At 32.3% G+C, this 144179-nt stretch overlaps 3 protein-coding genes across 8 annotated transcripts in view; 1 reads left to right on the top strand and 2 right to left on the bottom strand.

Moving 5' to 3' along the window:
• Positions 1–57771, bottom strand: part of LOC132760280 (uncharacterized) — a 72491-nt gene extending 14720 nt beyond the window's left edge. Inside the window, exons 1-40 of the mRNA XM_060752238.1 lie at positions 57446–57771; positions 53659–53749; positions 52631–52724; positions 50564–50690; positions 46642–46781; positions 44763–44893; positions 42967–43179; positions 30537–30798; positions 29985–30111; positions 28907–29040; positions 28347–28480; positions 27598–27777; positions 27134–27378; positions 24809–24942; positions 24173–24270; positions 23383–23577; positions 22727–22938; positions 21994–22276; positions 20959–21150; positions 20200–20420; positions 19549–19706; positions 18363–18484; positions 17182–17379; positions 16408–16640; positions 15662–15789; positions 15102–15229; positions 14383–14577; positions 13289–13488; positions 12642–12775; positions 12122–12240; positions 11321–11521; positions 10634–10893; positions 9723–9841; positions 9064–9194; positions 8658–8849; positions 7990–8186; positions 7333–7439; positions 6669–6790; positions 702–917; positions 1–28 (exon numbers count right to left, since the gene is read on the bottom strand). The exon at positions 1–28 is cut by the window's left edge and continues 133 nt beyond it. Coding sequence (XP_060608221.1) covers positions 1–28; positions 702–917; positions 6669–6790; positions 7333–7439; positions 7990–8186; positions 8658–8849; positions 9064–9194; positions 9723–9841; positions 10634–10893; positions 11321–11521; positions 12122–12240; positions 12642–12775; positions 13289–13488; positions 14383–14577; positions 15102–15229; positions 15662–15789; positions 16408–16640; positions 17182–17379; positions 18363–18484; positions 19549–19706; positions 20200–20420; positions 20959–21150; positions 21994–22276; positions 22727–22938; positions 23383–23577; positions 24173–24270; positions 24809–24942; positions 27134–27378; positions 27598–27777; positions 28347–28480; positions 28907–29040; positions 29985–30111; positions 30537–30798; positions 42967–43179; positions 44763–44893; positions 46642–46781; positions 50564–50690; positions 52631–52724; positions 53659–53724 — 6376 coding nt within the window. The 5' untranslated portion in view covers positions 53725–53749; positions 57446–57771. The remainder of the gene's footprint in view (positions 29–701; positions 918–6668; positions 6791–7332; positions 7440–7989; positions 8187–8657; positions 8850–9063; positions 9195–9722; positions 9842–10633; positions 10894–11320; positions 11522–12121; positions 12241–12641; positions 12776–13288; positions 13489–14382; positions 14578–15101; positions 15230–15661; positions 15790–16407; positions 16641–17181; positions 17380–18362; positions 18485–19548; positions 19707–20199; positions 20421–20958; positions 21151–21993; positions 22277–22726; positions 22939–23382; positions 23578–24172; positions 24271–24808; positions 24943–27133; positions 27379–27597; positions 27778–28346; positions 28481–28906; positions 29041–29984; positions 30112–30536; positions 30799–42966; positions 43180–44762; positions 44894–46641; positions 46782–50563; positions 50691–52630; positions 52725–53658; positions 53750–57445) is intronic.
• Positions 57772–75458: 17687 nt separating this feature from the next.
• On the bottom strand, positions 75459–129304 carry LOC132760278 (rab11 family-interacting protein 4-like). Of its 6 annotated transcripts, XM_060752232.1 has the most exons (18): positions 128991–129301; positions 122641–122740; positions 121786–121874; positions 117463–117626; positions 113367–113441; positions 109640–109693; positions 101608–101643; positions 98928–99015; positions 98409–98512; positions 96162–96173; positions 93382–93472; positions 92803–92931; positions 92157–92273; positions 91127–91141; positions 85507–85653; positions 82623–82655; positions 76568–76702; positions 75459–75804 (listed from the first exon to the last, which is right to left on the bottom strand). In XM_060752232.1, the coding sequence occupies exons 1-18, from the start codon at positions 129117–129119 to the stop codon at positions 75688–75690; spliced, it is 1635 nt and encodes a 544-aa protein (XP_060608215.1). In that variant the 5' UTR covers positions 129120–129301; the 3' UTR covers positions 75459–75687. The 6 variants fall into 6 exon arrangements, with proteins under 6 accessions (XP_060608215.1, XP_060608219.1, XP_060608216.1 ...); XM_060752236.1 differs by lacking the exon at positions 109640–109693 and having other exon boundaries at positions 128991–129304; XM_060752233.1 differs by lacking the exon at positions 96162–96173 and having other exon boundaries at positions 128991–129300.
• A 1719-nt stretch (positions 129305–131023) lies between these two features.
• On the top strand, positions 131024–133932 carry LOC132760277 (uncharacterized). Its single transcript, XM_060752231.1, has 2 exons — positions 131024–131259; positions 131379–133932. The coding sequence occupies exon 2, from the start codon at positions 131385–131387 to the stop codon at positions 133269–133271; it is 1887 nt and encodes a 628-aa protein (XP_060608214.1). The 5' UTR covers positions 131024–131259; positions 131379–131384; the 3' UTR covers positions 133272–133932.
• Positions 133933–144179: the final 10247 nt, after the last annotated feature.

Below are 144179 nucleotides of genomic sequence, written 5' to 3'. Positions count from 1 at the left end.
CCATTTTATCTTCTACGGCCTGGTTAAACTGAAACAGAAGATGATCAATTAGTATCTAGATAAACCTTACTCTGCTACATTTTTGTAATGGACTTGCCTTGCTTTGAATTTGGAACAGTCCATTTTTACTGTGAGGGATTTTAGTTTCAAAGTGTTTAAAAGTTATGCAGCAGACGTAATGCGGCACTGAATTACAGAATCCTGAATTACATGGTAGTTCATCTCTATACTGTATAGTTAATTCATATTTACAGCAAACATTCAAATTGGTATGGTAACATAATTGTCTTAAAATAAGTGTACTTAGACAAAACAATTCCATGATTTTATAAGCTGTCTGAGTAGCTCAATAGGTAGAGTGCTGGACTGTGAATAGGATGACCTGGGTTTGATTAGGAGAGTAAATTACCACCACTGCCACCATATAAAATATGTCAGAAGTTTAGCAAATTTTAATAAAAAATAATCTGAACTTTTATTTTTACAATCTTATCATTAAAAAATCTAGTCTTCAAAATCTGTTACCATAATAGATGTACATAACAAAAACATAATTGATGAAGTTTTGCCCTGACAAAACATAAGAACTCTTTTATTTTTAACTTCTGTCATTTTCAACAAGTGTGAGCCATGTTTTCCACTCCTTCATGTCATAGTATTTGATTAATTAATAATGTTTGAAATAACAAAAGCATGTTTACCATCATTTGAACTTGATAGAGGTCCCATTCAGTATAAGAATTACTGTTCAATGTATTGTTCCATTCTGCCATATCCACGTTACATAACATCCAGATATATGCTGGATCACCAGTTATCATCCCATATAAATATCTCTCCATATATTCATGTACCTTTTCATTCTCCCCACATACCAGTGATTTTAAAATACTTTTTCTTGTGGGTGCATCCTCGTCCTAATACAAACAGCACAAAAAGGTTATTGAACAGAACAAAACAAAATTTAATATAAATTATTTATATGAAAATAATTTCCTTTATTTAGCTTGAGAAATAAATTGTTTCCTTCCGTTACATTGTAACGTTTCGCTTATTTTATAAGTCAGGTTCCCGTTATAGTTAGCGCATAGAATAGGTATAATTTCATTAGATGGGTTTACGCGTTGCACGAAAATCCCGTGCAACATTCCCAGTACAACATTCTCAGTTAGCTAGCTATAGTCGACACGACAACAACGTTGAGAGATTTAATATTGACAGCTAAAATAGATTTAAAATATCAGCAATGCCACGAGGTAGAGGCGTAAGGAGAGCTATGGGTCGTAGAGGAGCGGCGAGTAAGGGCAGAGTTGTGAATCAGGAGCGGCCTACAAATGATAGACCTGTTACAAGGGGGCGCAAACGAAATGCAGATGAAGCGAATGGCGCAGAAGCGGAACACGTGGAAGCACGTGGCTTGAGCAGACCAGAGTCGGAAGACGTCGGAATGGACAGCAGATTCTTGCAAGATAATGCTGGTGGGTCCAATTTTATTGATTTTGAAACAATTATTCAAGACTCGGGTATCATTGCTACTGATAAGAGAAATAAAACTATTTTAAATAGAAATATGCAATCGGGGTGTGGCAGCACTTTAGGTCAAAATTCATCTTTTCGAAATCCGGAATCGAACCAAACACTCCTGAATTCACTGCCCTCAAACTCGCCCGCTCCTAATTTATCTAATCTAGTTCGCCTGGCAAGCGACGATTTAGCTGCCCATGTACCGTCTTCACTTAAGCAGCAAATTTGCAAGGGCGAGTACGTAAATCTCTCTTTGTTGTTAAAAGGCACCGTAGAATTATCACAGTTTTGTAGCGGAGGTATTTTCAAAATAAATGCTGATGGTCAAATTGAAACTGTTCAAAGAGAATGTAAAGAGAAAATAATGTCTATAGAGAAATGGACAAATGCATTCATCATTTACACATCTATATATCTTCTTAACCATCCAGATAAAGTACATGAAATGTTACATTACATGTTTAATATCCGGGAATGTGCTCTACAGCAGGGTGGAATAGCATGGCGAACTTATGACGAACAATTTCGTCTCCGCCAGGCATTATCGCCACAAAGCTGGTCACAAATTAACAATGATCTTTGGTGGCGATGCATGCAAGTAAAAGATACATCTCAAACATATTCCCTATCAACTCCTCGTAGATACACGTGCAATGACTACAACAAAGGGTCTTGCACGTGGCAGAATTGCAAATTCTCCCATAACTGTTCTAAATGTAATGGGGTACACCCAGAGATTCATTGCAATAACATCTCGCATGTTGCAAATCCGCCCTCATCAAAGGCTCAGAATATTTTTCGAGCCAAACCAGCTGGAAAATTTTTCAGGGGCGGCGCAAGAGGTCAACACACAAAATAGCCCGCCCACGCCTATAACTGAAACTGTTTGTCATAATGATATTTTCAATATAGCAAAATCGCCTGTCAATGTAATTAGTCTGAAATACTATTGTTCAAAATATGATAGAAAAGAGGCGCATTTTTTAATTAACGGTTTTGTAAATGGGTTTCCTGTTCAGTATTCTGGGCCAAGAGTTTTACGTGATTCTGAAAATTTACGTTCAACAGCATTAAATCCTGATATTATACAGTCTCAAATAAATAAAGAAGTTCAAGCGGGCAGAATAGCTGGCCCATTTAATGAGCGTCCACTGCCAAACTTAATTGTCTCCCCTGTAGGTCTTGTCCCCAAAAAGACGCCCGGCGAATTTCGAATGATACATCATTTATCTTACCCCTCTGGGGAATCAATCAATGATTATATTGACCAAGCTGTCTGTACTGTTCAATATACCAGTTTTGACGAAGCAGTCAATTTAGTACAAGAATTGGGGCGTAACTGTAAACTTTTTAAATCGGACATTAAAAGCGCTTATAGGATAATACCTATACAACCTTCTGATTTTGAATTACTAGGTTTTCGTTTCAATGATAAATATTATTTTGATAAGGCCCTCCCCTTCGGAGCATCAATAAGTTGTATAACATTTGAAAGATTTGCAAGGTTTTTAGAATTTAGCGTGAAATTAAAAATGAAGTCTGGCAAATTGATTCACTATTTAGACGATTTTTTAGGTGGCAATAAGACAACAGATCTGTGCATTCGAGATCTGAACCATTTTAAAGATGTTTTTGCAGAATTAGGTGTTCCCATAGCCCATGAAAAAACCGAAGGCCCGACAGAAGTTTTAATATTTCTCGGACTTGAACTCAATACCGATCAAATGACTGTCAGAATCCCAATTTCTAAAATTAACGAAGTTGTCCTGAAAATTAAGGAAATTCTCATTAATAAGAAAACAACTTTATGCAAAATGCAGTCTCTTATAGGATCACTGAATTTCTGCTGTAGGGCTATAATAATTGGTAGGCCATTTATCCGCCGTTTAATAAATTCAATTTGCGGACTTACAAAAAAATATCATCGTATAAGGATAAATAAGGCAATTCGCCTTGATTTAGAGATGTGGTTGTTTTTTCTGAATAATTTTAACGGAATATCTGTTTTTCATGACAGATTCTGGGTAACTAATGAAGATGTTAATTTATACTCTGACAGTGCTGGAGGTCAAGATCGGGGCTTTGGGTTATATTTCAAGGGACATTGGTGCCATGCTCAATGGCCTCAAGTATGGCACAAACGCGGAATTACATCTGATATAACAGCGTTAGAGTTATTTCCCATTTTGGTTGCGTTATATATTTGGGGCTCGGATTTAGTTAACAAAAAAATTAGATTTAATTGTGATAATATGGCCGTTGTTCAAATAATAAACAAGTTTACTTCAAAATCGGAACAAGTTATGTGTCTTGTAAGGTGCCTGGCTTTAAATTGTCTTCATCTTAACATCATCATCAAAGCTAATCATGTACCTGGCATTTGTAAAAAAAATGCGATGCTCTCTCTCGCTTTCAGTTACTCAAGTTCGTGAATTTGGCGCCAGAAGCAGACTTAGACCCGTGCCCGGTACTGTCTTTTATTTGGAATATCTTCGATCAAGAGCGGGGCAACTTCTTTCAAATGAAATCGCAACTAATACCTCTTTAACTTATCAAACTGTCGTTCGAAAAGTTTAGACACCTGTACAATTTAACGGTCAAATGGCCAATCCCAAATCAGCACGTAATATTATATACGACTTATTGCTTTGAAAAAGGAATTTCGACCAAAACAATCACGACTTATATAGCCGACTTGAATTATTTTCATAAACTAAGGGGCTATCATGACATCTCAAATTAATTTATTATCAGTAAACTTTTAGAGGGTTGCCATAGGAATCGCGTTTCATTTGATTGCAGGGCTCCACTTACACTGCCTAACTTGGCTGTTGTTTGCAAGAGTCTTCAACAAGTTTGTTTTAATAGATATGAAACTTACTTGTTTACTTCTTTGTTTACATTAGCATATTTCGGCTTATTTAGGGTAAGCGAGCTAGTCACTTCATATAAAGGTCAAGAAACTGGCCCACTCAGAAATTCGGACGTATCATTCATCAATTCATATGTTATCATCTCTCTTAGAAACTTTAAAACAAATCAAAGAGGAAAATTGATTACGTTAAAAATACTAAAGGAAACTGATGCGATTTGCCCAGTGCGTGCATTATTGGACTATGTATTACATAAGCCTCAAAATCAGAAGTTTTTCTTTTGCCACCAGGACGGTGTGTCAGTAACAAAAACACAATTTTGCGCTGTTTTAAAACATGTGTTCAGGGGTTCCAACTATCGAACAATTTCAAATCACATAGCTTTAGGATTGGTAGAGCCTCCGACTTAGCAGCTCAAGGCTGTTCGGCAGAAGTGATAATGAAACTTGGTAGATGGGCCTCTTCTTGTTATAAATTGTATATCCGGTCATATTTACGGTCTACAAGTCAGAGTCTTACTTTTATTGATGTATAGTACATACCTTGTTCCATATATCATTAATTAAAATATTTGTAGACATCTGGGTGGTCGGTGACTCAATACCTTATTGGGCAGAAGTACGAGCAGTGACAACAGCAAAACCTAACCTTGGAATACAGGGCAAGACTATAGCATGGTGGGTGTAAGAGGTCTAAAATGGGCAGATTTTAGACATTCAATACAAACACAAGTCCTACTTTCTCATCACCTTCGATCATCATCATACATTTAGGTGGTAATGGTTTAACATCTATTTCTCTTATTAAACTAAAAAAAAATGATTGAATCAGACGTAACTTACCTCCGTGAGACTTTCACGTAGACGACACTTATATGGGTTGGCATATTGCCAAGGAGGGTCTGGAGAGGGGCTCTTACTTTGAAGCCAATCGAATAAAAAAAGGGTAAATCGTCAGGGCAGACAAATTGTTCAACTGTGTGGGAAAAGTGATACTATTTCCCCTGACATTGACACTGAAACAAATTTTTTCCGTGATGACGGGGTACATTTAAATGCCGTTGGCTTGGAGTTTTACCTTTTCCATTTAAAGGAATCAATTATTAAAAACATGTAATACTCGCTATAATTTGGGGGATAAATTAAAATTTATTGTGGCGTAAAATTATATCGATTGAGGGATGATCAGGCGTACAGTTCTTTAAATAGCAGTTGTTGAGGTTATTTTGGCACAGTAATTAGTACCTCTTTCGCACATTCACAAGTCTAACTGCGTGTTCATAGTTTTTCTTCTCTTCACGTTGGTAGTGGTTTCCATTACGTTACCGTGGGGAGCTGAGATCTATGATCATGTAGTTGGATAGACTCTAGAGGTAATGCGTTGGTGTGTAGCTATTTGCTGGCTTGAGTTGCTCAAAGCCATTGCGTTGCATTAGTTTTATTTAGCTTGGGTTTGCTTCAAATCTTTGCATTGCATTTTTGTGTTTATAAAGTTTTGGTATTGCAACTTGCTGATAACGCCTGATCACCTTCGATTGATATAACTTCTTGTGGTAGGAGCATCTAAGCCTTAACCTACCATAAGTGAGCGGCCAATACACGCCAACCTTATATAAATACTTAATGATCAATTATTTGATATATCATGTCATGTGAATTTTATATAAGCAGATGCGTCGTAAAATAAAAACTGAGAATGTTGTATGTTCTTTATTATTCTATTTTGAATAGTCTTAAATAATGTCAATCATCTATGTGGAGATATTTTAATGTTAATCAACTATGGATATACTTTAGTGTCAATCATCTATGGAGATACTTTAATGTCAATCATCTATGGAGATAATTTAATGTCAATCATCTATGGAGATACTTAAATGTCAATCATCTATGAAGAGAATATAATGTCAATTAACTATGGAGATAATTGAATGACAGTCATGTAAAGTGATAACCTTATGTTAACCGAGTAGAGAGGTCATTACTAATGTCAAACATACAAGTGAAAATAGAAATAATTTAAGATTTCACAAAGGAAAAAACCTTTAAACATTGAGAGATTGATGTCACTGAATGCCTTTTGTCTTTATAGGCATGTTAATACCGCTGCTAACATTCAAAATGGTCAATCATAGATGAAAATAATCTCAAACTCCTTTGTTAATTTTGTTTTTTTCCGTTATTCATTATTTGATACTTTCAAAAATGATTTAATTGATAAGCACTCAGGTGCTTTAAAACAAGACTACCATTACAATGACTGTATACTTACTGGTGAATAGTAGGCATTGAAGAATTCAGAGAGTACTTTCAACCAGTCTTCAACAGAAAGGATTGACTCAATCAATGATCCAAGTTTCTCTGGATTACTATACAGTTCCTCAATATCATTGCCTGATTCAGATAAAAGACTTGTGTTATATACATGTAGCAATGGATAATATGTACCAAAGGAAGAATTCCTCTAAACAATTTAAAATATATCAGTACACAAGTTCATGGTTCATGAAAAAGCTTTGTTTGGAAAATATTATAGGTAAATTTGAATTCAGAATCCAATCTGAGAACCATAGAAACAATTGGCTAATTTTGAAATTAACCAATGACATTTTTTAACAATACATTCGAAATTAACCAGTTACTGGGAAGATGACACATTTGTATGAATAAGAATTTCAGTATTCAATTTAACAACAAGTTAACAAATTTGAGGCAAAAACCAAAACAATATAGAGTGATATCATCTTTAAACTCTCGATCAAATATTTAAATGGTCATTATCTTTTCAAGGAATATGTTTCCTTTAAAATAAGATTAAAACTGTTAAAGACAAATTGACAACATGTTTAATTTTCAACACATGTGGTCTTGTCCAGACTGTCAGATGGAAAAGTCCATTTAAGATATTTAGGGGGGGGGGGGTAAGGGTAACTTACTTGTCAGTTGTTTTAAAAATGGCATAAGAAGTCTGTTGAATGCGTTGGTCAAGTTGTTCATTTCACTTCCAAACAGAGGATTTATATTGCTTAGTATGTTACTTCCACTACACAAGATAAAGATAAAAAAACATAATTGTGTTATTGATAAATATTTACAATATCACAACAAAATTACCGAACATGTAGATAAAAGTTAAATATTTCAACAAAGATGGATGTACCATTCAATTACATAAGCCTTCCCAATCCAAGGAGTGTCATCAACTTGATTGATATAAAGGTAGCAAAATGTAAACAAAGTAGTATTTTGACTTGAATACAAAATGCTAAATCAGGATAACTAAACTTTTTGCCAAAAAGCAAAAGACACAAAATATAGCTAAGTTTTATGACCTATGTATAACTTTTAACAAACTTAACAGTGCATCAAACAATAAAAAGCCTTTGAAAAATAAAAAATGATAGCTTTTTTAGGCATAATAGTCCTTTAAAATACCTATTAATTTCAAATCAAAACTAAAGAAAAGGAATTAAATCCAAGAAATGTAAGAAATCCAAGAAATCTTTACTTGGCATAAATATTTGTTTATTTGAAACATGTATGTTTATCAAAGCAGAAATTTTACAATCTAAAAATAGAATAAGCTGACATACACACTAGGATCCTTGTAAAGAGAGTCAAAGAATGAGAGAATTCCCTCCCAGTTTGTCCATTGGCTGAGGGGACTGCTTTCTGCAGGTGGTCTTTCCATCCAGTCAGATAACATGCTGACAAACTTCTCCACATTGCTGGCAAGAGACGTCCAGTTCAAATGAGCATTGGTGTTTGTAGCATTCCATATTTCTGCAAGCTGTAATCAGTTCATATAGGTTGATTATGATATGGACTCGTTTACTTTTTCATATAATACCCTTTTCTTATTTCTTCACTGCGATGAAGTGCCGATTGCCAATCATAAGAATTTATATAATTATATTAATGAGCAAAAAGGTAGATTTACATTATTACAAATAATGCCGATTATATAAAAACATTTATTGTCACTACAAAGAGATTATCAGATCCTTGCAAAAGTGAAGGAAACTAGTACTGGTAAACTGCTTGATAGCCTACCCACAAACAATGCCCTGGCTGAACTGTGCTCTGGTAAATTCAATGTGGCTTACTGCCATGATCCAGGCATTAAACTACCACCACCACCAATAGTTAATATTAATATTTTGATCTTGATATGCCTGTAACGAACAAAGAACTGACCCAGTTCAAAGCACGGTTACTCTATTACACAAAATCAGTCGAGTAAAGGTTAAAACATACATACCTTTTCTTCAAACATTTCTAGATTAACTTGATCTTGTAGGATTTCTGACCATGTCTCTGTATCTATACATATAACTTCTTCGAGGGCTATAGATGCTTTACTAGCTGTACCATTAGCAGATATATATGCTGCAACATTGTCCTTCTCACACATGTCCATTAACATATCAGGGTCCAGAAGTAGATTGTACAGCTGAAAGTGGAATCAAAAATCATAACTGATTAAACTGATTGCAATAATTTTAGTCTAGAAGATTGAATACTGTTAAAGCTGGGGCAATGGCACATGAGACATGTTTGCTTTTTTTCATTATCTCTCATGAATAGACTACACATGAAATTTGTTTACAAAAGTTAAAAAAATATTATGCTTATTTGTAAAAGAACAACTTAAAACCTATGCATACCTTTTCCTGGTTAACAGTTTTATTCAAGGCTTCATAATCTTTATTGGAGATATCTCTTAGGTTAGCCAAGGCTTCCATAAAGCGAACAATTTCACTAGAGTTCTTCGACAAACTGCCAACAGTAAAATTATCTGAAAAAAAAACAAAAAAAAACTTTGTTTATCATGACTACTACCAAATTTGAATAATTTACCCTATTTTATTACTTAGTATGGTATATGTTTTCATTTTTTACACTTTGACTTATAAATGGACAACAAAAAGAATATTTTAAGTGTTCAATATAGGCCCCTTACATATACATGATCTGTCTAATGGATGAGTTAATATGGTACCCACCACAGCTTAGTACAATTTATGCCAACATCGCCACTTTCTGTTTTGAAATGTTAATCTAACATGAAGTTCGTTTGCTATACAATTTTTTTTTAATTTTGAACAGTCTGTATCATCTCTTGAATTAGAATGATCCCATAGACCTGCATTGAATTATGGAACAATCCATTGATAGTTCAAGGGGTTTCAGTAACACAATGATAAAACTGAGCAGCCAATGGTATAGAATAGTATGTATAGGCTGGCCTTTCTCTATACTGGTCATACACTATCACATCAGTGTTCAAAGAGTTATACACAATGTACATGTATAAAGAAAATACCTGATACATCCATCAACCTGTCAACCATATAATCTAAGAAAAGATCAATTGTAGCAAATGTTCTTTTGGCATCAGAATCCAGCTCGATCATCTGCATTATCTGAATAGCCAATGGGGAACTGAAAGATAAATACACATGGCGCTTTAATGTCCAAAAAAAATAGGAACAATGGACACACACAATCACCTACATTCAAACCTTCAATAAGGCTTCTGCTAAATAATAGTTTGTAACTCATGTCTGCCATAAAAATGGAGACTCTCAATATGCAATGGTGGCATTATACAAAAACAAATTGGTTTATAATCTCACAATCTTCACCTTTCTGACATTCTGAGACCCAAACAAATTCAGCACCTTCTGTGCTTTGATTTCTTCAGTCCCTAAATCATTTCATAATTATGTTAGTTTGTACCAAGTTATTTTAGTTTGATTGTGTTGGAAGCTATAAGTTTTTTCAAACACTCCCAATCTGTTCCTAGAACCAACCAGTACTAAGAAATGAGTGTAAACTTTCTTGCTCATGGATACAATGGCTTGTGCCAGACAGGGTTTGAACCCAGGTTGCCAGCAATCCTTAGGTTACTAGTCTGATGTATTAACCACTTAGTCTCGCCGCCATAATTATGTTAGCTACATATTCAACTATAAAACAATAAAATCTATTCTGGCAGTATTTGTGTGTGAAAAAAATTGTTTGTTTATACATTTAGAAGAATTTACAGGTATATTCCTGACATGATGTATAGATTGTAAGAGCTTCTGTTCAGCCATATGGTAATTAATTGTACCAGTGGCCTGGGTAAATATACCAAATACAAATGTATACCAAGTTACATTAAAAGAGCAATAAATGAGACACATAACTTTGTATACATCTATTGTAACACATAATTATCATATTTCTTACATTGATTTAACAATATCGGTATATTGACTTCCGAGGAAGTTCTCCATTCCCTTTAGCAATGTTTCCAGTGTCGGATCACTCGTCTCAACGGCCTGCTCTCCATTTAGAAGGTCAAGAAGTTGGAACCAGTACGTAGAATTTTCCCATCGTGTAGGCACATCAAGATTTGGCGGACTTTCCAACCATTTACCAAGTTTCTCAGTCAGCTGACTGTTACGTTCTGTGATCAATCTCCAGTTGAGTGTAGTATTTGTTTCCATCTAAAAGTGGTTATATATATACAACAGTAAAATATAAGTTGATGAAGTGGTCATACTATGATGGTAGTCAAAATTGTTTTACATTTTTGAATAGGGGGGAAGAAAAATACATGTGGGAGAGGTAGGATATTGATTTTCTAATAAAAACTACACTGTTACAATAACACATTTTGATTTAAATCTTAATTAATAATTGTGCATATCCTTTTTTACAAGATGTGATACCAATTCTTGTGACGTGCAAATTGTGCATTATTTTTAATACATGCTTTATAATTGTGGATCATGCTGGACACACATTCTTTTCTTTGCTTTTTTGATGAGTTACACTATAAAATACATCAGTAAGATATAAATCATATCACACGGTTTTAGACTGACAGCAAAATATTTTTTTTATATTTAAAAAATCCAGCTTTAATCTTACCATGTCAATTATATCTTGAATAAAGAAAGCATCTACAAATTCTGTCATCAGAATTTCAAAGTCAGTGTCGCAGAATCTGTCTTTGACATCATTCATGTTGGCAGTTACACTTGGGGGAATTGTCATATATTTTGTGATATCTGAATCACAGATATCTATAAGAACAGTTGTAGCATTTGTGCTCTCCAACAGCGCAGTAAACTGGAAATATATAAAAGAAATTTGCTACCAATTTTATTCATTTGTTCATGCAATATTCAATTCAAGTTTATTCTCATTAAGGCCTTTGGTTCATAATTATACAACATTTTTACAATTTCATACAGACAACACATAACCAGATGGAACCACCAGTAATAAGCCTTTGCCACCAAATGGTAGCTAAATTTTTAGGTTTTGATATTGAAATCCAAGTAAACTTTGAATTGACTGTTCCAAATACAAAGCAGGGGCAAATCTATGATAGTTTGCTATATTTTACACACATTTTATAATAATTATATTTCAAAAGTTCACAGAGCAGTTATTTATATTTAATGCCATGCAAGTGTTATAGCATCAGCAATTTCTGAAGATGCTACCTTTAGAAGTAATAGAGCTCAACACACAAATTTTCTCTCACAAATACAAGTATAATCATTTATAGTCCAATTCTTCAACATCATAAACATGTGATTCACAATTCACTTGAACTGGCTGATTTCATAAATAACACCATAAATTTGTGTGTTACTAAAACAACTAGTACATGTACCAGTATGAGACACATGTCGTAAAATAAATGAAAATGTTTCCTTATACTTTTGGAGTGTTGATAGATGCCATCAAGGTTTCCATGACACCAGGCTCCTGTAGCATCATCACTAGGCGTTGTATCTGACCAAAACCATGGAAAAAATCCTCCAGTTTGTAGGAATCCCCTGAAACCAAATAAAACACTTTTACAGCCATAAAAATCCTCTTAAATAAATATAAAAATTCTACCAATAAATTTTATATAACATTTATGCACAAACAGTGAGTAGGGTTATTTAAGTTACTCTATTACTATAAAGGTCATAATGGCAACATTTTGATTTTACTGATAAATGACGACCCAAGGTGCCATAATGTGCATTATTTCATTTACCTGTCAATGCAGGTACCTGCTTAAACATTTAAACTTTATGTGAAGAACTAAACAGTTATGACATCTACATGTAAATACACTTTATACAGCATGCATTATTAATCATTCATTCTGAAAAAAATCATAATTTACATATAAATTTCTCTTAACATAAATGTAGCAGAAAATTGAATAACTCAAAATTTTACTAACCTGTCATGTTTTCTAAATGATCCAGCATTTTCCCCATGACATAATTTGTGATCTCCATAGATTTAAGTTGGTTTTGGAATTCTGGTGACATAGATACTAAAGCTTCCAGTAAACCATCCATATTCTGACTTGCCCTGTATTTTAATGAAATAGATGAATTTTACTTATTTACTATACAGAATTCAATGGGTCACATTCAAAGAAATGACATTTGCATTTCAATGACTGCTTGTTTGTTTATTTTGTTTTTTTATGCTGATTTTACCACATTTTTCTTCATATCTTGGTGGTCAGTTCACCTAACCAGCTGTTCTGGATTGAGTGTGTACATAAGGGATAATGAAATAATGCAACATCCCTCACACCCCCTAGCACTGGTTTGATCGGTACTCAATTTTCAACACTTTAAAGTGCTGGCATAAATGATCCTGAAGGACCAGAAAAATATAACTACACTGAAGTGAAGTACAGGGCAATTTTTTACAGCCAGGCATGTTACACTTGCTTTTGTGAAGTATAAAATTCTCAAAATACAATGTTGATATAAAAATTAATCATATCAACTGACCATTTTAAATTTACAGTGACAGATGTCAATTACATACATTTACCACCAGAGTAACATTAAATTCTATAGAATAACTTACATAGTCAAAGTATCCAAGCTATTGGTTGTATTTTCAAGGAAGTCATAGATTTTCTCCCACACTGTCATATTGTCAAAGCCAGGTATATTAAATTCACCGGTCTTGTTAATGAATTGTTCGACTTGTTTCATGAAGCGGTCATACTCTGCCAACCATCCATCTATATCAACCTTTTCTGATACACTAGATATGTTGCCATACTGTAAACAGAGACAAGAAAATAACATTACACAATTTTCATTGATTTAAACATATTTATTTAAGCTTGATTAAAAATACAAGTTCTTGTTACTTATATTATCACTTTCGAGTCTGCTTCCTGAAACCAACTAGTACTGGTGTCATATGAAGAAGAGCCCGATTAGGGCTCAAACCCATGATCCATGGGTTGAGAGGCAGGCACCTTAACCACTAGGCCACTGCTCCACTTAAAAAAAATATATAATTGATCTCAGTATCCAGATATATAATAATTTTATACTTATTTTAATTTTGGTAAATTAAATACACATCTGACAAGAATGAGAAAGTTTTTTTGTTCTCAAATATAGTCATCACTCTCAGTTCAATTCAATGTCATTTATATAATACCTCTATGCTATGAGAGAATAGCTTAACATAGATCAACCTCAAATTAAAAGGTTGGGCAAGGAAGCTGTTTTTATTTTCTGTGACAAACTGGTTGATGCCTATATCCACTGTCAAATTGTCATCCATTATGTTTTTGTTTCAAATGATATAAAAGGAAGTGAAGTAGTTGTTAAGTACTTATTCAGAATCCCAGTAACCCTCTATAGTTAAATGACTTTGCAGATTTAACAGATTGCAAATGTTACCATATTTGCATATAATCAGGTGTTACTATTACTAAAATTTCAAAAAAATTTACAAAAATTCTGAAATCACAACCCCCTCCCCCTTTTAAATTTTCAGTGACACAAAAATTGGTTTCTCAGAGTTACAACATAAGACCTTACTTTCATTGTAGTAAATGAGTTTTTAAATTTTAGAGTTTGGTCCCAGTTGAAAAGAGCACATTAACAATCAGGCCTATACAAACAGTAACATTTGCCTTACACTAAATTTGTACTTACTGCTTCAGATATTTCTTTTGCTTGTATAAAATCGCTTGCCTCGTGCTCAAGAAGTGTAAAGTTTACGGAGCAAAACAGATTAAAGAAATCTTCAAATTTTATATTGAGTATCGGAGGATTTGTCATCAGGTCGTAAGGGTCGGCCTCACATATTGTATCTATGCCCATTATAGCAGCTTCTGTGAATGTAGTTATCTGAAAATATAACAAAACTTGCAATCAGAATTAAATTTATACCTGAACAAGTTAAATATCTTACAGGCACATTATATCCTAAGAAACAAATAATTTTTTCCTTCTAGAATTGGCAAAGATTCATTTTATAGCCGTTAAATAATGATTTTAGAGTAAGTTGCATGCTTATCCCCTGAGGAAAGTAGCGCTAAATGTGAAACAAATTTTATTACCTTGATTTATAATGAAAGTTTGAAGCTTATTGGAAACAATCTTAAGTCTATTTCCTGGAACTAGAAACCAGTACTGGTGTTATATGAAATAACACTGTTGTGGCAAGAGAAGGGCTCAAACTCTTGATCCCTGACATGAGAGGTAGACACTTGAACAATAGGCCATCCTTCCTCCTTATAACTATATAGTTACTACACATTTTAGTGCACTTACGTACTAGAGAAAAAAAGTTATTTGTTCAAATATTGACTAAAAAAGGACAATGGCTAAAAAAAATTATACTAAAGCAACAAAAGTGTTATGGTTTATACCTTAGAATTATCTACAAGTGAAGTGTAGGTAAAAGTAACATAAAGCTGTGGTAACCATTCAAGCATCTGCCACATTTTATACATCTCTGGGTAACCCTGGAATCCTGTGGCTGGATCTAAATTCATCCCTGTGAAAGGAATATGATAAAATCAATAACATGTACATAAAAAGAAATTATTTTTATAATTTGATGTAAGTAAAATGGTTTAAGCCAAATAATATCAAGATTTAAGCCAAACAACATCATGCCAAATAATAACAAAAATAATTTAAACCATATATATATATATTCAAATTAGCCTCTGTCATCAGAACAGAAAAAAGTCAGCCTACCTGCACATCTGTGCAATCTTTCCAGGGGCTATACTGATGTAAGCTCAATTTTGGTACATTGATATTAAAATCCTTTAAAATTTGCATTTACCATTCCATCGTAGATTCTAAACTGGGCAGATCTAGCATACAAATTTAGCCAGTTTTATGTCCATCATGAAGATTTTTTATGAAAAAAGTATACTACATTACATAAGTCTAGAGAAGCTGTCTAGATTTAACAAACCTTCTGTCTTCATCAGCACAGCTGTCAGCACTCTCATGTATGTTTCTGATATTCTCATAATATCCCTAACTTCTGGTATATCTTGTAGCTGCATTAAACCTTGCAACATTTGCTCATCTTGTAATGTTCTGCAAAGACAATTACATTGTTATGGAACCAAAATAGATCAACTTTTGCCACCAGTATAGATCCAGGGCAGCCTGAATATCCCTGCAGTCTGAGCAGGCTCTACACTGTTGACAGTCAAACTTGAAATTTTCAATTTGATTTACATGTACAGTAAATTGATAATGGACAATCCAAGAAATGATAAAAAACATTAAAGAAATTCAGCAGGCTGAAGGTTACTGAATTCTCCATGCTTGAAAGGAAACAAAGAAATAATCAATAACACTTCAAATGTGGTATAATATCCATTTTTGTGTATTTTCAGTTACCTGGCTGTCGTGATCTTGATTTAGAATTTTCAGGTAGAAAAAAAGTCAGAAGAATGTCTTACCTGATTTTAGAATAAGAATTTATCAAATAAAGATTATGAAAACATACATTTTGATTACAGTGGAAAACTTGTCAAAATACCAACAGGGTCACAATAAGCATTGTCATTTGCATATAATGAATTTAACACTTGAATGAAGCAACTAACAGTATAGAGCCTGGTATGACAGCGCAAAAATGCAGACTGCCCTTGCTCTATATTGGTGTTACTGACATCTAAATACACACATTTAAACAATTAAACTTACTTTAAAGGATCAGCTGTGTCATAAATATCAGCAAGTTGTGTTGGTATGTCCATAAATTGTTCCAACAGTCTCGTAATTTCACCATCCATGATAAAAGGTAACCCTTTAACTTGGACATCTGCTGTGCTTAAAGAAACCAACAATTCTGAATATCGTTCAACTACCACCGCTATTTTGCTGTAATCAACTAGAAGTTCGGAGGCCGTCATATTCATGGATATTATATTGTCCATCTGCAAAAATATAAGTAAGGAACTTCATTTAACGTTGTTTGTTTAATTGGATTTAGGGCAAATGTTTTCAAAGTGCTTCTTTTATATATTAGTAGACAGTTGATTTACAAGTGTTCATAAATTTTGTACTAAAACTGTTTCTTCTGCAAGTAACTGGCATTTTTCCTATAAATAATAATTTGATATATCTTATTTGGTAAGTTATTTTTAAATCAACAATACAATCAAAACATATAACGAAAACAATATAATGTTATTCCAAAAATGCCTTTGTGTTTACTTAAAAAGGTATTGGTAACTTTGTATCATCATGCAGATGTTGCTAGGCAACATGCTTTATTTCTTTAGTTTTTTTTTTTCTGAGCTTTATAGAAAAAATAAATAAACTGTTTGTAACTACATAATCCCTTTGTTTAATCATAACTTTCAATAGCATTAAAAGAAGCATCACTTCCTCTTACTCCTTAGTAATTTCTAAACATTATACAGGGCAATTTTATATATCCAAATGTAATTGATATATCACACAAATATTTCTTACCGCATTAATGAGGTCATCTAACCCCTCCATGCCTGCTCTTACTTCATCTATAATTTCTTCTCCAAAAGCAGCACAGATAGCATCTACAATCTCAGTTTTTGTAATGTTGCTGTTCTCTGGCATTTGTATGGCATCTTCTAGTTGCGAGGTATTCGTGCATAAAGTGTCAAAATTCAATGTCAGCCATTTTTCAACACCCTGAAATATTTCAATATCAGAAAATTTAAACAACAAGTAAACACACTGTATCAACAATCAAAAATATTGAAACCACCTGTAAGGAAGAGAAAAACAACCAGTTAAAAAGAGAAAAAAACATGTAAAAGGAGTACATTATTAAGTGAAATTAAAGAGAAACAAGTAAAACTAGTAATACAATAAACTAAAATGTGAAGCAACTCAATAAAAGATCAAACCAAACTGTAGTAAAACTGAAACAACAAGTAAAAATAGTGTAACAACATGTAAAAGAGTGAATCAACATGTTAAAAGAGCAAGTATGAAACAGTAAGCATTAAAATTTTGTTATGATTTGTTTGTTTGTTTGTTTGTTTGTTTCATTTTACGCCTTTTTCCAACAGTATTTCAGTCATATAGGCGGGTAGTTTCCTAACCATCGTTCCTGGAGAGTTACACCAGTACTAGACTACCTTCCTCCGCGCTAAACTACCAAAGCATCTCCCGGGGATCGAACCCACGCCATAGTGTAACAACATGTAAAAGAGTGAATCAACATGTTAAAAGAGCAAGTATGAAACAGTAAGCATTAAAATTTTGTTATGATTTGAATTACCCTCATGGTTTAAAATGCTCTCTTTATTTTATACTGTTTTCATTTTTTGCTTTGATGAAACTTTGAATTTTTCAGATATACACCAATTCAAACACATTATTCTACAAATCATTTTCTGGTGGAGGAAGACGTCAGGTGCTCCTCAGTGTACAATTTCAAGCTTTCAAGAGCAGGCACCTGAGTAGAATGACCGACCTTCCATAAGCTACATGTAGCTAAATACCTTTCTCACATGAAATATTCCAAAGTCCCTAACGGGAACTGAAACAACAGCTGTGACAAGCAAGTGATTTGAAGGTCGCCAACTTAATAACTTGACCCTAAAGGCTCAAATCCTCAATGGCTTGTTGCTAAAGGTTCATGCAGTTTAAACATGAATTATACTTACACCAGCAGTTTGGAAGTTGTGTAGAATGACTGCATTTAATTCAGGTGAATCTACCATTACTTGAAACAGCTTATCAGCTCGAGGGGAATTTAAATGTGCACGAAGGTCAAACACCTTTGTCCCTAAAATAGCAAAAAATAGCAAAAAATAAAAAACTTGCAATATATGTTGGATAAGAAATAAATGGCTATTATCTTGGTAATTCAGTTTTCGTTTTCTATGTCAAAGGATAGCACTTATTACGGTAAGGGGTAAATCCACAACATGCCTTTGATTACATAAGATATGTGAAATGGTATAGAACTAATAGGCCAATTGTGCCCAACAAATGCTGTATTCTTTATTTCTCAAAAGCTTGTCAATTTAGTTTTCCAAAATGGTTAATTATTTGCTATTTTCATGAACAATCTTGCTTTTGCAACATTTTAGCAATAAGTACATGTGTACAATAAACTGTTTCAGTAATTTAGTATTCTATTTTAAAATCAAAATACTACTTTGTTTACATTTTGCTACTTTTATAACAAATAATTTCACATTCAGCACTACTTTTTCAGGTGATAAGCATTTAACATGCTCTAAAAACATAATTAAAATGCTATATTAAAAAGTCAAGTTACCCTTTCTAAAAATGAAAATTTTTATTAGTTTCTGAGGCATATTGTGTCTTTTAGCATAATATTTTGAACATGAGTGGAAAAAGGACACAAATTGAAACAATAAATGCTCACTCAGTCATGCAAATATTTTAAGCTGTCCGGTTAGCTCAATAGGTAGAGCGTTGGACTGTGAATCGAGTGACCTAGGTTCGATTCCCGGAAGGTGCAGCTAACTTTCGTTGTGATTGATCATGAAATCTTTTTTACGGTCATTCGCACTGTACCTCCCCTCTGGCATGTACAGAAGTTACAGTTCCTTGCGAAAGTGAAGGCAACTAGTACTGGTAAACTGCTAGACTGAGCCTGCCTAAGAACAATGCGGCGGTTGAACTGTGCTCTGGTAAATTTAATGTGGCTTAAAAATATGATTCGGAGTGAAACTACCAACACTACCAAATATTTTTTCCGAAATGATGTAGTCCAGAAACCACAATTTAATGAAGAAAACGAACACATGTTATATAGCTAAAGCGGAGAGACATACTTTTTTATATTTCTGACATTACAAAAGAATACTCTTGACTTACTGTTGATGATGTCCAGATGTATATTGACAAATTTAAAGAGATGATAGTTGATATAGGACTGTATGGCAACATTGTACTGCCACATCTCTATGAATGTGTCATTCTGTGCCGACATGTCAAACAACAACTTCCAAATCTGATCTACAGATTTTCCGATCCTGAAACAACAACGTTCAATAATTATATAGACAAAGAGTCAAAGACAAGATGACAAAGTTTGCTTTTTTAAACTACACCCACTTTAAGAGAATAGAGAATCAGTTTCCAAAATATCTGTATATATTTTATACATATTCTGTTAACTAGAATAAACTTACCGATAGTATTATCTATAAAGATTTGTGACAGGTTATATGGCCCTATATAAATGTGCTGCTAGGAAAAGGTTATATTGCAAGCAATCATTTACATATGGTCATATTACCTGTTGAAAATCTTTTTTATCAAATTTCAAATACAAAACTTCCTTTATTTGAGCAGGGTCTTTTAAACTGAATTTCTATTTTAAAGACCCTGATTTGAGAAAAAATGAAATTAATTCATAAATTCATAGTGTCAGTGTATATAAGTTATACAGTCACCATGATTATCCAATGTAAAGTGACTTTACAAACATGGAGTATAATAAAATATGTTATAATAGGTACTTACGCATCTGCATCATAATCCCAGGTGTTTTGAAGAGCTGATGTTAGATTAGATATAGAAGAATTAGTTCCAGTCAAACCAGCATTTGATAAGTCTGGCACAAAGTTATTAAACATTCCTTTGTTGATATAGTCCAGGAATTTCCGAGTAGTTGATATCACATCCGTCCAGTTCAATGATATTGGAGGAAGTGACTCTGTGTCATAGGTTGATATCATTTCCCACTATAACAATAATAAACATGACTTTAGGTATCATTTCCCTTTTCAAAAATCTTAGATATCATTTCCCTTTTTAACAAAAACAAGCATGAATAAAGATAACATTTCCATTTTTTTTTTTACAAAAATAAGCATGAATAAAGATAACATTTCCATTTTTTTTTTTACAAAACAAGCATGACTTTAGATAACAAAAAAGATGAAAAAAAAAGCTAAAAAAAAGTAGGAACCTGAGAACTTTCATGATGTAATCAAGGTACATCCCTTCGTCATACATACAAATAAGGTTTAGACTAATTGTTAACATCATTATAATAATAGTAATATCATAGGTGCATGTTAAAAATATCAGAAAATCTGAAAACCCTGAATCTAATATTATTTCAGTTGGTTTAATAAAGAAAAAGAGAGTTCAAAAGTAGAAAAAAACACCTGAACTTCTTTCAAAGCTTGTGCTCATGCAATTTCCCATCTTTCTCATCTGTCAGTTATTTTGCTTACCAAGCAAGTGTATAATAAAACAATTAGACCAATATGTTACCTGGGATGCAAAATCACTCCATGGAGTAGCTGAAGTTGTCAACTCATCCATTATCTGGGTCCAATTTAACTCACATAATCCATTCTGGAACTTTGTAAATGACGGGGTACTCTTGACGCCCAGCAAGGAGCTTAGACTTTCAGGGTCCTCACAAAATCCCATATAATCTATGTTCATAACACGTTCTATCATCTGATCATGAAAAACACACAAATTCAGAATTAAAAAAGATAAATAAAAAACATTTTTATTCAATAAAAATCACCTTTCTAATTATAATAATTACTACAATGTACATTAATAAGATGTAGAATATGTATTTCTGTATTAAATAATTAAATAAAGAAGTAACAATGATATTTCATAAAATGCATTTCTGCTGACTATCCTGACAAATTCCTATAAAATACTGATATGTAATATTACATGTACTTTCATTCATGAAAAAAAGGCTATATCTTGTTCAAGACTTTCATTGATATTGTTAGTGTTTAGCCTGCTGTCATGGACTGAATCTTCCCTTGCAACCAGTGCAGACTAAGATCAGCTGGCACATCCAAACTATCTGATCATGGTCTACAGACAGAACATATTTTGAAAATTTTCTCTATAAAGATGATGAATGGTTTGAAAGAAAGACAAGTCCATTTAGAATATATATTTGGTTTATACAGAATTAATTTTTAGTTTGATTGTGTTAAATAAAAGTTTAAAGCTGATAGACACACTCTTGAATCCATTCCTGGAATCAACCAGTACCCAGCAATGAGTGTAAAATTTCTTGCTCAAGGAAACAACGGCTTGCCCCCTGATGGGGTTTAAAACCCATGCAGAAAGTGATCTTTAGATTTCTAATCTGGCACCATTCAGCCATGCTGCAATTTTGGAAATTTAGCATGGGAAGGGTTAATTTATGAACTTTTGATACAAATATGCTGATATTTGCAGCATTGGTAAGCAATTATCACAACTACAATTGTACAGATTAAACTAAACTGACAATTCTATTTAGATTCTACATGACCATCTATTTACCTGTTGTGGTTTATAAGCAGCTTTCTGTAACGCATCAATGACCTCTGGCATACTGTCCGTAGAATTCTGGAGGTATTTACCAAGTGTTGGTGAAACCGTAGTAACATATTCAGTTATATCCCAGTTTGGATCTTGCGTAAGTTCTGCATAATGATTGAGTACTTTAGCCAGTAGGTTCCATGTCCTAATATAATGTTTTACACGTTTCCATAAGTCCCAAGTGGCAAGGGCTTCATCCAGGCTCTTTAAACTGGTTTCTAATTCAGAAACATTCTCCATGTCACTAAAATCAAAGACAACAAATTCTTAATGAACAGCATTAAATAATAGCAATTCAAACTAAAAGTATAGATGGAATTGCCTGTATCATATACAACATATCAATGGTACCGATGGCCATGAATCGTTACCCTAAGCATTTTCACATACACTATATTATATTTGCAAATGATCCAAGTTTTCTATGTTGAACAAATTTGGCAGAAACATTAAATTTACTTTGATTTCTAAAAACATCCAACTGTTTTCTTTCTTAATGAACATTTGTTGAGATTTTGTGACATACACAGTAAAAGTAATGACTTTAGGACAGGAACAAATCTAGGGCACCTGGCAATATGTAATTACATGTAAAGTGACACTTATTGATGGATGATAAACTTAATCAAAGAAAATTTACCTCAGTGGATCTCCTTTAAACTTTACACACATTTAAACAGTATATACAACATACCTTGTTACTGAATCCATTGTCATATTAGTTAGTAACTCCATCCCAACTGTATAGTAATTATATATCATAGAGAGATCCGATGTGAACACAGTATACAGAAGATCCTGGACGCTGTTCTTTCCATTTAGTGTCTGATATAAATACTGAACATCTTCCACCATTCTTGGCCAGTTTATTCCATTCTCTAAATTGTGCTCCACTTCCAGTTCAACCTAACAGAATGAGATAAACATAAATAATTATAGAAAAGAATTATTTTTCAACAAGAACAATGTGACATCATGATTTGATGATGTCCTTAATGAGAGCGCATGTCATTATGAGTCAAAAATCAGTAAAAAATACTTAAAACCAATTAAAAAGCTTGAAATAAATAGCAAATTTGTTTGTTTTGATTGTAAGATCAAATTATATTTCAATCATGAACACCAGCACTTACATTTTCACTCTTGGCTATGCTGCTATTGAAAATATTACATCAAGTGTTCACTTTGTGAAATATATTTCGATCATATAATTATGCAAAACAAACAAATATCCTCTGTTTATGCTAAAATAGAAAAATACATTATAATACAAAAAGTAAGATTCAGTGCTTCATGTTTTACAGATATTTAAGCAAACAATTATTGATTCTAAATTCTAAATTTACTAACATCTGATAGGAACGACAGGGGATCAGCAATGTTCCAAACATCTTCAACAAATTTTGTGATATTTGTTTGACAAACAAACATTTTCATATCATTTATAGAGATATCATCAGCCACATTGAGGCTGTTCCAATCAGTCTTCTCACATAACATTTTGGTAAGCTCAGTTGTGTCCGTGGAAGTTAACATTCTAGCTAGCTGTAAATATAAATTATATCAAAATTAAGTCATTTTTCTATTTCAAATGTGAAATCATTAGAAGCAATTGAAATACTGTACTGTAAACTCAAACTTGGAACCCTCAAAATACCGTTCCGTGGCTTTTCAGACTGAGCTATCCTGCCGCTTACACATCTTGTCCCCTAAATAGTGAACAGTTTTGAACCTTGACATTTCCCTGTTCTAAAAATGTATATCTCTGTAAAAAGTTAATCACTGAAAAAAGACAAATAGCTTTTGGCTTTTCTTGTATGGTCAAAATCAAGCACTTATTGTGTTTGGCTTTGAATGCATAAGACAGAAGTCAATAAGCCAATGCATTGAATCCTGACCTGCATTATTCTTATGATACATCACAACATGTTTGTTTTCAAAAGAGCACATGTCAATGTTTGTTGTTAAATCATTGTTATTCAAACAAAAAGTTAGAGTAGGAATCTATCAATTACAATAAATATTGAGCTGAATAAATGGATTTAACCAATTTAAAAAACATGCTACATATTATAAAGTTCCTACACAAATATGATATTCAGTGACATTCAAATTTTAAGATAAGAATGATGAGTCATACCTCAGATAGGTTTGTACCAGCAGCAGATTGCACAATGTTAGGATAGTATGGTAGGTATTTAACCACCTTTGTTATTACTTTGTCTTTTTTATTCATTTCTGAAAAACAAAAATACCCTTTGCATACAAGTGCACTGACAACACAGTTAATTATAATACTTTCAGCAAATTTATATTCTTAAAACATCATGACTTAGTAGTTTAACAATTTTCAGTCATTATTGTTTATTGTTTTTATTATTTTTATTTATTTATTCAATTTTTTTTTAATGGGGGGGGGGGGGCTTGGGGGGTTGGGAGGCATAATTTAGTTAGTTCCTACCACAATGTTGGCAATATTATTTTTCAATGCAACATTTTATATAGAATCATAATCCCAACTCCCCCTCCCAAAAGATGTGTACTGTATTTGTTCATTTGTTCCTGTAATATGTTTTTCATAACATTTTTAGAAGAGGTATTTACCTTTTAATTTATAGGACTTGTTTTTTTTAGTTGGATCATAGAAGTCAACTGAAAATTATATGATAACAAAATACTGCTTTTTTTTGGAAAATTCAGGTATGTCTTATTAAAAAGCTTGTTTGCAGATACATTATATATATATCAAATATTTGCTAAGTGTACAAATGTTTACCTTCAAACAAATGTACTCTGTTCAGTGCTGTATGAAGCATGGCATCTAACATTTCAAACCAAGGTTTGAATGTTGATTCCCACATAGGACCATTTTCTGCTGACTTTGCAACTATCACCACTGGTAGCATTGTCCTGAAAAAAAGAAAATGCTTCATATATTGTTATTAACAATGAAAGTTTGACAAAAACAAGAGGGCCATGATGGCCCTGAGGTCGCTCACCTGTATATAGCCTCCCCCCCCCCCCCCGGGTCAATTTTTACCCAAGGGCTTTTATTTGAACAGACTTGGTAGACACCCATAAGAAGATGTTTCATGCTAAACATCTAAGTTCTAGCTCATTGGGTTTTTTAAAAGAAGATTTTTAAGTTTTTACTATACACATATAGTTAAAAACAATGACACCCCTGGGGCAGGGCCAGTTTTGACCCCCGGGCTTTTATTTGAACAAACTTTGTAGATATTTACTTAAAGATGTTTCATGTATAATATCTAAACTCAAGCTATTTGGGTTTTTTTCAAAGAAGATTTTTAAGTTTTTGCTATACACATATAAGGAAAATCAATGACCCCCGGGGCAGGGCCAGTTTTGACCCCAGGGCTTTTATTTTAACATACTTGGTAGACACCCATTAGAACATGTTTCGTGCTAAATATCTTAGCTCTAGCTCTTTGAGTTCTTTAAAAGAAGATTTTTTAAGTTTTTACTATATGCATATAGGGAAAATCAATGACCCCCTGGGGCGGGACCAATTTTGACCCCAGGGCTTTTATTTGAACAAACTTGGTAGACACTCATTAGAAGATATTTCATGTCAAATATCTTAGCTCTAGCTCTTTGGGTTCTTTAAAAGAAGATTTTTTAAGTTTTTACTATATGCATATAGGGAAAATCTATGACCCCCTGGGGCAGGGCCAATTTTGACCTCAGGGCTTTTATTTGAACAAACTTGGTAGACACTCATTAGAACATGTTTCATGCTAAATATCTTAGCTCTAGCTCTTTGAGTTCTTTAAAAGAAGATTTTTTAAGTTTTTACTATATGCATATAGGGAAAATCAATGACCCCCTGGGGCGGGGCCAATTTTGACCCCAGGGCTTTTATTTGAACAAACTTGGTAGACATTCACTAGAAGATGTTTCATGCCAAATATCTAAGCTCTAGCTTTTACAGTTCTTTAAAAGAAGATTTTTTAAGTTTTTACTATATGCATATAGGGAAAATCAATGACCCCCCGGGCCGGGGCCAATTTTGACCCCAGGGCTTTTATTTGAACAAACTTGGTAGACACTCACTAGAAGATGTTTCATGCCAAATATCTTAGCTCTAGCTCTTTGGGTTCTTTAAAAGAGGATTTTTAAGTTTTTACTATATGCATATAGGGAAAATCAATGACCCCCTGGGGCGGGGCCAATTTTGACCCTAGGGCTTTTATTTGAACAAACTTGGTAGACACTCATTAGAAAATGTTTCATGCCAAATATCTAAGCTCTAGCTCTTACGGTTCTTTAAAAGAAGATATTTAAAGATTTTTCTTTCGGTTGCCATGGCAACCAGAGTTCTGCATGAAATGGAAATCTTTGAACAATCTTGATAGAGCTTTATACAAAGAGTATTCCTGCCAAGTTTCATTAACATTGGCCTTGCGGTATCATAGAAGATGTCCTTAGAATATTTAAAATGTGGATGGACGACAGACGACGGACGCCATTTGGTTGGCCATACTAAAAGCTCACCTGCACTTTGTGCAAGGTGAGCTAAAACAACACTATATTCTTTAACATGTATAGTTGTTTTCTTTTTGTTTTCTTCTTGCAATTTCAGATTGCTTGTACACATGTATACATGTACATTGCATTTTTTTAAGCTTTACCGGCTAATTTTTATAGTAATGCATTCACATATATTAAATAAAGAAAACACATTATGCCATGGGGGTATATTTACATATAAAATGGGTTGTATAATGTTTTATTGCAGACAAACCATATTTACAAGGAGCCTCTGTGGTTGAGTTGTTAAGGTCATTGACTTTAACCCCACTTCAGACTTTAACCTCACTTCAAACCTCTTGCCTCTCACCACTGTGGGTTCAAACCCCCGACAGGGACTTTGGCTTCTTTCATGTAAAGAAGATATCCAGCTAGCTTATGGAGCGTAGTAGTTCTACTCAAGTGCCTGTATGTGCCTGAAATAAATGCACGTTAGTGCACCTAAGGTCTTACTTCACAAGAAAAGCAGGAATATCACCATATGCTCTATACTGTGTCGGTGTGAGATAAAAAATACAAAAAAAACAAATCAAACTTATTTACAACTTACTTTGTTTGTACTCTATACTGAGAACCAATCATGCCAAATACCCAGTTATAACTGCCCATATAGTCTATATTTGTGTTAGCTAATACAAGATTCCACTCATCATCATCTTCATCATTCACTATACCCATCAGTTCTTGTATCATATCAGACATTTCATAATACATATCTTTCATATTTCCTATCTCCTGGTCTGCTGGTATTGTCCCCTTCATCATTGAGTCCATATCCTCCATCTCCTTCTCAAGCTGGAAGCCAAATATACATTAGGTTAGATTTAAGAAAATACCCTTAAATTTTCATTCTAATACACTTCACACTAATCCGCTATCAAACAGATTGGCTGGTCAAGTGCATTATTACATTATATATGCACGACATAAAAAAAGAATGCTTTAATGTCATATGATATAAGACATGAAATTGTTTGTTTTTATCAAACATGTAGTAAAACATATATATCTTACCTGGACAGTCAATGATGACATGCTATTGTCAGCAAAGACTTGGTCAATAGCTGCTGTGGCCCCCTCTGAACATATTGTCTGTACAACAACATCTGTATCGTATCCTGGTATACCGTCATATGTTACACTTACTGCATCTTTACATATGTCAGCTGAGGTAGACTCTCCTGACATCAACAACTGAAAATAAGTAAAAATTTATTTAAATGAGGCTGATGCATGAGAGAATTTAAATTTAAATAAAGTGTGAATTTTACTCACATGATTTTAAAGAATAACATATATTCAGGTTCATTTGACAGGGTGAGAACAAAAACAATTGTTTTAAATTTCCTTTGCTAAGCAAACTTAACCAATATACCCACCTTCTCCTCCCCAGGTAGTAGTTGGGACATGGATTTTTAGTTTTTAAAAACCTTGAAAAAGAGCCTACCAATGGAGAAGGCAATCTCTTAGCTACACGCCTCAGGACTGAAGCAGTCTGGAAATATCCCCAATCATTGATGGCGGCAAAACAAAACAATGACATTGACCTAGCAATGCTAAGACAGAAAAAAAAGTTGAAAACCTGGCTCATTTCACCGCTATCACCTGCCCTTCTCCTGCCTGCTGTGAGATCTGCAGTTACAACTGACTGGGAAGAGACAGCATGAAGGGATTCCCTATATAACCAATTAGGCCATTATTTACATAATTAAAGATATTATATGTATAAAAGTATTAAAAGTATTGATATTAGACAAACATACATAGATATTTTCCATTGTAACCATCTCTGCCATGAATATATAGGTCATTTCAGGTCCTGCTGCCTCTAGCTCATTGAGAGAAACTGTCACAGCCTCGGTGTTTTGAATGGTATATTTTAGATCCTTCTCCATTTCTACAAAAAATTTGATTTTTTAAAAAAAAAAATGTAAAATCAGTTATCATATGATATCCCACAAATCATATTATGTCATATCACATCAAATTATATAATAATGGCATATGTCATACTTTAAGATCATATCACAAGCCATTATATCATAATGACATATATCATACCATAATATCATAAAGCATCATATCACATAATTTCATAATGGCATATATCATCCATAATATCATATCACATTATATCATAAAGACATATATCAGCCATATCATATCACATAATTTCATAATGGCATATATCATCTATAATATCGTATCACATTATATCATAAAGACATATATCATACCATAATAGTATATGATATCGTATAGCATATAGCATATTTGCTTAATAAAATTTATGGACAAACAATGATATTAATATGAACTTTACTTTTGGTATGTACTCTAACTTCGTCCATCATTTCCATCATGTTGGTTGCCATGGCCATTACCATATTTGCTGTCTTGTTACCAAACATTTCTGGCATCATGTTTTCTATGTACTGTAAAGTGTCATTCATAGACCTGCAAGTATAAATAAAACATGTTTATGTTCCAGGATTAAGATCACAGTTGGAACCATCTAGTTAGTTCAATAGGTAGCGTGTTAAGATTTGGTAATCAGGCAATCTAAGTCCTTCATGTTAACTCAATAGGTAGAGAGTTGGACTATGAATCAGGTGGCATGTGTTCAATTCCCAGATGGTGCAGGTCACTCATTGTAATTGATCGCAAAAGCCTTTCTATCGTAGTGTACCTCTGCTCTGGCATGTACAGAAGTAATCATTTTCTTGCAAAAAGTGAAAGCAACAAGTGCTGTCTGGAAAACTGCTTCACAGCCAGTCAAGGAACCATGAGGTGGCTGAACTGTGCTCTGGCAAATTCAAAGTAGCTATGCCGTGTACAAGAGGATAAAATACCACCATAACTACCACCAGATCACTGAGGCCATGAAGATTGGGGGTAAGAATTGATATTGTTTTTGTTGTTGCTGCTATTGCTGAAGGTGATGATGAAAATGATAATCAAAGTACTTACAATAATGATATGATTATAATTATGATGATAAAGGTACCAGTGACAGCTACAAGATAAGTGTCTTTCAATTTTAAAGACCCTGATGACAGTAATGGTAACAATTTTGTTTTTAATAAAGTGATGCTTGTTAAAGTGAAGATAATGATAATCATCATGATGATGAAAACATTATTATTGATGATGATGATGATGATGATGATGATGATGATGATGTGAGTGTTGATGTTAGTGATGCTGGTTGTGGTGATGGTAATGATGATAATGATGTCGAAGACGGTGCTATTGATGACAACGACAATTATGACAAAGATGATTACAAAATAACAAAGATGGTAACTAACTAAATATGAAGAGAAATGGAATAGTTTTAATTATTGTAATCAATAAATTATATATAAATTTGTCTACAATATTAGATATTTATAACTTACATGTCTTCCCAGCTTGCACCATTTACAAACATGTTGAGTATGTCGCTTGCCTCCTTTAATGGAACATCAGACATAGTTTGCGGTAAACCCAGTCCAAAACTGTTTAGAAGCCCTAAATCTAATTCACCTGAAATAATCAAAGAGACAAAACAAAGTTGAAAATAAAGAGCAATTTTCAACACAAAAATCTATTACAAAGTGGTGACATTAACTTTTTAAAGAAGTATCTCAATACATTCTGTGATAAAGTTGCGTTAGCAAACTGACATTGAAGCGGACGCCCAAGTGATGATGTTTGTTCGTTTTGTTTGTTTTGGGTTTTACGTCACATCGACACAGTATAGGTCATATCGCGACGTTCCAGCTTTACTGGTGGAGGAAGACCTCAGGTGCCCTTCCGTGCATTATTTCAGGCACGAACGGGCACCTGAGTAGAACCACCGACGTTCCGTAAGCTAGCTGGAAAGTGATGATGTAATTAGTATAGTTAGCTAAAATGATATTAATACATCATGTTCAATAATTGTAAGGCTAAAATGATAATCTAAATACCATCCAAATCTGCAAGCCCCTTTGACGCACTTCTTACAGCAGCTTCTATAGACTCTAACCAACCCATATCAGCCAGATCATTTAGCATAGGTACGAGTTTTCCAAGCTGAGTTAACGCGCCCGATATTACACTAAGATCCGGCATGTTTTCCATCATCGATAACAAACTAGACTTGTCTATAAACATGTCCACGAGATCTGCCATATCTTCCATAAGTACAGCAAGGTCAAATGACCCTGTGACGTTTGACAAATCTTGGATCTGAAAGAATCAGTACGAAAAATATGGGTTTATGCCCCAGTACAAACTGTACATACATTCAAACACATTTTTTGCGACACCATATATTTGTATTAATTTGCTGACAAGATTTAAAATCGAAAATTGAACAAAAAACAAAACACTTGTGAAATATGGAATTGTATGATTAATGGGGTACTGCAGGCCAGGGAAAGACCGTGTACAGACACTATATAAACTTCAGAAAGTTTTGTTACCTCTGTATTAGACTAAATATGATTAATATCTTAATCAAGATTTGGAAAAATATCAATACCTAATCAGAAATTCCATGAACATTGTACATGTATAAAAATAAGAAGAAACTGACCATATCTAGGAAGTTATTCTGTAAAACGGAGAGCTAATTTTTTACTAAACATGTCAGTCTAAAAACCACGCAAATTTAAATGTACATTGATCTATTTTCTATTCTTTTTTTCATAATTTGTTTTATTATGGTGTAGATCTAGATCTAAATGTTGTTAATAAAATAATTTTCAAAGTAGTAAAGGGTGCAGATCTGGCGAAAGGGGGTTAAAGTTTTTTTGTGTGTTTTTGTTTTTGTTTTTTGTTTTTGCTTTTTTTTTAAATTCATATTTCTAGCGATTTGAACATTGACTGGACTGACTGAAGAATTTCTATTGGCGGATGAAATGCATTTATTTATGTTTCACATTTCTTATCATTTATAGTACATCATACCTTTATGATTAAAACTTTGCGAACATTATATAAATTATATTCGACATTAAAAGCATATATAAAATAATAACGTAACAAAATAATGAATTAAAAAATGCTTCTGTAATTAAGCCATAAAAAATTTTCTTCGATATTTTTTTTCTTTAATATCAGATTTAAGTTAAAATAACGATACTATTTCAAATGTTTTAAAGTTCATTGTTAGCGAGTACAGTCTAAGCACTTAGTTTAAAATATAGCACATAATGTTTTAAATACATAAAAGTAATAATACCAATAAAAGCGGATCAAATTTACACAAAGGCATAGCTCTCTTATATAAGTTGGTACTATATAAGTTACGAAGCCATTCAGTTCAAATATTTGAGAATGTACTAAATTATTTAAACCTTTCCCGCCTTTAAAAGATATTTCTCACATAGTTTTCAATTTTGTTCGTTAATTTTTAATTAATTTTTATTTTCAGTTTCCATCTTACAATGGACAACCAGTACTATAATTATAAGGAATTTATTATGATTTTAGAAAACATATTTGAGCTGCGTCATGACAAAACCAACATAGTGCGTTTGCGACCAGCATGGATCCAGACCAGCCTGCGCATCCGCGCAGTCTGATCAGGATCCATGATGTTCGCTATCAGTTTCTGTACTTGTAATAGGGTTGGTAAGCGAACAGCATGGATCCTGATCAGACTGCGCGGATGCGCAGGCTGGTCTGGATCCATGCTGGTCGCAAACGCACTATGTTGCCAGTTGTTTTTGTCGTGACGCGGCTCATTTCATAATTTAGTGATGTTTGACCTCTCAATAGCCTGAAGCTATCCAGTAATGTAATTCTTCACATGAAGAAATTACATACTTAATTTTTGATTTGTATAATTGCTGTTTTTTTGTTGGTTTTTGTTGTTGTTGTTTTCTGCCGAAAACTGTTGTTGAACTAGTTTAAATACATACATTAATTCGCTTTTATGTAAGGGGAATATTTTATATTGAAGTCAGACTGTCCCATATTCAACAGTATTGAACTTTTTTTGTCGGGTTTTAAGGTGAGACTCCGGTCATTTTACATGGTTCGAAAGTTGTGATCAAGAAGTAATCTATACACCCTTATAGTACAATACTTCCAATGATTTTAAATGTCCTTCCTTATGTTGAATTAGTGAAGGTTTTTGTGTAAGCACAGCCAAAAGGATTCCCAGCATATTCACAGTTTTCTCGGGTTAAGGGCAAGTTTAACAATATTCCGCACATGGCAATGGTTTTCTATTACTATACAGTACTACAGTAATGTAACAAGAAAAGCATTGATGCAAAGCATCAAAGGGCGACGCCAAAAGAATTTGATCCAGGTTTGCACCTAATTACTAGGGGTGTAACAATACAGCAAAAACCGTATTGCAATATATTGCCATTTTGCTGAAGCGTATTGCAATATATTGCAATACGTATTGTCGTGTATATGTTTTGATGTAAAGATGGAGTAACATTTATATATTATTATTATATGTATATATTTTTAGTAGAAACTTAACAAAAATGTAAGGAATAAATAGAAAGTAGTGTCACACAATTTGATAAACAAAACTAGTCGTGTGTGACCTTTCACATATGGGCCGCTATCTATCTATCTCTGGATACTGCCAACCCCTCTTACGAGTGTTACAGGCAGGTATACATTGTATACATTTAAGAAACAGCTTTAAGATACAAGGGAATCCGGGAACCAGTCCCTAGCTCTTATTGAATAGACCCCTTGGTTCTTTTACATGCCCAGTGTATAGCACTGATACATGCGAGGATTACCTGGATTTCTTACCAGTACACCTCTATGTAGGTGGGAAACACTGAAAATGTAAATTATGCGGCCGCTTATTGACTTTTAAGTGTACTAGTTGTCGGATACTTTTATCTTACGTTGGCGCCAACAAAATTTGCCAATTAAAGATTTTATGTGAAATTTGTACAAAATTAGAAGGCAATTAATTGAAAATGATGATTTTTATAAAATACCGGTTTTCCAAAAATTGTACCGCGGTTCGAAATTTATTTTTTCATATTGCAATATATCGGTATACCGGTAAACCGTTACACCCTTACTAAATACTTAACAAAAGATGTGTACTTTATAGCAGTACCATTTCATGTGACCTGGAGGCTTGGCCCAGTTAAGTTGAAACTTAATTAAACCAAAAAGAATAGACTCTGTCTTGCCAAGATGCAAAGACAATTTATAGTCAATAAACCAATCTTAAGATTTACTTTACCAGATACAAGGATACCTGAGTCATCATCATATAATGACAGGCACAAGTATCACACCTGGGAAGAAAAAATATGACCAGATTAATAAAAAATCTGTGTTCATCTTAAAAGTGTCAAAAACCAAAAAAAAAAATGTAAATAATGACCCCCTTTAAAAATATACTATTAACTTAAAGTATATTTTTAAAGGGGGTCATCATTTACATTTTTTTTTGGTTTGTGACACTTTTAAGATGAACACAGTTTTTTTTATCAATCTGGTAATATTTTTTCTTCCCAGGTCTGATACTTGTGCCTGTGCATATAATAAAAGCTTATTGCTTAGGGTTGCAGACATGTCATACATAAAAGAGGACCTAAAATGAACATCAGGGGGGCACCATAGGTATTCAGAGAGAAGGAGTACCAGCCACATTCACCAGCTGCTATCATAGATAAGACTTGAACCATGCAAGAATGTCATTACAATGGCAGATGCTTGAAGAGATGAAGAAGAAGAAAAAAGAACTTCTTCATGTGCAGTTTAGTGTGATCAACTGTACCAAATGCTTTTTGTAGATTTAAAAGTATCAAGCAAAACTGCCTTTGTCCATTTCAAATTAAATGCAATCTATTAAATGAATCAAACATGTGTCAGTTGAAAAACCACTTCTAAACCCTGACTGAAACTGCCTGATCATGACTCGAACCCATGACTTTCAGAAGACCAACTGAGCTATCCGGCCGGCTACACATTTTCTCTGTAATAATGAAACAGTTCTAAACCTAAACCTTTTTCCCCACTATATTGATTCATGTACTTGAATTTCTGATGTTTACAGAGCATAGTGAATTAAACTCATGGTTATTTGCAGTAACAGGATGAGAAAAACTTTCAGCTTGACCAGAACTCAAACCTGTGACCCACAGAATAATGTACCGCGGCTGTAGCGATTGAGCTATCTGGCCGCTTACACATTTTCTCCCCTAAATAGTGAACAGTTCTAAACCGTGACAGATATTTAGATTTTTGAATTAACAGATAATTAATTCTTAATTAATAAATAAGAAAAAAAAACCTTACATACTCATAGTCTTAATTAAAATAACACTTTATATAATTATTATTGTATAATTGTTTTTACTAAAAAGGGCTAAGACAGTTATTGGTTGTGCCATTATTTATAACAGGTCAATTTGAAAGAGAATATAACTGTGCTAATACATGTACAATATCTATGATAAGAAATTTTATGAAGGCTGATTTGTATTTTACATCAAGGGCACCGGGCGAAAACATGAAAATGCAACAAACGAACCACTTTGTGGTAGATTGTATTTTCATGTTTTCATCTGGCGCCCGGTTACTTTTTGTACTTTGTTGGTTTTCATGTGGCACAAATCAGGCGCAGTCTAAAACGCGGACGCCTTAAGCGGACAATATAAACATATAGGGAAAACGCTGACAATATAGACAAAGAGGAAAAAAGCGGACGATATAGATATATAGTGTAAAATGTCTGAGCATAGTTAAATGCTAATAATTGGCTTTTATAAAGTAATATCTGAAAGATGTATTAATTATAATAATTAAAAAAGACTTTAGTTTATTTATTTGTTCAAATTCTTAAATTTAGAGCATAGTTAAATTCATATTAAAGGCTAATAATTGGCTTTTATAAAGTAATATCAAACAAAACAAACACTTAATAACTTTTAATTAAACAGTACAAAACATGCAACAGTCACGTGCGGAAAACTGAATAAGGGCACAAGAATTAGTTTGAATATATTTGAACAGTTTGCATACGCAATTCGCGGACATGATAAACATATAGGGAAAACGCTGACAATATAGACATAGAGGAAAAAAGCGGACGATATAGATATATAGTGTAGATTGACATTCTTTTCAAAATATACAATTTACTATGATTTGTAATTTACTTTTGTTTCTATATTGCACATTAATTGACATATTAGCCGAATCTTCTTTTGTGTACATATATAATTATGAAATAGTGGGCGAATGAGTAATTTTTTTGATAATTATCGTTTACCGGTGAAAATACACGTGTTGCAAATTAACTTAAAGCATTACAATTAAGTGTGAATGACTTTGTCACATTATTAAAATTGTCGGCTCTTTAGATATTGAGCAATTAAGACATAAATTTCAAAGAACAATATAGAAAAAAACAACATTGGGACCAATCATGAAATTAATTTCAGTCGTTATGTTTTTGATCTTTTGTATTTTTTTTTCACAACTTTGTAATTGCAACTTATTTAATGGTAAAACTGTTAATGGTAAGGTATATATACAGTCAATTTTTGTGCACATCCCTCATTTCCAAAAAAAAAAGTTACATGCTTTGAATTCATTCCATTGCTTACAAAGTGTTAATTTGAATTGGATTATTAAATTATTGTGTTCTTTAACTTTTAAAGTGTAATTGTGTAAAATATTGTATAAAGTGTTTTCACTAAGGCATTGTTAAAATGGCATTCGTTGTAGGACACAGTCAAGTAAAATATATGAGTGATTATTTGTGTCAACATTCGTACAGTGTGTTTTCCTATCCTGGATATAAAACACGCAAGTTTTGTTTCGAAGAGGACATTTTTGAAGTTGCTCCATATTTTTCGGTAAGTTCATATCAAAGATATTCCCCTTTGTAATCTTTATCAACCTGAATGATATATGAACAATCATGTTATGTTCTACCAGACAATAAAACAGTAAGAAATGTATAAATTATATATTTATGTATATACTGATTCCATTTCTTTTATTTAAATAAAGTGTCCACGTGTCACTTGTATAATCATGCACGTGTTTAATTTAATCATACACATGATACTTTATACCATATTTCATCAAGTCGAAATAGAAAACGCGGACAATATAGACATATAGTGAAAAAGCGGACGATATAGATATAGAGGGAAAACGCTGACGAAATAAATGTATAGAACGGGAGAATAGAAAACTGTTATGAATAAAAAAATATCTGGCTTCTACAATGTATATAATTAATTTATATCAATTAACTTTCTTTAATTCATAATATTTTTATGTTTTATTTATATTTTATCCATTAAGTTAATAAAAGAAACTTTCTGATATAAATACCAATCAACTAATTAAAGTATCCACGTGTCACCTGTGTATTTGACTTAATCACGCACCGACACTTGTATATTTCAATTAATCATACATCTCACCCTTGTACAATTAATAAAGTGGCTACAGAAAATGCGGACAATATAGACATATAGTGAAAAAGCGGACGATATAGATATAGAAGGAAAACGCTGACGAAATAGATGTATAGAACGGGAGAATAGAAAACTGTTATGAATAAAAAAATATCTGGCTTCTACAATGTATATAATTAATTTATATCAATTAACTTTCTTTAATTCATAATATTTTTATGTTTTATTTATATTTTATCCATTAAGTTAATAAAAGAAACTTTCTGATATAAATACCAATCAACTAATTAAAGTATCCACGTGTCACCTGTGTATTTGACTTAATCACGCACCGACACTTGTATATTTCAATTAATCATACATCTCACCCTTGTACAATTAATAAAGTGGCTACAGAAAATGCGGACAATATAGACATATAGTGAAAAAAGCGGACGATATAGATATAGAAGGAAAACGCTGACGGAATAAATGTATAGAACGGGAGAATAGAAAACTGTTATGAATAAAAAAATATCTGACTTCTACAATGTATATAATTAATTTATATCAATTAACTTTCTTTAATTCATAATATTTTTATGTTTTATTTATATTTTATCCATTAAGTTAATTAAAGAAACTTTCTGATATAAATACCAATCAACTAATTAAAGTATCCACGTGTCACCTGTGTATTTGACTTAATCACGCACCGACACTTGTATATTTCAATTAATCATACATCTCACCCTTGTACAATTAATAAAGTGGCTACAGAAAATGCGGACAATATAGACATATAGTGAAAAAGCGGACGATATAGATATAGAAGGAAAACGCTGACGGAATAAATGTATAGAACGGGAGAATAGAAAACTGTTATGAATAAAAAAAATATCTGACTTCTACAATGTATATAATTAATTTATATCAATTAACTTTCTTTAATTCATAATATTTTTATGTTTTTATTTATATTTTATCCATTAAGTTAATTAAAGAAACTTTCTGATATAAATACCAATCAACTAATTAAAGTATCCACGTGTCACCTGTGTATTTGACTTAATCACGCACCGACACTTGTATATTTCAAGTAATCATACATCTCACCCTTGTACAATTAATGAAGTGGCTACAGAAAATGCGGACAATATAGACATATAGTGAAAAAGCGGACGATATAGATATAGAAGGAAAACGCTGACGGAATAAATGTATAGAACGGGAGAATAGAAAACTGTTATGAATAAAAAAACATCTGGCTTCTACAATGTATATAATTAATTTATATCAATTAACTTTCTTTAATTCATAATATTTTTATGTTTTATTTATATTTTATCCATTAAGTTAATAAAAGAAACTTTCTGATATAAATACCAATCAACTAATTAAAGTATCCACGTGTCACCTGTGTATTTGACTTAATCACGCACCGACACTTGTATATTTCAATTAATCATACATCTCACCCTTGTACAATTAATAAAGTGGCTACAGAAAATGCGGACAATATAGACATATAGTGAAAAAGTGGACGATATAGATATAGAAGGAAAACGCTGACGGAATAAATGTATAGAACGGGAGAATAGGAAAATTGTATATAACAATAGTTGTATGTAAGAAAGGTAGAAGATTAAAACTCAAAGAAAGAAACTTGAATTCTTTATTTCCGTCTAGTGGTAATTATAAACCAAGTACTGCTTCTGTTATTGTCTGTAAATATAATTTAATATCAGCAAATGGCGAGAAGAATTGAAAATTAAGTCATTAATCGCACATTACCTGTAAATAATGAAAAGACTTTTTAATCTTTTTTCACAAGTCTTTATAATCACTTATATCTTTATAACTTACCCAGTTTGAATTTTCTAAACTAATAATTTGTAATAAAGTTTGTAATTCTTTATGAATTCAGTGCTACTTTTTACAGACACTTTTTCCTAAGGAGTCGTGTTCATGTCCAGCAACTTCAAGATGTTATCATATTCTTGCTGCAATGATAGCAATCGGAATGCCTATTCCGGACGATAAAAAAGTGTTTAACTTAACACAATTACGCAAAAACTGTAGACCAAAACATTCCAAAAAGTGTGGTACAAAAAAAGGAAGATTTGGAGACAATGATGCCGACATTGAAATTAATCCCGCGCCAGACTCTGTTCTAAAAAACACTTGTGAAAAAGTAAATGCGACTCCAAAAAGCAAAATTATGACACCCAAAAACAGTGCAATACGAAAAAACTTAAAATTTGATATTTCAACTCCAAAATTAGACAACACACCAACAGGCAAAAAATTAAATAAACGTAAAATAGAGTGTACCGATGAACTGAGCTATAAATTACCAAAGTTGGAAAACGATTTATCTGTAATCAAAGAAGAAAGTGAAATTAACAATTATGAAATAAGAGACAATAGCACCGAATCAATAGAACAGCATATTGAATACTGGGACAGAGATTTGGGCCTCACGGAAAATGACATAATTGACTTAAAAAATAATAAGAAACTTAATTCAAACCATATGGAGGCTGTAAATATAATGTTGCGACAACAAACTATGGGCGAAAATAGGTGGGTTGCAGCTAACCGAGAAAGTGCCCGCTTTTAATGAACTAGAAAAAAAGATGGTGTTGTAAATTTCCACTCGAACCTGCACAGTCACCGGCCTGCCAAATACACCACAATCACCATGACCACTGGGTAGCATCGTTTAATATAGATAATCAAATTCATTTAATGGACAGTTTAGGCAATGATAGACCAAATGACAGAATAATACCAAACGGCTTGAAAATTCAATTATCCCAGCTTTATGGATCAAATAAATCATCAATAGCAGTTAATGTACCAAATGTTATCAAACAAAATAATAGTGTAGATTGTGGCCTATTATATGCAATTGCTTTTATTACTTCTTTTTGTTTACGTAAACGTCTTTGTACAGATCTTATATACGATTCCAATAAAATCCGTGAACATTTGTTAAATTGTTTTGAACGAAAAGAAATGACGGAATTTCCATTAACTAAGAAAACTTTAAGTAAAAGGAAACACTATAGTGATACAATTATTAATATTTATAATTATTGTCTATGTAATTTACCTGAATGCCTTGATGATATGGTTTTATGTGATAAATGTAATAAATGGTTCCATAAAAATTGTATTAATGCCCCCATTGATGTGTCGTCCATTGATAATGACTTTGATTGTGGTTTATGTTCTTAAAGGAAAAACGAACTGTTTTATACATGTAATATACTTTACATTTAATAAAATTCACTTTAAGATCAATGTTATTTGCAGTCTGAAAACATACAATTTTTGATTATATAATTTTTAATTAAAAAAATTATTAATTTAATTAAAGTTATAATTTTAAAACAATACTTATTATAAATTAAATGTAATATATTTTTGGACAGCATTTTTTCCGCTTTGTATATATTGCCATCGTTTTTCCTATAAACGTTTAATACATTGTCTATTTAATATTGTTGTCTTAAGTAAGGGATTTTGTTAAAATATGTGATTGTTATATTCTTTATAGCTATATACATATATTGAGTTGTTACATTGATATCATTATTTGTATGTGTAAAATAAATTCATGTACCGAATGTGTTATATTGCTTAAATAAAATTGCAATGATGTTCATTCTTTATCTTCGTTTTTATTACTTCACAATATTACTATACATTATCATTATCTATTTTATTATAACTTTATCTCACACATCATTCTACACTCTATCTATAGCGCCCGCTTTTTTCCTCTATATCTATATCGTCCGCTTTTTTCCTCTATATCTATATCGTCAGCGTTTTCCCTATATATCTATATTGTCCGCAAAATGCGTATCATGTTATCTCTAGCTAAGTGCCGACACGATTAATCAGTAGCGTGTTGTTCACACTTATATAATTACCGTTAATTTGCAGCACGCTTCTGCTCATATTGTATCAATAAAAAACAACAGCCCGTCATTACTTATTTATATCAATAATTTATGATTAAAAATTACTCTTACAAACTTTTGATTTTGAAAAATCAAGGCTTTTTTTATTTTGCGAACAAAAATTTTGTCCGCCTACTGCACATAAAGGCATACAAAAAATGCCAAAATGAAATACATATCCTTAATTACATATCAGCTGTTGCCAATTTAGTACCTTCATTGTAATTCTAAGGACATTCATTTGATCCATTTGTTTCATATATTAGTTTTCAATATTAAGAAATTCCGAAAATGTGTCATATAAATATAAAATAAAATTCATTGACATTCAATCATAAATTACTTTAATATTTCTCCCAATTTGCTAATTTATTATATTTTTTTATATATTAAAGTATAAATCCAATAACACGTCATTTTTATAAACTTCATCAATGCCCAAAATCATCACAAATTAGTCTACACTATATATCTATATCGTCCGCTTTTTTCCTCTTTTGTCTATATTGTCAGCGTTTTCCCTATATGTTTATATTGTCCGCTTAAGGCGTCCGCGCTTTAGACAGGCCCCACAAATCACCCACTATAAAAAGTGTACAAATTTATTCAAGGACAAGTATCAATCTACTCTATGAAAAGTCTGTTGTCGGGTTGACTCAGGAGACCTGGAGATTGAGACCGGTATCCCTCCATTACAAATAGATAAGGCAGAAGCTGTCCTTTTCAAACTATGCACATGTTAGAAAAAAATTAGAATAACTTTTCAGAACATGATTTTTTGAGGCTTTATCAATTATATTGCTTGATCCAAGTTTCAGGACATTTTCAATCAATACATGTATTATCATTTATAACTTTAAATGAAAGTCTCATCACTTTAATAATAATGACATAACTGCAACTCTTTAAATTCAGAAATATTATAAGTCTCATCATACCAATATACTAAGATATAAATGTATGCACATAACATTAATAATTCCAAGTTTGTATTAAATAAATATGAAATATTGGGTATATAAAGCCAGTAAAAGTATATATATATATCAATATTCACTCATCAGGGCCTCTATGCTTTTGATGACCTTACAACTGGTAAATTTCATAAAACAAAAAATGTAAGTAATACCTAAGATAGACAGAAAAGAACAAATAATTTAGTAAACATGAGTTACTTCCCCTTGAAATAAAGAAAACATGAAACCCAAAAGAACACCCTAAACATCAAAATAAATAAATGTTGCAGGCTCATTTTAATTATGCCATGCAAATTAATGGTAAAGTATTCATAAAAAAGTAGATGGCCATGTGACAGCAGTAATTGCAGAAAATCGGATAGCTGTCAACATCCGGATACTGGTACACTTTGTAAAAACAACCATTCTGTTCAACAGATAAACGTAATATGGATAAAATCAATAGGATAATCGTTTACAACAGTCCATTACCTATCCTAATACTCATTTGCAGGTGAACTTTCTTCTTGTAGGAAAGTTTTGAAAATATATAAATGAATGAGCATCAATGTAGACCACAACGATATTCGAAATCCGGGTTTTAGTATTGTCAATAAAACAAAGGGACAAGCTGTTAATCTGAGCCTGCAATTTCGTGAAAATAATATCACAATGCACATGCTTTTTATATAAAGTTATTAAATACAAATATAACAACATATTTGTTTACTTGATTTTTACGAATCAAAATAAATATAATTAACACAACATGAAATTAACTGCTAATAATAACAGCTCCTTCCATAGGCCAAAACAACGGCGTCGCCAATAATTCATGTCATATATACGGAGTAATAATTCATACCTTAAAATACTTTCGTCTTAACGGTAACTTTTCATTTTGCACTTTTATTATTTATGGCATATCAAATATATTCAGGTAATGAGAAAAAAGAATAAAAGATATTTAAAGTGAAAACTTCACTTTTTAGAATGAAAATAAAAACATGTACAATGTATGAAATAATAAAAATTAAGTTAGTTTCTTTAGATTAGATAAGATTGCTTTACCAGCCGAATGATGTTAGCGACGTCAAGTTGACGTATCAGGTCGTTCGTGATATCCGATATTTTATCCTCCTCTATACGACACAGGCTGTTAGATACGGAATATTTGTTGACAACGTATCTGTTACTTTTATCTGACAATATTATATACTTCTCCAATTCGTCCGGGTCGCAGACGATACCTTTAAAATCTACAGATCCTATTGAACTGACCAACTGAAAATAAAGACAAATGAAATAAAAAAAATTATTAAGGTCACTAAGAACAAACATAATTTATATTCTGTTATTAATTTTAATGCTACTTACAGACTAACTATTTCCAGCAATGGATACATAGAGGAAAGCAAGGGAGGGGACTATTAGGGACACTTAAACATTGCCCACATGTAACAATCGCGATCGCAATTTCTCGGTACTATACAAAATACGATTGTGGGCAATAGGCAAAGTGTGCGGAAACATAGCAAACAAACATGTATAAAGACGGCCATATGTTGACTAAGCTTGGTACCTGGCGCATATGGTCATAGATTTATCATATTCTGCTTTGTATAACGACAATGCAGCGTCTTGTTGAAAATAATTGTACATGTATGACTCTAAATCTATATTTTACATTCATTTTCTGTAAAATGGAATTGTCTTTCTATATATATTCATTCATTTATACCTTTTCACTCTGAAATAGCTTTAATTTCCTGGATAAAAGCCGTTCGTTCACTGTAGCAATACTTCCTTGTACGTTAATTCTCATATCTACTGTTTTTCAGGTGTTGTGATTCTAATTAGTTGATGACAAAATCAATAATACCTTGATCAGAGTGTACGGCAAACGACTTATAACGTAATTCAATGTCGTTATTAAATGTGTTCATTTGTTGCTATAAACCTCGTAAGAATCTATGATTTGATTAATTCTGACGCAGCTTTTCTATAATATTTTAGTCATTTTCAGACGGGAAAGAGGATGTCATGGGTGCAATTATTCTGGAAACTGTTTTCATTACGAATAATATGCAACTTTTCGGCCTTTTCCGACACCAAATGCATACAAATCCGGAGGCTTCAGATCGCATCCATGCTCATTTCAAGACAAGAAATTATTAAGGTAGAGCCATTACGTATTTAGTCGGACAGATTAAATATTGTAGTCATGTATTAAGGATTTCAAACCAACGACCCAAAAAGTCAACAGGCTAACCCTCTGTGTATGACGATTTTTTCTATCAATTACATGTAAAAGGCTATTTGTATATCATTCATTTAGTGATGTTTTATTTTCTATCTTTCTTCTTAATATTTTCATACCAACATAACTGAGAACATCTAACAATAAGAAATACACAATGTAATATGTAATTATGTTGAAATTAAGTTTCTTAATACGATATCAAATTTTAAAACTTGAGACTGTAAATACGAAATTATAATACGAAATTATTTTAAGGTATCATTATTGCAAAATAAGTGTGTAACTTATTCGTGCTTAGTTGAGATTTTGTTCAACATATGCAGGAATACACATGTACTCCTATATATGTAGATCTACAAATAAAAGCAATGTTTTTGTATTATTTCTAAACAACATGTTTTTGTTAATTTTTTAACCATAGATGAAATAGGAGGATTTCTTTCTTAATTTCTTTCGTTTTCTTTCTCTTTCTTTTTTTCCCCCTTTTTTTAAAGATTTTTTTTTTACTAAAATGTTTGAATATGTCATTTTACTAGCAGTATCATTTTTATTTTTTCTAATATCTGAGTTACTCAGCTAATTATTATGCAGGATTCGAACTCACCGCCAATGGGTTTATTGAAGCATCAAGTAAAGATTCCGCTACCCGCCTTTCCAGTATGTTATATTTATCTGACAGGATATCGACCACAGCAGCCGGGTCTCTCACCATGTTCCTGAGAACAAGTTTATTGTCTGTAAGTAAAATAACAAAACGTTAGCTTTACATATACAAACAAATATGCAAAATGTTTAGTTATCTCTACGAACAAAATAACACAAAAAGTAAATTTATTATGCTGCGAACAAATAACTAAAACATTATTTTTTATTTAATGAACTAAAAGTAAATTCGTATTCGAGCAAAATAACCGATATTAAATTTATTTTTTTTAACTAGAAACTATGTGACAAAAAAAATGTTTCCAATTTGTCGATTTTACAGAACCGAACAAACTTTTATTTTTTCCAATTGAAACAAAATGCATTGTCTTGTACTTGTTTGACAAATATTATAAAATTTAACTAATTATATCTAAAATAATCACAAAATGTGTACAGTGAGTGATAAATGTAAAACAAATGTTACAACTTTTAAAACATTAAAATCAACATTTCGAAAATAATAATTAATGTACAAAATTTTTATGAGAATTAAAATATACTTATTGACTAACACAACTTTTTATTATTGAAACATTTAACAATGTATATCTTTTCTTTTTAGTATACAAAGCAGAGAGTTAATTGTCTGATACTGAAACAGATCTATTTCGAAACCGCAAAGAAAGATATAGTATGAAGAAAAAATAATAAAGCAAGTTTAATACATTGTATACTTGCAAGCAAAGAGGGAACATCATCATTTTGTACAAAATTCGAAATATTTTGTTTTGAAAATAAAAGATGTACTTTTGACAAACAGACAAAATTAAAAACAGGTCAGATATAAATAGCATCAAGGCCAAGTCTTTTGTGTCCATTTCACGTAATTTAAGATATAGAATTACCAGAGCATTGCAGAGGTTTGAGGCGATAACCTATTGCTTTATTTGAATGTAACTGATTATTTCGCAATCAAAAAATGATTTTTAAAATAATGTTTTTAACTATCAGCGCAAATAATACTTTCCTCAGTAAATTATTGTAGGAATTATACAGTACATTACTTCAATACATGTACATGCGTGTATATTCTTGTTATCTCAAACTGCGGAGCCTTTTTCGATCTAGCAAAATCTTTAATTTTTTAATACTCTTAACAGCCTATCAATGATTATTAAATTTTTGCAAAGTTTTAATTTAAAACTATATCTTAAAGACCTATTCATGGGAAAATATTTACAAGAAAAAATGGAACAAGATCGGAAAAACGTGCCTCAACATGAGGCATCTACCCCGTGCAAATGTGATTTAACCCATGTTTGCAAAAGGGATATGATATTAAGTTGCTTTAAAAATGGCCAAAATTTATGAAACAAGGAATAAAAGTAAACATTATTCAACACGAAAAGCAAACAAACCGAAGAGTAAACTCAACACTTCACAGGAATGGCTGTGGTTTTCATATAACACTTTAAATAACGGAATTTATCAAAAACATATACAGTATAGATAAAAGTTCCATACAAGTTATGCCTTCATTAAATTTTTAATTGAAGTTTTCGCAAATTTATGTTAAAGTTTTGACAATTTGGTAGGTCCAAATCCTCGGACATTTTGGGAAAATTTGCCGCCAATAGACAGTCAAACCAAGTTGTGTTTTCCTTCATTTCTCTTTTTGAAATACATGAACCTAACATTGATATAGACAGCAAAAATAAAACTGAAGCTGAATAAGTCATTTTAGAAATTCAGCATGTTGACACTGCAAATAAAGTAAATTCGACGAAACCCATTTACAAAATATAGCAGGATGAGGTCGTGCTTGTGAAAGGTCTTACCCATTTCTTCAACGGTTGTTCCGTCGGCAACGTCTTTGACGGCATTAAGCACAACATTGACCGTCGGCAGTGCTTTAAACGCTTGTATCGTGGATTCTTTGGTAAGAAGCGGGTCTATATCCCGTATCATAGTCTGAAACCTGTAAATGAGTGGTAATCTTTCTTCATGATTTGACAAATAAAGTATATAAGATGTGAATCTATTAAAGGCATATTATGCCTCTGACACGAATTAATCATTTCTTTTGTATAAAGGGAAAACATGAGCTTAAGGTAGTACACCCCTAATGCACTGTCTCCACTCTGAAGAGTATTCAAATAGGCTAAAATCACTGTAAAGTGTATTGTAACTGAGGGGGCGTGGGTTCAAACCCCAGAAGAGGCATTTTTTTTCTTTCTTTTTTTTCTTTTTAACATTTTTTATCAATCTCTCAGACCCCCTATGGAAGAAAAAAGTGTTTTATTTTAATTATATAATTATTGTAGGTATTTATTTACTAAATAATGCCAAATTTAATAGCAAATATGATACCAGATATTTTCAAAGTTTAATAAAATAAAAACTAAACGGTAAAAGTAATTTATATTTTGCAAGACCAACCAATATACATTAAAGAAAATTTAGGCAAACTTTGAAAATAGCCCCTCATTTTGGAAAATTTTAGGGATATTTTAAATAAGGCTTTTTATATAGGGAAATGGTCAAATTAGTGTTAAAAGTGGGTGGGGTAGGGTTACATTTTTATACATATTAAAAACATTTCGTTTAAAAACAATAATTTTGCTTGTTTAATTTGTTACCTAAATGTCAATATTTATTTCTTAACAATGAGCAAAAGGATTACATTTTTCATAATGATGATATTATAGATTATTTAGAGTTTCCTCATGTCTGAAAAAATCCCTTCTAATGGCAAAGTTTTAGTTCATAAAAATGTCCGTAACTCATTAACCACACGGTAAATTTTGTTTAAATTTTGCATACAGGTGACATTTAAGGCATATAACTGTCCTATGTTGTCAAATTTACAATTCCTTATAGTGCCCATTAGGGGTGTACTACCTTAATAACATTGAAATAACTGTATAAGAGCATGCTAAACGATTAAATAACGCTGAATGTGAAAATATTATTTGTCTCAAAAGTAGCAAAATGTAAGCAAAAAAGTATTTTGATTTCCATACAAAATACTAAATCACTTTAAGTGTACTAATTACAAAAAGGCAACAGAAGCAAAAGATGATTCCGGTAAATGGCCAATGTAACTTTTTGGAAACAGGACATCAACAAATAAAAAATAAAATTTTCGAGAAATATTTTAAATAATAAACGCGTTTCTGTGGCGAAATGGGCCTTTAATTATACTGGGTATTTAATGAAGAAAAAGTGGTAAACTATCAAATACTGGATAAATAATGAAGAAAAAGTGGTGAACTATCAAAAATTGATCAGGCGTAACTTATTGCTTGATCTCCTTTTAAAGAAAGACATAGTATATTCAAAGAAAATACTGTTGACCAGCTAAAATTGATAATATTTTCCGAAAGTTTTCTTTTACGAACGACAGGTCAAAATAAAGTACATAACAAAATTAAACTTTCTTTTTTTCTAAAGAGTTTAACCATGCGTTAAAAATAACGTTACTTTTTACGAAGACTGACACCTACGCATTTTATAAAAATACTCTTTGATTAAATCAAAATGTGGAATGTATTTAAGCGGATAAATCGAATTAAAATGCTGCCGACTTTTACCTTTTGTTAAATATTTGATCAATAAAGATCGTGTGAAAAAAATACTAATTTCAATATTTCATAATGTAAAGAATGTTATTTCAAATGGACCTTTTAATCATCATCATCACCATCATCATCATCACCCCTACAAAAAATAAAGTCGCTTCAAATGTATAATACGCAAGAATGACTTTGAATTGAATAACTTCTCTTAACTTATTAATGTGCAGTTAGATACCTTGAGCTTGTTTTTTTCACTGGAGATATATATATTTTTTTTAAATTTGAATTAACCCCTGGCGTATTTTTCCGTTGGGAAAACATTGAAATTGCGACGACATTTTTCTCTTGTATTTTTTTTATCAAAATAATGGATTTTTATATTGAAATTGATAAAATTTTGTTATCTTACAACTATATTTGTTTTATCAATGCTTATACATTATACTAAGTTATCGACAACACAGTAATATTATACACATATATAGTGTCAAAATAATAATATCAGCAGCAATAACGTACGCCATAAAGATTTTGTAGTCGTTACCCCACCCTCTCATTTTTTGGACATGTGCAGACATAGATCGTGGATATATCAATGCAGAAAAATAAGGTACAAATGTATTAAAACATTTTCCTCTTGTATAACCATCAAATATATGTTGAGAGGTAATAAAAGGTACACTAGGGGTAGTAAGCGGTACATATGGGATAATAAGAGGTACAGGAGATGTGATAAGAGGTACACACGGGGTAGTAAGTAGTGCATTTGGGAAAATAAGCGGTACATGAGAGGTAATGAGAGGTACACTAGGGGTAATAAGTGGTATATTTGGGATAATAAGAGGCACACAAGAAGTAATAAGAGGTACACGAGGGGTAGTAAGTGCTACATATGGAATATAAGAGGCAATTACAGGTAGATGAGGTGTAGAAAGTGATACACGGAACAATAAGGGATACATGAGAGGTAACGAGAGGTAATGAAGAGGTACATGAGAGGTAATTAAGAGGTACATGAGAGGTAATAAGTGGTAAATGAGAGGTAATAAGAGATGCAAGAGAGGTAATAAGAGGTACATTAGAGAGAATAAGATGCAGTCGAGAGGTGATAAATGCATAAAAGAGGTATTAAGAGGTACAATACGGATAATAAGAGAAACAATGCGTCCCATAATAACTGCGGACAACTATAAATGCTTTGTCAATAATTGCCCACAGAAAAAATATACTTCCTAAAATGTGTTGAATTTTAGTTAATAAAGTGTTAGTATTTCTCATATTGAATAAAGTAAATCCTATCATTAACAGCTATATAAGTGATCTTTTCAATGGATCAAAACCAGTACATTCTTGTTTTTATATATTTTAAACATTACTAGTTTAACGCGGCTATATTCATATGTTGTTCTAGTATAGGGACGGCTTTTTATCATATTAAAATTATTGTTTAACATATTTCGTAACTTTAAGCTTTAAGTGCGATTCACCAATGGTAATTTTTCCACACGGGTTCATGGAATAGAAGGTTTATCACCAATTCCACAATATGACGTCGCGAATATTTCAATTAATTAAAATTAAATTACTGAAATAATTTTGTTTCAATTTAGCGACAACTGATTCTGCCCATTCGACCAGTGCTAACAATGATGTAAATAGATTGACAGTATTTTCTTACATAAACGGCGAATTGGTAATACGACCGCCGACGAATGACCCAGGAAAAGAAAATCACCTTTATGGTATATATTTTGATATTGTTTGGATAGTGTTATATTCGACCACCTTTTATAAGTATTTGTATTACTGTTTATTGAGAGAACAAATAAAGGAGAATGGAAGTTTTTGTGTAAGTCTGTGTGTTTTGGAAGTTTTATAATCATACATCTACAATATTTGTTTTAATTCAATACGGGTGAAGACCTCATTTTTTAAAGTTAACAATCCTGAAATACATGTATATGTACCGTAACGACTGAAATAGCATGTGTACATTTCTGATTGCCAAACATATTAAAAACCAGCCAATCAGAATGAAGCATAATATGATTTAAAATCTCAACTCAATTTAATTTTTCTATTCGTATAATAAAGGATATTGAATACACTGATTAAACTAGAAATGTTTAGATGTTCTTTATTTCTTAAGTTTCATTTGGGTTGGCAACCATCAAACTCATACCTTTGCTGAGCCTCGGCTCTCTGTTGGTTCCAGGCTCGTGTAGAACAGTTATTATTTAACGTACATATGGAAGACTGTAAAAAAGGTACCAGCCCTGCACTTGGAACAGCTCGCTCCTGATATTCACCTGTAATACAAAGATAAACAAATAAGAGAAAATAAGTTTTTTTTAAATAAAGATCATTTCTTTTATCGACTGCATGCACGGACAAATACATTTCTTTCATCAGTTAATTTATCATACGAATATTTCAATTCAAAATTGTTAAAGGTTACTAATACCCCGAAGTTCAGTTTTAGACCATCAAATCTCGTTTTTTTATTGTCGAACATTTTCACAGTTTAATAGTACTAGTGAATTACTATTTTGCGCTATCTAAAACATGCTTTATAAGAAGGGGAAAATGGCTGTATTGTGCAACAGTATCGTCTAAATGAGCTAACACTGTCGACTATATGGGCTAACAGTGTCGACTATATGGGCTAACAGTGTCGACTATATGGGCTAACATTGTCGACTATATGGGCTAACATTGTCGACTATATCAGCTAACAGTGTCAACTATATGGGCTATCATTGTCGACTATTTGGGGTAAAAGTATGTTTCGGCTAACATTGCTGGTTATATGGACTATAATTGTCAGTCATATGTGGTTACTGTGCCGGTTATATGCATGGGTTATGTCACAGTTATATGGGTCAAGAGAGTCATCTATATAAGCTAACAATGTCGGCTATCATGAGGTAACTGTGTCTGCTATATGGCTATGTTCAGCATACAAAACATCTTTTAAATGACTGTAATGCACTTTGCGAATGGTTTTATTGGAGTTCGTTTTATCCAGAATTAATAAAGTTATTGACAGTATGTCACAAAACATGCTATACTTGATATCTATACCAAGTGTTGATTTGTTTAATTAAAAAACAAGGAAATACATAAAGTGTCATTTATAGAATGACAATATTTCTCATAACAGCTCACGTGAGACTTTGGAAAAGCTGGCAACATAAGCGAAAATTGCAGGTTCAGTTGATTACAGTGTCCCAGTGACACATCCTGCTGTAGGGAGCACACCAGAACTTAATATAGGAATTGGAAATGCGGAAAATGGCTTATAATGCCAAGAACTATCAGTCGAATTATTTGATGAGTAAGCCTATGCTTTGCCAAACAAACCAACAGTTCAATATTTCTTTTCTGTTCTTATTTAAAAAAAAAATATCTGTATAATTATATGGTGAGCTCATGCTACTATGGTAGAACTAAGCTAAAATATATGAGCCGCGTCATGAGAAAACCAACATAATGGGTTTGCGACCAGCATGGATCCAGACCAGCCTGCGCATCCGCGCAGTCTGATCAGGATTCATGCTGTTCTCTATCAGTTTCTCTTCTTGTTATAGAGTTTGTAAGCGAACAGCATGGATCCTGATCAGACTGCGCGGATGCTCAGGTTGGTCTGGATCTATGCTGGTCGCAAACGCACTATGTTAGTTTTGTCGTGACGCGGCTCATATGCCTAACGTGCAGTGTTTGGCTTCGGGAAAGGAAATAACAAACTACTTTTAGTATGTACAATCCTTATTAAAGTTATTTAAAGAATTTAGGCCTACAACTAACCAATCTGACAAAAGTTTAGATCTACTTTATTTCTTGCAATGCGTAGAACCAATCTGATTTAAGTTCAGATTTACTTTAATTATTCCTTGCAATGCGTAACGTTAATTTGGATGTGATTTAAATCGATTGACAACACACATGACTAAGATATCAAAACTTTTCAAGGACATACAAACACGTCCCATCTTATAATCATCTGGTTTCTATTGAACGATTTTATATAGCAACAACAAGCAAATCAATATACACTTCAAAATGGGTAAATAACTATGTAAAACAATACCCTGTTGCTAAAGTAGTGAGTGACCCACCAAAGTATCTTTTATAATAAACACTTCGATCTTGAGGGTAATCTATTTACTATGGTTTTTGTTGTCTTTTTTTTTTGTACGATAAACGGCGAAAATACTTTTTTCAAATCGCAAAAGCTATTGATACTTACATGTTTCTCGGTGATCAGGCGGGAACCCCAGACGCATTAATGCCAGAGCAACAAAGAGCACCACAGGCCATAAAACTTCTAACACCAGAAATGTCTGAAATAAGTACTCTGTTGTATAATAGCGCTTGGATATGTCAAGTTAAAAACAATTCAAAGGATAATTCTCCATTTTTCATGAAAGTCAAAATGTACGCGTTCGTAATTTGTAATTTGGGGTTTAATGATAAATAGGTAACTCGTACTTATAACGCAAAAGATTTTTTTGAAAACAGGGAAAATTATGATTGCTAGGAAACAGTTTTTTGTCTTTAATTCTTCTTTCTTTCTTTTCTTTTTTGTATTAAATTATAAATAATTTTAATCAGCAATACGGCATCATTTTTTTCTTTTAAAGACGGTAGCATTGAATTCTTTGTTTTAAGACAAGATACATTTAACTACTGTATTGATCTTTATGTTTTATATACGGGGAGGTCACATATTTTAAAATCAATATTGTTCAGTGGAGGTCAAGATGCTCGCCTTTATTAATTATTTACACCAAACGTCTACGGAAAAACCGAGATATTACGACTTGAATTGAATTGAATACGACTGTTCTTCTTAAGAGGTGAATGACCTTAAACGAATTTTTTACACAGGACATGGTACGAGTTGACACAGCTGCCTAACCGTGACTAGATTCTTTACAATATTTCTATTGGGGAAAACTATAGTTTAATATGTCCATATTTGGAACGATTGTATTTATCTACAAAATCTATATCTTTTTACAGTATAGTTGATGTGTAAAAAACAACAAACTATTCCGCTTATAGCACGTCCACGAGTCAACATAATTTAATGTTAAAGAAAACAGGTTTTATTTTTCGGAGAAGCAATATTTAAATACATGTAGTTACTAACCGAAGGTGCATTTAACAGTAAGGGATTTTTTTGAAAGGCACATATTTCCATGTACAGAAACAGACTTTTTGCTTGGTAGATCTCTTTTTAAATATCACATAATATAATGAAATAAAACTCACCGGGTGGCGTTTTCTAATGAGGAAATTCTTCCAGAAGAGGGCGCCAAGTTGCCTTAAGGCCCCCATCTTCACAGTAATTGTATGTTCAATTCTGAAATAAAAGAAAATATCGGTTAAATGTGTTATTACGTGTTTTTTAATTCTTTAACAAAATGGAACGCATCGCATATACGGGCTTGAAATAAAAGTAGCACGTGGTACATGGGAATGTATATTTACGGGTTTTCTGAAAATATGATATTCATATAAAACAAATTGCACCTGTAAATGTAATTAATGTATACATCAAAAACATAATATGGAAAAAATGTATATAATATATATACAATATTATAAACATCGCATATTTGCGACGTATAAATTCTCAATCAATATTTGTACAGGAATATATGTATATTTGTATATTGTTATGACAATAAACCAGAAGTGCTTACAACTCTTTGTCCAGTCTAATAAAACGCCATTAATAAATTGCATTTGCCATTATACAGTAAGTATAGAATCACCTCATGAAAAGCGTTATTTTATTAAATAAAATAATAATTTTAGCTGTAGCAATCAAAGGGCATACTCTATGGGTAATTGTTGTCATTTCTGTCCGTTTAAAATCGACATATTGACATTCTTCTTGTTCTAGTATTCTTGAAAATCATGGCATTAACTAATGGTCACAGAAAAAAAAATAGAAAACACTGAACATTTTAAATTGATTATTTCACAACAATTCATAATCATCTTACAATAACTATACAGAGAAGACCATTTTAAAAATATTGATACCGTCATTTCAAACAAAGGTTATGTGGACAACTTGTCTTTCAAGTACTTCTGGATCACTCAAAAGTTCAAACATATAGTTCCTTACACGCAAGTACTCAACTTTTAAAACTTCTTCAGTCCCTGGAAGCATTAGGAATGTGTCATTTTTGTTTTTATTGTGAAATAACAGAAAAATGATTTAATTCCGATTCCCATATATTGGGATTGCCTCAATTTGGGGGTGGGGGCTTTTGTATAAAAATAAGAGCCACATGTAGCGACAAATTCAGATAAAATTGACTTCTGTATCGAGAAATTATCAATTCCATACATAAACACTGTGTACGTGTGTATAAATTATGATATACTGGTTATAAATTATGTTATAGTTTAAATAAAATGAAAATCCTTAAGTTCTAAAATTCTGAGCCGTGCAAAAAGAAGAAAAAAATGTCTGATATATCACCATGTCTTGTGTCACTTTTTTCTGCCCGAAAATACTCAGTCATATTTTTGACACCAAAATGTCGAGAGCTTTAAAGTTTTGATTTTTATTCAGGGCCACATCAAACAATTCCAAAAAAGAAAAAAATACGTATTTTCAGACAATGCCAGTTTGTATAATTTACATAATTTATTCGAATATATTCAAATTCGATATATTCAAAGTTTATCGATTTTCATTTTACTATGCCAAATAATATTTATATTCAATATTAAGCAATGTATGTTAAAAACTGGGACAGCATTAAGTCCTTCAAAAGTTCGCTGTAAAAGGTGAATACATATCATTAAAAATGTGAGATATTTTCTGATTGATTATTTTTGTTTCTTTATTCAGCTTTACATATACCATGTTTCTTTCTGAACAAGGATGATATGTCGAAATTTGCATCATCATGATTCATCATCGTTATCATCATCGTCTTTATCGTCATTTCTAATATCATCGTCAGCGTCATCTTTAACATCATCATCATCATCATCATCATCATCATCATCATCACCAACACCACCACTATTATATTATATCATTATTATCTAAAGCAGAAATTGAGACTCCAACAGACAAATCCACGCCCAAAGTCACACGACCACTAATTCATGCCTAGTTTTTAGCATTTTGTAAAAAGGAACGAGCTGCGTCACGACAAAACCATCATAGTGGGTTTGCGACCAGCATGTATCCAGACCAGCCTGCGCATTCGCGCAGTCTGATCAGGATCCATGCTGTTTGCTATCAGTTTCTCTACTTGTTATATGATTTGTAAGCGAACAGCATGGATCCTGATCAGACTGCGCGGATGCGCAGCCTGGTCTGGATCCATTCTGGTCGCTAACCCAACATCATCATCATCTTCTTCCTCTTCTTCTTCTTCTTCTTCTCTCATAATTATTCTTAATATAATATTTAACTTTCATATATGTAAGAATCCCGAATTATTCACAGGTACTTTGTATTAAGTTCATTTGTCAATAGGTGTTGTTTATAAAGTTGAAATACTGTCTAGATTTTTATCAAGTGATGACCATCTGCAAGAAATCACCCCTGGATATATATTGACCGTCTGAAGGAATAAACCCCAGTGTATACATATTTGGTTATTATTTGATAAAAATCGACAAGAAAGTTAGCTTTACATATAACGCTGTTTTAATAGTACATGTCGACCTCTGTAATTATATAATGTGTAATTACATTATACATTTACATATATGAATAAATAAAGTTGAAACTGAATCTGTTTCAAATTGAATTACCCGCTTTTCAGACATAATTCTCGTCAATAATAGAACATACTATTTATCAGATGGTTACTCTGTGATAAATGTTGTCAAAGTTTTAATAGTTCTTTATTTAAAATAGCAAAATGTAACTTTTAAGATCTGGTAATTTAACTTCAAATTGAAACGTAATTTGCAAAAAATTTATTAGTTTCTGTTGAGTAATTTTGTAAGTCGAAATTGTTGGTGTGTAGAGAAACAATGTGTTGATCTATATTTACATGAATGTCTGTTGCTCTGGTAGGTTCTGACATATTCTTTCTTTTTATAAAAAGATCAGAGATTAAATAGATCAGCTAGAGAGTATATTTGTGTGATGCCAGAAGATAACAACCGTCTCGAAGCATACGATAAATTTCGACTAAACAACATAACGCTTATAAATTCAAAATATAACTAAAATGATCAGTAATGCGTGTTGAAAAAAATAAATATTAAACAAAATTGTGAGTTTGTGCACCATGTGCATTACATATTACCTAGGTAACTGATAGGCATTTCTACTGATAACCTTGACCAGCATGAATCCCGGTCAATAATAATGATAATCATAAAATCTGATACAAGCAAATTATTTCCAGGAACGATTTGACCTTGGTGTAATTGAACAAGATTGCGGGTAGCATATACAGGCCAATAGTTAATAACTTGGTAATAGCCAAGAAAGGATGTTCCCTAAGGAAAAGAACGCTGGCTTTCAATATCTCGTACATACTTGCTAAATCACCATGGAAATTTCAGTTTCTTTTGCTGTTTTATTGCATACTATTTGAAACATTTCTATTGAATATTTACTTAGGACATCGTTTGTTACATTTGAAGAATTGAGATTTGCAGTTTTGCAAAATGCACATTTTGTGTGTGTTGTTTCATCGACGACCATTAAAATTTTATTATGTTTTACCGCATTATAAAAGTGAAATATTAAAATCCACCAAACGTTATCAATAGATACTATCTTACAATGAGAGAAAAAAATGTCATTATCTTGTCGATATCAAATCAAATTGTAACATCTGGACATATCAATGTTTCTTGCATTATAATATAATATTAAGAGATATATAAAAATATCTGTTAAATAGAAAGTCAGGACACATATCAATATAAATTCTATGTCTTGAGCTAGATTTTAACACATTTCGTAAGAGCAAGTTAGCGAAGCGTATATAGTTTGTTTATTTCTAACGTATACATTGTATACTGTTGCCTCTTCTAAAATTGTTAACCCATATGTACTTACTCTTATATGAAGTTTGTAGAGGATTTTATATATCCGATCACAAGAAAATAGTAAAATATATATAATAATCCTAATATATTTTGCACAACACTTTTAATAACACTTAAAATTCACTCACGCACGAAATGTTTATACTTTATTTGCGATCTAACTTAATCCAGCATTCGTTGATGAATGGTAAAATTTCAAAATATGTAGTTGAATATTTAACGGGCTAGGTTTTATATCCGTTAAACGTCATTTTCGCGAAAAAAGTATTTTTAACACGTTAACGTGTATATACTGTATGATGAACCGAGTGTCTATCAATGCTCCAAGGTATTCTGAATGAATGGGGTATATATTGGATTTCTGTACTCTTCGTGATCATTGGAGTAGAACCAAGGTCAATGTTGGCAAATTATTTAAATAGTGATTTCGAAAGACGCTTTCTGAAATAATTGTCATATGACATATAGGGCGTTGTGGCCGGACCGGTTTAAGTATTGGTCTGTGGCTGAAATATTTTTTTAAAATAAAACCATCCTTGATTTGAATAGGATTTTAAGTTAATGAACGTTTTTTAGTTGCAATTTGTACTTGGAACATAATATTTTTTGCCTGTTTGCAACCAAATGTCGTTACTGCATATATGTGCATGACATGAATAAAATAAATGCTGATATTGTTGTTGTTGTTGCTTTTGGTGATGATTATGATGATGATGATGTAATGATGATGATGATGATGATTTCATTTCAAGGAAGAAACTGCAACATGCATGTTACTTTGAGATACAATCAATACATTTATTAAACTATAATATCATGTTAACAAGAAAATACAGAAATGTTTTTTTCGCACCGTAATTCTTATATAATATATAACTATCACCGACGAAAAAGCCCGAGAAGTTGCTGTCGCCCTTTCACAAAATCTGATTTCATTCCATAAGGGCGTCGCGCCTCGGCACGGACGCCAATAAAGCATGCAATCCAATCTGAGTTATACTTTTTCAATCACATAAAAATTATCCAAATTACGATCTCAAATTCAAAAGGTTTCACGAAGTAAAAGAAGTTAGGTCAAAGATGTTAACACTTAATATATCGGATTTAAAGATCAGCGCAAAAATTAACATGGTTCTTGTTGTTTTGACCACAGCTGCCAATACATGTACTATAAATGTAATCTAGCGTAATCTTGCGTGATTGATAAAAGCAGTTACCCCCCTTTGATACTGCCGATAGTACATCGCCATTTGCAATAGCGTCATTTGCATTCCCTGTCAAAAATAATGCTTTCGCTGGATATATATATTTTTAGTCCGTCTGTTATCAGTTTGACTTCCTGTAAAATAAACAGGGAATGACTGAATATAAAAAAGGATTTTCATCGGTCATTTTTAAATTAGAAACAGAAATCGGTGAAGTCTTAAATAAAATCATACCCTGTCAAAAATAATGCTTTCGCTGGCATTCGGAACTGCCTCGGCTATTATCTATGATATTAAGTCTGACGGAAAGGGCCGAGTTGTTGCGATTGTTTCGCTGGATATATATTTTTTCAGTCCGTCTGTTATCAGTTTGACTTCCTGTAAAATAAACAGGGAATGACTGAATATAAAAAACGATTTTCATCGGTCATTTTAAAATTACAAACAGAAATCGGTGAAGTCTTAAATAAAATGAAAAGCATTCTAAAATGAAATTTTAAGGATAGCTCTATGATAAAATGTAAGGGATAGGTTTACCACTATAAAATAAAATGTAGATGATAGTTCCAAAATAAATTGTACAGGAATAAGGAAAGTTTTCTTTTTTCATTTTTAGTTTATTTGTAAATGATCACAAAATTTATAAAGTCAAACGTTAAACAAGTAAATGGGACACCTTAAATAGAAGTTGTTTTTCTTTGAAAAAAAAAATCATCATTATAGACAGTAGACATTTTATTTTATTCCAATAGGCTTTAAAGCTCATGCGGGCTTAAATCATGCACAAAACGAACTGTGTATGACATAAACATGTAAACATAATATCAACAATCATGAAAAAATGAGAAGATCAATTTTGATTGATAAAGTAAATACCAGCGAAACTTTTCTTAAGTAGTTAAATAATATCAAAATTGATCTTTGAACCACTAACTTATATGTCTATTATATATACATATAAACATACATACACACATATACATGTACATACATGCAAAAAAACAACAACATACATTGTACATGAGCCATTAATGCATTTTTATGTAAATTAATTGAATTTTAATACATAAACGCATTGCCATAAATACACACATCCTAAGAATTAGGATATATATTTGAAATAGCATAATTATGTCCGATTAAACATATTTACTTCGGCCGATTATCGTATTAAAAAGATACTTCTTGTTAAACTTGTATGATGATAAATTAAAAAAAAATATGCATATTGTGCATAGTTTCACGACAAAATAACATATATTACTGGGAAAGCATGTAAAATGACATGCTAGCATAAGTTAACAGAACCACATATTGAAGACTTTTTAAATACATGTACTTTGAAGATACGTATTCTTCGACTTGAAAAAAAAATCAACAAAACAACAAACAATAAACGATTAACAGGATGCGCATAAGACCTTATCATTTATGACATGAGCAATACATTACACAAAGAGGATATTTGTCATGGTACATGTAATTAAATGTGAATATTGATGACAATTAATCAAAGTTGGGATGAGTTGAAACAAAAAATAAACTAAAACGGGTTTTCCCTGTTATTTTGAAATGTTTGCCAATTCCTGAACAAAATTTTACCGTTTATGACAACATTTAGGAGAGCGTGCGTATTTGTTCCTATGGCAGATTTAAGCACAGATGTCTAGAAGTAAGACGACTATATATCTACCTCAAGTTTCTAGTGTTTCCCGTTTGTTTAGAATGTGACGTTTTAAGGAAAGCACCACGTTTATTTCTTCACGTACGTTCTAACATGGTGTGTGAAAAGAGTACATATATTGATATTGTTGCGACTTCTGTAGAAAATTTAATTACATTATCAATAAAACGTTCCAGTGACGCGGGTTTTTTTATTAAAAATAACGTTTTGGAACATGGAATTGAATAGGGTTCAATCGAAAAAATTTTTATAAAGAAATCGTTGAAGAGGATTCAATTGAAATAATTCTTACAAGAAATCGCAAACACTTTAATATGAAGTATGCCAGAACAGTGGAATCTGCGCTGATGTCTTCATCAGAGAAACAATAAAAAATGCACTCAGTCAGTCAGTCAGCTAGCTAGCCAGCCAGCCAGTCAGTCAGTCAGTCAGTCAGTCAAAACACTGAAATGCGTACTGAGAGCGGTATAAAGTGTTGCAGTTTGTTAAAAGCCGATCCCCGGGAGATATTTTGGTAGTTTAAGCTACAGTCTCACTTACATCCCGGCAGAGCCCCGGTAGACGTCCGGGGTGATCCGGGAACGACTGGGTTACGACCGGGGACAACAGCTCTGTCGGCACGAACCGGGGATGATCCGGGGTATGATATAGCCGGTAGAGCTACGGTACAGCTACGGTAGAGCCCCGGTATATGCCGGCAGAGCCCCGGTAACTACAGTCAGAGTCCCTGGAATAAAGATAGAGCTACGGTTGATCCCGTTAGAGCCCCGGCAAAGCCAGGATCATTTCAAAATAATAACGGCAATTTGCGATTATTGCTCTTGTTTGTATTAAAACCCTTCCCATTTTTAAATAAAAATCATGTATCAATGTTATCATTTTCGGGCGTTTTCAATCCACCGGGGTTCTACCGGGGCTCTGCCTGGATCGTCCTTGGCTCTGCCGGGGCTCTGCCTGGATTGACCGGGGCTCTGCCTGGGTTAACCGGGGCTCTTCCAGCGTCATCCGGGAACGACCGGGGAAGCACCGGCATGAACTGTAGCTTCACCTGGGCTCTGCCTGGATGATCCGGAGCGCATCTTGGATGGTTACTTGGGAACTACCGTAGTGCTGCCGGGGTAAGTGTGACCGCAATAATAATCTCACCCTGGATCATCCCGGTAACTTACCGTGATGGTCCTGGGCTCTGCCGGGAGTCAGTGAGACCGCAGCTTTAGCACGGAGGAAGGTAGACTAGTACTGGTGTAACTCTCCAGGAACGATGGTTAGGAAACTACCCGCCTATATGACTGAAATACTGTTGGGAAAGGGCGTAAAATGAAACAAACAAACAGACAAAGTCGAAACAGTTCATTAAAAATATATTTTTGGAATAAACAAGTTTCTCATTTTCTTATTGATATTTGATGCTTTTGTTTTGTGGCTTCTATGAGAAAAAATTATCAAGGATTAAGCTTTGATATAACTTTTATCCACTCGTTTCTTTTCAAGTTTGAGCAAAGTCCTTAAAGGGGCCTTCAGCTTTTATTTTCTGTTGGAAAAAACAATTTCATGTTGTTTCAAACTAAATATTTCAAGTAATTTCAAATTTATCTCGGAAAAAAGACTCATATAACTGTTAAGCCTTCTCCAAAACAGCGTCCGGAGGGCTATTTGAACGCGTCAGTGACGTTCGTTTTTTCTATTAAAAAAGTATAAAACATATTGGGGCGGACCGGTAGATTACAGACATCGATGGGTTTTCTTATTGTGTGTGCATTTTATCGTCGCCAAATTTCATTTTCCACCTTAATTCTTTTTGATTTGACAATTATATGACACTATTTATGTAAAAATAACAATAAATTCACGTTTAGGAAAACTGAAGGCCGCTTTAATACATCGACAGAAAATATTCATTTGAGAGTTTTACATCAAAGGTACTCGGATTGTAAAATCGAACTGCCAGTGTGGTGTAAGTTCTGCACCACTTTTGGACTAGAACAATTCGTTCTTAATGTGCCTTTTAATTAAGCGATTTACGTTAGAAGTTAAGATTTCATTTGAGAAGAACTTATAAGTTGTGAAGAGTAAATCAGCAAACATTTGAATGTCTATAACAAGGTAATGTAACAAGTGTGTCAAGCAGGTGTCAAGTTCCGTGTGGCAGCTGAAAAAAAAAGTGACCCGTACTTCACTTCAGTGTTGTTATATTTTTCAGGACCTTCGGGATCATTGATTTCAGAAATTTTAAGTGCACTTTTAAAATTATGTATCGCTCAAGGCGGTGCTAGTGAGCTTGGGGGTGTTAACACTCTTTTCCCTTCCCTCATATACAGACTTAAACAATTTTCTGTAATTGTCTGCAATTTTCATATGTTTTTGTTGTGATGAATGATTCCGAGGGATCACAATTTTTCAGATATATTTAGGTGGTGAAAAGTATATCAGCAAAAATGTGAATGTCTATAACAACGTAACGTAACATCACAACAATATTGGTTATCCAAATAACAAGAGGTCCATGATGATTAGAGATTACTAACCTGAGAACGGCTATATCAAAGGAACGCAATCGCAACTACTCGGCCATTACCGCCAGTCTTCTGATAAATAATATCTATTATAATAGATAATAGCCGAGGCAGTTCCGAATAAAAGTAACGACGTGCAAGGTCAAGGTGAGTGTGGATTGCATATCATAATATGCTCAGGTGAGCGAAAATGACTAAATAATGACGTTGAGCAAACGATGTTTGAAATAGTACAAGAAAATATAGTTAACCGATTACTGATACCGAACAAAAGAAGAGAATTCTATGATGTGGTATAAAGAATGTATTTTTGTATCCTGTAGATTATTGTTTACACAAACTACTTCTATTAAGTATTCATTTAAAAGTAATTTAACCATTATACATACATCATTTTTGACACGACTTATTTCTGAATACAAGGTCATGCATTCTTTTATAAATTAAAGAAAAAGGTCGCTGAACTTTGAATGAAATACAATGTTCTAGATATTTGAATTGTATAAGTTTTTCTTTTTTTAAAAACATTCCCTTTTCAAAAATCACGAGTCGAAGAGGACCTTTTTCGCACATCGCTATAATACGAAAACTAATTTAACATATATAAAAAGAAATTGCACAGCTGTTCTGATTTTTTATTCAGCAACAACAGGACTAAAATGGTCTTGTTCCGCAAATGTTTTGTACCGCTCACCTGAGTACGAAAATTTTTGTTAAGGACAATGTATAAGTCATTTGAAATAGACGCATAAGGCTGCCATAGGCATAAACTTAAATCGTAATATGCCAACCAAAATCTTATGGTGATATACAAGTTTGGTCATAAAACAAGAGCCGTCCATAAGAGAGCGCGCTTGACTTTTCTCAGTGGTTGACAGTAAGAAAAGAGGCATAACTCTGTGAAAAGGTAATTTTAGAGGTCAGTGACCTGTGCCCATCATGTGTAATCAATTCCCTTCTACCAACTTGCCCGCAAAAACTTCAGCAAAGTATGGAGGGAAAGGCGATGCAGGGATGTACAACAGAAATCCCTATTCTTTGTAAAGTCAAGCTAACAGAATAGGAACTTTAACTATTACTATGCAGACTACCCTTTAGAGATAACTCCTAGTCCATGCTAAGAATTTGGCCACTTATTAAATCCATTACTTCATGAGCATTTTGTGAAAAATGGCTGTTTTCATTGAAAAGTCTCCCGTTACAAGTTCAAATTGCTACAAAACTAGGAAAACTCTTTTAATGCTAATCAAACTTGGCACAAATGTTGACTGGACCCTTTGTAACAACATGCTCAGGCTTAAATTTCCTGTTACAATGGCAACGAGGGGACATCTCAAAATTGCCAAAAATCACTATTTTGCATTGATTTTTTCCATCAAAATTGATTTCAAAGTGCTGCAACTTCTCAATGGATTGAGATTGAGTCAACCATTGGTTACACGTTACCTTATGATCGATCTTGGGTCATTTTCAGCCTCTCACAAGTCCAAAATTTTCTTGGCGATGAGGGGGACTGCGGCCCCCCTTCTGGCACCCCCCTGATGTATCTTTTGGATAGGGGGCCGTGCCGAAAAGTGGTCACTTTTTTAAACAACATTTCTCAAACAAAAACAAGTGTTGGGACATAAATAAGGCATTTTTTCACCATTTGAGACAACAAAAAGAGGAGGGGCGAAAAAGGCGTGTATATCTGGAAATGGGTTAATATAGGAACTTAGATATACTCTCAAGTATATACAACATATACTTTAAAACCACCTTCACTCATAGTACAAGCTTCTGTAAGTCTTGTGTGCTACCATAGTTCATATCTTTTGAATGCAATTCTGTGCATTTTAGCTTTTGATATTACAACCCATAAAACGAACAATGGGCAATTCCAAATTCAAACAGAGCAAGTCACGGGCAGAACATTATCAAAGGTTAGTGAAACAAAGGTTATTTAATCATCAACCTCCTTGAACCAGAAGTGAATAGCCTTTGCCACCAGTATACTGCCAGGCCAGCCAGCACCTCCGTATAGTCTGACTAGACTCTATACTGTTGGTAGCTCAAATTTTTCTATTTTGATATTGAAATCCCTTAAACTTTGAATGAGCTGTTCCAAATTCAAAGCTGGGCAAATCCATTTCACAAATCAATTAAGTTAAGCCCTTAGACTATGGCCACAATCATTGGACAGCAGAATCAATTTCCACAGAGTATACATTACAAGTAACAAAGAAGAGAACAAAATCAGTAAGCTTTTGGTTTTTTATTTCAATCAACCAATCAACAATTTTATCTCTTGAAAAAAAGATTTCAATAACGCCAAAATGACATTTACTGGAATGTGATATGTCAATTAACAACTTAGGACAAAATAAAAACAAATTATGATTCCTGTCAGTAACCTACATCATTGTTTGTTGTTATCGATTGAATACATTTAATAAGGATGAAAAAAGAGCATAAAAAGTGAAACTGGTCGCTTAAACAATTTTACTTAATTATTTTTACTAGTCACAAAAAAAACAACTTCATTTAAAACTTCCTAATGTTCACTTAAAACAAACGAATTTACTTAATATTGATACTAAAAACAAAATTGCTTACTTATTTAAATAAATCTATTTAACTTTCCTAGATTGTGTAAGTTATTCATGTTATTTGACATTACACGAGGCCTTAAGGTGTATATTTATGCAATTGAATTGTTTAGGTGTTTTCAACATTTATAAAGATAATATTTAATTCTATAAAAAGTTTAAAAAATAATAAATTGAGGCTCTTAGTTACATTCATTTTTAATCAAGTTGAATTTATATAAAACTTTTTTTCTTTAAATTCTTGACTAAACTTACCCAAAACTTCAAAAACTATCATGGTAGTTCAAATAAGTATCATTACAGTGTGTAACAGGTCACGCATAGGAACCACAATTTGTTTCACCCTGCCTAACAGGTACATTGAAAAACAGTGCAAAGCAAAAGATATTTTACAAGTAAATAAGTAGTTTAAAAAGCCCAGTGACAGATTAGAATTCATGAAAATAAAACACATCTGAAAAAAATAAAACTTATCAAACTGAAAAGTTTTACAAATCATGAAAGGCATAAATGGTGTATCATAATTATACACCCAAATATACATATATAGTGGGAGCGTGGCCGAGTGGTTAACGTGTCAGACTAGTAATCTAAGGATTGCTGACAGCGAGGTTCTAACCCTTTTAATGGCAAGCCGTTGTTTCCTTGAGCAAGAAACTTTACATTCATTGCTTAGTACTGGTTGGTTCCAGGAAAGGATTCGAGAGTGTTTCAATAAGCTTATAGCTTCCAACACAATCAAACTAAAATAAATTTGTATAAACCAAGTATACATATATAACATGATGCATGTATTAATTATATTTTAAAACAGTAAAGCATTATCACTTTATATGTGAATGTGTTAACATATGCATTAAAATAACTAAAGCATTTTTAGGTAATACTTACCTAAACACAAGTATTTTCACACAACATATTTATATTATTAACATTTTAGGAAATGAACATAATACTTGCCTGCAAGTTGAATCCCCTCCTAAGACGGGGGTCTTGAATTATCATTTGTCAAATTTGTTAGTATTTTACTCATACACATGTACTCTTCAATAAGATGGGATAAAATTCTTATCTTTACCAAGGGTCCATTATTCCCTTTCAGCCGAATTTGAGACAGGACCAGTGTTGTGAAATACTTCAAAATATCAGATCTTATATTTTCTTTTTTTTTTCCAAACAAAATTTCAAATAATATTAGTTAAGTTCGGCCTGAAGATTATCGCTCTGAAATTTAGATTCTTATACAAAGATGGTCAATACTCAGATGAAATCAATATTTCATCAAAAATAAAATAAATATCAATTTCATCAACAAAATAAATTTTTGAAAAGAAAAGCCTTAATAAAGAAGATAATGTATAAGCATGGGGAAATCATATATAAGAATGGGGAAATCTGTTTGGTGGGATAACTGTTTCACAATTATGTTAAAAAATCAATGATTAAAAAATCAATGATTTAAAATGAAACAAAAATATAAACTAGAACTATCACTAAATGTGATTAATACCCCCACAAGTCTGCTTCGGAAATGAGGATGTTACTAGTAACAGAATACCTTGTAAAAGAATTGAAACATAGAGTTATGGTTGTGGGCAATTAAAGATAATTGTGGTTCATGTATGTTGCATTTCCTTTCAATGTGGTTGGCCATTGATGAAGTTTAATTGAATTACTCTGTAATAAGTCCAGAAAGACAAAGAAAAAGAACAAAGGGCAATAACTCTATAAATACTGAAGATAGAGTTATAGTTCTTGTGCACTGCACTTCCTCTTATTGTGCTTGACCATTGTATGAAGTTGTTTTGAATTCCAACCAGTACGTTTTAAGTTATGCTCCGGACAAGGAAAAGTATCAAAGGGCAGTAACTCTGTATTTTGTCAAAATGGAGTTATGGCTCTTGTGCACTGCACTTCCTTTGAATGTCCTTGACAACTGTATGAAGTTGTACTGAATTCCAAACAGTAGTTTTCAAGTTATGCTCTGGACAAGGAAAAGTAACAAAGGGCAATAACTCTGTAATTAGTCAAGATGGAGTTATGGTTCTTGTGCACTGCACTTCCCCTTATTGTGCTTGACCATTGTATGAAGTTGTTTTGAATTCCCACCAGTAGTTTTCAAGTCATGCTCTGGACAAGGAAAAGTAACAAAGGGCAGTAACTCTGTAATTAGTCAAGATGGAGTTATGGTTCTTATGCACTGCACTTCCTCTCAATGTGCTTGACCATTGTATGAAGTTATAATGAATTCCAACAATAAGTCTTCAAGTTATGGTCCGGACAAAAGAAAGCAATGGAAAAGTAACAAAGGGCAATAACTCTGTAATTAGTCAAGATGGAGTTATGGTTCTTGTGCACTGCACTTCCCCTTATTGTGCTTGACCATTGTATAAAGTTATAATGAATTCCAACAATTAGTCTTCAAGTTATGGTCCGGACAAAAGAAAGCAATGGAAAAGTAATAAAGGGCAATAACTCTGTAATTACTTTAAATAGAGTTATGGTTCTTATGCACTGCACTTCCTCTCAATGTGCTTGACCATTGTATGTAGTTATATTGAATTCCAACCATTAGTCTTCAAGTAATGCTCCGGACAAAAAAAAGAAGGCAAGAAACAGTAGTTTTAAAGTCATGCTCTGGACAAGGAAAAGACACAAAGGGCAGTAACTCTGTAATAAGTCAAAATGCAGTTATGGTTCTTGTGCACTGCACTTCCTCTCAATGTGCTGGACCATTGTATAAAGTTATTATGAATTCCAACAATTAGTCTTCAAGTTATGGTCCGGACAAAAGAAAGCAATGGAAAAGTAATAAAGGGCAATAACTCTGTAATTACTTTAAATAGAGCTATGGTTCTTATGCACTGCATTTCCTCTCAATGTGCTTGACCATTGTATGTAGTAATATTGAATTCCAACCATTAGTCTTCAAGTAATGCTCCGGACAAAAAAAAGAAGGCAATTGAAAAGCAACAAAGGGCAATAACTCTGTAATTACTTTAGATAGAGTTATGGTTCTTGTGCACTGCACTTCCCCTTATTGTGTTTGACAATTGTATGAAGTTGTTCTGAATTCCAACCAGTAGTTTTCAAGTTATGCCATGGACAAGGAAAAGTAACAAAGGGCAATAACTTTGTAATTAGTCAAGATATGTTATGTTTCTTATGCACTGCACTTCCTCTCAATGTGCTTGATCATTGTATGTAGTTATATTGAATTCCAACCATTAGTCTTCAAGTTATGCTCCGGACAAGGAAAATGCAACAGACAAAAAAAACAAGAGGGCCATGATGGCCCTGAGGTCGCTCACCTGTATAAAGCCACCCCCACACCCATAAGAAGATGTTTCATTTAGCTCATTGGGCTATTTGGGTTTTTTAAAAGAAGATTTTTTTAAGTTTTTACTATACACATATAGTTAAAAACAATGACACCCCTGGGGCGGGGCCAATTTTGACCCCAGGGCTCTTATTTGAACAAATTTGGTAGACACCCATTAGAACATGGTTCATGCTAAATATCTGAGCTTTAGCTCTTTGGGTTCTTTAAAAGAAGATTTTATAAGTTTTTACTATATGCATATAGGGAAAATCAATGACCCCCTGGGGCGGGGCCAATTTTGACCCCAGGGCTTTTATTTGAACAAACTTGATAGACACCTATTAGAACATGTTTCATGCTAAATATCTTAGCTCTAGCTCTTTGGGTTCTTTAAAAGAAGATTTTATAAGATTTTACTATATGCATATAGGGAAAATCAATGACCCCCGGGGCGGGGCAAATTTTGACCCCAGGGCTCTTATTTGAACAAATTTGGAAGGCACCCATTACAACATGGTTCATGCTAAATATCTTAGCTCTAGCTCTTTGGGTTCTTTAAAAGAAGATTTTATAAGTTTTTACTATATATGCATATAGGGAAAATCAATGACCCCCTGGGACGGGGCCAATTTTGACCCCAGGGCTTTCATTTGAACAAACTTGATAGACACCTATTAGAAGATGTTTCATGCTAAATATCTTAGCTCTAGCTCTTTGGGTTCTTTAAAAGAAGATTTTATAAGATTTTACCATATGCATATAGGGAAAATCAATGACCCCTTGGGCGGGGCCAATTTTGACCCCAGGGCTTTTATTTGAACAAACTTGGTAGACACCCATAAGAAGATGTTTCATGCTAAACATCTAAGCTCTAGCTCATTGGGCTTTTTAAAAGAAGATTTTTTTAAGTTTTTACCATACACATATAGTTAAAAACAATGACACCCCTGGGGCGGGGCCAGTTTTGACCCCAGGGCTTTTATTTGAACAAACTTTGTAGACACTTACTAGAATATGTTTCATGCTTAATATCTAAACTCTAGCTATTTGGGTTTATTTAAAGAAGATTTTTTAAGTTTTTACTATGACTGTGCATATAGGGAAAATCAATGATCCCCTGGGGCGGGGCCAATTTTGACCCTAGGGCTTTTATTTGAACAAACTTGGTAGACACTCATTAGAACATGTTTCATGCTAAATATCTTAGCTCTAGCTCTTTGGGTTCTTTAAAAGAAGATTTTTTAAGTTTTTACTATATGCATATAGGGAAAATCAATGACCCCCTGGGGCGGGGCCAATTTTGACCCCAGGGCTTTTATTTGAACAAACTTGGTAGACACTCACTAGAAGATGTTTCATGCCAAATATCTAAGCTCTAGCTCTTAGGGTTTTTTAAAAGAAGATATTTAAAGTTTTTTCTTTCGGTTGCCATGGCAACCAGAGTTCTGCATGGAATTAAATTCTTTGAACAATTTTTAAAGGTGACCACCAAAGGAACATTCCTGTGAAGTTTGGATGAAATTGGCCTAGTGGTTTATGAGGAGATGTCATTTAAAGTAAAAGTTTACGGACGACGGACGGACGCCGGACGCCGGACGAAAAGCGATCACAAAAGCTCACCCTGTCACTTTGTGACAGGTGAGCTAATTTAAAGAAGATTTTTTAAGTTTTTACTATGACTGTGCATATAGGGAAAATCAATGATCCCCTGGGGCTGGGCCAATTTTGACCCTAGGGCTTTTATTTGAACAAACTTGGTAGACACTCATTAGAACATGTTTCATGCTAAATATCTTAGCTCTAGCTCTTTGGATTCTTTAAAAGAAGATTTTTTAAGTTTTTACTATATGCATATAGGGAAAATCAATGACCCCCTGGGGCGGGGCCAATTTTGACCCCAGGGCTTTTATTTGAACAAACTTGGTAGACACTCACTAGAAGATGTTTCATGCCAAATATCTAAGCTCTAGCTCTTAGGGTTTTTTAAAAGAAGATATTTAAAGTTTTTTCTTTCGGTTGCCATGGCAACCAGAGTTCTGCATGGAATTAAATTCTTTGAACAATTTTTAAAGGTGACCACCAAAGGAACATTCCTGTGAAGTTTGGATGAAATTGGCCTAGTGGTTTATGAGGAGATGTCATTTAAAGTAAAAGTTTACGGACGACGGACGGACAACGGACGGACGCCGGACGAAAAGCGATCACAAAAGCTCACCCTGTCACTTTGTGACAGGTGAGCTAAAAAGCAATGGAAAAGTAACAAAGGGCAATAACTCTGTAATTACTTTAGATAGAGTTATGGTTCTTGTGCACTGCACTTCCCCTTATTGTGTTTGACAATTGTATGAAGTTGTTTTGAATTCCAACCAGTAGTTTTCAAGTTATGCCCTGGACAAGGAAAAGTAACAAAGGGCAATAACTCTGTAATTAGTCAAGATAAAGTTATGGTTCTTGTGCACTGCACTTCCTCTCAATGTGCTTGACCATTGTATGTAGTTATATTGAATTCCAACCATTAGTTTTCAAGTTATGCTCCGGACAAGGAAAATGCAACGGACGTCTGGACCGACCAACCGACCGACAGACCACCGGGTGACTCCTATATACCCCCCCCAAACTTTGTTTTTGGGGGTATAATTATGCAAAAATTCCAATTAATATTCTAGTTGATTGCACACTGCACTACTATGGTCACAAAAACATTACCTATTTTTAAAAATCAAAAAATCAAAATGGATGAGCATCAATATTGCTGCAAATCTGCAACATTTCACAAAGGTAAGTAAGCTCAAATAAAAAAAAAATAACTCAGAACTTAACAGCTATACTTCCAGTAAGTTGCAACCTTTAAGCTACCCTTCAATTTATAGATTTCTTAAGTAATTATTTAAGAAATTCACTGAACACTTTGTGAAATTTACTTCTTAAGTAATGCTAAAAGGTTATTATCCGACCTTATTTTATTTTTCAAATTCATTTCACTGTTCAATAACATAAAGCAGTAAACTGGGCATTAAAATCAACAGCATACAGAGTGCAATTAGGTCAAAGCTATATATAGTAACACTATGATGTATTGATCTATGCAGACTAGAATACACATCAAGTTAACACAAGTCTAAATACAACACATATTCACAATACATAAATAAATAAAATGCAAAATAATAAATTATTTCCATATCGCAGATATGGTAAACATATAAAAATTTACGCTCTTGACAATGGAAACACTGACATTAAAAGTTATCCAAGATAACTGGTATAAAAAACACATGTGAGCCCTAGTTATGGCAATAATTAAGTTTAATCAAGATTTGTTTTGAATAATATTTTACTACAGAATGGCCTTATATAGATCTATAAAAAATGCTAATAAAATTATTTAATATTGTTTAATTAACATTCATTTATATTAATTTTTCAGTCAATCCACATTACATTTTGAACATTCTATAAAGTATTTAACATAATTCAAACATTATTTTAATATATGAAAAGATTAACATTAAAATGATCATGTTTTTATTGATATGAAAGTTTTCCCATACAAATCAAAATCTACAGATTATTTCCGTACATAAGCCTGCCTGGTGCATCTTGTTGGTGAATAAGCAAACTATTGATTAATCTTGTTATTTTTGGTTTCAATCATTCATTTCATTGGATTTGAATCAGATTTCTATACATCTAAATATATAATTATGTAAATTCAAGTACATTTGCACTTCGTTAATTTTGAAATTATAAATATTAATATATGCGACGTGGAAATCATCCACAGCTAGTTTGTCAACAGTCCCATGCTTTATTTTGAATCATCAGATGTTTATGTTTTTTCGTGTTTTTTTTTAATGTGTTTTTTTTTTAATTTAATTAAAAACTGTAAATAAAACTCTGATAATACATGATGCTATTAGTTGTCTCTAAATTCAAAATTAATTAAATGTTTTTAAATTTAAGAAACCTCAAAAGATAACTCATACTTTCATGGTATATTCAGGGTTTTTCAAGTTCTTAAATGTACATGTTTTTGAAAGACCTAGTTATATCAAATGAATCTTTTGACACAAAGAGAGAATATTTCATATTTCTTACAGTTAACACATTTATATCTCATTCCTAGTTAAATAAAAGATAAATGCTTTTTCCTTATCAGATGGTTAAAATAATTTGATAATGTTGCCAAATATAATGCTGCAAAAAAAACAATAAAAACAATAAAAAACAAAAAAACAAAATAAATATGATATGAATTTAAGCTGATATGTGCTGGTTAGAAAATTGTACTGTCAATACTTTTATAACACATTTGGATTTCTTCAATGAAATATTTTCTATATTTTCATCAAACTTGGTTTTTTTGCAACTTTAATAAGTTGGCCCTAAACCTTTAGATAATTACATTTGCATAAAGGATTGCTTTTTTCCTGTTCTATTCCCAATTTGAGCCCCATCTCTCCCCTTTTCAAAATCTGCTTTTGAAACCCTTTTTTGAACCCCATTTACAAACACATTGTATTTGAAATGAAAGAAAAAAAATATATATGTAAATTACTATACATGATCATCCTTAAAAACATGTAAAACCACATTTCAAGTGAAAATAAAAATCAAATTCAAACAAACAATGCGCACACCTAGTATCTTCATAATACATAAAACACCTGGGATTATATTTGTTTTATTTTATTACACAAAAGACTTCCTCATATATTTTTGTTTGTTTTGAAATCATTTTCAACAAAAGAATTTTGTAATAAATAGACAAATTGTTGCACTTGTTTTAGACACCAATCTCCGCCATATTTATTTACCAAATTTTGAAATACAGTTGAAAAAGTATGACATAAGGAAGTTTACATGAACATAAGAGAACTGCAAATGTTTACATTATTTTGATCGTATAGCGTTCATCCTACTGAATTTATAACATGGACTAGTCCATCATAGTATTTGGGATAGTCCATAATGACTTTAAGAGATTTCAGCATCAAAGCAATAAAATAATGTGCAGCAAACAGTATTGAGCCTATAAAAGTGTATTAGCTAGATTGACTTTGTATTGGCAACATATAAATGTTATAAAAGCTGCACATTAAAGTATCTCCCTATCCAACTTGTTTTATATTACCTATTTCCATTTTTGTACCATCATATAAGAGATTATTAAAGTGAACAAGATCACGTCTCTTGTATGGTAATTATTATTTACTATTCCTAACAAAAAATCTCCAAAATTCTCAAGTGTTTAAACTGCCTGTTTATTTAAAGCGTAAAATGACCCCAACTTTGGGTTTAGATAATACTTCATATGTTTTACCCTCCAAGAAAAGTGGCTCAACCTTTTTTTTTTTTGTACACAATGAAAGCTTAACATAAACACAAGCATATCAATTACAACTCATTTGATGTAATACCAAAGAGTTTCAATGTTTAAAAAATACCTTTCAAATATCAATAGAAAAATAGTTTTGGCAAAAAACATTTTGTAAAATGATTCTCTACCACAACACGGACTGACCATTGAATGAGTTACTATGGTTACAATAATGCCACATGATTATATGTACATGTAAGAAAATGAAATAGTCAGAAAAAAAGCAACAAAATCTTTATGATTTGAAAAAAAGCTTGCAATAGCCGACAATTTTATGATATTTTATAAACAAAATCTGAATGCTTTGTCTACAAAGCTCTAGTGGGTATTACGAAATATCATGTTCATAGTAATGAGGCAACACAGTTAGGCAGGCCCAGTCTTCCCTATGAGTCGCTATCAAAATAATGCAAAAATTACAATGTATCTTTGTCACATGACCTCTGTCTTTATAATGGTCAATTATTTTAACAAAGCATATATATTTTATGCCTCATTTCTATGTCCAGTGTAAACAAAATGAGAGAAAATCAATATATTTAGAAAAAAACTTAAAATCTCTCCCCAAACCTGGGGCACCTCCCCTACGAAAAAATCTGGAAATTCTTGCTCCTGACATTTCCTTTAAAAAAATATATATACATTGAATTCTTATCACAAAAGTGTCTGAGACAGAAAACAATTCAATCACTGAGGTGTGTACTGCACTATATAAGCTCTTTATGCAGCTATAATGTGCAATGTACATATACATGTATATAAAAGCAAAGAACTAGGAATGTGTTTTACTACATATAAAAACAATATTATCTGGCCTACAGATTTTTTTGTAAAAATATATCACAAAACAAATTTGACATTATAACATTTTTATCTATTGTCTTTGTATTAAAAACAAAAATGTCTCCATATGCATACAAGGACTTTCAACAAACTCATTTGGCTTGTGAAATATAATCATAACATCTGCTTTCTCCATAGCACTTCATTGTCAAAACACTGCAGACAGTCCTCTTTTTATGCAGAATACCAACTTTCTGAAGCAGACGACCAAATTTCTGAAGCAAATGGTCAGTCACTCGAAGCAGACGCCCTCAAAATTCACGCAAAATACTTGAATAACCACATCTGAGCATTATTTACTAAGCGTCAATATATATATATATCTATATTATCTCTCTTCTACATATAACAACTGTAAGACATGTCATTTTTCTTACATTTCTAGTAAAAACAGTTGTATTGCGCCAAGCGCAAAATGCTCTCAAAACCTTCATAACCTTATTGTTTTCCTTCTCGAAGCATGGTTCAATTCAATTTCAAAATCAGTGGAAACAAGTTATTTCAAGAACAGCCTGTATATTTAGTGGAAACAAGGTTATTTCAAGGACAGCCTGTATATTTCATAGTATTTCATCTTCAAAACACCTGTATACCAAATATTATTGGCTGTTTAAAGGTGTATCCATGGCTATCACAAGTATGTAAATCTGGATATCTCTGGACTGGTTACTATTTATTTATATATAAAATTTTCAAGGGAAATGCTGGGTGGACAGTCTACCACTGCACTTCTAGAATAGCCGGATTTTTCTCCAGTATTGTCAATAGCATTTTATCTACATACTGCCTTAATCTGAAGTTAACATCTTGTTGCTCCTTCAATGATTTCATCAACTGTAGAATACAGAATAATAAAAATATAACAACATATCTGTTACTAGATTTTTACGAATCAAAATAAAACTAATTAACACAACATGACATTAATTGCTCAGTATAACAGCTCCTTCCATAGACCGGGAAAAAAACATTCCATAAGAGACAAAGCTGGCGTTGCCAACAATGATGTGAATAGAATTAAACTCATCTTGGCTTTTATATAGTTAAAGATCCTGTAACACAATTTTTGTAATGGCTTTAAATCATAAATATGATGCTCAAATTAAGATTTATCAATATTGTAGGTTCCAAAAAAGCATTATTTATAAAGATGTTACCGAATTTAACATTTCATGTAAATAAAGGGAGTTAATAAAAAAATATTTTCTATAAAGTTTAAGTCAAATTTTACAATAAGAAATTAATGATATATTTTAATGATTACATGTAATATGCACAAATATTTGCAGTACATATTTTACATATTCTTCTATGCTTGAAAATTGTTTTATTTGCATAATTATGTAAATATATATAATTTCACTTAGTGCGTTTCACCACTTTGATCACAACATACATTCATATAAGGTATTCTTCCATACAAAAACTTCTTGTATCAACCAATTATTTTAAAGTTTAATTTTTGAACAGTAACATCTATTACAAAGATCTGATAACTATTAACAATTTATTTGACTTCAAAAAGTTTTTCTTCTTCAAATATGATTTTGAAAAATAATATTTGTAAAACAGAATGAATCCTGGGAAAATTAGTTACCTCCTCCTTGGTCATGTGATCTAATTCCTCAGCCAATGAATTGCCTTCTTGCAACATGTGCCTGCCTTCTTTAACAGCTTGAGCCAATAACTGTGCATTTAGTTCTTCATTTTCTTCTGCAAGGTGCTTGTTTGCCTGTAATTAAATTTATCAAATTATCAATTTAGAACAGATTTTTTTAAGTCTTGATTGATTTTTGTTGATGATGTTATTCATTTTCATAGTTTTTTTTTCTCACATGCCAACTGTCGCCAATCTAGTTTTCAAGAGGAGTAATGCATTTCTTTTAAACAATATTAAATCCATGTTAGTTTTGCTATACACAGCAAAGAGATGAGTCTAGATACAATCAATGACAATGTATATGCAATTACCATGCTAAAATAATCAGCTGCCATCAATAAAAAACTTGTAACAATTTGAATTACATGTCTTGATATTTTAATGTACAACTAATGCACATTTGATAGCTATACAAATAATGTAATGGTATAGATGTTTTCATAGTTGTTTTTTTAGTTCAGTGACTGATATAAAATTCAATGACTGATAAAAAAAATGCTATAAACTGAAACATATTTTTTATGAATAAAGGGAGGTACTAATAAAAAAAGTCTTCATTGTCAATCTTAGAAAGGTTTGTATATTTTGGTTTCATGCAAATGAAACAACATGATTAATTTAAGTGCTTTGCATATTTTTACGGTTATATCAATAACATTTTTTTCCAAAAAAGAAACGCACCCTATAACCTACAACATCCCCCCCAAAATACACCTCCCTTCACAAACAAGAAGTGTAAGTCATGTTAAATCACCCTTTCAAAAATCCATGCAGTAAGTAATTAATCTATAAGAAACCTTATCTTGTAAGGATAGATTTGTGCAAATAAATCATTAGATCTTTAGTGATTTACTTTCCTAATACTAGAAAGAATTTGGAATAAACCTCAAATGAGCCGCGTCACAACAAAACCAACATAGTGCGTTTGTGACCAGCATGGATCCAGACCAGCCTGCGCATCCGCGCATTCTGATCAGGATCCATGCTGTTCGCTTACAAAGCCTATTACAAGTAGAGAAACTGATAGCGAACAGCATGGATCCTTATCAGGCTGCGCGGATGCACAGGCTGGTCTGGATCCATGCTGGTGGCAAACCCATTATGTTGGTTTTTTAGTGATGCGGCTCATATTATATCTGGCACCAGTGGACCTCTATGTAGAGCAACAGAAACTTTAAAAGCTAACTTAAAATAGGTTTTGCTCATATCAAAGATTTCAACATAAAAAGCAAGTAAAAATTTGATTCCTTCACAATTTTATATCATCATTTGACAGATATACAATCCTTTGACTCGCCAAATTCATATCAATTATTTCAATATTATATTTTGTGTTATATTTTTCCATGCCCCATGGAAATGCTTGCATATTATTTTGACCTCCTGACATGTCAAAAATATGGAAATACAAAAAGAGAACTTGATCATAAATCATTATGTAAGTACTACCCTATGAAATCTACTAATACGAGGGTTGTCCCAATATTCTGTGACAAGATTTATTAAAAGCTAAATAAAACAGGTACGAATTTGATATTTTAATATGTTATAAACCCATATAATTAAAACATTTTCACAAATTTTCATAGATAAATATCAACAAACAACAAAAATATGCCATAAACACCATGGCAACTAACTGAATCGCGGCGCACGTCCAACGTCAAAGACGGCGTTAAATCTATATAAGGCGCCTTTCTCAAATACTCACAATGGCTTTCAACGCAATAATGGTACCCATAAATTGTCAATTTCTGACTTAAATCATGTGGTTGTTAATGTCTGTTGAATGTTTGGATGGCATACATAATTTGTTGCTATACGCGAACTTCCGGTCTCGTTACTCCTGTTTTTAGCTGTAGGAAATAGGCGACTAAGATCGGTCTTCCTATCCGTGTTTTCCTTATTTTCGCTTTTTGTAGCGCAAAACTCTGGTTCCGTTCATGCCTTTTGTACAGAAATGCTCAGAATATGTTGCTAAACTGTTATATTTGGTATATTTGTTGAAAATAGTTACATGTGTCATCTCGAAATAGTCATGAAACCTGAGTGACATGTTCACTGCGCCGCAAATTCTTCGAACGTCGCCATTTTAACTTTCCTATTTTATATGAGATATTTTCATTTATTCGTATCTTTTTCGTTTTTTTTAGTTATTTAACTAAAATTTTCAGAGATGATTTAAACATAGCAGCAGAGGAAGTCAACATGTCATTGTGCAGACACATCATCAGATATTTGAAATATACGTAATTTATTTCAGCCTATTCATAACAAAATGTAAATTATTCGACGTGCGCCGGCAACTCAAACCAATGTCGTTAATACTGAAAATTTCTAAGTAACTAGGGTAAATTTTTTGTAAATGATTTGTTGTAATGTTAAATAATAAACTTAACGGTTATATGTGTGAATTATTTTCTATTGGCGTTAAAAATGAACCGGCTATAAAATTTGTCACGGACTTTTGGGACAACCCTCGTACTGCAATACTTGGAGCATATTAATTAACTGTTACATATTGCAACATAATTATGGTTTTGTATTTTGTTCCCTTTAAGTATTTTTCTATTGCCAGGTAACAAAGATACAGCCTCAAATTCTCACTGACCCTTAGCCCCCACAAGTTTCATTCAGTCACTGTAAATTCATTTTCATGTGACAATTTTTTTCCTATTTCCAAATGCAGAAACTTTATAACATTTTCACACCAAACTTATTGTGAAATACTACATTTAAGGTAACTAGGTTGTGCTAGTTACTGATCCATAACGATAAATAACTCTCAGGTATTTCAAAACCACAAAGGTAAATATAAAATGTGCCATATGTAGATAAAGTTATGACTATAAATTTTTTTTAAATGCACTTATTTTATTTCCTTTTTTTACAAAATCCTGTATGACTTTGTGAACTGGAATCACATTGTCAAGCTTAATTTAATAAAAAGTTTATGCAAATATATTTTCATAGTCAATGTTTACATATAAAGAATGTTTTTACCATATGCTAAGTTTGTTTGTTTTGGGTTTTACGTCACATCAACACAGTATAGGTCATATCGCGACGTTCTAGCTTTACTGGTGGAGGAAGACCTCAGGTGCCCTTCCGTGCATTATTTCAGGCACGAGCCGGCACCAGAGTAGAACCACCGACGTTCCGTAAGCTAGCTGGATAGCTTCCTCACATGAAAGAATCCAAAGTCCCTGTTGGGATTCGAACCCACAGCGGTGAGGGGCACCATATGCTAAGTGACTGATGTTTTAGTTCAGATATAAATCAAAGAATAAGCTAGAACTGTTGGCAAGAATAAACATTAAAACCTACCAATTCTTTAGTTACACTAAAAATATATCTTATTCTTTTACACTGAAGCCTAATATTATAAGGGGCCCTAACTCTTCTATTTGCACCAGTCCCATGTGACTTTTAGCATAGTTAATATGTAAAGCACTATTCTAATAAAATAAGGTTGGGCTGACCAATTTTATACACTGTACAGTCATAGATACACATAATTATCATATAAGCCATGAAAAACATAAAAACAATCACAGTTTGCAGAAACAGACCAAGGATGGCAAATGGCCATTTTTCATGCAATTGATTTGTTCTCTTTTTGTATTTTCTGATCGTAAGATCAGTAAATACATAGCTAACATCCACGGTCTAACACAAAATTTCCTAACAGTCCTAACAACGCAAAGTAGTTCTCACTCAAAACTGCTTAAAAACCAGCAATTTAAAAGAAAGAATAATTTTTAATGTAGGCATTTAACGAATTACAGTGCATTAAAAGTTTAGATTAGTCAATAGAAATATGAGGTAACAATCACAAATTTCGCGGATGAATATCTTTTTTACCCAATGAAAAATGTTCGGCTATTTCCGTAAAGCTTCGGATTATCATGAATATCATTTTAATCAATGAAAATGCTATTTTTAGCTATGCAAATTACCGAATACTCCAGAGCGTAGTACACAAATAAATCTGACTGTCGAGTAGTGGAATATATACATGTCGGACTGTTTTCGATAAATTATTTTCATCAGTGTTAAACAACACGTTTATCGTGAACAAAATACCTCAAAATTAATAAGGATTACAAACACGAAATGGAAATTCTCAATTTAGAATTACATAATGTATTCGTTTTTATTCAAGGTTCATATGTATAACTTCGCCGTGGTGCAGAGGTAAGCGGTCTCGTTGAGGGTGTGAGAGGCCTATGGTTCAAATCCTAGTCGAGGCAATTCTATTTTTTTTTCATGCAAAATTCCATATGTAAATCTCAAACTGTTATAGAAGAAAATCAAAACGCTGTCGCTGCGTAAGATGAATTATAGTATATAAAAATAAACTTATACAGGAAAGTACATACAGATAGTCAGTATGATTTAGATTGCAAAGATCAGAAAATACCATAGAGCTGCAGCCCTTTGATTTCATTTTGGCACTATTTTGCTATTTTACACTATTATGAAATTTAATGCATATTTGAAGCCTTATCGATTACAATATTTTCAAACCAAATTAAGTTCATTATATAATGTACAAACTTATATAATGTAAGTATGCAATTTTTTTTTAACAAATACAATGTGGGATCAGTGGGCTATAACAAATCCTCAAGTTTAATATTTTCATAGCATTATTTTGTTAACACTGATTTTAAACACATTTTTAGTTAATTATCTTGTTGGCCGACTCAAAATTTAAAGTAGAAATAGCCAATTGCCATACAGGTCTATTAACTTCATGCAATAGAGATGTATCTGTATGAATGAATCTATACAAGTATTAAAGCATGACCACTGTAACACAGTTTAGCGGTTAACCCTGCAGTTCTAGTAACAAACCACCTGTATATAGTAAGGCCAGTCTGCATTTTATTCTCAATGCAGTGGAACTAGAAATGAACTTGTCCAAGTTAGAAGAGAGAAAATTCCATTTATAAAATTCAGAAGAGGCAGGGTTAACTTTATAATTTGCTACAGCATTTTGACAGTCCTTTCATGAAAATGATTACATGTATTTAACTAGCATAGCAAAATAAAAATAAAGAAATGTCTCAAGCAAAGTGTACATAAAAAGCAGGACAAAAACAGCTGCAAACTCCAACCAACAAAAAATTAAGAAAATGCAAACAAACAAACAAGTTAATAAACTTTGGGTATTATGTTAGAAAATACATAAGGAATATTCTGTTTCTTTGTTCTGTCTCTTTTTTAATACATTAACAAGTTCTAAACACATTTTTAAATTATAGTCATCTCTATACAACAATGTAATATTATCTAAATGTGCATTTTGAAAGCATTTTATCCCAATTTTTTACTTTTTACAACTACTATCACAGACTTGATTTCCAAACTCAGTATTAAATCTTTTTCGATGAATAAAGGGGAGTAACTCCTGCTTCCCAAAAAGCCATTAACGGTATTATACAGGAAAAAATAAAGGGGTTTTTTGTTTAAATTATAAATTAAAATCATGTTACTAAGTAGTTTTTTTCTGTTTTTGAAAAATAATTCTTAAACAAAAGAAATTTAAAAATTTTAAGTTTAGAGTTTTCAAATATGCCCAAATATCTTTAGAAAATGAAACTTGACTGATCCTGGAAGTTTTAATAAATCAGTAACATAAATATGTTTAAAATGTGTGGAAAATTTTTCGGGCCCCAAAAGTAGTGCGGGGGCAGTTCTAAATATGCCATAAACCCATTCAAAAAAAAACCCCCAAATTGCAAAAAAGTGTTACTATTTTTCTTTTTATATTTCCCTTATTGTAACCTATTAAGACATGAGGTGTATGCATTTTTAAAAGGTAAAAACAATGGATAAAGAAAGTGCTCTTCAAAATCCAAAATAGAAAAAAAGCAAACAATCAAACAAATGAAAAAGAAATGTGATATTCCACAAGAAGAAATGAAAACAAAATAAGCTCCATGCAAATTGAAGACAACAATGATTGTATTGATGAGATACCCACCTGTGCTGCGTCCCTCCATTCTAACCATAACGTCTGTTAGTGCATGAAATAAATATTAGGACGGTGATAACTCACTGGTCAAGATATTGTACTTTAGACATACATGCAGCTCATGTTCGGCCATAGAAAAAAGTATATGTTTTTGCTTAGATATTTAATATAATTGATTATAATTTAATGTTGTTTTTCATATATATCATGCCCCTCCCAAATATATAATGAAATTCACAAAAAGCATTTTATTTGTAAAATAAATAAAGAAAAGAAAAATTTGCCTTTGTATAAAATATACACCGCTTGCCACTCGGAGAAGGGTATATAACATTTTCAAATATAACAAATTGTTCTTTTTTAAAACTTTTCTGACAAATGAAAACTGAATAGTTTAAGCAAAAGCACAACATATTTTCTATCAGTCATGAGTTGCATGCACTTCTAAGGTACAATATGTTTAACCATGTGATGATAATCACATAGTGGTCAATTTAAAACAAACAAACAAGCTTTGTGAGAAAGAAAAAAATAGAGTCTAGAATCTGAAAGCCATTTTACTGACACTATTAATGTTAGATAATCATTATTGAAGAAAAAAACAAACATTTGGAAAAAAGAAGAAGCTTTCCAAACAAATCATAGCCATTCTGTTTTAGCAGCAAATTAAATCAAAATAGAGCACACTGTGAAGAAGCCTCTTTAGACTTGTTTGGCAATTGGCAATTAGCACTTTCCATCTATAATATCAGTGACAATTATTTTGCAGTATCCACCTTTTTGTAATAAAATGGTCAATAAGTTGAGCGACATAATGTGTTCAGTTGGAAGGCATACAAAGTTATACCATAATACTATTACCTTTTAACATGACACAACTTTATAAATTGTGTTCACTTACGAGCATTATGTAATAGTAAAACAAAATGCATAGTATCTGTATAAAGCAAAATGGTGTAATTCAAGACAAAAGCAATGTTAAATCCTTTTATTCATTAACCTTTTAAATCTGCTAGAACTGAAAGAGATCAGCCTTTGCTGACCAGTAAAGAGCCAGGCCAGCCTGTACGTCAGTGCATTCTGACCATGAGGCTCTATACTATTGGTAGCTAAAATTTTTGTATTTTGAAATTGAAAGCCATTTAAAAACATATTATGATTCAACACAGGATAAGGCCACAACATAAATTCAGCAAGGCTAATGTTACCTGATGTATCTTTTGGATGGGGGACCGCGCCGAAAAAGTGCTCACTTTTTTAAGCAACATTTCTCAAACGAAAACATGTGTTTGGGGCCAAAATAGGACATTTTTTCACTATTTGAGGCCTGAAAGAGGGGGAGGGGGGGTCGAGAGTGCGTTGTTTCACATATATATGAGGTAAATGGTTAAAGTAAAAGTTTACGGACAGACGCCCATAAAAGCTCACCATGGTCACCAGGTGAGCTAAAAAGTATTATCACCAGGTGAGCTAAAAAGTATTATTTTTTTTGTAAAGTATTACAAAAATGGTACAGGAATGCCATTATGGATCTTTAAAGTTTAAGAACATGTTGTTAAGGTATACTTCAAAAAAAAATTAAATATTCAAAAGTTACAGAAACTCAAGAAAAGGCACAATTTTGAAGAATCACATTTCATTTCTTTCTGAATAGCATTTTTATTATAACATTAAATTAAATCAAAATGTTACTCAATTCATGAAGATATACATAGCACAATGAAGGCTTTAAGTGTCATATCACACTTTGTCAGCAGATTCAAATATCAGCATTATATATTCATTAAATCTTTTTTTGACGGCTATATATTTATAACTAGATCTATTTAAAGTTTGTTAAAATATAATATCATCATTATAACCTCTATGCCACAGCCTTTCAACCGTACAGATCCCAACCTGTTACCGATGAAAAGATATATCAATATTGTACTAGTTTTTAAACTCCTTAATATACCACTGAAATGGTACAATTTGTGAAAATGTAAAAAAATACTGAAATAATGAAATAAGAAACCAACTAATGATTGGGAGGCAATGCTTCAGATATATAATACAATATGTAATGGTTTAGTGCTATACAGATTTATCTACTTCTGTAATGCATTATTACATAGGTTTTTTCTGTTCTGCAACCAGTCCACAAAAATTATGTTAACACATAACCCTGATTAAATATCAATTTAATGATTATAATTACTTTTTTTTCCAGGTGAGCTTAAATAGGTCAAAGTGTAGGTGGGAGAAGACTTGATGACATACTGGTTATTAAATTAAACAATATTTATCTAAGCTAATTGTGGAGAAAGATAGCAGCTTATCTGAACCAGTCATTGTCTGCACTTGCTACAACTACATGTGAGGAAACATGCTCAATGTAACCCAAGTAACCGGCTTGAACTTACTACCTTAATTTTGAAAGGCAGACACCTTAACCCATATGCCATAGCTCCTCTTATAAGGTTTACTATTCTCTGAATGGTTTCATAGATAATGACTCATATTTGCCACCAGTATTAAAAGCCAAGCCAGCCTTCTCATCTTGTTTTTATTATAACAATGTCTGAATTTACTTTTTTAAAGTCACCAAGCAATCATCTCTTAACCAAAACTTCATGTGTCCTGTGGTGTTCATAAAAACATGTTTTACTGTAAATTGTAAGCAAGTAAAATATGTCTCCTTTACGGATTTTACTTTTTATCTATTGTGAGGCTAGTATACTGACCTCCTTTAATTTAGCTATCACCTCTCAATCAAAACTTTATGTGTCCAGTGGGGTTCGTAAAAAACATGTTTTACTGTAAATTATAAAAATATTCTATCTCTAAGCAAGTAAAATATGTCACCTGTACCATTTTTACTTTCAATCTATTGCTAGGCTAGTATACTGACCTCCTTTAATTTGGCGAGCTCCGCGTTGAACGAAAACCCGTTGGAATCTGAGAGACTGGGCGTCCTGGGTATATGAGAATGCTTATGTTCACAGTCTATCTTAAACTTACGGAGGTCTTCTAACTCCTTCTGTAACTCATCTAACAACTGAAATAATAAGAAATGACATGAAATATGGAGAATATTGTGAAATAAAGCAAATCATTTAAAATATAAGGAAAAATCTAAAATACATTGGATATATTTTGACTTTTTTGTTAATATAGATAATTGAATAATTTAAAATAGTACAGGATATGATCAACTCAGAATGTCTGGCATTGAGTGAGAACTTTATCATCCAACTAATGACAATCCCTGCTGGGTTTGGTTTTTACCAATGCAGGGGAGTTAATAATTCAAGGATGAAGGCAACGTTTTATGCCTACCTAGTGCATAAGTACTTGAGAAGTTCATCATCAAATGTCTTACTAAAAATTCAATTATCTTAAAACATATAACGTCCAATTTAAGTAAAACTTTTAAGACAAGAGGGCCATGATGGCCCTGAGGTCGCTCACCTGTATATAGGCCCCCCCCCAATGTTGCAGGGCCAATTTAACCCAAGGGCTTTTATTTGCACAAACTTGGTAGACACCCATAAGAAGATGTTTCATGCTAAACATCTAAGCTCTAGCTCATTGGGCTTTAAAAGAAGATTTTTTTGAAGTTTTTAATATACACATATAGTTAAAAACAATGACACCCCTGGGGCCGGGCCAGTTTTGACCCCAGGGCTTTTATTTGAACAAACTTTGTAGACATTTACTAGAAGATGTTTCATGCTTAATATCTAAACTCTAGCTATTTGAGTTTTTTCAAAGAAGATTTTAAGTTTTTGCTATACACATATAAAGAAAATCAATGCCCCCGGGGCGGGGCCAATTTTGACCCCAGGTCTTTTATTTAAACAAACTTTGTAGACACTCACTAAAAGATGTTTCATGCTTAATATCTTAACTCTAGCTATTTGGGTTTTTTCAAAGAAGATTTTTTAAGTTTTTGCTATACACATATAAGGAAAATCAATGACTCCCGGGGCGGTGCCAATTTTGACCCCAGGGCTTTTATTTGAACAACTTGGTAGACACCTATTAGAACATGTTTGATGCTAAATATCTTAGCCATAGCTCTTTGAGTTCTTTAAAAGAAGATTTTTTAAGTTTTTATTATATGCATATAGGGAAAATCAATGACCCCCGGGGCGGGGCCAATTTTGACCCCAGGGCTTTTATTTGAACAAACTTGGTAGACACTTATTAGAACATGTTTCATGCTAAATATCTTAGCTCTAACTCTTTGAGTTCTTTAAAAGAAGATTTTTAAGTTTTTACTATATGCATAAAGGGAAAATCAATAACCCCCCGGGGCGGGGCCAATTTTGACCCCAGTGTTTTTATTTGAACAAACTTGGTAGACACCTATTAGAACATGTTTCATGCTAAATATCTTAGCTCTAGCTCTTTGGGTTCTTTAAAAGAAGATTTTTTAAGTTTTTACTATATGCATATAGGGAAAATCAATGACCCCCCGGGGCGGGGCCAATTTTGACCCCAGGGCTTTTATTTGAACAAACTTGGTAGACACTCACTAGAAGATACTTCATGCCAAATATCTAAGCTCTAGCTCTTATGGTTTTTTAAAAGAAGATATTTAAAGTTTTTTCTTTCGGTTGCCATGGCAACCAGAGTTCTGCATGGAATTAAATTCTTTGAACAATTTTTAAAGGTGACCACCAAAGGAACATTCCTGTGAAGTTTGGATGAAATTGGCTTAGTGGTTTATGAGGAGATGTCATTTAAAGAAAAAGTTTACGGACGACGGACGGACGGACGATGGACGGACGGACGCCGGACGAAAAGCGATCACAAAAGCTCACCCTGTCACTTTGTGACAGGTGAGCTAAAAAAGTAAAAAACCTTTCAAATTAAAATTGCACGTTTTTCTACAAGACATGTCACAATTTCAGAGTATTTAACATTAAAATAAAAAAATTTCATTAATAAAAACTTTACAGGCACTTCTATTCTACCTTATTCATGTGAGACTCTACTCACATAAAAAAAGTTTTTCAACTTCATGAATCTAGGAATGTCAGATTTCATCATTTTGCAAAACAAGATATTTATCTGAACTGCAATTTTCCCATGCACAGTAAACTGTAAACAGTATAAACATCATTCTTAAATGTACCATCATCGCCTTAATACGAGAACACTGTATCCCCACCTAAACTTACAAACAGATACAAGTGTACCGTGTCACGACAATATTATTGCGAAGGTTAGAAGAGATCATCTAAATTTTGCAATTATGTTTACAAATTGCATGTGAGACTAATTTATGCAAATGTTCATGCATTTTATTACAAAGATTAAAGCCTTCAAAAAGCAACTTGTATCAGCTCATGACGAGAACTTAAAATATTTAATTATCCATTGCAATGTTTATTCGAAATGAGAAATAAATATTTTAACCATAATAAATACATGTAATACTGCCTATCAATATTTGATTTGCATTCATCAAAAGAGTATTTGAAATTTATACAAAAACCGAAAATACAAAAAATTAAATTATAAAATACAAGTTTAAAATGATACAGTAAAAAGCTCTGAGCATCTATATATTTTAATACTAGCAGTTTAGATTTTGACAATTTTAAAGTAAATAGTCAATCAGATAGTAATACTAATATTGTAAACAGTTCAATTCTAACATACAGGAATTCATTCAAAGCAATTAAACCAGACAACAGAAACCCGAAACTCCCACCATTATTAACTTAATATCAAAGGGACACAACTCTAAAATTCATATCTACAAAGGGTAACTACTATTTAAAGATATAATCTTATAATTATAAAGGGGAACAACTTGAAGCAATTTTTTCTCTCAGAATTTTGAGTTTCCAAAATAAGCACTATATACAGCTATTAAGGCATTATATGCCAATATAAAGAAGCTATGATTTCAGAACATCCACTTCTAATATCATTCAAGTATCTTTTCTATTTCAAAGTGCAAGAAATTGATGAAGGAACATCAAGAAAGATTAGACCATCTAACTACCATTATCTTTAAAACTATATCTAAAAGCTCTTTGTACTATATCTTATTTCCATGCTACATTTTTGTATTTAGTTTCATCTAGTATTTCTTCAATTTTTCCAATCACTAGTCTCTTTGCAAATTGGTCCACAAACTTTGAGGACTTATTATTGGACTTATATTTGGTAACATTTAAATGATGTGCATTTTTGAAGAAAAATATATAATAATTATAGGGCTCTAAAATTGTGACTTTTTTTATGAAGTTTTAAAAATATTTATCCCCTTAGACATGAAGAAAAATAACAACAGAATATATGATGTTTGACAAAGAAGACAGAGAAAAAAGGTTCAGGCATTGCAAAATGTATGTTCACATAAGAATTCAATACTGAATTGTGTGTAACTGTAAAAATGTCCATCAATATATAATATGGTTCACACAAAAAAAAATCTAGTCCCTTCATGCCATGCAAATTCACTCCTTTTAAAACTTTGGATGATGTAGAAGATCAGATTTAGGTAACACATATTCAGCGACATTATGCAAATCATTGCTTTCTATTTACTTACATTTTTTTATATTACATTTGAGCACAAATCATTTTATTATATTGAAATTGGCTATATCTGATCACGTTTCAATGTCAAGTTTGCTCATTAACATTCAAATACAGTACCCTCTAGTTTCCAAATGGCATAAAAAATACAAGAACAAATATGAGCCGTGTCACGACAAAACCAACATAATGGGTTTGCAACCAGCATGGATCCAGACCAGCCTGCGCATCCGTGTAGTCTGATCAGGATCCATGCTGTTCCCTTACAAAACCTATAACAAGTAGAGAAACTGATAGCGAACAGCATGGATCCTGATCAGACTACGCGGATGCACAGGCTGGTCTGGATCCATGCTGGACGCAAACCCATTATGTTGATTTTGTCGTGACGCGGCTCAATTATTTGCACTCTATATAAATGCATGATGGGGATGAATAAGGAAGACTAAAATAACCAATGAACTGCTGGAAACAAGTTTGTGTGAAGTATGACATACCCATATTGCTATAAAAGTGTGAAATTTAGTATTTCCATATCTCCAAATATCTTTAGAAATTTACAAGAGACTTTTCTATTAAAAGCAGTGCACTTTATTTGAATGACAGAAAATCAGGCAAAAAAGCGATACATTAACAAAATGATATTTGTGAAAGATGTATATGATAATTGTAATATTTACAAAGTGGGATAAAAGTACAACATCTATGTAATATATTCAACAAAAGCCCCCACACGCCACTGTTTTGTCAATCTTATGACCCCAGGTCAAATATTTTTTGGACTACATGTGCCACCGGTTGAAAACTTAAAATCAACAAAGGGCCATAATTCTGTTAAATTTGGTCGCAGCAAAAATTCCTTCCTTTACTTCCATCTACACATTAACGTTGTTCATCCCTGGAAGTTTAAGCAAGATCTGCCATCCGGTTTAAGAGGAGTTGCGTTCACAAAATTTCTACATAGTATATAGTGAAAAAATCAACAAAGGGCCATAATTCTGTTAAATTTGGTCGCAGCAAAAATTCCTTCCTTTACTACCATCTACACATTAAGGTTGTTCATCCCTGAAAGTTTAAGCAAAATCTGCCATCCGGTTTAAGAGGAGTTGCGTTCACAAGATTTCGGGACAAGATTTCTGACAAGTGCAACGCTATATGCTCCCACTTTGTGGGGGCATAAAAACTAAAGGTTAAGGGCTTCTAACTTACTGTTGAAGGATTAAGGGCCTCAGACATACTGCTCCAGGGTTAAGGGCCTCAAGTCAATTGTTGAATGGTTAAGGGCCTAAAAACTTGTGTTCAAGGGTTAAGGGTCTCAAACCCGATGTTGAATGGATAAGGGCCTCAAACCCACTATTGAATGGTTAAGGGGCCCAAACCTAGTGTTCCAGGGTTAAGGGTCTCAAACCCACTGTTGAAGGGTGGAGGGCCTCAAGCCAGCTGTTGAATGGTTAAGGCCCTCAAACCCACTGTTGAAGAGAACATGGTCTCAAACCTGTAACAGTGGGTTTGAGGCCTTTAGCCCTGGAACAGTGGCTATGAGGTCCTCAACCATGGAATAATGGGTTTGAGGCCCTTAGCCAGGGAACAATGGGTATGAGGCCCTCTTCCCTCAAACATAGGGCATGAGGCCCTCGACCCTTGAATACTAGGTTTTAGAATTAATTAAGCAACAGCTCTGTTTTCTCAAAAAAAAGCAGACTAAAAACTTATTGATTCAGTGATAGATGAATTATAAAAAAAAATCTTAAAACATTCATCAATAACTATACATAAAATCATCTAGAAGAGAAACCAAAAACTATGTAAAATGTGATAACTAGTTGTAAAAGCCATTCCATATAAGTTGTGAACAATTGAAATTATAAAAGATAACAAAACACAGCTTAATTATATAAGAAAAACTGAGAACAAAAGAAACTAAGTATTTCAGAAAAAAGCCACTATCTGATAGATTCACAAACAAGTACCTTTCCCGATGTTTTCTGGTGATAAAAAACATAAAACAAACATTCATGACAAAAGCAGGCAAAACAAAGTAAGGGTGAATGATTTTGTTTTCAAACTAACATCTAGCAAAATTGACAACATAAATAAAACAGGATATTATATAAAGCATTGGTCTGAATTGTTGAATTGTAGTGGAACATGTAACTGTACTGTATGCCAATATCACTTGTATATAACATGGTCGGCCTGTATGATTCAGCGCAATTTGGCCATATTCTAAACTGTTGACTGCTTAGTTACTAATCCTTTACCTGCTGGAACCAAAAGTGATTTGTGTTTGCCAACAGTATAGTGCCAGCCAAATCTGCACAATGGTGCAGTCTGACCTTGCTCTGCACTGTAAGTTGCTCAATTTTTGTATCTTCATATTGAAACCCTTCAAAAGAATTTGGACTGTTCCAAATTCAAAGCAAGGCAAATTCATTACACAGGTTCAGCAGATAGAGAGCGAAAGTACATATTCAACCATACTGTTTCAGATTTACATTTTAAGCTGGGTGAGTGATAAATTAGTTCAAGTTATAAACATGTGGAAAAAATTCCTTAAAATTATTCATTTTAAATAAAACATTCAATTGAAGTATTCATAACTAGTGAAATGATGATATATTTACCATAAATGCACTTAACCTGCTGAAACTGAAAGTGATTAGCATTTTCAACCAGTATAGAGCCAGGCCAGCCTGCACAAGCTGACCAGGCTCTATATACTTGTTGGCCGACCATCTTTGTGAATTTTTCTATACTGGTTGCAAAAACTAATCATTTCCAATTTCAGCGGAGAAAAGGTTAAAATAAACCATACAAAGATAAGAATTCTTGCAATTATGTTTCTCTGTGTATTAAGATATTGCATCAGCTTGAGAATCCTGGGCATTTGGTGTCAAAGTATAACTATTACAGGTACAAAATACCAAATTAGCAAGGAAAATTTTTGAAAGCAACACATGCAAAGATATATAAAAAATCAAAATTGCCCGAAATACTCACATTTCCTGTAATTTCTTGTTCTCTGTCAAATTTTGACATTACTTCGTTGTATTCTGCCGAAACTTTATTAAAATCTTCCTCCATTGCTGCTAATCTATCGGATACTTCCATTTTATCCTGAAATACGTAAACATCATCTTCATGGCCAATGAATATTTGAAGAAATAGCATTGTTTTATACAACTGTCAATGTAACTATAATCAAGATTGTAAGTAAACATGATTGTGGTACATATAATGTGAATATACATAGAACAGCACTGTAGCCTTCAGTTGTACTATTAATTACTAATTAATTATTTTTTTCATTTTTTGTTTTAGGTTCAACTCTTGATATTTAGAAGACAACTTATGAATCTAGTAGCTCTGGTTTTTGCACCAATTTGATCTTCGCAAGTAACCCGTAATCCTTTGTTTCTGGTCTTGAGTTACAGTCAGTCAAGGTCTTATAACAACTTTCATGCAGTTTTGGTAAAATAGTTCCTACAGACACTGTTAAAGTCACATTTAAAAATTTTCACACATTCTTGGCAGAGAAATTTCTCATGTTTAGAAGGACTTTCATCAATTATAAGACAATCTTAAACCTCTGATGTATTTTTGAGTGGCAACTAGAAATAGCTGACTACATAGAACTGAGTCTTACCATTCTTAACCTATCATTTTCATTCTTTAACCGTACAACATCTGTTTTGAGACGTTCATTTTCTGTTTCAAATGTTTGTAACCTCAATGTCAGGTAATCCATTTTCTCGTTCTCAATGCCATGTTTGTTCTGAAATAGTACAATAGTGTGATATAGTTACTTTCTACTGAATATACAGGTAAATATTTGGATATATTTTCAGAATCACGTAAAGCAAGTGTAGGAATAAACACCCAAAGAAAATATATAAATCATTTACATGTAATTTATAAAAACAATAATCTTTCCAGCAAAAAAAATCCACAAACCCCCTCTATGACCAATGTATTTTGATTATGGTAGAAGGGAGACAATCCTACAACCAAAATGCATTATTTGCAAGAGTTGTTTCCCTTTACTTTATAAGTTTTATAGATTATTAAACATTTGAATGAGTCTCAATTATTTCATTACAAACATAATGCTTTTTATTATGAAATATTGTTTTTTTCTAGGCAGTACACTTAAGTGAAATTAACATGTTTAACTATGCCATTATCAATATTTATAGTTACTAGTCATTATAAATATAGAACTTACCACCATCTCCTGATATTTTCTCTGTTCTTCTCTCACCCTATCATCTGACTTACACTCCATGTCCTTGAGCTGTTCCTCCATAGTGTGGATTCTGTAATTATATACCCGGCTATTATCATATACGTTCTCATATAATTATATATAAAATAATACATTATTTCACACAATTTCGGGCTACATAATACTGATATTCATTAAATGGATGTATGCATTACAGAATGTCTCGCCTTAACCTATAATTATATGTCTGATTTTGTATTTGAATATTTTTTTCTTCTTCTTTAAATGCACACCATAAAAACTTGATTTTAAAATTAACTATGACTTAACTTTTTGTTGATTTTTTTGTCACTAATAATCTTTCTCAGGGTTTGTAAAATACATGTATACATCTGTAATGCCAACGTTATTATATGACAATGGCTCAAATATTTTGGATTTCCCCCCTCATTTATTGCAGCACAGAAATGATTATCAGTAACAAATTATAATACCGTGTACTTTGATTTCATTAAGCAACATAAGAAAGATGCAATAGATGCCATTATCTTATCAATACAATTATCTGGTTCAAACAACTGTCTACAATATATGTTATTTTCTAAGCATCAAGATCAGATATTATGCTGAAGAATAATATAATTAATATGCATGTTTATTATAACATAAATTATATGATATTATGAAAGATTCTGTGGTATTAGCATTGTAGTATTAAACAGCATTCTATGAGAAATGGTAGCAGAATCTGATGAGCTTCACTTTAATTTCTTTATGTTGCCTACAGAAGGTTATGAAAACCCTTCTATAAATATTTCTATTGATACTTGTAAGCATAAAATATTGTCTGGTACCAAAATTTTTTTTGCATAGTTTGTCAAGTTTTCATTAAAATTCATACATCAGTCTGTAGCTAATTATAGTATAAACTAGAGCCACATATATAAAAGTACAAACTGAACTATTGTGCATTAACTTCCTCAATATTCAGGCTAAAATAGTGCACATCATGCAAACTGATACATATAACATAATGGCACACAATCTTTGCCCAAGTGTATGGCTTCGAAATAGAATAATCACAAGTTTTCATAATTTTTGGGGATGATTTTGGGGAATCTTACTTAACAAAGAAGCATCAGTGGCAGAGTGCTAATGTCTTCAAACCACTTGTTATATTCACCATTGTTGGTTTGAATCCCAACAGGGACTTTGAATCCTTTCATGAGACTTTGGGTGGTTAAATCACATCAGAGGCCATTACATTACTTCCTTGTTTACAAGTGGAGCACAAATGAGAATCAGAGAACAACCAACAACCTTTTACACACTAGCTAGATAGCTTTCTAAATTGTAAAGATACAAAGTCCCTGGAAGAATTCAAAACACCACATCAGTGAGTGGCAAGTGATTCCAAGATGGGGATCTCAACCACTAGGCTCCTGCTAGTAAGACTTTAGATTCAGTTTCTATATCAAAATAAGAATTTCAAAATGTTTACAGAAATGTGACAAACTGTAGATTAATGTGGCAAATATGTTTCTAAAGATGCTGAAAATATGAAAGAAATGACTATGTCTATATAAAAATACGGATCCACAGCAAATACACACCAAACACCAGTTACATAATGTTGATAGAGCTTTGTCCTGTACATAATAGTCAGGTATAGTAACTTTAATTACTTCAAGATTATAACATAAATTATATAATACAGTTAACCTTCGGCTAGTACATATACATGTAATAAATACATGTAATATGTAATATGCTTGTTTTCAGAAACAATACATTTATCAAACAGATATGGCAGATTAGAACAAACCTTGTATGAATATTCATCATTTAAGATAACAATATACTGTAACTTAATCAACAATAACAAAACTGAACCAAATATCAGACATAAGACACAATAGGCATTGTATCACATTGTATAATTATTTTCAAAGTTGATTATCTTCTTATCTGTATCTAATTGTTTTGATGAACTTTAAAGAAAGAAATTGATATCAAATCTTAATATAACAATAATATACATGTATGTGAAATTAAAAATACAATGCAAGTTAATGTACTTAAGTTGGCAAAGCTCTTTCAACAGAAAATAGTACAATACACAATATAAAGCCTGAAAGTAGATGGAGAAATAAAAAAACAAGATCAAGGATATTGTCAGGCAAATAAATGCTAAATGAAGAAATAAATCTTGATATAATTTACCATGACATGCCACATTCAGTCAATTATTTTCTTAAATTTTCAACATTATCAACAATGTATTTCTCTCAAGATAATAAAACATTAAACTACAAAATTGAGCTAGGCCATTTCCTTGGATTATGTTTTGAAAGTCATCATTTTAGACACTGGCTGTTGCTTATTAGGCTATAGCTTAGATTAGGATTTGGTGATGTGGCAAAGCAGTTTACATATCAGACTAGTAATTTAAGGACTGCTGGCCACATGGGTTCCTTCCACATCAGACTGATCAGCAACGCATTGTAACCTTCCAACTTTAGACTCATTGCTATGAACTGGTTAGTTCCGGGAACAGATTTAAAGCTGTGGCTATAAGGTTATAGCGTCCTACTAAATAGATATTAACAATAAATTCTTTAATACTATAAACTAACATAACTTTAATAATTAAAGAAAGTAAAACAATAATGAAATAATGATATCCATTTAAACTAATGATAAACGATAAAAGATAAAAGTATAGAAGAAGAAAACTACCACCATGTGCTATTATAATCACACCAAGCTTTGACACTTACCTGTCTACAACACTGTTATAATGGTCAAACAAATCAAAACATTATTATTATACATGTACACTTCTAAAATATCTTTTACTTTACCTCCATCTCGAAAAACAACAACAACATAATCAACATATGCTTGGACTTGAATATACCACTTGTTCAAGAAAAATAATTCACAGATGCAAGAGACTTGCAATATTTTCAAGGATAACAAAAAAAATCTAATCACTGGAGGCTATGAATCTATTTCATATGATTTCATATCTTTTCAATCCAGGAAGGAAATGATTCGAGATTATATGTTGTTTTTTTTTTTATTATAAAGTACGGTATTCATTTCTCTATCAGACATTTCCATTATCTTTGGAGAAAGTGGTAAATTACAAGTCACCTATCATACAAAATATGTTTTGCCAAGAAGACTTCCTTGATGAAAAATTCTAACTAAAGTTGTATAATTACAATTCATATGACATATGTATCTTTTAGATGTTTTGTAACAGTCTGTATAAAGGAAAAACCAAAAATATCTCTTAACTGCTAGAACCAAGTGATTTTCCTTTGACACCTGAGTATAGAGCCAGGTCAGCCTATACAGCCCTGCAGTCTGACCAGGCTCTATATTGTTGGCTAACTTTAAAATTTACATCTTGATATCCCCTAAATTGATAATGGACAATTCTAAAAATTGAAGCTGGACAAGTCCATTTCTGCAGATAAAGGGATATATCACACTCATCTAAGAACAAATTTCCCTACATTTCTCTTCCCTGACTGTCTTCCCGATTATCCGTTTAATGGTATTTCTCAGATTGGTTTTTTAATTTAAAATTACATTCCTTGTCAGAATATTAAATATATATAGAACTATAATACCTAAAACCATATTTATTACTCTTATGTCCCAAGACCAGTCTATATTTAGCTGCAATTTTGCAGTAATTTATCTCTAGTGTGGCATTTAACATAGCATCATGTGGTATTTCTGTCTGGTTTTAGGTGCATATGAGAATACTGTTTCATAATTTTTACAATAAATAATTTTCACGAATAAGACAACAATCAATAATTATATCTTATTTTAATCTTTACCCTGATAAATCTTGCAATGAACTTGGTCACACTTTTGATTTTAGAGCTGTTCATTAATAACTTTAAACAAAAATACCCAAATGCTATAAATAACCCATAACCTGCAGAACTTCTATTAATGGACCCTTCCAGCTACAATTTTTGGAACAATCCATTATTAGTTTGAGACACATGTATATCAAGATGAAAATTTTAAGTTGGTCAGCCATCAGTATAAAGCATGGTCAGACTGCATCCATGTACAGACTGGCCTAGTTAAGGGTTAGCCAAGTCTGGTCTGCAATCTGGTATGGTCTTCATTGAGACAAGTACTCCAAAATCAGAGGGTTTTGTAGATGAGTTTATTAAGCAGTTTACCAATAACAGAATTTTTCTTTTTTTTTTGGAAGAAAATTTAAAGACTAAGAAGTCTTCCCTTTAACAACAGGACAATGTAATAAAAATTCAGCAAAGATTCTTTCATATGACTGTGAAATACAGATTCCCTCATCTGTAACATGTATTTCTTTTAATTCTTTATTTCCAAACAATGCAGATGTCACAAAAAAAATCTTCTTTTTTTTATTAACTGAAAATGTTTACTTTTTTACAACAAACCTATAGGACTGCCTCCATAGAATAACAAAAAACAAACAAAATATCTTATTTTTTGGAATAGGGGAAACTGGGATGAGGGATAGATGATGATGTTTTTAGTAATAGATATATATGACTTTAGATATAAATATCTATCAATTTTGATGTTTTCTTTAAATACCATTATATTTTTATGTCATAAAAAAATTAAACCAAATATTGATAATATAAATAAGGAACTTGAAAAGAAATATAGGTTCTTTCACATGGACATAATTTAAACACTCTCAAAATATCAACACATATATATAACATAACCAACTCACTTCAGCTCAAACCAAAAATACTGCAAACAACTTTACATTAATTTAAATAACCTGAAACATTTTGCTTATATACTAATATTGCAAAATCTCCATACAACCTTTGTTATCTTCACAAAGTTTTAAAATCTACCCATTATGTTAAAACCTTCTTCTAATATTTTTGTCAATACAAAAAAGTTATATAAACTTCGGACAGAACCTCTTAATATTCCTTTTTTTATAAAGCACATAATAAAAAGACAATTTTTTGTTTCAGAAGCATTACCTTTTAATAAGAATACTGTTTTCATCTTTGTAGCGTATTTTTACCCCATCTTCTTTTGACCTATCATCATTTACTTTGACTAGTTGTTTTTCTAAGGATTTTATCTGTAAAATAACACTTTTTTATACAGTAAGGGAGTTAATTCTTGAACAGACAATTTACAAATTTAACAAAGTTGTATCCCTTTAATTAAACAACAGTTGCATATAAACAATACCTTACAGACATTTTCAATTTATTTTCAATGAACAAAATTAAATGCCATATGTGATGCTTTATCAGATATTAAGAAAAAAAAACAACAACATAAAATCACAGCTCAAATTATATTTTTCAAATCTGATTTAATCTTTACATAGCAAGAAAACAATGAATAACAAGACTATTCATAATGCTTCGAAACAAATACAAGAAGAATATCCATCATCAGTATTTTTCAAGATTGTTAAATTAGTTATTCACTTCATCTGAAATCTTGAAAAAATAATAATAATAAAGAAAGAATATGATAATATTTACCCTATCGGTGAGTTCTTGAAAGCTACCATCTATATCGTCATATATATCCTCATTTGCATTTGGACTTCTTAAACCTCTCGCTAATTGACTGAAATCATAATTGTACATCCATTGTTCAACCACGTTTATATGATAACTTAATTAGTGACATTTATATTAAAATGAAGTGCAGGGAATAAATTATAATAATATGATTATGTAATCAAATAAGACGGATTTTTGATTTTCTTGGCATTGTTAAAGAAGTCAAGAATACAGGAATAAGAGGAGGTGCTGGGGTTTGGGAGACAAATTTTTCATGAAGTTTCCATGCCCCTTTACAAAGGAGATGTGAAAATTAATGACCTCTAAAAGCTTTATTTAAGGAGCAAAGTGGCACCTATTATTGTTTAAACATGTATAATATTATACATCACTGATGGGAATGTTTCACCTTTGAAAATCAGTGGAACAAAATAAACAAGAGCTGTCGGTAGGACAGCAACGCTCGACTATTCTTAGTGCTTGATAGTAAAAAAAATGCTTGATACAGTTACCTCCTCCTGTTTACAGGTTGGGGTCATGATGGTGAACAAGTGTGCAAAGTTTTAAAGCCATATGTCAATGGACTTTGAAAATAATTGAACTATTACAAAATCTTTAACGTAAATTCTAAGTCGAAAAAGGGGCATTATTCTGTCAAAATGCTTGATAGAGTTACCTCCTCCTGTTTACAGGTTGGGGTCATGATGGTGAACAAGTGTGCAAAGTTTCAAAGCCATATGTCAATGGACTTTGAAAATATTTGAACTATTAACAAAAAACTTTAACATAAGTGGTTACGCGGACGCGGACGCGGACGCTCAGGTGACTGCAATAGGTCTACTTATTCTTATCGAAAAGTCGAGCTAAAAATTCTTGTGAGTTCATGCTCCTAATCTAGACCCACCCCCTAGAAGTTGGCCTACACATAATTTGAACCCAGCTTATTATGCCCTTGCTAGGTTAGCCTGCACAGACAAGCAAGCTGGCCTGGCATTAGCCTACATATTGAGCCCTGTTCAATAAAGAAGGTTAACAAAAGAAAGTAAGACCCCCTGAAAAAAATTCTATTACCCATATTGCTTTATTAGTCTTTATAGAATTAATAGAAGTACAAGCATGAGTGTTATGCTCAAAAGGTAAACCAACAAGATCATGTTATCTGACATGGCAATTACAACTATCCATATTGCCTTGAAATTTAATAGTATGCAAGTCATTTTAAATTTTCTCACACTGTTAATGTTGATTCTTTTTTTGGTTTGAAAAGATAACTCATTCATAAAATACATTAATGGGCAAGATAAATTTGAAAATTGTAAAGTTTAAATTTTGTGTTTTGGGTGTTTCCTGATTTAGATATACACATGAAAATCACTGTGTCACGAATATTAATTTGGAGGGACAGAAAAGTGTTAAATCATTATTCTGAATCAATACATCATAGTTATATTTTCATAACTGACCAGTTAAATCAACATAAAAAAGATAATTTGACATTTATTATAACAGGTTATAAATCTTCTACTCATTAACTCTTGTGACATTTATTGCATTTATTTGTGTTCTGACATTATTAGTTTTGACATTATTTATTTCCCTTGTAATTCTATAAAGACTAATATAGCAATAGGTAATAGCAGTAATTTTTTTCCAGGGACTCCAAGTTGTTTTGGTAACCATTTTCATTGAACATGGCTCAAAATCAAAATTAAATGTATTCAAATGTAAATAAAGGAATTCCCTTAAACATTTTAGCATCTATCATTATATATGAAAATCATGTTATCAAGGGATGAAAGCATTTCAATATCAAACTTTCAGCAGTGTCTATATCTGACCATTGTTTGACCTTGAATAAGTGTGAGCATGACCTTGAATACAAGTATAACCTTGACCTTGAATAAAAGTATAACCTTGAACTTGAATAAAAGGAATCCCCATACCTGTGCAAAATAGCATCTTATTACGGTTATCAATGGAACTAAAAGATACATGGAAACATTTCCAAGGCTAACTAATTTATGCAAGTACAGGTAAGGAAATTGAAATAACAAAGCCTTGTTGTTTTTACATTGAATTAAGTTTCCATGCAAAAGTGTTAAAGAACTGACATAAAATCACAGAAAAACTATTAAGCATAACCAGTAAACAAGTATTTTAGTGTCAGATTACAATTTTTAACTTAAGTAAATCCCCTAAACTAATTTACTTGAAGGAAGTCCTCTCTGCACTGTGGTTAAAGACCAACTTTGTTTACATTAAGCCACAAAATGTGCTTAATTGAAGGAAATTGTCCTTTGAAATTTGAACACTCTAAAGGAAGTTGTTGGGAGTGTATGAAAGACATAAATGTATTAACCCTTTACCTAGTGATTAGCCTTTGCCACCAGTGACAGAGCCCAGGAAAGCTATGTGCATGGTCAGGCTCTAGTATATGTAAGTGTGGGTAAACAATTTTTTGTATACTGTTAACCCTTAAACTTTTAATTGACTATTCCAAATTCAAAGCAGGGCAAGTTTATTACACAAATTCAGCAGGTTAAAGCCACTTCTACATTATTCACATGAAAAACTGTTTCTCATTTACACAGACTCATTACATAATATAAATGTAACAGACAAAGAAAAAACAAAATTTAATGAATAAACAACCTACCTAGCATATGCTGCAGACGATATTCTTCTGTTTGGTCTGAAATGATAGAATTAAAAATATTTCACTGCTTAACACCTTTTCATTGTCTGCAAGTGTGTGAGATAAATGCTGTAAGCAATTCTTATTTACTTAATCTTACTGCAACATGTATTATACTGCACTATGCAGCAACAATATATCGGACAAAATTTACAATTCAACCTGTTGCTTGAATAATAGAAGAAGTGTGGACTATATAATGTTTTATTTAAATATGGGTAAGGTGTAGCTTGTGGCTAGGGTGTTTGGCTCTCAACCCAGGGATCATGGGTTTGAGTCTGATTTGGGTCAAGACCATGTTTCCTTATGACATTAGCACTGTACAGCTTCCTCAAAATCAAGCTCTTATATGCATCTGAATAATCTGGAGTAATGAATAGGTGTCTTTACTGAGCTGACATTTATGAAATAAAAAAGGTCACAGATCAAATTGCACTCTAAACTGTTGTTTCACCCTAATTAAGTCTCAGTAAATTACTGTCCCTGCCCCGATAGAAATTCATTCTGATTGAAACCACTTCATTACTGCTGATTGTAAATCTATAGATGTCTCAATGAAAACAGACCATCATTTTTATATGCAACGATAAAAAAAACAAGACGCAGAATTCAATTGGGAGTTCGTATGCATGAGTTTTACCAATATATAAAACAACACCAAAAACACATCACTCCAAATCCATTAAGCTTTTTTTTTCATTATAAGGCCAGTAATGTACCATAACAGACAGACCAGAAAGTCATTCAGGAAAACTGTAGTTTGCCAATTTGGACTCTAACATTTCCCAAGAAAGTTTCTACAAAACATTTACTGAATAGTATGCCAAATCCAATTTGTGATCAACTTAAACAAGGCTAGAATTCAGTACAAAGACTAGAAATGTAATTTTCGCAGAAAACATCACTGAATTTACATAAAATTCCTATGAATGTTTAAGTGTGTTCTATTTAAAGTCTATACTTGTATAACAAAAAGTAACATGTGACTTACATGTGACTTAATTGTTCTGAGCAGAACATTCTCAAACATAATCATTGGCAAGTACAATTTGACAATGAAAACTCTGCAGGATTTCTTATTTTTTTAATCCCCAAAAACACACAGCGCAACAAAAAGAGCTAGTGTTTAAATTTTCTTTATATTAATATATCATTTTATTGATCAAAACTTTGTGACATAGTGACAGTGAGTGTAACTACTTGACCATATTACTACTTAGCCTCAACTAACAAAATATCTTACGTAATTCTTCAACCTACTGCTTGCACACATACCAAACATAAATTCCAAACATGTTATTTTGACTGATCATGAAAATGACAACATAGGAACAAATCCTTGGACATAAATACAAGGTAACAGGCATGAGAAAATATTTATGACACTTTAATGCCCTATTTTCCTTCTAAAGATGCATCAAACAGGTATAATTTAATTCATTATACACCCCTACAAAATTGCAGTAATAAATTTAAACATGGGAGTCAACGTTTTGTACCCGACTGAGTAATGGTATATCTTAATAGATTCTGTTATTGGAGATAGCATCATTCTATTCAGGTATATAATTTCGATGTATTAACACCCAGAAAAATGAGAATTTTGAACTTTTGTCAGTGATATCACAAAATCTACGTTTACTTGCTTCATCAACTTTAAACAAGAAATGAGAAAAATATAGAAAACAAATTTGTAAAACTGACGTCAAAAAAAGTATAAAAATAGAATTATTTTGAATGTCATGTTTATTAAATGGGGCAATTATATACATAATTTGTATAAACTATATATATACGAAGCTTTAATTATAAAACTGATTGGTATTCAATGACTGTAACGAAAAAAGTCATGATCTTTTTAAATGGCTTTGATGGTTTATCAATAAACTTACTGTTGACGCCGTCATATGACATTAACTGAACAATAAAAATCATTTAATGGTTTCATAACTTAAGTCATTCGATCATGTGTACCTATCTAATTAAAAGTCAAAATATGTTTATGTGTACTCAAACATTGCAAGGAAAAAACTTCTTTCTTTTCTTTTTTTAATTCATAATCTTATGAAGCAAATTATCAAATTCCAATCAGTCAGCAAGTACTCTAAATAAGGAACTTTGTTGAAGAGTGAATAACCTTGTGTAGATGAACCAGTGCAAGTGAACTATCTTAACTTTTCCGAATTTCCATTTTCAGCCAATTATAAAGTCCTTAGTTATAAACATGGACCAGAGACTATCAAAGTTACAGTCAAGTCATTACATGCCTAAATAAAGAGAAATTACCAGTTGCCATTTAATGCATATGTACTGATTATTGTTGATTTTAAGATACATATAAACAAGGGTATAACTAGACTTTCTCACGGCATTTTACATTGGTACATAAAGATACTGTTTGGCATTTTTAAACAATCTACAAATGGCTGTTTGAATTTACTCCCCACACTTGTCCTGCTTTGAATATTACTTGGATTAGTCTATTGTTAATCTAAGTAATGCCTAAAATAAGACACTTATTCTAAGCCACCAACATGTATAGTGTCAACAGTCTGCCTGGATGTACAGGTTACTGGCCTGGCACTATGATGTTGGCATTATGAGGAAGCCCTATTGTTGCCTCTAAGAATTCACGAAGAATTATAATTTAAAGAATTCACAAAGGTTTATTAGATGATATTAAATTGATATATCCTAAATTACAATTATATATTGCCAAACATGACCATAAACATTTAACAATTTATCAATTAATCACAATTCTTTCTATATACAAATGTATATGTATATGTATAAGCTTTATTATGTATCACTACTATTTTTGCTAACTCCACCTTTTAGTAATAGATATACCATTGCTGCGTTGACGATTTCTGGGTTTGCGTAAATTATACCATAATCACGTGACCTTTCTTATGCCTTAACCTCACGAGACGAAGTCGAGTGAGGTTGCATAGGAAAGGTCACGTGATTATGGTATAATTTACGCAAACCCAGAAATCGTCAACGCACCAATGGTGTATCTGTTTTAACCTATAGCTCCGCCCAGAAACACTTACTCCTTCGATCTTCAAAACTGAAAATTATACCATGGTCTGGGTATGGTATAATTTACGGTTATTGGAAATTTATAATACTTGGAAGAATTTTACATAAGAAGCGCTGAAGAGCTATAGGTTAATGATCTCTTAATAATGTACAAATAAAAATATCCTATTGCTTTCAATTTTCCTTTGATATTTTAGGTTAATTAACTGTACACAAGAAAAATTGATGCATGTTTTGATATATACAAAAGTCATTAAAATTGGTGAAAAAAACTAAACAAACATTGTGAATGATATATCAATGTTACATTAAGCTTAAGGTAACTTCAATTCAACTTATTACCGCTATCAGATTGCCTTTAATTAATGTTTACTGACTTTGTAGCCAAAGGGTAGACTTTTATACTTATATAAATGACATGTATATGAAGGTAGGTCGGCTTTTTTTTTAATGGACTACCTACCCAAGGGTATATTATTTACAGACATATTTGCATATGTATATATTCTGCATAAATAATGTATATTTGTGGACATAAATAATTTAACTACAAATATACAAGCAAAATAGAAATATTGGACCACATGTCAAAGGTTTTAATTTGTTCGAGCATGATATTTTTGATCCAGTTTAATGTATTTCTGACACTTGGTCATATGGTATCACCTGAATCGGAGAAAAGGTCCAGATGGCTGGCTCTACATTACTTCAGACAAGGGGAGCAATTTTAGTCTGGTAGCACAGCAGATTAACCATAACCCTCCTAAATATCTTAAAATGGCCCTGTCCGTTTTTCAATCTGGACAAAACCATTAATCATTTTTAAGCAAAATTTCAAAATATGTAATGAATGAATAGCAAACAACTGCAGACCATGATCAGATGGAGAAGGATGTGCCAGCTGATCTTGGTCTGCACTGGCTAAATTGGTAATTTCTCTATCAGTTAAGGCTTAAAATTCAAAACAATTCAGAACGGACTACATTGTGTTTTTCCATTAAATTAAAGGTAACCTTCAGAAAAGGATTCAATATTGCAGGACTTCATTAAAATCAATGTGACATTCTTATTGTGCTTCCAACCAATTTGTGAACATGTATTGCCTTTTTCCACCTAAAAGTGCGAGCCAAATTAGCTTTTAGAGGTCTTGAATCCTCAACTAGTTCTTCATCTCTGACTTATATTTTATGGTAATTTAAAGACCAATTTTTTTCTTGAATGAATACTGAAAACTTTAAACTACTAAACAAATTGAGTGTGCATTTTTTCTCTCATAAAAATCAAAAACAAACAAGAAACACGGTGCATTTAGATCTTACATCATTTCTTTATTCTTTTGCCTGTTTAAAATGAAGAAAGTGTGGATATTATAGTTATATACTGGCTCTGTGTATGGCGTACTTCCAACTTTGAATCTTTTTCATGTACTGTTCTGCTCTTTTCATTCATTATTATAATTCAATTATTTCTATGACCGTATTTGTATAAAACAACCCAACTACAATTTGTATGTTACAGTCAATTGGTTTTAGCATAGTCCTGTTAAAGAATAATTGAACTCTTACGATTACCATATACAGATTTATATCTTTTATCAATATTTTATCAGTCTAGCACCTTGTTAAAGCTATTTATAGCATGTTTTAGCCAATATTATCAAAGACTATTGGAGTTAATTAGTTCAAGGCAGAATGTAAAATTATTGATGGGGAAGGTACATAAAAATAAGGCTGAAAACTATACTCAACTCTGATACTATATGAAAATTCCTCGAGACTATCCTTTCTAAATTCCAATTATATTGATTAATATTATGAGTTTGTTGTCAATATACTATCCCTCAGTATCCCTCAGTAATGCTAATTATTATAATAATCTTTTAGCTGTTGTTTGGTTTTAGGTCACACCAACATTAATAGTGACTTTTCTGTAAAACCTTAGGTGCTCCTTCAAGCATTATTTCTGGCATTAATGGGCACCTGAGTAGAACAGCCAACATACCATAAGCTTCCTCACATAAAAGATTTTGAAGTCCCTGGCATGAGGGGCAAAAGGTATAATGTCAACAAACTTAACCACTCAGCCAAAGACACCCCCATTATAATAATATTATGTCTTGCTTGTTTTTTTCTCTCTTATGTTTTTGAAAGGTCATTCAGTAAATTGAAAGTAATTTTTTATTTCCTTCCAACCCAGCAACACACAGGCAATTTTACCATTACATATGGCAGTATCTTTGTAAATATTAACATTGATAAAATATATCTACAAAAATCTTAGTAGCCCTAATTAACAAAAATTTTATAAGTTTTCCTCTTACACTGATTTATTTCCTTATAATTTTTTTTATTTTTCCTTTAAATATCAAAATCTTGTTATTTCAAAATCTTGTTATTTTCTTTAATGTCTTCAAATTACCTTAATTACATACATTTATCAAAAATTCGATATTTAAGTAAATACTTTATAAATAAGATTGATATCTATACCTAAATTAACATTTTTTAGACATAAATTTACCTGTATCAACTTTCATTTGCTATTTTAAAAGAGCTTATTTTACAGATTTCACAATCAATAAGATCAATAAGTAATTTCGTGTCTGATGGTTGTTACTTATCATTGTATATAATTTGTATTCTGACACTTCTGACAGGCGAGGTTGACTGAAAGCTTCTGTTAATGAGATATCTATGAAAATATCAATATAAAAAAATTCCACCCCACAAAGTGACATTATAATTTGCCCACCGTTCTTAACATGAGGTCTTGTAATAATTTTAATAATGTTCTATTGCAGGAAAAAAACCCTTCATATTACTGACAATTTTGATATATATCATCTAATATTGTGTTATAATAATTATGAAATTACATCAACATGATATCATGCAAGATTGTATGCCATATCAATATCAAGATTTAATTATAAATATCTGAAAAAATGTGATCCCTCGGCAGCATTAAAAACAGCAAAATAACATGAAAATTGCAGACTCGGTTTAATTCTATACATGAGGGTTAATGATTAAAAGTGCAACATCCCTCATGCCCCCTAAACCATATTTTTCCAATATTGAATTCTGAGTTAGTGACAATGAAAATTCAAAGCCTGATTTTTTTTACATGTTTTACCTGGACAACCTGCACATCCTTGAAGTCTGACCAGACTATACTGTTGGTTCAGAAGCTCAATTTTTTATATGAGCCGCGTCATGACAAAACCAACATAGTGCGTTTACGACCAGCATGGATCCAAACCAGCCTGCCCATCCGCGCAGTCTGATCAGGATCCATGCTGTTCGCTATCAGTTTTTCTACTTGCTATAGGGTTTGTAAGCGAACAGCATGGATCCTGATCAGACTGCGCGGATGCGCAGGCTGGTCTTGAACCATGCTGGTCGCAAACCCATTATGTTGGTTTTGTCATGACGTGGCTCAATTATTTTGATAATGAAATCCGAAAAGTAGGACAAATTCATTACACAAATTCAGAACCTTTACATTTCCAGTGTAAACAATGGCCATTCACATGGTTCATTTATCACTTAACAAAGACATGTACATAATTGCCCAGCTGACATAACATACATGTTGAAACAAAGCATGTAATTATTATTTGTGACATTTATAGAACCTTCTTCAAAGAAATCATCCAATTTGTGTCAACCTCCATTATGTCCAGTGGCCACTTCATTTTGTTTGCAAACCTGACATAATTATTTCACATTAGATTCTGACAGCTATACATTGTGATGTATGACAGGTAACCAAGGGTGAACAATTAAAGACATCAGCCAACACAAAATTTCGCCCCTTATTTTTCTTAAACTTTTTCAATTGAATTATTACAAAATACAAAGGTAACATTTGCAACGGATGACTGAGAAATATGATTGATCTAACGATGTGCCATACGTGAATCATAACAAGAAAAAACAGCTGTTTAATGTATAAATATCACACGGGGAAATATTTTCTCATTCCATGTCATAGGCGACAGATTGTAATTATGAGTTTTACTACAAAACACTTAAATGAAAGAGAAATATTTATATAGCAGAAACAATATACATCAACGCACAAGAAACATTCATTTAGCTGATCACCACAGATATTTGAATTATATAACTCAAGTTGTTGTCATGGATTTGATTTATTAAGGGGGTGTGTTGTGTACAAATGAATTTGGTTTAGATGAGTCACAATTCAAATGCAGGTATTAAAAATCCTTACACATACATTGCTAACAAACAGTAAAGGCAAGAAATGATAAAATAAATTTGATATTCTAACAATTTCTTAGAATAAAATTTTCTTTTTATCATCGAGTTGACAAAAAACCAGTCAAATTGGGAGCATTTTGCAGGTGCGCAATGACATAGTATCCTACCATTGATATTAAATTGACTTAATCATTACCATGGTAATACTATAGAAAGCATCATGACTACCAAGTACTGAACCAGTTTCACCATTAATCTGTGCAATTTTAGCAAAAGATTTTCCGTACTATGAATTTGGATATGTTCATTTGAAAACTAAGGACAACATAAATTAAGCTACGAACTGTAATGAACCTGGTCAGACTGTATGGAAATGCAGGCTGGCCTGGCGCTTCACCAGGGTAAAGACTTATAATATCATTACTTTTGATTCCAGCAACTTAATTTTAAGGGTTTAATGGACTTGCTTACAAACAGTCCAAATATAGTTTAACTTATCAAAATACTATAACTTGGGAAAACAGCACTATAGATTTGTCAGACTGCACTGAAGTTACCAGGAACGCCTGTGGCACAGGTTCATAGTCACTGCTTTGTGAGATCATACTTGTACTTTGTAGATTCATGTTCATTAACTTGCATTGGCTAAACCTACATGATTTGGGTGGCAGTAATTGATAGGTCTTAATTTTAAGGTAAATATCTAATAAAATGTTTACCCTCTTTGTCTGTTACTTCTCGGACTTCTTCTTGACCGATGGCAACTGTCACAGCTGTAAAGACAGGTGGGGGAATTATGGGTAAATACTGAATGAAGAGAGTGAGGTGGTTCAAAGCACAAACATTGAGAATATACAAGGATAACAAACTGGGAAGATGTGTAAGGACGTAGACATTTCTTAACATGACTATAAGAATGCATTACAATAGACTTTTAACAAGTAATAGAAAACAAGGTAACCAGATAGATCATAGCAGGGCTCACGCTGTCGGTCGCCATAGTCGCCTTTTGCGATTATTTTATAAGATTGGCGATTATTTTTGCATTTTGGCTACAAAATCTTGCGATTAATTTTTACTTCCAACAGTGTTTATATAAGGTGTAAAAATCGATAATGAATGCAGTAGACCCAATTAACACCAGCGGGTGCAATTTAATTGAGTGTCAACTTTTTACCGGGTCACGTGCTGCTAACTATATTGCCCGAGGTGATAAAAATACATGCGAGATTATAATTGTATAAGAACTTTAAAGATATTGTCCAGCATTTATAATAGCCATCAAATATCCGTCAATTAGCCCAAAAATCGTTTTTCAAATTGATAAACTTGATATTGACTTACCCAAAATTTACCGTGAATTGCAGTAATTGCAAATTTTGATATTTTTTTTTGTTTTAAGCTACTTAACTAAATTGCCAGTGGAAAACAATGGTAAAATTATTTAAAAAGTATAAACTTCCAAACAACTATTTTGCACAAACAACCAAATTGTGAATATTTTCTTCAGAAAACTGGAAAATCCGATTGTACATATTTTCGCGACACCGATAATTTTGATATTTATTTAAAGGTGAAATAAGCTAAGTTCTGTTTAAAAATCTTTAACTACTATGGCAGAAAATTGTATTACATTGGTGATGATGATATTTTTTAGTAAATTATTCAGAAAGAGGCTGCATTCTGTGAATGAGTTTGCAAACTTGTGTTATTTCTATAGGCTAATATGACCTAGATCTACTCCAGTTCTGTGTGAAATGTGGAAATTGACAGTGGTTATAGCTGACAAAATTTGATTAGAACAAACAAAAAAAGTTGTCTGATAACAGCACTATGTAAAGTTATAATGAATCTTTAATATTATTGTTGTACAGTAATTATACTAATTATAACGTTTTTATTCTGTTCTATAATAACAATTAAAGTTGTGGTTCTATTTAAACAAGAGGGCCATGATGGCCCTGAGGTCGCTCACCTGTATATAGCCCCCCCCCCCCGGCCCAATTTTTACCCAAGGGCTTTTATTTGTTTATTTGAACAGACTTGGTAGACACCCATAAGAAGATGTTTCATTGCAAAACATCTAAGTTCTAGCTCATTGGGTTTTTTAAAAGAAGATTTTTTAAGTTTTTACTATACACATAGAGTTAAAAACAATGACACCCCTCGGCAGGGCCAGTTTTGACCCTGGGCTTTTATTTGAACAAACTTTGTAGATATTTACTTAAAGATGTTTCATGCTTAATATCTAAACTCTAGTTATTTGGGTTTTTTCAAAGAAGATTTTTAAGTTTTTGCTATGTATATAAGGAAAATCAAATGACCCCCGGGGCGGGGCCAGTTTTGACCCCAGGGCTTTTATTTGAACATACTTGGTAGACACCCATTAGAACATGTCTCATGCTAAATATCTTAGCTCTAGCTCTTTGGGTTCTTTAAAAGAAGATTTTATAAGTTTTTACTATATGCATATAAGGAAAATCAATGACCCCTGGGGAGGGGCCAATTTGGACCCCAGGGGTTTTATTTGAACAAAACTTGGTAGACATTCACTAGAAGATGTTTCATTGCCAAATATATAAGCTTTAGCTCTTACAGTTCTTTAAAGAAGATTTTTTAAGTTTTTACTATATGCATATAGGGAAAATCAATGACCCCCTGGGGCGGGGCCAATTTTGACCCCAGGGCTTTTATTTGAACAAACTTGGTAGACATTCACTAGAAGATGTTTTATGCCAAATATCTAAGCTCTAGCTCTTACTGTTCTTTAAAAGAAGATTTTTTAAGTTTAAAACTATATGCATATAGGGAAAATCAATTTACCCCCAGGGCGGGGCCAATTTTGACCCCAGGGCTTTTATTTTGAACAAACTTGGTAGACATTCACTAGAAGATGTTTCATGCCAAATATCTAAGCCTCTAGCTCTTTGGGTTCTTTAAAAGAAGATTTTTTAAGTTTTATACTTTATGCATATAGGGAAAATCAATGACCCCTGGGGCGGGGCCAATTTTGACCCCAGGGCTTTTTATTTGAACAAACTTGGTAGACATTCACTAGAAGATGTTTCATGCCAAATATCTAAGCTCTAGCTCTTACAGTTCTTTAAAGGAAGATTTTTTAAGTGTTTACTATATGCATATAGGAAAATCAATGACCCCCCGGGGCGGGGCCAATTTGACCCCAGGGCTTTTATTTGAACAAACTTGGTAGACATTCACTAGAAGATGTTCCATGCCAAAAATCTTAGCTCTAGCTCTTACAGTTCTTTAAAAGAAGATTTTTTAAGTTTTTAACTATATGCATATAGGGAAAATCAATGACCCCCGGGGGCGGGGCCAATTTTGACCCCAAGGCTTTTATTTGAACAAACTTGGTAGACACTCATTAGAAGATGTTTCATGCCAAATATCTAAGCTCTAGCTCTTAGGGTTGTTTAAAAGAAGATATTTAAAGATTTTTCTTTCGGTTGCCATGGCAACCAGAGTTCTGCATGGAATTAAATTCTTTGAACAATTTTTAAAGGTGACCACCAAAGGAACATTCCTGTGAAGTTTGGATGAAATTGGCTCAGTGGTTTATGAGGAGATGTCATTTAAAGCAAAAGTTTACGGACGGACGACGGACGGACGACGGACGGACGGACGGACGCCGGACGAAAAGCGATCACAAAAGCTCACCCTGTCACTTTGTGACAGGTGAGCTAAAAAAAGTAGTTATCAATATACACAAATGTGTCAGTTTATTTGAGAATCCTTATAAAACTGAAAGTTTTATATAAATGTAATGTTTATTTAATCAATTGCTTATGTTGTTAATCGCTAATTCGTGAATAGTCCGCTGAACTTTTGGCTATTATTTTTTTAAGTTGAAAATATTGGCTATTATTTTATTTGAGCCAGTGTGAGCCCTGTCATAGCGAGGGTTGACTGCAAAACTGCAGTAATGTATATAAAATAATGAAGGATTTACAATAGTTTTGCAGTCAATCCTCAATATAGTAACAAACTTTGGTAGGAAGTTGCACATATATGTGACATCCACAACAATATTTTTTAAAATAACATACATGTAGTTTGAGAGAAAAATGAAGGTTCTTTAGCAAAATCCATTAGCAACAAACAATGGTGTTTCAACACAAAATATAATTCTTAATGTTGATGATTTCTCCTAATAGCCTCTTTTGGGTCATAAAGATCATATTGTACATTACCTTTCTTTTAAGCTAACTGCTCTAACTAGGTCATTCACTAAAAAATCTTTATAATGAAGAGAACATATATTTTTTCAGTTTGTACACTTAACATAACATGGACAAATATTCGACCTTTTTTAAATATTATCTGGCACAGGATTGGTTAAAATGTAGGTTAAACACTATATAAAGGACAATATTGATTGATAAGGAACCAAGCTTTTTCTTACGCTGATGTATGAAAATTACTTACGATAAGTTAGCGTCTGAGGAATCGGATTCGAGATCAACTACACCGTAATCTTCAAAGTTTTCTTCATCAGTTCGACTGTAAAAAACAAGAAAGAAAATACAATACACTACAAGTAAAAAAAAAATCAAATTATTTTACTGTCTCACTCTGAGTATGATTGACAATAATATTTTAATCAACAAAGTTTCAAGTAGTGTTAAGTAGTCATTTTAGGAAAGCAGAATATCTTGGTTGGTATTTAAGTCTGATACCAACACTGTAATGGCCATATAGCAACTTTCTCCCTAAAACTAAAACTTAAACTAATTATTCAAATACACCAAATATCAACTTATTTATAGGTTTTAAAATAGACCATTTTTAGAGAAATGCCTTAATTATTGTAGCTTCAAGCATCATGTCTCTTAAAACAGGACAAATTTTCTCAGGGAAAAGTCTAAAAGAGGAAAGTGTGTTACCCATGGCTACAAACAATGCAACAATGGCGTAGCTCAGTGAATTTTAAAAGACAAAGTTACTACAACCTTGCTATGAACAGTTATTTGTCTGGTGAATGACAATTAGGTTAGATTTAAAGAAGCCATTAATCAGACAATAGCTGCTACTGTTATTTTCTCCACTGACAGCATTTCGTCTATAATCAATAAATTCTTCCAGCACAACTGTTGCTCAAGAGATTTTCCTTTACAAAAACCATGAAAGAAATGCCATTTAAAATCACTTTTAAATTTCATGATATATGGGATAAGATTATGTTTTCTTCTTTATTTTCTCCTTCACTTTATCAATATGAGAGCAATTTAAATGTAGATTACAGGAAAGAAACCGAAAATTAATAGGTATCAGATTAGGCAGTATTTTATGAGAGATCAACAATCAACTTCCAGCAATATTTTGTAATATCAGATATTAGATAATCTAATGAATGGCTATTGATTGGTGTAAATTACCAGATAACGATGAAAATATTACTTATGAACAGATCAATTAATATCAATTAAATACTGTCACCTTAGTGCAGTAATGGATTAAGTCCTTCTAAATTTAACAGGAGTTTTACCAGTTATTGCACTTAAAGGTAACGATATGTATAATGAACATTTATATGCGATTGCTCATTTTAAGGAAAGTTTATATAATTCATGACATCATCTATTACAAGGTGTTCATTTTTATCAGTTGGGTTTTTTGCGAAATATCTACACTGCTTTATAAAATATGTTAACGTTTTCGATCACATGACATGCACTATTTATATCTGTTACAAAATAATTCTTTTATTAGTTACTGTAGGTTCGAGTCACATCAATGTTGCTTTAAATGTTATAATGCTAACTGTTGCTGAATGCCCCCAATATTGTAGTATTTGCAATAGTGAGAATGAAAAATTAAAGTAGAAATTCACTAGCAAAAATACTACCAACTTTGATGCAATAGGGGGAAAAGTAGTCCATAACTTGACCCCTATTACTGTGCCGACCAAAATAACTCTTCATGATATAGAGGAGTTTCAGAAATTGCTACTTGATTTCAAAGATAAAAATATCATAAAAGATTAATAACAGTATTGTTATTATTATACTCAATATATACCCTTTTAGTAATCATATAGAATTTTTAAATTGTACCATTATTATTTACATAATCATACGTACCACACACACACAATACACAATTTCTTGTCATTAAATTACAAGGGGCGCTTATGTTATAACAGCACTAAAATATGGTAATGAAAATACAATTAAACTTTATTTATTCACATTTACTTACAATCAATATTTATATATAAAACATTTCAACGGGACATGAAATCCACAAAAGACATTCAATTGAGGTTGAAAACCACTAAATCAATATTATGATTTATTATGATAGACTATTGATCTTCTAGATCACAACATGATAACCTTAGTAAATTATACTGGTTATATTTATATAAATATACAATCAAATTATTAAATCAAGCTTATATCAGCATATTTTTCAAATACACAAGTTCAACAGTTAAACTGTATTACAAAAACAGTAGTAATTCAGAGTTTGAACTTATAGCCCTAGGTTACTATACAGGTCAATTATATACATAGTTGATTGAGGTCCTCACCTCAATGCAAGTTAAATAACTAGAAATTTGAAAATGATTTCTCCTCCTTATATTGTATCTTTTTTTCAAATTTTTATAATCAAATGTGCATTTTACTGCATGAATTTTGTACTTATACATGATAATTTTCCAATTCTAAACCCTCTGATTGACCTTTATTAACTTGCCAATATAATTATGCAACCAGTATTGCATGAGATATTACTTAGGCATGCCTGCATTGCCATGCAGTCTCCAACAAAGCTCTTAACAGTGTTAATTATTTACTATATATAGTTTTTTTGCAATTTGATATCCAAACCCATACCATTAACTATGGGCAGTACCCAAATATAAACTTGACAAATCTATTTCTTTTTTAAAATTTATGCAATGGTATTAAACAGTAGTTCATCAAATGATGACTCACGGACACCCTGCTATAAATGACTACCAGAACAAACCGTCAACCTTATTTATATATAAATGACTTTTAATACAAGGCTCGCTGCCAAAAAAAAATGTGTACACATTTCTGTGTCACTGTTTTCTTTTGGACATTAACTATATCGCTCACCTGATAAAAACTTTAAGAAGGCCGATAGTGAAACTACGGTAGGTATGTTTACAATACTATCTGCATCACACTTTATTATCTTCCACCATCTCTGACTATCTCGCCTAACTAGCAAATCATTCAAGGACTATCTCAGCAAGTTTATATAACAACTATGATAGCTTTGAAGTCGCCCCAATTATTACAATAGCTTTGTAAACATTGAAGAAACTTTTCGGACAACTTTCCGGTAATAATTTTTCAATTGGTCAGTATTTAACTATTTATCTCTAATATGGTAAGTGATAATAGGAAATTCACAAGTGTCTGTAAAATCTATCAAAATTTATAACCTAACAGTTCAAGGGTGAAATTACTCCAATTTGTATCAAGTTTTGAGTATTAAAATCCCATAATAATTTAAAACCAATTTGAATTTCAAGTTCAAAGCAAGGGAATCTTTGATATAACAACCCTTACATTGTTCAACCCAAAATTGTATAGCATATAATAACCTAATTGTGATTAGAAACTGAACAATGCTGATGAAGAAAAACTGGCAACTGGATTTTGCAAAGCAACTAGTACTGTAATGAAGATGGAACAAAAACTGCATAAAATGTGCATGCTGGCTTGGTCCTATACGATGTCTTAAACAAGTTATTATCTCAGCTGAAACTTAAAGCTTGACGAGTGCAAGTGCATAAAATCCTCTGAACATTTCCTGCAGACTCATTTCTCAAAGTATGCAATCTTATAAAAGCCTTGCCAAAATTAAATCAAGCCTACTACTAAAATACTCATTTTATATCTGCAGGAAAATAATTGAAACTGCATTTCGAAATTGCACACAGCATTTTAAGTGTGAAATTTCTGGGAATTTCAATTCTCTTATTCCAATCTCTGATTCTGATTTAAAGTATGTTATTATATACTAGTGTCTACTTGGGTGATTTCTTACAGGAGTCATTTTACCTCATGCAAACATTCAAAACATGAATATGTATAGAATAGAATATTGGGGAGAAAAATTCGCACTCCTACAATTATACTTGTTTTCATTTTCTTAATATAACAAACTTAATTTTAAACACTGAACATACAAAGTTTGAGCCCCACTCACAATGTAAACCTTTAAGGTAAAGTTTCAATTTATAAACCTCACTAGCACTGACCATTTACAAATGCAAAAAACAAGTAGATCTTTAGAAGCAGATTGCATTGTTGGTTTTTGTAGCTTACCCTCTGGATCATGGCAGTAAGCCACTTTGATTTCACTAGAGCACAGTTCAGCCACAGAAAGTTGCATGACTTCCATGAAATAATATAATTCCTGGCAGGATTCAAACCTGCAGTAGAGACATAGAAGTCTCAGAAGTCACATACTTTAATCAGCCAGCCATGGAGGCCTGTAATGAATTGATGGGACACAAAACTTTATACAAGGAATATACCTGGTGGCGGAGGAGCGTCCACTACTGTGACCATATGAAGGGAGAAGATTACGTCGTGAGGTTTCTGGCGTAGAAAAGTCTATAAGTAGTTGATTCCCGTCCTCGTCTGTATTTGTATCGTACTCGTTAAAAGTAAACGCGCTAGCTTCTGAAGTGTCTTGGGCCTGAAAAATATTACTTTTTTTTTTAAATAATAACCTTTAATAACTTTAATGGTAGGATTTCTTACATGAAAAGACTAAGGGTCTAAATATTGGGCATGAAGTTCATGGTTCATTACTCGACATCACTTTTTCTGTAAATGCGCTGCACAGTATGTGATGCAATCAGTAAATGTTGATAATAGAAAAACAACTTATTCAACCATTACATCCGTATAGATATACATACGTTAAATAAACAACATTTTGAATATAGCTATATTCTATTTAACAATTTTTCAAAAGTTATACATGTATAACCACTATTATAATACACAAGGAAGATAAGTAAAGTTTATTAAATTTGCATGCTACACGGAAGTCTCGTATTATATTATACATTTTACTCAGAACCACATGACATGTACTGACCATATATACGCAGTGTTACAATGTTTACCCTTTTCAAATATGAAACTTAACAAAACAAAACAGTCCCACCACTGACTTATAAGCTACATATAACAAAGACATACACCAAAAAAGGAAGTTAAACTTATAAAAGTACCTGTTTATCAGCTGATGTCATTTCAAATGTCCATTAATCAATATCAATAATATAAGAACAATAAGTAGGACAGCTTATATTGAATATTCCGAAATTTGTTTACAGTTATTTTCTATAGCAACCTCACATAATAACAACTTCACAAAGAGTTCCGCTATACAAAATTCAACGACTCAAGCTGAGAAATTCATTTATATCTTATAAAGTAGAATTCCTTAAATTAATATAACTCCTTTAACAGTCTTTCAGCCCAACACATTCCGAAAAAATCAGAAATCAGGTTTCCTGACACCTGAGGTCCTGCGTATAAATCATCGAAAACAGGCTACGTTTTCCACCACAATATTTGTTTCCAATAAACAGAGAGCTTTGAGTCCAACTGTCATACAGATAGTTCTGTTTGAATAGTTTCCAGTGAAAAATGTCTACCAACAGATCAGCCGATGATTGTTTTCAATGGAATGCAGCAAGTCTTGTAGAACTTCTAGCGATGCCAAATGAAACTTTATTCATAATCAATACTTATACTAAATAAACTTTCTTGCCAATAAAGATCTTTAGAAAAGGAGAAAAAAAGATCTTCAGAAAAGGAGATAAAAAATGTCAAAAGGATCTTTTTTTTTTATCAGATGAAAAAGCCATTAGGTGTAAGATATTATTTTTAAAAAAATTGCCTCTGGGTAACCAATTAAAATTACACTTCCCAAAACAAAATCTAAAGTGAAAAGATTATACAATCAATTAATATAAACATTGTTTACAGTTTAAAATTAAAATTAAGGTTGGTCACATAATATCGAACTCCATATGCATGGCATCTTTTGTTTATGTACATGTATATATTGCATATGGATAAATCCAAATTAACCGAGGCCGGAATTTTCATTTTTCAGAGACAATGAATTGGCTTAATTATTCATGAAAATCGTACCATAGATCAGAATAGTACTGTGTCTGGAACCAGCCAGTTAAGTCCCTTGTGGTGCATAGTTTATGACAGGAACCAGAGATTCAGAGATAGGTTCAATCCCATGTGAAAATGTGGTTGACTGGCATGGTTAACAGGACTTATTTAAATACGGTACCTTCCCAGCAGAAACACTTTATTGTTTTAATCAATGAAATGCTATTGTAAATTTTTTTCTAATCAATTGGCTATCTACATTTTCACTGCAATCATTGCTTCAACACATTCCATCCATTCCATGCATGCTAATTACTTTCGTGACATGAAACAAATGGCAACCTTGCATGTTTTGTTTCATTCACTTGCAGACTTTTCTGTAATTTCTGTTTCTAATTTCAAGCAAACCAAAATCTTTAGGATAAAATAGTTAGGGAAAACTACTAGTAAGCCAGAACACTGAATTCCATGCTTAAATATTGTTAAAAGAAATTTGTTCAATTTATGTTTTTAAAAGTGTCAGAATATTCAAAATGGAAGAATAAATTTATTTCTGATTATAATAATTAAATTAATGATTATTTTGAATGTGAGAACCAAATATCAGTAACTGCTCCTTTTTCAGCACTTTCAGGATATGACAATTCTATTCCATGATTCAGTATTATCTAACTGCACCCAGACTCCGTTACATTTAAGCACATTAATTTTTTTTTTTAATTCCTAATAAGCCTATATAAGTCAACTTTCAAAGTCAATATGAATAAAGTTTATTAAGTCAGCCTAATTGTTTACCACATAATACAGGTTATGTGCTGTATTAGACATCCTTCAGTCTTTTATCAGAGTTACAGCCCCTACTTACAAGTCAAGCAAAAAACTGTTAATGACAATAATAACATTTGCTAAAGAAAATGAGACTACTTGTGAGGCACACTTTTGTTGTTCAACTTATCAAGGAGAATTTTATTCGTCTAAGCATAGAGCCTGTAGCAGACAGGAAATTAAAGAAATAAAGTACACTGTTTTATATTCTTATCATGGTATACCAATTTCTGTATTCATACTTTTCAAGTGGTCTCTTATGTTGTTGTGTTCAATATCCAGTCTTAATAGTTGATCTTTATTCAAATTGAATTAGACATCAATGAAGATACGATTGGGAACTGACAGTCCAGAATTCCAACAAAAAATATTGATTCTATAGATTCAGACATGTGTAAAGTTAAAACTGTAACAAGTTAGTTAAAAGCAGTGAGCATGCATGTAGCATGAGAAAAAGGGACACTATTTTCTGTAAAATTTGAATACAAAGTTCACTAAGACAGAGCAACATGCATTCATTTTGCGTTATCCCCATCCCTGTGTATTAAACCAACAAATGCAACCCTCTTTCTAACAGAAGTTTAACTTAACTCACAAAAAGCACCACAATGCCCTTAAGAATGATCATGTACATATTTTACACTGTGGTATATATGAGTTTATATGACTCACTGACATTTATGTAATCATTATAATTGACATGAACATTAAACAATAACATGCCAACAGGCATATAAGCACATGACAAATAACAAGACTGAAATTAAATATGTATATCATTGTTTGTTTTCAAATATCTATTTTCATGAACTAGAATGAACATCTGTTTTAACTACAAATTCACAGGGTTTCTGTAAGTAATGTACATTTTGAAGTAAATTATTATATATTATAAACAAAGCTTGAAGTTCTAATTTTCAATTTTCAACTAGCTTATCAGATTGTTCTGGTTATTTACCAGTACAATTTACATGCATAAACTTTTTGCAAGCTTGCGCCAACACATTTTACCCATGTGACCAGTACAGTCCAAGATCAGCAAGCACATTTTGTGTTAATCTGACAGTGCTGTATGTAGTTTACTACTCACTCAGTATATATTTTGAAATTCTCCCAAAAAATGATGAATGGTTTTGACGTGACAAGTCCATTTAAGATATTTAGTGTGTTTAAGGTTAGTTTATGTCATTAAATATCCATTCAGCATAACAGAAGGTATATAAAACTAATATATTTGTGTGCTCAATTTTATCTTATTTATTGTTAAAGAAACCAACTGACTAGCAAACTAAATAGCCATATATTCATGCTCTAAACATCAGAGTAAAGAAAAAGTCAGAAGAATTGAGAGCATTTGAGAAAATTTTAAATCTTTTAAAGGAGATTTTTATGCAAAAAATAAGTCTAAATGTCATTTTCATCTTCAATAAATTTCAATTTGACAGTGAAAAAAATGCAAAAAAGTGACTTGATTAGAAAATAATGACAATTGATTCACTGAAATTTAGCTTGGATATTGAATTTTTATCATAAATACAAATGTAACAGATTTCAAAGTAACTAGTAATTCAAAAAGATCAAAAGCACCATGATGTAAGGACAAACTTATAAATTTCGCATTAGTTTTACTATCAAACTCATGCATTAAAAACAAAACATACATATTCTGTACACCAACATAGTAAAACATTATTTTAATCCCTATAGTAACACACTAAATGTCTTTAATGTACCAGTACTTATCCATCTTTCAATATTGACACATCCGTTCATCATTTTTATGTAAAATTCCAAAATATTAACTGACGGAATGTGAAGACCATGCTTGGCACTTGTGGCCTGGGATAGAAACTGTTTAGCAGGTAAAGAGTTTAAAGAATTCTTACCTCAGGTGGGGATTGTTCTGATTCAAAATGGAATGAGTTGATGAAGTCACTATGGTTACCAGAGTTTGTTGGGGTTGACTGTTTGGATGCTGTACAAAAAAAATCAGAACATATCAGTTTTCATAATTATCATTAAACATTTTACTGGACAGATGATATATGATATTTTACTAAGTTATGCTACATGCTGCAAAATGTATAACCGCAGTATAAAACATTAATATTACCTGGAATTTAAACATCAGTCATTTGTCAAACAAATGAGTGTTTCATGTTACAGCTATTTAACATGATAAAAAACTTGTTTCATAAAGGAATATCAAAATTCGAACAGTTTTACAACCTTATTTGGTATAAAAATTCTAAAAATTTGACTGTCATGAAAAGAAATCCTGCTCTGCTACCAGTATCCAGTGTTGAGTTATTTCAACATCTCACAGCATTCAGTGACTGCATTATTTTGATCCTCCAGCCCAATACAGTGGCAGCCAATATTGTACAGTACTGGCAGCAATATCGTACAATGGCAACCAATATTGTACAGTATGTTCAAAATTAGTGGTTAACCAAGCTTTTTTTCCTTCTAAATCAGCAGTATGGCTATATAAATGGTTGTAATCTGTGTAATCTTATTACTGCTTTGCACAAGAGTTAATACAGAGCTTCACAAATTATTTCAATAGAATATTAAATTAGAAAAACTGCCTTGTATTACTGGTAATTGTCTTTTAACAAATGGAACCAATGTGGCTTTCATAGATAGGTTTTCTCTGTGAGGTCAGAGGTGGTATTTATCCAAAATTTGACATTAAAATCGATGGACAATGATTCCTATAGAGAGAGAAAAAAGTCTACCTTGTACTTCAAGTATTTGTTGTACACCTTGACAGAAGTCTGTAAAGCTTACTTTCCCCTTGCCTTCAGGGTCTAATAACTGGATGATCCCAATTACTTCCTGGAAAATAAAGAGAAAAAAAACATCAACTATACCATGCATTCACATTTAATTGAGAAAAAAAAACCCATCAGAAATCAATGTGAATGATTCTGTTATCTGTTTGATGGTTAATGATGCTATCAATTCTAGAATCATGCCCTCATTTATAAGTTGATGTTTTAATGAAGATTTTTGTCCCACTTTTTATAGGATTTGTTAACTCTTAGATTAGATTGCAAGCTCAATAAATAATGATCTTGTCAATACATTTATACCAAAAACCTTTAAAATGTTTAGAGCTATCATAGCTGCATTATCTGACAAGATCACTGTAGCATTTTGACAGGCTGTCCTAAAATACATGTATGATAATGTTAACATATTCAGTATGATTTAGGGATAAAAAAAATACTTTCAGAGCCACTAGTTCTTGAATTGCATGAAAAACTAGATGATTTAATTTTTGTACTGGTATTGTTGCAAATTCTCTCAGAAATCTAAAAGTGACATAAAATTCTTAGAAGTATATGAACAATTAATTTTAAATGTATCCAAGTTTGACAAGGAACATGTGTTGATCATTTCAGTGAAAGCCAGTTTGTAAATGCTACCGACAGCAATTTATGTGAAATTTAATTAATATTAAAACCTGTGGTTATTGCATGACCATATTGCATGTTGAAACCTCTTACATGATATATATTTGAAGTCTACGCCTGCGCAACCAACGGTTATTGAAGTATATGACAGGAGGGAGGGGAGTGCAGTTTGCACTAACATAAAGCTCTAATTCATTACTTATCAATCATTCATTTGCCATTTCTTTAAACTAAAAAGCTTATTAACAATCCTGAAATTTTCAAGTACACAATTATGAGACAAAATTAATGTCTTGTTGCATTTAATGCAACATGCCTTTTCACCAGAAGCTAAAGGATTAATAAAATGCCTCAATTTAGCCTCCTCTTGTATTGATGGACATTTATAGTGGACATTTTCAACAAGACTCCAGAGATAATTGGTGTTATCTAAGAAAGATATGATGCCTTTCTATACAGTGTAATTAAAGTGTTTTTAGCTTTGGTAACTGTGGAAAACCCACACGGTCCATATTGACAATTAATTTCTAATAATTGAATAAATGACACCAAACAGTTTATAACATATGTTATACATATATATGTTTCATTAGAATTAGGGTAAAGTAACACAGACAGATATATAAGACAGGTGGGTATTATTGCCTACCTAGGAAAATCTAAAGGTGGGGTTATATCAGTCTGTATAAGAATTACAGGGTTGGTTTTGCCCTACATTTGTAAAAGTTAAATACTTGAAATAATTTGTAGACTATGTCTACACAGAACAAAATTAAGCAATGAAATCTGTTAATCTTTTAATCTGTCTAATATACTTATAATAAAGTAGAAAATCCAGGCAGTTTTGGCCTATCTATCTTCTAATCCATAGACTCTCAATTTACTTTCAACTTGATTAAGTTAATACAAGTTTCTGTACATTATAAGCAGTGATTTTCCTACTAATATAACAGACTCAGAAAAAAGGCATCTTCCCAATTGAAATTTTCTTTAAAATCATTCAGTTTTCCCAAAAATCTGAACTTAATCCAGCTTTTTTACTTCCCAAATCAGCAATTCTAGCAATAATTTTTTCCAAAATCAGTTAAGTGAGAAAAATCACTGATAAGCATTGTAGAACTTAAAATTCCACAGATTCCTTAACTTTTGAAATGCAGTATCCAAACTTTTGCACCATGTTTTTCAAAACTCATAAAATTTGAAAAATTTAAAATTGATAAGAAATTAAACATGTGCATTGTTCTTTTTAATGTTTAATTTTCTGACTAAATTTCAAACTCAAGGAAATCTCTTTAATAATAATTCAGAAGCTCATTAATTGAGCATAAATAAAGGTCTGCCAAATCCAGATTTATCTAATTATTGTGAATTGTGGAAGCCTAAATTTAACTTACCACAAGAGTACTGTGGCAGGTGAACTATTTAGTGCAAAGGAAGTTTTCTTTGTTGTAATGAATGATTTCACTTAAAGATGTCTGGAAAGGCCAAAAAATATCTGTTTCCCGTCCCCGAAATCAGACTTTTAAGTATTTTGCCATTTCTACAGTCAAATTTATTATTAACAGTAACAAGTTCACCAAAAACTAGCATTTTAAACATTTACATCATTAAATTTATTAATTGAATATCAAAACAGAAAATTTATACAAACAAAATATATCTATAAGTTTGGGATGGTAAGAGTTAGGAGGAACTTACAGTAGCATTAAATTGTCTGCCTATAATGTTGGAGCAAACACTTGAGGGGGCTTTTGAGGTTTCCTTGCATACATGTATAAACATCACCATAATCATTAACATATGTTCTCTTGTGAATTCAACTCTACACAAGTAGTTTTTTTTTTTATAAATATACACTTCTTTATACATCAAAACTTAAAGCTAAATTAGCTGCTTTCATGTAATTTTCAATTTACCAGTCTGGGCAATCAAAGGAAGCTATAATTATAGATCTTTTAACTTTTCAGAAATCAGCGTATCTTAGACTCTTAGTGTTTTCACAGCAATACTAAGGGGGTTACTGAAACTTAAAACCCCTATTTTGCCCATAATCCTTTAACAAAAGATACATTATTCCACAAGACTGTAATTAAAAGAAAATATCTTATCAAGAAATCTAGCAATGTAAACAGTCTCAAAGATAAAATCACAGAATATGACAACATATTAACTGACCACCTTGAGTTTGAGACATTTTAATACTAAAAATTTTTGATTGTTTTCTTTAGAAAAATGTTAACATATTCTTTACATATTTCACAACATGACCTGCTTTATAAAAACCATACATTTTTTTTTTGGAAGAATGGAGTTTAGGTTGAGAATTAAGACTCTGATATTATTTAAAATCCTAGGTAGGCCAGTAGTATTCTCTCTAAAATTATCTAACAATGCAAAACAGAATGTCAAAATGCAATGAAAAGATATAATGTATAAGTATTATAATATATTTGGGCAATTGACATATTTTACACATTTCAGATAACAATTGTAAACTAATTATACAAAAATTATAGTATGACTGGATAAGGTCTATAGCTGTTAAACCTATCTACATGAAACATTACCTTTATCAATTAAGACCAATTAACCTAACACTATTGCAGTCTATTCAGCTCTGATAAGCCCAATTATATCAGAAACAATGTAAAATAAACAAAGACATTGGTAGGTTAAACAAATTTCAATAGGTGCAAAGATCATTCCCCTCCCCCTTTCCCTAGTCTACCCCTTTCCCCAGGTAGTTGATGTGATTTTACTTTCCGACATCTTACTTTAGACATATCATAATTTAAATTTTGAGGTATCCACTATCAATATAAAAGATTCAACAATTAACAATAACATTAAACTGTCAACAGAAGTTACTTAAGTGCGTTTAAAGTTCAAAAATGCATAACATTTGCTACCTGACAGTGCCTGAGACTTAATAGTATTATAATTAGTGGCATATGCAAGTGGACATTACCACAAAATGACTTGGGCTCCAACTGAATAAGATTTTTTTTACTGTGGTACCTTTATTTTGTCCGACTTAAATTGTCAGTTCTATTTTAAACAATGATATTTGAGCAATTTTTCCATACTTTACAGTGTTGCTAATAAACATTTTCTGAGACAGTCCATTTTGAATTCGAGATGGTCATTTTTGTTTTGTGGGTGTTTTCCATGTTTTGAGACAGCCAAAAATGCAGCGAGCCAATCAATTTGATATGGTGGCTGATTTGTGACATCAGTGTTTTTGCCCCGCGACCCTGTTAAGTGAAAAGTCAAGAATTTACAAGTTAAAATGGCAGGGGCCTGGAGCAAAAGCATGCTAATTGGTGGGGTGCGAGACAAAGTTTAATAAATGACGATTGTCCCGTGGAGGCGCCAAGCGAGATTTAAGAAATAAAATGGCGGGGACACAGAGCAAAAACATGCTAATTAGCGCCTCGCTTATTAGCGAGTTTTTGCTCTGCTCCCTCGCAATTTTAACTTTTTTAATTCTCAATTTTTCACTTGGCGGGGTCATGGGACAAGAGGAGTAAAGTTCTATTTATTAAAGTTTGCCCGCGCCCCTGCTGATAAGTATGTTTTCGCTCCGCGTCCTGCTATTTTGTTTCTTAATTCTCTGGTGGGTGAAGTTTTATTTATTAAACTTTACCAAGCAGTCACGCTAATTAACATGTTTTCGCTCTGCATCCCAGCCATTTTAACTTGTTCATTCTAGACTTTTCGTTTGTGAGGGTTGCGGGGCAAAACGAATAGCTCAAATCAGCCACCATAGTTTGATCTACAGCTGTCTCCAAACCTGATTTGTCCTGGTTATCTGTCGAATATTAGGTCTTATGAATGTGACATGCCCTAAAAAGGTACACAATGTTGTAAATAGAACTGTAATGTTGAGAACAGGTGAATGGAACTGAAATGTTTTACCTAAGAACTTAAAGTTCTGTTTATTTCAATGGGGTCGTAGAGTTGGTACGAAGCTGAATTACAAATGATTGGTCATACATAGTACTTTATATTACTGTATTAAATGACAGACCAAGGCCTACTCCAGAAGATTGCTGTATTATAGAGTGCGACCTTCTTGCTCAACTATCTAATTCGACATGAACGGTTTGACCCATTTAAAAGGCATTTGGAAAAGACTTTATTTATTCAAAATTATCTCAATGTCTCTTTGACAAATTTAATTTGTTGCATTAGATCTACCATCTTGCAAGGTAATTTTTAAAGTCCTAAAGTAACATCAGGGTTCTCATTAGGACTTTAAAACATGGAGTCCATGGACTCCCAACCATGAAAAAGTTGGAGTCCAAAAGCGCGTCGAAATTAATATGTTTACAGAATAGTCATTCAACATTGCTGATATTTTGAATCTTCAAGAGACTTCCAAAGTTTATAGTTATTCAAAAGAAACTCTGAACTACATAGTATAATTATTGTTTTGTTGTTAATATTTATTATGGAATTATTTCATATTAATGCATCAACACATGGAAATCGTTTTTTTTTTTTTTTCACTTTTATACCAAATCAAATTTTATTCTGGTTAAAAAAGTCTACTCTAAAGACAAAAAGTTTGTATTTGTAAAAAAAAACGTAAATGTATATAGGCAGCGTTTAGCGGAATGAATAGGAAAATCGTGTACAGCTTCACGCAGTGTGTAAGAGATTCATCCGATCGACAATTATTTTAGCAAATATCTTCAAAAGGGGACAAATTGAAGATCGATATTTAAAGATTTAATGTTGATTAAATAATAAAGGAACAATTCATTCGCATGTTTGGCTTGGTAACCGAGAATTTTTGCGAAATTTTAGGGTTTCTGGCGAACGTGAAATCGCCGATGTTCCGGATCAATTTTCGGATAGAATAAAAGCGTATGTGTACCTGGCATTTCGGCACAATATCTTAAAATTATAGAAAAGTTTTGCAAGAATGAAACTAAAGCAAAATTGTGCCTAGAAAATGCCGAAAATATTCGACAATCATTCAAAATTACACTCATTTGTAATTTGAGAAAACAGTCTTTAAACTTGCGGCGTAAATAGTCGATAAAATTATCCCTTGTAGGTAAAATTTGCTAATTTCAATCAACTGTTGATCAAAGATATAAAATTATCACCTCGTGTAATATATCTGGTAATCAGCGCGTGTATACATTAGTCTGATCACTATTGCGTGATAATGATCGGAAGCGTTATCGCTGATTGGCTAATCGCTTCACGGGTCGATATGCATAGGACCGCCTACCTATAGACTGACACGCGCTGACGCATTTGTGTATTTGTGGTTGTGAACAATCGGTAATGTTTATGCGTCCCCAAGCAAAATTAAGCGTACGTGGAATCCTTGCTCTGAAATATTTGCGTCCAGCTGTATTAAACATGCGTACCGGGACGCCGAAATAAGCGTCCCCGAGAACCCTGAACATTATCAGCAAAGAAATTATAAAAAAAATGTTTATATAAGTATCACAATTAAATACTTCTTTTTATAAATTAACAACAGTGTAAACCGGCTCATACTTTGTGGTTTTGTTATTATTATTATTATTATTATTGATAAACCACAGCTAATGTTACGCCTATGTACAATACCCCACCCACCCCATAACAAACGTAAACAAAACACATCGCGAGATTAATCATTTCAAATCAATTGTTTATTTTAATACCTCGTCGCTGTCAGCTCCAAAATGTTCCTTGGCTAAATTTTTCAAATGATCTACAGTTATATATCCAGTTCCTTCTGTATCACAAACATCAAAAACACTTTTAATTTTTTCCGTAAAATCCACCTCCATCGTACATTGAATAATTTACCTGTAACACTAACAGGAAGTCACGACTTACTGAAAGTAGTTCGAACTTAAATCCAAATAAAAATAAATCATATAGTGAATATTGAAAGATTTTACTTGTATATATGATGATAATGGTTAAAAGCGAGTTATTCACACTTAAGAAAATGTTTGTGACAAAAAGGCACACGCACTCCTTGTGCAATTTGTTTAGTTAGTCGCGGATTAATCTACACGTTGACAGGTGTCATTTACCTGGGACTAATTGTATTGATTTCATACACTGACTGTTTACTTTGGAATGCATTACGGAGGCATATGAGTTGAACTTTTACATTTTCATCAATAAATGAGTTTTTTTTTAAATGTTACTTAATTTACCTAACATTTAGTTACATGTATACATTGATCATAGGAACGCGGCTTAGTGAAACTGGGACTAAAATGAGATCGAAAAACAATGATATTGTGTACATATATGCATATATAAATATAAATAAATTTATTTACTTCAGTATACATAATTTTCTAGAATTGTTACAGGGACGGGCTCCTGTAATTCATTTGTTTGTCAAAATATTTTGACGCGCCAAATTTAAAGCTATAGATTCTGCACGAGATATTTTTGTTCTGGGTCAGAATCGCTTAGAACTAGCTAGCGACTCCAGAGGGGAAATATTGCCCATGCTCAAAATAGCAAACTTTATCCCAACAGTTGGACTCGTACATACATGTATGTGTGTGAAATGATTGCGCAAATCACGATCGATATGTCAATATTTAGAATAGTACGATTAAATACTAAAAAAATCTCTGACAGATTAGACCTACGTTTTCAGCGGTACGCCTGCTGGACCAAATGCCAGAGCACCTCGCCACAGCTCCGAACCTGAAGACATTCAAGCTTAGACAGGTGACAAATAAACTATGTACAGTTTTCACCTGCACCAACTAAAGCACCTCACAACTTCCTCGTGCGACAAGACTGACTTGAGAGTCCAGTAAATTGTCACATGAAGAAGATTAACTGGAACATCTGAAATTTAAGATTTGTTTCTGTACCAATTAACAAAATAATAAACATTAATTGTGTAACTCATTGATTTAATTTAATAAATTCCTACTGGGCTTCCAATACCTACAAAACCCTTTTCCTTCTTTGTAATGGGCAAACATGATATTTATAATTTAAATAATGATTTTAGAGTATGTTGGATGCTTATCGCCTGATAAAAAAGCGCTGAATTCAAATGTTCAATTATTTGTCATAAAAGCAAAATGTAAACAAAAAGGCATTTTGACATCCGTAACTATACTTATTGCCAAAAAGCAACAGTAGCAAAAGCCGTTTAAGTTATTGGTCAGTGGTTAACTTTTTAAAATTATAACTAAAAAGCTTTTGAGAAATAAAAGTAAAAATGGGCCTTTAAGAATGATATGCGTCCATAAAAAAACAGTGCAAAATCAATATCAACTTTCAGTTTACGCATGAATGGAACGCAATGATAATGACCAAATTAGGACTATTAATTACAAGTGTTGAGTTCAATACCTTAATATGAAAACTTTATAATATTATAATATTATATTCAATGGCCCAGTAAAAGATCTAGGCTTTAATGAAATTGACATAACTGTTATAAGTTTTAATAGCAAGACATAGCAAAATGTTTGAAATCGGTGACAAAAAGAAGTTAAAATAAATAAATAAACACATGTATAATGATAAATAATAGCAGGTTCGTTCAAATCTATTTGAAAGACCCTGATAATAGTGATAAAAATCATCCACATGACAACTGCAGCATCGCAGTACAGCGGGGAATAACTGCATTATTTAACTCCCAACCAAGTTACCTAGGTTCCTTCCCTTTAAATTTATTTCCTGTTGATGCGTATTTGAACATGTCGCAACATGTAAATAAGATTTGTTATCTCTGATAGTATATAACTAACAATAGGTTTATATTAGTGATCTACATTAATGATCTCCTTGTTCACGTACTTAAACATAGATACACTATTAAAGTATTTTTATCTCTTTACCAACGGATTGTTTAATTCCGAAATAAAGCGAAATAAATTTATTGTTTCGTTTTCAAATTTCTGAAAATGACAGGAATATAACAGTAGGAAGAAAAACGTGAGTACTGAGTTTCCTTATTTTGCATCCTATTTCGATTTCTTACAATGTTTGATATATTAACGTTGTCCGAAAGATCTCTCGGTTCATGTAAAATATCAATATTTTATTGATTTCAGTAAAGAATGACTCGCCGCCCAGAGAGATTGAAAGCTACAAAACTGTATGGATCTGAAAACGTAGCAGATCAATTAAAAGCGCCAGGAGAGAATGGCAACAAACTGACGAATCAAAACCCAAGTACCACGGATAAGAATCAACCAAATTCTAAATCATTAAAGACTGGTATTGTCGACAAAGAAGTGCCAATGAATTCAAACACAGATACAACTTCAAAACCAGTAAGCACACAACAAAAACATGGAGCGAAACTACAAAATTCTAAGATCCAGCCAACAGAAACGGGAGAGGAAAATCTGAAAAGTAATTGGGTAAATGGATTACCAAAAGGATTTGTTACTCGCACTGAAATGGAACAAAGGGTGAATAGAAACAATTTTGTCGTTGGTGAAAAACAGTTAAAATCTCAGAGTAATGAAGCAGGTGCTTTGAGTTATGATAAGTCAAATAATAACGCCATTTCTAAAGGAAATGTACATTCTAAAGTTCCATCTGGCTTCGTTACATTGAAGGACATGGAAACCCGCATTAAAAACAGAAAAACAAAATCAACGAAACTAACGCCACTGTACCTAGAAGAGGAAACAGATGAGACACTAAAAATTCCTTCAGTAAATTTTGACCGAGATCCACGCATTAAAACTAAACCTAATCCAAACGGTATACATGTTTTCAGTAAACTAGAAAAAATAAAAGACGAAGCAAAAGAGACAGATGAAGTCAAGCAAACAGACACGAGATTACCAAAACGAAATAAAGCTGGTGTTAACAATGCGCTAAAAATGGCAAAAGTATCTAAATTTAACAATCAGGCAGTACCTATGAGTTCCGAAAACGAGGAAGCAGTAATAACTTTGAAGGAAATTGAAAAGCAAAAAGGAAATCACTTCTCTGATACAAATGAACAAGGAAGAAGAGAGAGTGGTGGTTCTGGAAAACAGCCAAGCATAACAATAACGCCAAGAATGACAAGCACAGCCATCCCAAAGGCGCCGAGAAATAATGCCCAAGCAAACAGTTTAAAAAGCGATACATTTGAATCAGTGAAGATAATGTTAATGAATGCAAATGGGAAGAATGATAAAGGTGGAACACCGACTGAAAGAAGGAAAAATGCCATACAAAATGTAATTCTAAAGCATTCTCCAAAGATTGTGCTTTTCCAAGAGTTTAGTTGGAAAGGCATCACTGGTAAAACATGGGCTAAATACCCGTTCCCGGAACATTACGTATACAAGGGTCATTATGATGCAAGTATAATGTACGATTCTTCTTGTATAACTGTGAAGGACCTCCCCTCATCCGATATACAAACCATCCTCTCCGGTTTACAAAGTAGCGCTAACAACCGCTTAAAAAGGACATTTCCTATGGATTTTAATCCTGTTGCTCGTATGTGTCTATCAAGAGTTTCCACCCCTTCCAAGCCTGCTCTAGATTTCATCTGCATATCATGGCACGGTAAGTCAAATGAAAATGGGGGAGGAAGAATGAAAGAGCTGAAAAAGATTGAATATTTTGAGTATTGGATGGAATTTTTAAGACACATCAGGGAAAAGTATAAGTTACCAATAGTAGCAGGAGGAGACTATAATGTGGACATGTATAGCATTGAAACATATGTGACAAGCCCATTTAAACTCTGTATCTATGAAACATCCATGAGGAGAACTGTACGAGGAATAGTCGACTACTGCATTGTTACAGATGATCTTGATTTCACGGAGATCTCGTGGGTAAATCTTGATCGTGACACAAGCGTATACCATCCGAATGAAATTCTGGATCATGACCCGATAGTTGGATCTTTATCTGTTAGTTTACTTGGTGCCTCTGATGTGAAACTGGGAATGAAGAAATCTTGGCCCTCGCCGATTGTCAAGCCAACGTAATTTATTCCAGGTGTATTGATAAAACAAAAAACGCTTTTGAGTCTTGCATATACTGTTTAGATGGGCAATTATATCAATAATTATTCAACTGATGTTAAACAAGTCAACATTAATAGCTGGAATCCTTTAGCATATTTTAGCAATCTTCATTAGTAATATATAATAATATAATTCCCATCTTTTGGGTATCAGGGATAATTATTCTTGCCAGTATTATCTTCAAGGCCAATTATATTATTTTGCATTTGCTGTATATCGTTCGTTGTTTTAAAGCTGCATACCTACATATGAGCCAAAAAATTTTTTAGAAAATAAAACAAAATGTGAGCCAAAAAGATTTTAAGAAAAGTAAAAAGGTTGAAGATTCCAGTAATAAATAATTCACATGTTTTGTGCGATAAATGACTAATTTTTCAATATTTATTACATGTACCATATTAACACTGCATGACTTACGTTGTGATGACTATTTTTGCACATTATTCACAACCTCCAAAAAACCCTCTTTTTAGTAATATTTCGTGGCTTGTAAGTGCTAATTATTTTCTTTGTTTACTTCACATTGTTTTTACTTTTAATCACATTTTCAAGATTTTCACGAAATTTAGCCTGAATCTGTAGGCATGCTGCTTTAATTGATAATCGAGATTTTAACTATTTTTTTCTTTTAAAAATGTCGGTTGAATATATGTTATTTTTTGTTGTTGAATATTCCTGTTGATTTTGTTGTTAATGAAGTGCAAGTTATTTGTTCTTTTTTGTTGTTTACTTATTTATTTATCTATTGCAAATACTGTGATTTTAAAACTTCTTTTAGACTAATTATTTTTTCAAATATATTTTTATACATAGAAATCTACATGTATTTCATACTAAATCATAATTATTTTTATATAAATTTAATGTAAAAAGAAAATATATCAACATACAACATATTGTGTTATTCATATTTTTATCTCCACCTTTGTTATATTCAATCGGTATATAGCTATATCTTATGAAATATTTTTATACAATTTATAAACAGTAAAATTACATTATTTCAATAATTTTACAGTCGATTCTCGAGAAAATTGTAACTTAGCAAGTCCTATCAATATTGTACGTAAAGACAATAATATATCCAGGCTATTATTTAGGAATGATTGTGATGTCGTACTTGCGCCATGCGTTTTTAAGGGCAATATACTGCCATATCTTTTTCATACAAGCATTTTTGAAGTATTCTGTTTGAAAATATGACAATATGCTCATTATTACTCACGGTATATTAATGATTACCAGGTTTCAAGTGTTGCGTTGTAGCTATAATATGCTGTTTTTTCCCGTTTATTCCCAAACATTTTGTGTTGAAGATTGAATGCTGCTTACTGAGCCGGTGCTAGGGAGTGAGAAAAGTGAGACTCAGACAACCCGATCATAAGTTTCGTTTCTATTTGTTTGGGTCGTCAGTTTGGGTCGTCAGACCAAACAAATAATATGGTAGCGAAATTTCAGACCCTGATATGCTTATTTGCAAAATCCGAAAGTAGTTCATCACGAATTCCTCGAGATGTAATTTAATACAAGAAAAAAAATATTTCACAGAAAGAAAAAATGCAAAATTGACCAAAAATGGTTCGATAAAGATTGCTCGAAATTTAGAAAGGAATATTACCTAAGCAGAAATACCTATAGGAAAAATAAAACCGAAGGTAATAAAAACCTTATGATGATAAACAGTAAAAGATATAAAAAAGAATTAAATAAAAAGTTTAACAGTTTCAATGACAATGTCATAAAAAAGCTGAGAGGACTAAAGCATAGTGATCCTAAATCTTATTGGAGTTTATTAAATAAATATTCTTCTGATAAAAAAGTGATAATAAATAAAATAACTAATGAGGTTTTCCATGAGCATTTCGGTAATTTGAATGCAGATATTTTAAGAAATGAAAATGACGTAGATAATTTTAATGTTAACAACTTACCAATGTTTAATGAGGCACTGAATTCGCAATTTACTGAGCAAGAAATAGATAAGGCTATAAAGGCGCTTAAGAATAATAAAAGTCCATCTATATTTGATAACATTATTAATGAGTATCTCAAAAATGCTCCTGATAATCTGCTGGCTGTACTTAAGCTATTTTTTAACATTATATTAGACTATGGTATCTTTCCGGATGTGTGGAGCAAGGGAGTTATCTTACCATTGTATAAAAATAAAGGGGATGTTAATGATCCGGATAATTACAGGGGCATAACAATACTCAGTTGCTTTGGAAAACTTTTCACTTCGGTACTTAATAACAGATTAAATGACTTCTTGGAATCAAACAACATTCTATGTGAAGAACAAGCAGGTTTCAGGAAGCACTACAGTACTGTTGATCACATATTTTCATTAACACTTCTAGTGGACGTATATCTAGCACATGGAAAAAAATTGTATTGTGCATTTGTAGATTATCGCAAGGCCTTTGATTCTGTAAATCGCACTGCCATGTGGCATAAATTATTAAGTCACAATATTGATGGGAAATGCTTTAAAATAATACAGAATATGTATGACAAAGCTAAGTCATGTGTTAGTTCGAATAATACAATTTCAGATTTTTTCACTAGTCATACTGGAGTATGACAAGGTGAAAACTTATCTCCAATATTGTTTTGTCTTTTCTTGAATGATCTAACTAATTTTATGTCTGATAAATATGAAGGTTTGCAGTTTCTAAAAGAACATACAGATGATATGTTAAGTGATGATGAAATGGAAGTTTATCTTAAACTGTATTTACTATTATACGCAGATGACACTGTACTATTGTCAGAGAGCTCTCAGCGGCTTTCTTTAGGGATTCTGTTTATCTCTATTTTATGGTCACATCAGTGTTATTTGTGCCGTGTGGCGGCCGTAAAAAGTCGCCCCGTACATTTAATCAAAGATGTTATATTTTCGATCCTTGAAGATCGTTCAGCACGACATAATTGTTGTGTATTCATGTTATGTGGTATTTTTAGTTTCTTCTATTTGGCTTTTTTCAATTTGGGTGGTTCCAGTATTCCTACTTGAATACTGTCTAATCACCCTTAGGATATGTTGCCTGCTTTTTAAATTTGTCTTTTGACGTATTATCTGTGATATGCAGGCTTCATAACCTCTGATCCCCTTTCAAAATTCCATTTTATTTAGTTCCGCCCATTGTTTTCTCGTTTAGGGCACACGCATTTTTTTACTTGGGGACTATATGCCGCTTTTCATGGAATGGCACTTACGTGTCACATTGAAGGTTCCATGACAACCGCCATATGAACACATTTGCGGATGTTTCAAAATTCCAAATTGTACCAGTTCATGTATAATGTTGAATTCTGCTTAAGCCGGTGCTAGGGGGCGTGGACGGTAACTTGCACTATCCAGTACCGTCCATGAACAGGCTCAATCAAACCGAGCCTGCAACATTGTCAATTTTGCCGTGTTGGGCTTTCTTTAGGGATTCTGTTTATCTCTATTTCAGTTAGCATTCAACGCTATGTCTGACTACTGCAAGCTTTGGAATCTTGAAATAAATACAAATAAAACCAAAGTTATTATATTTTGGAAAACCAAAAGAGGTTTGCGTTATATGCCTAACTTTCACTATGAGGGGACTGTCCTTGAAATTGTTGAGCATTTCTCATATTTGGGTGTCCAATTTTCATTTAATGGTAAATTCGTAAATTCAGCAGAACTAAAACATTCCTTATATTCCAGGTAACTTTTTACAAGATCAAAAAGTAGTATCAGACTTATATGAGTCAGTCTACCAGTTGGAACAAGGGCTACGAACACAGTGTGATATTGATAATGCATACGAGACACTATGTAATACTATTAAAAATGATATGCATGATAAATTGTCTTGTAAACGTTTTGTTTTAAACAGTTCTCAAATAAATAAAAAGAGAAGGGTCGGAAAACCATGGTGGAATGATGATTTAAGTTTGTTATGGAACAATGTTTGTAAATCAGAAAAAGACTGGCTATGTTGTAAATCTAACGGTAGAAGGAAAGAGCTGAATTGTATATATAGAAACTGTAGAAAACTTTTTGATAGGGAGGTACAAAAAACTAAAAGAAAATACTGGTTCCAACAGCAGGGAGAACTACTTAACTATGTAGAATGTGACCAAAACAGGTTTTGGAAAACAATTGGTAAAGTTGGTATATCTAAAACAAAAACACACAACATTCCATTTGAGTTTGTTGATGACAAAGGAGTATTAGTTACAGATCAAGACAAAGTTTTAGATTATTGGAAAGATAGTTTTAAAGATCTCTTGAATGGTTCCTCTGCTGATGGATCTAGTGTTTATCGTCAAAGAGACGTTCAGACAGATCATAACAGTTATATCCCACAGCTAGACAATAATATTTCAGTAAATGAAGTAAAAAAAGCCATAGATAAAGCTGATTTCCGTAAAGCTTGTGGTGTTGATAACATACCATATGAAGCTTTTAAAAATGATACTGCAGTTTCATTCTTGCATGTACTGTTTAATGTATGTTTTAAAACTGGTCAAATACCTAAAGACTGGGGAAAAGGCATTATTACTCCCATCCCAAAATCTAATACAACAGATCCTTTGAATCCGTTAAATTATAGGGGTATAACTTTAGCACCTACTATGTACAAGCTATATTGCTCAGTTATTAACGAACGGTTATCATCATGGTTAGAGGATAACTCCAAAAAATGGCTTTCGTAAGAAGCGTAGTACTGGGGACCATTTATCAAGTATCGCATCTATTATAGAAACTAGATTAAAAAAGAAACTCAGCACTTTTACTGCGTTTATAGATTTTAAAAGGCTTATGACACAGTTGACCGTTCAATATTATGGGAACATTTATTTAAGATGGGATTGAATTGTAAAATGTTAAATGTTATTAAGTCTCTATATTCTTGTGTAAGTTCATGTATAAGACTGAATGGTTACACTTCAAAGTGGTTTGATGTTAATTTGGGATTACGTCAAGGATGCATTTTATCCCCTGTGTTATTTAACTGCTATATAAATGATCTGGCTGTAAACATAAAGTCTAGGTCTAGGAATAGAACTTGAAGAGGAAAAATTCTTATCAATTTTATTATATGCTGATGATGTAGTACTTTTGGCAAAAAATGAGCAGGATTTACAAGCCATGTTAGATACTGTATATATATGGTGTAATACAAATCATATGACAATCAATGTAAAGAAAAGTAATATTGTACATTTTCGAAGCATATCGACACCAAAAACATCGTTTCCATTCAAGTGTGGAACTGATAGTTTAAATGTCACTGATATCTATGTCTATCTTGGGTTGGCTCTTAATGAGTTTCTTGACTATAACTTTACAGCAAAATTTGTTGCTAAGGCACAAAGCAGGGCTCTTGGACTTATTATTGCAAAATTTAAGCAACTTGGAGGTATGCCTTTCAATGTATTTAAAAAATTGTATGATTCCATTGTTTGGCCTGTTATGGGTTATAGTGCTGCTATTTGAGGTACAAGAAAGTACAAATGTATTGAAGCAGTACAGAACCAGGCAATGAGGTTTTTCTTAGGAACAGGCAGATACACTCCAAATGCTGCAGTTGCTGGGGATATTGGCTGGGAACCTATCTTTATTAAACAACTTAAATGTGTGGCGAGTACTTGGTGTCGATCTGCAAGTATGAACAGTATGAGAATAAATTGTGAAGTAAATATGTACTGTTTTAAGCAGGCGGGTAGAACTTGTAAGAACTGGTATTTTAGAGTAAAAGAATTTTTTGAGAAATATAACTGTGGTGAATTTTTAGTTCTTAATAATGTTTTAAATAAAACTTGTTTGGTGGAAAAGCTAACCAGTTCATATCTGGATGAGTATTTGGATTAATGGATTGAGTCACTACATACAATAAATAGTAGTTCTGGGCAAGGGGGAAATAAATTGAGGACTTACAGAACCTTTAAGTTTAGTTATGAAACAGAAGCATATGTAACTGCTATCCTGCCTAATAAGCATAGAGCAGCATTTGCAAAGTTCCGATGTGGGGTAGCCCCTATTAGACTCGAAACGGGCAGATATGAAGGATTAGTTTTGAGCCAAAGAATTTGTCCAATCTGTAAAACTGGAATTGAAGATGAGAAACATGTTATTTTATATTGTCCAAGGTATGAGGATAATAGGAAAGATTTATTTGCCAAAGCAGAAAATGTAAATGATCAATTTTTAAGGCTTTCTGATGACAATAAATTGTTGTTCATTTTTTCCAATACTGAAATTGTAAAGTGTGCTGCAAAATCCTGTTTCAATATTCTTAAAAGTAGAACTAACTGGTTATATTCCTGAGAACTGTCTCTTATAATGTTATTGTAAATTGCTAAACTTTTTATCCAACAAACTGAGAGTCTTACAGTAAATTATGGAGAAATTGTACTAATCAGTGTATTTATAAGCCTGATTTTATGGTTAGTAATATTTTAATACTTTTAATCATTAGACAAGGGTAATTGTAAACTCTCGAGGTCTCTTGAAATGGTAAGCATACTCATAGTTAATAATTAGTAACTGACCGTTTTTTATTTTATTTTTAGGCAAAGACATTATATGTACAGTCACTTAAATGTGAATAATGTTTTATTTTTACTCGTATAGGTTTTTATCTTTCCAATGATGCGAAATAATTTTATTCACATGATTTTATAGTTTAAGAATCTATTGTTATTCAGTGTAATTTTACGGGTATAAGGAAGAGAAAATTTTAAGGATTTTTACTGTAAAGCAATAATACCAGAAACACTTTAAGTAATTTAGAACAAGACTAGCAATAGTTTCTCATTTTAGCAATTTTAAATTGTAATATGCATATGAATATGGAATGAGAAGAGAGGTAACTATGTAAGTGACATTGGACATTCTTGCAGAGTTGCCTCCCTTCCATTAGATTAAAATTTTATAGTCTCTTGTAATTCTGATAAGAATGGCCGTACATAAATAACTTTTACTTTGTAAAATTATGTCATTGAATTGTTTTATGTTGTTATGTATGGATGAGACTCAAATAAAGAATATATATATATTGATCAAGCCCGTAAAGCCATGTTTTCTGTAATTAGGAAATCTAGGATACTTAATTTACCAATAGATATGCAATTACACTTGTTTGATACAATGATAGCACCCATTTTGTTGTATGGGTGTGAAGTTTGGGGTGTTGAAGATGTGAGTGTTGTGGATAAATTTCAATTAAAATACCTAAAGATAATTCTACAGTTGAAACAGAGTACTCCAAATGTTATGATTTATGGGGAGTTGGGTATTACCCCACTTTCAACACAAATTAAAAGTAGAGTTCTCAATTACTGGGGTAAAATAGTTAATTCTAAACATGATAAGATAATCAGCATTCTATATAGAACAACTCATAATTTATATACTCTGAATAATATTAAATCAGATTGGGTCTGTTTTGTTCGAAATAATTTAAATGATCTTGGATTGTCGCATTTTTGGATAAATCAAAATGTGGAATCTCCTGCTTCATTCAAGAATACTGTCAACTTAAGACTGCGTGATCATTTTATGCAAAATTGGAGAAGTACAATTAATAATTCCAGTAAATGTCTAAATTACAGGATTTATAAACAGGATATACCTCAGCAAGTTACCTACATGTATGAATTTAGCTTTAATTCTCTTTAAATTTAGAAGTATGAATCACAAACTTCCTATTGAAAAAGGAAGGTTTGATGATATTCCAAGAGAACTTAGAACTTGTAACCTATGTACCAGTAACTCTTTAGGCGACGAATTCCATTATCTTTTTGAATGTTCACATCTAGTTAATACTTTATAAGTACGTTAAGAGATTACTGCGTAAAGATTGTCAAATGACAGGCGCATTAATTTTCAAACCTCTGAGGGAAGAAAAAATAGTTCACGATTGATCGAAGATTTCTAATACTGTGTAATTCTTTAACATTTCCGCAAAATACCGGTAATATATTCAAATACTTTTGTTACGCGGATATCAATGAAAATTGCTCGGCTATTTCCGTAAAGGTTCGGATTATGAGATCGCCTTAATGAACATTTGTTATTTAGACTTTCTGAAAAATAAAGTAAGGATGTTGACTCTAGGACAGGGACATGATTATTTACATGAGTGTTTAACAACAGGTTTACCGTGAACAAAATATCTCGAAATTAATAATGATTACAAACCTTAAATTAGAATAATATGGTTAGCTTTAGGCTGATTTGTTGTAACTTCCCCGTGGTTCAGGTGTTACACGCTTCCTTCTGAAGCGAGAAGTTTGGGGTTCGAATACCAAATAAGGCAACCTTTTTTAATATTTAAAAAAATTGTTTAAGGAAAATATACATTGAATTGAATATCAGTGTTGAAATTACCCTTATTGCCAATCTACTACAGTTATAACACTGGAAACATATACAATCAAAGCACAGAAGGCGCTGAATTTGTTTGGGTCTCAGAATGTCAGAAAGGTGAAGGTTGTGAGATTATAAACCAATTTGTTTTTGTATAGTGCCACCAGTGCTTTCCAGCGTTTTAATTGTAGTTAATTGGCTTTAAGACTAATTGCAACACTGATATTCAATTCAATGTTTATTTGACATAAACAATTTGAAGAAAAAAAAGAGTTGCCTTCCTGGATTTGAACTCCAGACCCCTCGGCCACGGTGAAGTTATATGTAAAATGCCTGAAGAAAACCATATTATTCTAAATTAGGGTTTGTAACCCTTATCATTTCGACGCTAACTGTTGTTTAACACAGATGTTAATAATCATGGAGTTTATTATAAGCATGTGTATCTATAAAGGATAAAACAATATTAGAAATCTTCGACCATTCGGGAATTATTTTGCTTGAAAATTAATGCGCCTGTCATTTGACCATCTTTACGCAGTGATCTCCCCTGAATTTTTTTCGGCGTTAGTGTACATATAAAGGGAAGTAACCTCTTCAAAAAAGCGGCCTACTTTCGGCATTTGCAATTAACTGCATCAGACTCTGAAATTTCGCTACCATTATTTGTTTGGTCTGACGACATGTACATGTCGGAGGGAAAATACAATGTCGCCGTACGTAATAAAAAACACATAAATTGTATCTAAAATGAGTTATGTAATACTTTTATTGTCTGTATACAACATATTAAAATTAGTTAGTATTAAATACTATATTATAGCTGTGTTTAAAAATAGTCTAGCTCCGTGAATGAATTATATTTTAGAAATTAAAAAAAAACCTAGAATGAATCTCGCTGTTACAGTAAGCAGACATTATTCCAAAAGGATCCGTCAATGATTCTTTCATATCCCGTTGTTTGCTTGTCGTCTGCAATTATTTTGATCGTCTGCTACTGCTGGCATATAGGTTGTCGCGTGCTCGTCTTCAAGGCTTGGTTTTGAGAACCGTGAAAATTCACCAACTGGATTAGGCGATCTGCTTGATGGTTTCTCGTTTGTAGTGAGCAAATGTTTTTGCTTAGGTTTTAAGTATCCAAAAGAGATACGTCTGTCTATGCTGAAAGCGTAAACTTGATCGCGTACTTGTTATACAAAGGTTTAATGTGGAATAATGCCAAATGAATCTTTTCGTGTCAACAGACAGTATACCGGAAGAAAACGGTATCCATAACAATTGTCGTCTGCTGATTTTTTTTGTATTTCTCCATGATGGATTTGTGCAGTTTGAAAACTTTTCTGCAGGTAAGTTAACATTATTGTTTGAACATTTGACAGGCACGGAAATATAAAATTTATAGATTAAGTCTATCCAGTGCATGAAAGGGTGTATTCCTTTAAATGGCAGAGACAATGTTGGCGTTCGTGAATGCACGTGCATAGTGGCTCTTGAATATCTTACATGCAGATGTCTCTCTTTTATGATCATTGACATGTCTTTTGTAACTATACGTCACAACTCGGGCTTAAATTTGACACATTCAAATGGTTTCGGATCTGGACATGTCAATGCATTGCTAGCAGTTGAAATATGGCGAAAATTGTCGTTTGCTTTTTTGGCGTAGCATATCATCATGTGCTAAAGATATTGTTTGACTATATTCTTGCAGGTGACTTCTGCTGGAAACATGTAAGCCATATCCAATAATGGCATGTTTCCGGCTTTTACATTTAATAGTTGCTGGTCTAACACCAAAACTGTAAAACCCCTCGCGTTGCACACCATATCCCCTTTGTAAACTCGGTTTTTCTACATGTCTAAAGAAAACGTCTACACTGTTGCAAAACTCGTAATATGAACGGGTTCGTTTCACCGCATGCTTTCTAGCTTTTTAATTAACTTAACAAGTTATCTACCTTACGTGCCATGTTTCCTTCATCGGCTCTTACGGATTTCTTTACAATTAATTTCCATTTCCTCTTCGGCCCGACGCTCCAGCTTTCTGTTTTTCTAGAACGCTTGCATACTAGTAGGTTACAATGCCGTGATACGATTCCTTGATCAGCATCAACATCTGATTTATTAACATCTTTGTCATGACCGTCTCCAACGCCATCACTTTGTTTGAAATGACAAAAGATTTCACTGTTGTCCTGACAATCTCTGACTGGTATAGCAATTCTGAGATTAGAAGAAAATTGATTTTCATTTTTAGAAAATTACTTTGCAGAAAGATATTACTTGATTCGTTGAAATTAATTAAGATACATAAACGGAGTAAAACATTAATTTGAAAATCGATTTCGGTAAGCCTGTTGCATTAAATAGAGCTACATGTCCACTATAATACTCTCAAACATCTTTGTTTCTTTTTTTTTAAACAAATATTTCGTATATACCTTTTCTACAATTTAAAGACAACATTTCCGTCTTCGCTTTTAAATAGCTGAAATCTGAATCAAATATTTTTTAATATT

Source organism: Ruditapes philippinarum, unplaced genomic scaffold, assembly GCF_026571515.1.
Source record: "Ruditapes philippinarum isolate M1 unplaced genomic scaffold, ASM2657151v2 ctg1034_1_1_1_1, whole genome shotgun sequence".
In the NCBI taxonomy this organism is placed as follows: domain Eukaryota; kingdom Metazoa; phylum Mollusca; class Bivalvia; order Venerida; family Veneridae; genus Ruditapes; species Ruditapes philippinarum.
This window is presented reverse-complemented; position numbering and strand designations above follow the sequence as displayed.

Excerpts from the sequence above, each read along its gene's own strand:
- LOC132760277 (XM_060752231.1), top strand. The coding sequence starts at position 131,385 with ATGACTCGCCGCCCAGAGAGATTGAAAGCTACAAAACTGTATGGATCT.
- LOC132760278 (XM_060752232.1), bottom strand. The coding sequence starts at position 129,119 with ATGGAGGTGGATTTTACGGAAAAAATTAAAAGTGTTTTTGATGTTTGT. Across the intron at positions 101,644-109,639 it reads AGAAGTAACAGACAAAGAGG|ACCAAACAGAAGAATATCGT; the intron begins GTAAACATTTTA and ends CTATCATTTCAG. Across the intron at positions 99,016-101,607 it reads TCGTCTGCAGCATATGCTAG|TCAATTAGCGAGAGGTTTAA; the intron begins GTAGGTTGTTTA and ends TTATGATTTCAG.